This window comes from Syzygium oleosum, unplaced genomic scaffold (assembly GCF_021117445.2).
Source record: "Syzygium oleosum isolate NSW1041296 unplaced genomic scaffold, Sole_v2.1 Sole_v2.12, whole genome shotgun sequence".
In the NCBI taxonomy this organism is placed as follows: Eukaryota; Viridiplantae; Streptophyta; class Magnoliopsida; order Myrtales; family Myrtaceae; genus Syzygium; species Syzygium oleosum.
Window position 1 is genome coordinate 7,806,769 of NW_026607496.1, and position 140,358 is coordinate 7,947,126.

At 39.7% G+C, this 140,358-nt stretch overlaps 13 protein-coding genes across 19 annotated transcripts; 3 read left to right on the plus strand and 10 right to left on the minus strand.

The window, feature by feature from the left end:
* Positions 1–436: 436 nt before the first annotated feature.
* LOC115672195 (protein IQ-DOMAIN 2-like) lies at positions 437–5,707 on the minus strand. Its single transcript, XM_030593973.2, has 6 exons — positions 5,588–5,707; positions 4,801–4,891; positions 4,395–4,697; positions 3,254–3,475; positions 2,186–2,305; positions 437–1,453 (listed from the first exon to the last, which is right to left on the minus strand). The coding sequence occupies exons 2-6, from the start codon at positions 4,870–4,872 to the stop codon at positions 767–769; spliced, it is 1,404 nt and encodes a 467-aa protein (XP_030449833.1). The 5' UTR covers positions 4,873–4,891; positions 5,588–5,707; the 3' UTR covers positions 437–766.
* A 7,722-nt stretch (positions 5,708–13,429) lies between these two features.
* Positions 13,430–18,280, minus strand: LOC115672196 (beta-1,4-xylosyltransferase IRX9-like). Its single transcript, XM_030593977.2, has 3 exons — positions 17,291–18,280; positions 15,971–16,217; positions 13,430–13,736 (listed from the first exon to the last, which is right to left on the minus strand). The coding sequence occupies exons 1-3, from the start codon at positions 18,010–18,012 to the stop codon at positions 13,566–13,568; spliced, it is 1,140 nt and encodes a 379-aa protein (XP_030449837.1). The 5' UTR covers positions 18,013–18,280; the 3' UTR covers positions 13,430–13,565.
* A 5,933-nt stretch (positions 18,281–24,213) lies between these two features.
* Positions 24,214–25,849, plus strand: LOC115672246 (uncharacterized). Its single transcript, XM_030594015.2, has 3 exons — positions 24,214–24,608; positions 24,656–25,422; positions 25,554–25,849. Exons 1-3 carry the CDS (start codon positions 24,214–24,216, stop codon positions 25,847–25,849), a joined length of 1,458 nt encoding a protein of 485 aa, XP_030449875.2.
* A 4,185-nt stretch (positions 25,850–30,034) lies between these two features.
* LOC115672387 (uncharacterized) lies at positions 30,035–31,061 on the minus strand. The gene is made up of 3 exons (XM_030594193.2): positions 30,930–31,061; positions 30,714–30,851; positions 30,035–30,638 (listed from the first exon to the last, which is right to left on the minus strand). Exons 2-3 carry the CDS (start codon positions 30,738–30,740, stop codon positions 30,144–30,146), a joined length of 522 nt encoding a protein of 173 aa, XP_030450053.2. The 5' UTR covers positions 30,741–30,851; positions 30,930–31,061; the 3' UTR covers positions 30,035–30,143.
* Positions 31,062–37,551: 6,490 nt separating this feature from the next.
* LOC115672266 (mitochondrial import inner membrane translocase subunit TIM14-1-like) lies at positions 37,552–39,954 on the plus strand. Its single transcript, XM_030594036.2, has 3 exons — positions 37,552–37,701; positions 38,971–39,152; positions 39,422–39,954. The coding sequence occupies exons 1-3, from the start codon at positions 37,699–37,701 to the stop codon at positions 39,576–39,578; spliced, it is 342 nt and encodes a 113-aa protein (XP_030449896.1). The 5' UTR covers positions 37,552–37,698; the 3' UTR covers positions 39,579–39,954.
* Positions 39,955–40,600: 646 nt separating this feature from the next.
* LOC115672265 (uncharacterized) lies at positions 40,601–46,563 on the minus strand. Its single transcript, XM_030594034.2, has 6 exons — positions 45,784–46,563; positions 44,255–44,446; positions 43,898–44,137; positions 42,722–42,939; positions 41,867–42,121; positions 40,601–41,201 (listed from the first exon to the last, which is right to left on the minus strand). Exons 1-6 carry the CDS (start codon positions 46,214–46,216, stop codon positions 40,965–40,967), a joined length of 1,575 nt encoding a protein of 524 aa, XP_030449894.1. The 5' UTR covers positions 46,217–46,563; the 3' UTR covers positions 40,601–40,964.
* An 8,926-nt stretch (positions 46,564–55,489) lies between these two features.
* LOC115672162 (uncharacterized) lies at positions 55,490–60,988 on the minus strand. The gene is made up of 8 exons (XM_030593929.2): positions 60,709–60,988; positions 59,790–59,996; positions 59,406–59,672; positions 58,049–58,083; positions 57,882–57,968; positions 57,454–57,604; positions 56,714–57,357; positions 55,490–56,619 (listed from the first exon to the last, which is right to left on the minus strand). Exons 1-8 carry the CDS (start codon positions 60,827–60,829, stop codon positions 55,774–55,776), a joined length of 2,358 nt encoding a protein of 785 aa, XP_030449789.1. The 5' UTR covers positions 60,830–60,988; the 3' UTR covers positions 55,490–55,773.
* A 5,352-nt stretch (positions 60,989–66,340) lies between these two features.
* Positions 66,341–76,354, plus strand: LOC115672259 (probable DNA helicase MCM8). Of its 2 annotated transcripts, XM_030594029.2 has the most exons (17): positions 66,341–66,604; positions 67,446–67,592; positions 67,674–67,791; positions 67,898–68,120; positions 68,267–68,430; positions 69,272–69,535; positions 70,471–70,566; positions 70,741–70,893; positions 72,640–72,710; positions 72,790–72,908; positions 73,516–73,645; positions 74,116–74,167; positions 74,283–74,460; positions 74,576–74,750; positions 74,845–75,015; positions 75,118–75,231; positions 75,919–76,354. In XM_030594029.2, exons 1-17 carry the CDS (start codon positions 66,416–66,418, stop codon positions 75,967–75,969), a joined length of 2,415 nt encoding a protein of 804 aa, XP_030449889.1. In that variant the 5' UTR covers positions 66,341–66,415; the 3' UTR covers positions 75,970–76,354. The 2 variants fall into 2 exon arrangements, with proteins under 2 accessions (XP_030449889.1, XP_056172327.1); XM_056316352.1 differs by lacking the exons at positions 67,898–68,120; positions 68,267–68,430.
* Positions 76,355–79,162: 2,808 nt separating this feature from the next.
* LOC115672258 (E3 ubiquitin-protein ligase UPL4) lies at positions 79,163–88,291 on the minus strand. Its single transcript, XM_030594028.2, has 17 exons — positions 88,103–88,291; positions 86,661–87,326; positions 86,426–86,536; positions 86,182–86,298; positions 85,932–86,090; positions 85,687–85,848; positions 84,246–84,398; positions 84,048–84,169; positions 82,648–83,884; positions 81,147–82,373; positions 80,803–81,033; positions 80,611–80,715; positions 79,882–79,962; positions 79,728–79,796; positions 79,522–79,650; positions 79,341–79,424; positions 79,163–79,256 (listed from the first exon to the last, which is right to left on the minus strand). Exons 2-17 carry the CDS (start codon positions 87,291–87,293, stop codon positions 79,191–79,193), a joined length of 4,686 nt encoding a protein of 1,561 aa, XP_030449888.1. The 5' UTR covers positions 87,294–87,326; positions 88,103–88,291; the 3' UTR covers positions 79,163–79,190.
* Positions 88,292–92,897: 4,606 nt separating this feature from the next.
* Positions 92,898–97,353, minus strand: LOC115672334 (nuclear transcription factor Y subunit B-1-like). Of its 3 annotated transcripts, XM_056316581.1 has the most exons (6): positions 97,205–97,353; positions 96,710–96,982; positions 96,417–96,552; positions 95,864–95,947; positions 95,652–95,702; positions 92,898–93,414 (listed from the first exon to the last, which is right to left on the minus strand). In XM_056316581.1, exons 2-6 carry the CDS (start codon positions 96,937–96,939, stop codon positions 93,376–93,378), a joined length of 540 nt encoding a protein of 179 aa, XP_056172556.1. In that variant the 5' UTR covers positions 96,940–96,982; positions 97,205–97,353; the 3' UTR covers positions 92,898–93,375. The 3 variants fall into 3 exon arrangements, with proteins under 3 accessions (XP_056172556.1, XP_056172555.1, XP_056172557.1); XM_056316580.1 differs by lacking the exon at positions 97,205–97,353 and having other exon boundaries at positions 96,710–97,107; XM_056316582.1 differs by lacking the exons at positions 95,652–95,702; positions 97,205–97,353 and having other exon boundaries at positions 96,710–97,111.
* An 8,197-nt stretch (positions 97,354–105,550) lies between these two features.
* LOC115672176 (L-ascorbate peroxidase 2, cytosolic) lies at positions 105,551–109,036 on the minus strand. Its single transcript, XM_030593951.2, is given in 9 exon segments — positions 105,551–105,613; positions 105,729–105,831; positions 105,981–106,060; positions 106,191–106,273; positions 106,361–106,409; positions 107,728–107,780; positions 107,783–107,792; positions 107,904–108,078; positions 108,671–109,036. Coding segments are annotated over 9 exon segments (963 nt in total). The 5' UTR covers positions 109,018–109,036.
* A 4,847-nt stretch (positions 109,037–113,883) lies between these two features.
* LOC115672336 (AP2-like ethylene-responsive transcription factor TOE3) lies at positions 113,884–117,094 on the minus strand. Of its 2 annotated transcripts, XM_030594125.2 has the most exons (10): positions 116,305–117,085; positions 116,079–116,104; positions 115,896–115,926; positions 115,705–115,792; positions 115,495–115,640; positions 115,256–115,300; positions 115,052–115,143; positions 114,813–114,931; positions 114,571–114,687; positions 113,884–114,410 (listed from the first exon to the last, which is right to left on the minus strand). In XM_030594125.2, the coding sequence occupies exons 1-10, from the start codon at positions 116,856–116,858 to the stop codon at positions 114,234–114,236; spliced, it is 1,395 nt and encodes a 464-aa protein (XP_030449985.1). In that variant the 5' UTR covers positions 116,859–117,085; the 3' UTR covers positions 113,884–114,233. The 2 variants fall into 2 exon arrangements, with proteins under 2 accessions (XP_030449985.1, XP_056172569.1); XM_056316594.1 differs by lacking the exon at positions 113,884–114,410 and having other exon boundaries at positions 114,788–114,931; positions 116,305–117,094.
* Positions 117,095–130,802: 13,708 nt separating this feature from the next.
* LOC115672317 (protein REVEILLE 8) lies at positions 130,803–135,696 on the minus strand. Of its 3 annotated transcripts, none has more exons than XM_056316721.1 (9): positions 135,410–135,696; positions 134,890–134,947; positions 134,679–134,802; positions 134,434–134,586; positions 134,194–134,319; positions 133,994–134,103; positions 132,259–132,318; positions 131,345–131,439; positions 130,803–131,212 (listed from the first exon to the last, which is right to left on the minus strand). In XM_056316721.1, exons 1-8 carry the CDS (start codon positions 135,592–135,594, stop codon positions 131,353–131,355), a joined length of 903 nt encoding a protein of 300 aa, XP_056172696.1. In that variant the 5' UTR covers positions 135,595–135,696; the 3' UTR covers positions 130,803–131,212; positions 131,345–131,352. The 3 variants fall into 3 exon arrangements, with proteins under 3 accessions (XP_056172696.1, XP_030449963.1, XP_056172697.1); XM_030594103.2 differs by having other exon boundaries at positions 134,434–134,592; positions 135,410–135,693; XM_056316722.1 differs by lacking the exon at positions 131,345–131,439 and having other exon boundaries at positions 134,434–134,592; positions 135,410–135,695.
* Between the last annotated feature and the right edge of the window lie 4,662 nt (positions 135,697–140,358).

A 140,358-nucleotide genomic window follows, 5' to 3' on the forward strand; every position in this document is an offset into this window, starting at 1 on the left:
CAAATTTACCCCAAACTAATTTTTTAGCCACCAAAAATCCCAAACTGGTACACTTATGACAAATTTACCCTCCATTAAATTGGATTAATACCACAAAAAATCATGAACTGGTAAATATGTGACAAACAGAGGGGTAAAATCCTAAACTGGCATACCCGTCAATTGCCACATGTCATCTAACTTAACAATTTCACGATAAAATTTAACGAAAGTTAAAAGAGAGTAAATTTGTCACAGTTGTACCAATTTGAAATTTTTGGTGATAAAAAAATTAATTTACAATAAATTTATTATAAATGTACCAATTTAAGATTTTTTATGATATTAACTCTTATTTCAATTAATATAAGCAATAATTACCAACGAAGCCTTAGAGTAAGCAACCTCTATCGTGTGAACACATGCGTAAGGGAAAACTGGGCATGATGATAATACCTAGAGAAAACACAGACAAATTATTCGATTGACTGTGAGCACACATCGCTCTATGAGTAAACAGGACATTCGCAATGGCAGTGCGGTTCATTGCACTCATCCAGATGTCAAGAACCGGACCAACAGGAAAGTATGTTAAACTTGAATAAATAAATAACAAATAAGGGATCTCCCACCCACTAACCCAACCCGAGGTACGAAACTTTTCAATCAAACAATGTTCTTCCCACGATCACAACAAAGAAATCAATGTGATGTGATGAGCAGCGACCTTGCATTCCCAAATTTCTTCACGTATCTTTTTTATTTTATTGAAACTCCAACTTATTAGCTAGCTTGCCCCTCCATTGGTCGCGCTATTCTCAGAGACAATGCTGCTGTTGAACTTTGGAGGACCTGAATGCCTCCTCGGCCTGGCCGGCGAAGGCGGGAAAGAGAGCCTTTTCTTTGCAGGTCCCGCGGTTCCTTTATCCGGGGTCGCATTATTCTCTATCCCCAACGGACTCTGCAACCGGGACTTGGCTCTCGCAGACTCGGTGGCTACCATGTAACTAGGAACTGAGGCGGAGCTTCCCAGGCTCTCGTCGTCTCGCACTGACGACCCTCCTATGCTATGCCTTCTATTCATACCAGACTGCATGCTCACCATGCTTTCCGAGTCGTCGTCTGCAACTCGGGCACTGCTCTTTGGAGTAGCTAGCTTCAGTTTGCGAGAGGTTACTGATGAGGCTGGCTTCGGAGTTGAAGGGGACTGGAAGCCGTTTGTCTGGCTAGACTTCTGGCTGGCTGTTGGAGAATGTTTATCCAAATTGAGTTGGTAGCGAGCATAAGATGTGGTAACTTCCCCTCCAGTGATGCTAGCACTTTTCAGGTCATTGCTGGGCTCTTTCTCTGTAGTGCTCCGGCCCTCCCAAGGTCGGGCAGCCATCCAACGTTCCAACCAACTCCAACCCCACGTGGGATTGCTTGGATCCAAGAACATGTGATTTGTCAACTTGGACGGATTCTTCCAGGTTTGCTGTACAGGAGGAAGCCGAGTATGAGATGAAATTTATTTATGTTAGTAGACAGTTTTATTTAAAAAAGGAAAAGAAAAGAAAGCAGAGATTTGCAAATGATATTTTTTTCGACGAAGTAGAAGGCGGCAGTAAGAGTGTGATGGGCAGACCAGATGAGTGTGATAGGCAAATCAGATGAGAGTTTCACCCGGTGTGGTAGAACAATTTATCTTATCAAAGTCAGGCCACTGGTGACAAGACAAGTAGACAGAAATCTAAGGCAGACTAGGATCTAGTATCAGATAATCACTCAAACATCATACTGAAGGTTGTATGAAGCGAACTTCCTATTAGAGCAAAAGAAGCATTAACAGTATACAAATTTAAGCAAATATCCATTCAATTATCTAGGGCTCATTCTACCATCCCATAACAGCATTTGAACACACTTCGTTTTGTACCTAGGTGAACAAAAGGCATTGAAAGAATCAAGACTGTGCAGAAAAGGGTACAAATACTAGTAGGAAGTCTTCTAATTTTGTCAATGCTCTGATATAATCAGATCATAGCAACCAATAACAATAAAAGCACATTAACTTGAGCAAATTGCAATGCAAGACTTGAGAAATGAATAAAGGGCAAAGTAGGACGAGATGTAAGCAGCTGAGAGGTATATCTAGTTGAGCTACAAAACTGGCTTCTATAGGAATACAAGAAAAAATCAATACTCAACAATTAACGTCATAGCCCACCTGATGAGTGAATGAATAAGCGAGGGCTCTTTCTCTTCTCATAGCTGCATCAAATTTCTTCAGAAGCTTTGATTCAATTTGCTCCTTAGATTGCAGACTATCATCCCATTCTTCCCCAAGCTATCAAAAGGGTCATATTCAGTAAAAGCAAGAGGTCTTTGAAAAACCTAAGATTTTATGCCCGGGGATACTTATCAGACGTAATCAACATTGAGCTAATTGGTGTTTAAGAAAGCAAACTGTAAGCTGCATATGACAATGTGCCCTAGTCAAGAATAAAAAAGCCCATCTTCACACAAGAAATATACATGAGACAACGTGCCCTCTAACATGAGGAAGCCATCAAGTCTGAATTCTTGAACTGGCACTGGAGTAGGTTGATGGAAACCTAGATTTCTGGGAAGTGTGAAAAAAATAGGATCCAGCCACTGTATCTGCACCCTGGTACAAAGTAAGTTTATAAAAAGGATCCAGCCATGGTCTGTTCAAGCTGGTTCAAGGCGGGTTTATAGGGTGAATTGCCTTTTGCCTCTTGGATTTTTGGGGTCAATATGCCCCAATGTTTTCAACTGTTGCAATGTCCCTACATTTTGAAATCCTTTATGTGCCTCCGGCATTACTCCAGCCAAAGTCAACCTGATCTCTAGCCACAAGATCCTTGAGTGGCGAAGCCAGAAGATGCCAAAGCTGATGAGAGACATGACTTGATCAATGCATCTATTTAGAGTGATAAGAAACCAGTATTTCCTTGAGAATGACTTTGAAATACCGATAACCTGTCCACGGTGATGAAGGAACACATGGGTCTCATCGATTGTATATATATTATAAGATTTAAGCAGCCTTTGTCTCTTCAGGCAATTCGCTAAGCTTGCTTTGGATTATCTTATCATCAGATTAGCTTCTCCAAGAAACACAATCATAATTTGTAACATAGTATTTGAATCAATTTATTAATATCGAGAAACTTTAATAATGAAATCACACTAATGGCATCAATATTTCAATTGAAAACATGCTCTGCTGCATATAGATTTCAGAGTATCGACAAAGTTCCATAAAAGATACCCTGAGATTCTCCAACTCCTTTGCACGTTTCTGCAGGAGTTGTTTCTGAAGAGTTTGATTCTCCTCTGACATTCTGATCCTCCTAGAATGGATCTGAGACTGTACACGAGCTAGAGTCTGCATACACTTTAGGGTACTCGCAACTTGGCGTTTGACTGTTGGCCCTTCAACCAATGATTTCAACCGGACTAGCCCTCTCAAAGCTCGCATTGCCCTTCTTGCCTTGAAAAAGACATTGCCAATGTCAATGACAAGAAAAGACTCATTCCAAAGCCAGAATCAGAAGTTAACTTGACATCTCCATTAATAAGAAAATTCATGATGGTACTCATCTCAACCGCTTTATTGAATAGTTTCATTCAGTGTTAAATTTTCATATCAAGAACTTCAGCCTCTAGTGTCTGAACCAAGTTAATCCTGTCTGTCTTTGCCTTCATCTGATGCTTTGGGGATATCTGATGATCCAGCTACTGTACTTCATTTGAAACACGTCTTAGAGCTTTAGAAAATAATATAGTATTTAATTTCCCTACAGAAAATTATAGCATATTGGTACCATGCCAATTTCATTGGGCAAGAGTGTTTGTTTGCGTGGCATTGTTCAAAGATTAATCCCACATGTGGGATATGCTACCATATAGGATCCGATAATGCTTCACTTGCGTAGAAATCTACACTTATCAAACATTTGTCCACGACTCTTCTTAGAGAGTACCAAAATAGGGATGTGAATGAATGGTTCTATCAAGTATGGCTTTTGCACAGGTAAAATAGGAAAACATCTGGCACATGAGGCAACTGGCTAATTGAATGTTTGTGATCAGCTGATGCTCGGCACTGCCATTAATGGAATGCGCAGCTATACAGCAAGCATTTCAAAAGAGTTTCGCAGAGAGAAACAACTTTCCTTATTCAAACTTGGAGAAAATTCCGTGCAAGTCAGCAACGACTATATTCATAGATATGTTCCTTAACAATAGAAGAAATGGAAAAGAAGCACCCTTCTTTTTAAAGCAGCCTATAAAAAGGTTTCTTGTTTCTATGGCTTGCAAAATCAGAAGTGAAGCCATTGCAAAGCAGATGGGACTTTGACAGCATCAAAGCGAAATAAAAACAAATCCCACATGACAAAAAGATCTACCTGATATCCTCGGAATGATTTCTGAATCTTAATTGCCGCCGCTTCCTCCCTTGATTTGCCAGCAAGCTGAGCAAAGTAAGTAGATTTAACAGCCTCTGCAGCAGTATTTGAACTGGAATTAGCGACTATCGCGACGGCATCGACATGCCCGCTTTCTTCCTTCGCCCCATCCGTCAAGTTCACTTCTTCAGTCTGAGGAGGAAGCGGCGGAGGTAGCGGCTCCGCCACCGCCGCGGGGGAGTTCAGATCGGATACGAGGTCTTTTTGCTTGCCAAACCATTTCTTCTTTGACTTACTAGATTTCTGAAAAACACACCCCATACATTCGTTAAGAAACAAACGAAGGATCGTCGCAAAAGAAAAAGGAAAAGGAAGCGCGATCGAACATCGGGTTGAGCGTCGGTACCGGTTCTCTCTTCTCCTTCGAGTCGGGGCTGAGAGCTTTCTTCACGGTGGAAAACCAGTTCCCTTTCCCCATCTCCTTATCATCTGCTGATCTGGTGCAAATCCAAATGCATACATTAGTGAGAACCCAAATGAAAAGCAATTCAAAAACCCACTAGACTCAACCAGCATTTTCGCCGAAGTGGCACAAGCAACCAAGCAAATCAGTTTCTGGGCAGATACACAAATCTGGAAATTGCCACCTAGAGAGTTGGTATTACTTTCGAGTGGGACCCGACAAACAGGAGATGCAAGGATCACGACCCAGATTACCATCCCGAATCGAATCCCTCGAGTTTCACGAAGGCAAGGGGAGAGCAAGAGAAAGCGGGACAAGAAACAACGGATCTTATACGGGGGACGAATCGCATCCGCAAGGCTCTGTCCAAGCGCAAACACTACAATTCGGTCGACTAAAGCACGAACTGCACCCAGAGCGAGCGTGCCCACGCTCCCAAACCCCATCAATCGCCGCACAGGTTGTCTCTCGCGAATCCACCAGAAGCGATGGAACCGGACCACCGACACGCAAAGCGCGAGTCAAACATGGGGTCAAACCGTTCTGGAAGCGGAGCGCGCGAGGGGGGCCGACTCAAAAAGCTAATGATGCCAAAGAAGAAGAAGAAGAAGCAAAACGAAGTAGGAGGAGGAGGAGGAGGAGAGACAGTAAAGCTGGAAAAGAGCAGATCTCTTAACGTCAACAGGGGGTCCAGTAGAGAGAGAGAGAGAGAGAGAGAAGGGGAAGCTACCTGGGAACGAAGCGACCGGCGGGAGGAGAAAGGAGGAGGAGGAGGAGGGAAGTGGGGATGCAGATCTCGAGCCGAAGCGAAGCTCTCCCCCTTTTTTTCTTTTTTCCTTCACGAGACGCAACGGTACTATGGCCCCTCTCTCTGTCTCTCTCTCTCTCACTGATTTGTGACTTTGAGAAGAGAGAAAAGTGAGGGGAAGAGGGAGAGAAGAGAAAAAGGCGAGTATCGGAAGAGATGGAGAGAGAGAGAGAGCAATGATTTAGATAGAGAGGAAGAGGGAGAGACCTGCGCTCTTCTCCGGCCCACTCCCAGCTGGTTTTTCGCTGGAGCGTGGACCCCACTTCTCCGCCTCATTTGCTTTCTTTTGTTTTTTATCATAATAGCATGACAATTTCGAGCCGCGATAAATTTGCCTCCAAATAAGTACGCTCGCTCGCGTCAAATTTACCTATCCGTCAATTTTCGTTAAATTTTACTATCGAATTACTAAATTAAATAATACATTATAGTTAATGGGTGTACTAATTTAGAGAAATTGAAGATAATTTTTTTATGAAAGTATCAATTTGAGATTTTTCGTGATATTAATCATTTATTTTAATCGCCTGGTAAGCCCCCCCTCTCGATTAATACGCCACAAAAATTTTAGGTGCATTAGGGTTGGAACATAGCCATAGGGGCACTTCTACATATTATACCAAATATCCGAATATGTATCTTAAAATCTTTTGAAATTGAGGGGTTCTCTGGATCATCGAGAAGTGGTTATAATTGTAGGGGTAGACACAGGGAACCGGTTGATCTTGAGATCGGGAACTGGTCACTTATTTAACATGAAGATGAAATTTTAAAAAAAAAAAAAAGAAAAGGCGAGAGATCTTGGCTTTTCTCCGGCAAAAAGAAAGATGTCCAACCAATCGATCAAACCATGCTTTTCTCCGGCAAATTTCGGCCAGCATGATTGAAGGAATTAATTCCTCCAGACTATGTAAAAAGGGGCAACAATTGTGGTGGTGATCGAAGAGGGAAGCAAAGGAGATTGTCTCCATTTTATTTTGACAACAAATTGGCAAGGGAATCTAGTCGTGAGGGAAAGAGCACACATATAGAGATATTCTCTTTGGAAGATAATGGGAAAGGTCGATGGGGAGGAATAAAAGGAAAATATGAATAAAAAGAAAGAGAGCGAGAGATTTAAGCACTAATGGGAACAAAGCAAATCAATGAGAGTATTCATGTCGCTCTCTTCCCTTAATTTTTTGAAGAAATAAAAAAAATATATATAGTCGATCTGGTCCGATCGATCTGATTCAGTTCGGTTCCCCCTTAGAACTGAGAAACGGACTGCCCGGACACTGGTTCCACTTTTAGAAATCGGGAACCGGATCTGAACTCCCAAGAACTGAACCAAGCCGGCCTATTCGGTCTAATTCGGACCGTTTCCAATTCAGTCAATTCATTTTGCTCACCCCTAAATAGTTGAATCAAATGAGAGTAATCACGTAGGTCAATCAAAAGCTTTCTAAGTTTCTTCTTTTCTCATCAAGACAATTTGTTTCGGGGTTACAACGAAATCTGCGCGTGGTGGGCTTGGATGAAATTAAGTGAAACTACTAGCTACTATATCAAGGGTGGCTTAAGGATTACTCAAGATCACAACTAATCAGACTTGAGCACGTCAAGTCGATCTCAAGCTCAACCACGTCAATATCCCAATTCGACAAGTTCACAAGATATAATCTAGCTTAATCAAACTTCTATTTTTTTTTTAAAGTATTTAGCAATTATAATAATTGACACAAAATTTTTAAAATTACGTGGCCAAAGCTTATTAAAGTCGAGTTCGAACTTGAGCTCGAGTTCATTTACAAGTACATTGGGATCTTAATTTTCAGTTGAGTTGAGCTCCAGTAGGACAGCTAACACTTAATCGAACACAAGTTGAGTTTTGAGCATCGTGGAGGCCAGTCAAATCAACCTTGAGTTTAGCAAGGCATCAACTCCGCCCGACTTGCACACCCTACTGACTGAATTATGACTTCATATCGGTATAGAAGTCTCATGCTTTTGGAGTATTAACACTATGTCATAGTCGGGGTTGATAATTCTCGAGATGATGTATGTATACGATGCATAATTAAGTTTGTCAAATGTAAGTGTGTTCATATTGTAAACGGATCAATCCTTTTATACACGAACAATAAAAATATGTGTGTAGATTAACTATTTTAATCCATTTACATATGCATTCAGCTTAAAATGTTATTGATGCCAACAAGACGCGTTCAGTTATATTGATACATGTTATACACATCTAAATACATTTTTAGACGTGTTAAACATGTCCGTGTCTTGTAACATGTTTAATAGATATGCTTTGGAGGAGTTTCAATATAGTGAAAAAAATCGACCTAAATGCAGACATCATAATTCATAAATGGTTCATGCGATGGTGGTGGAGACTAGGGATGATCGGTTCCCGGTCCGGTCCAATGGAATCCAGTCACTTATTTAACATGAAGATAAAATTAAAAAAGAAAAAGGTCCAGAGATTTCGGCGTTTCTTCGGCAAAATGAAAGAGGTTCAACTAATCAATCAAAGAAATCTTCTATGCTTTTTGGCAAATTTCAGGTAGCATGATAGAAGGAATTAATTCCTCCAGACCATGTAAAAAGGGGCAACAAATGTGGCAGTGATCGAAGAGGGAAGCAAAGGAAATTGTCTCCATTTTATTTTGTCAACAAATTGGCAAGGGAATCTAGTTGCGAGGGAAAGAGCATACAGAGAGGGATATTTCCTTTGGAAGATGATGGGAAGGTCCATCAACAGGTGACGAATAAAAGGAAGATATGAATAAAAAGAAAGAGGGCAAGAGATTCAAGCACTAATGAAAGCAAAAGCAAAACAGTGAGATTATTTACGCCGTTCCCTTCCCTTAAAATTTTAAAGAAAGAAATAAATATACATATATAATTGATCAGGTCCGTTCAATCCGGTTCTCCCTTGGAACCGAGAACCTACCACCTGAACACCGGTTCTACTTTTAGGAATCGAGAATCAGACTGGTACTCCTAGGAACCGGACTAAACCGGCCTATTCGATCCGATCCATGCAGTTCTCAGTCCGGTCGATCCGTCTTGCTCACCCCTAATGGAGACAGAATCGGGAGAGTCCATTCAATCTTTCATCTTTTCTTGCTTTTTCTCTATTTTTTTTTTCCTCTTCATATGGAACTCCCTTTTGAAACATTTCCATAACCTCAAGTTGTATTTTCTCTTCATTCATATCGGCAAAAGTGCACATAAAGTTCTAAACCTTCTATATCAAATGCAATCAAGTTCTAAACATTTCAATTGGTTCATTTAAATTTTAGACCTTCTGCAAAAATTACAATTAAGTTCTTTCAAGGAACAACTCGATGAAGTAATGGGCCACGCGGAAGGGAGAAATCAATGAATAAAAGTCGGGTCGCATTGTCCATTCATCAAATTGGATGGAGCTAACGGAGGAATTTGATTACTTTAATATGATAAGTTTTAATACTCGATTGCCCTTGTTGCAAGCAAGTTTTATAATTCAATTGTACTTTTATGAGTTTCGAGACTTTTTGTGCACTTACTCCTATTTAAATTCTCATCGATCAATGGTATGAGGTAGTATTGTTGCAAAAACAAAGTACAGAACTACATTTGATCACTTCAAGAAGTAAAGGGAGCAAGACTGTAGTTTGTTTTAGTCGCTTGTACGCATCAGCGTCATGTGTCGGTGGTCAATTCTGACTCAGCAATTCCCGACATTTTGTGGACGGAAATTTGACAGAAGGTCTTAAATTGTCGTTGGAGAATGGTACGAGAGCTGAAATCATAACCAACCAAACTATAAGAATCAAAACTGAAATCCCCCAAAGCAATAAAGATTAAAATTGTAACTTAGCTTTTCATTTCTTGTAGTGATTGGTCATGGATGATGGTAAGTATGTCGGTTTCGGATAATGGAATGAGCTTGGGGCGATTGGTCCGTATATGACAAAGCTATTCTTCAACTTGTCGGGTAATTGCTATTAATTTAGTAGACTTGTCAAACGGGTGAGTCAGATCGAAAATGATCAGATCCATATTGACCTGTTTTGACAAATTTTTATACAATATAATCCTAGCAATCCATACCCTACCTGATTCATATTACTAAAGACTTCTATATTATTCCAATTTAGAAAAACCGGTTTCTTATAAATTTTTAAAAATATATATTGCTAAAACACTATTGACAATTTGTCTATTTTTTTTAAATATGATTTTTTGACATTTTTCCTTTTCTTTTCTTTTTTGCCTTCTACCTCCAGCGACCGGCGACAACTGGAAACCGGCAGTGATTAGAGATGGCGACGATCGACAATTGGCAACAGCGGTGACCGGCGATGATCGATGGCCGGCGGTGGCCTACAGCATTTGGTGACTGGCAACGATCGACGATCAACAATTGGCGGTGATCAGTGGCTAATGGTGATTTGAGACAACAACGACCGATGACCGGCGTTAGGCAATCGATGACCGGCGGACGGCAGTGACCGACGGCCGAGTGTTAAATATGGGTTATGTAAACAACCCATCATTACCCATTTTAACAGATTTTTTCATTGACCCGCTCTTTGTTAAATGAGTTATCCATTTTGGTAGGGACCCATTAAATATGAGTTGCAAAATGGTTCTGTGACCCAATTTGCCAGCCCTATATTTTAGCATATGTGGAACCCATCATGTGACAACTTGCACCTCATCGTCCATGCATTACCAATTATGCATTACCAACATGTTTGAATTGAGTACGATAGACCAACTAACCATCACATGTGCATTAGCCAATCACTTTGTTTCTGCTTTTGTTTTGTTGCCTCTTCTTAATTGCCTTCTTTACTTTATGTTTAATTAGCACCCAACGCCCTTGTTTCCTACGTCATCGACTCAATCCTAATCGTGGGGAGAGTTAGCATATGTCGAGCTCGCGTTTCTCAACACAATAAGACAGTATTTGTTTCATGAAAAACTTGAAATTTGAAAAATATTTTTCAAAAAATAATTAGTTATATCGCTTAGAAAAATTAGTCAACGGAAAATATTTTCATTATCGACAACAATTTATGACAAACTATATTTGTGGTTGATGAAAAAACGATTCATTCGATCATTTCTGTAAGCGACACAAGCGGTTATTTTTTAAGAAAAATAGTTTTCAAAATCTTGATTATTCTACGAAACAAGCACTCTAATACGATGGAGACAGTTCTTCTTTCGTTAGACATTTATAAGCCATTATTACGAGGTAGGCCACGATTGAATGTAGCAACAAACTCGCGATAGGGGCGGAGCTCGTGTTCTTCTTGAAAAAACGATGTGTGGCTTGGCCGTATTCAGAAAAATAGGTTAAGCAATAGGTCGATTAAGGGGTCACATCTGCTTTTAACCTTTTTTTCTTTCTTTTTGTGCAATCTACAACTCTCTTAAATCACTTTTATTTAATATAGAGTTAATACCGTCAAAAACTCCAAACTGATACATCAATAACAAATTTATCTCAAATTAATACTTTGACTACCAAAAACTCCAAACTAGCATATTTATGACAAATTTACTTTATGTTGGTTTTCGTTAAATTTTAATGTCAAATTACTGAGTTGGATGACACGTGACTTTTGATAAGTGTATCAATTTGAGGTTTTGTCCTCTATTTATCACGGGTATATCAGTTTGTGATTTTTCGTGATATTAATCCAATTTAACGGAAACTAAAGAAGGATAAATTTGTTTTACCAAAAAAAAAACGAAGGGTAAATTTGTCATAGCTGTACCGGTTTGGGGTCTTTGGTGGTTAAAAAATTGATTTTGGGTAAATTTATCATAAGTATATCAGTTTGGGGTTTTTCATGATATTAACCCTTCAATATATGAAAATCTTCTTTTTTACTATACCAAAATTGACATCTGAAATCACATATATATATATATATATAATTTTTTCTTAATCAAGAAGTGGCATATGAATTTAATTTATGGGGAGGTGGCAAAATTTTCACAATTGCGGAGTAAATATTCTAATTAACCTTCTTTACCAACAGGTTTCTCAAACAAAGCAGATTTATAAATTAGTAAAAGATGCAAAAAAAAAATTCACAAAAATGGAATAGTCAGTTAAAAAAAGAACAATAAAACACATAAAATAAAAGATTGTCCTACCACACCAACCAAAATGTCGTACCTAATTATCAAAAAAATTGTATGAACTCAATCATCTCCCAATTTGCACAGCATCAATTAGTTCATTTCAATTTGACATCTTGCGTTGTGCTTAAATCCACTAGTATATTTGCCCGTGCTTAGCGTAGGTTTTATACATATTTTTTTCTGAAAATTTATGTTTATTCAAAATATTTCTCTACTCCTACACGTTCAACTTACATTAAAAATGTATATACAGAGTTATAACAGTGACAGTAATCATGAAATTATAAAATAAATGGCACTTGAAAATAATATATATCTTGACGGAAAATGAAATATTGTGGGTTCATTTGCCTTACGTGAATTCACTTTACATTTACGAAACATCTCATATGTCGCATTTCACAAAAATTGAATTTTATCACGAACTATTCTTATGAAACTCGACTTGATCATTACTCATTTCTTCTTGAGTAATTATTATCCTTTAAGTTACTTTAACACTAATGTTGTATTTACTACATGTGGTATTGCATAGAATCGAAGTAATTTTACTCTCTATGCTATATTGTATTGCAGTCGTGTAAGTCAATTTTTGTCTCAATATTTTTTATAGATATGTGAGTACATATTTTTAAGTAGATATATCACATCACTTATCATGCATAATAGATTCAAATTTATGTGAAATTTTAGATATAATTACTTTCTCATTCTCGTAGAGTTAATTTTATGATGCATTATCTATCATTATGACTTCACTTTCAAATAAAAGAAAAGGGAAATAATAAATATAATAATAAATAATAATAAATTGTAAAAATTGTTCATGTCAGCGCAGGCCATGACATTGGTGATTTCTAGCCAAAATTGATCGCATGGACTATATTGGCAAATTGTCAAAAATTTTAGGATTTAATTGGCTAAATTGAAATGTTTAAAGCTGAATTGATACAAGTGTAATAGGTTTAGAACTTTTGGAAAATTGGTGTTAAAATCCACACAAAACCTAAGTGAATTGGCTATTAATTGCATTGCAAAAGTAGTTACTACCTAAGAAGCAATCTTAGTTGAAGAGTGTGGTGTGAGTCGACCGTGAAAACATCCAAATGGTACACATATCTAAGGGAAAATTGTCCAAAAACTTCTAAACTTATTGTGTAGCGACCAATTCAGTTTTTATACATTTCAATTGTGCCAATTTAGTCTTCGCTAGTCACTGGGCGAGAGCATTGTGGCCTCGCCTAGGGGCCAGCAAGGGCAACGCGGGCCTCACCCAGATTCATCAAAAGGTTTGGGATTAAATATGTGCAATTGAAATGTTTACGACTACTGATTTGGCTTCCATACAATATGTTTATAATTTTTCAAACAATCATCCCAATACCTAATTGGGAAGAAGGAAGACAACTTTGGTTGATTGCGGTGCGGGTCAATCAAGAACTCACGAAATGCACTATTAACCTCGTACCGAATGGAACAAGCTCGCCGCAATCAGCTTGTACCATTTAAACCCTAGCACTTAGAGAGGAACACAACACTGTCCTTGTTTTGCAACAGTCTTTAAGATTACCGATCGCACCGTGAGGCCTAACTTCAAGGGAGGGTCTTCCCCAACTTTGCAAATGATTCAAAACCGAAACGATTCTATAGCTCTACAATACGCTTCGAGAGTATACAAACCCAAAAGAATAACCCGTTCAACTTCGAGAACACGACAGGAGATAAACATCGTTTTATTTACTTCTCATAGCTTTCCTTCTCATCGTTGAGAATCAGCTTCTGACGGAACTGTCGAGGGATGATGATGACGATGACGAGCGGGCGGATAGCGAAGGTGCCACAGCATGATTTTGGAGCACTTTTCTCCCGGAAGTCCCTTCACTTTGGTCTCGTCTTCGTGAACCACTTCCTTCACGAACTTCATGGAGTCCTGCATCGCCAAAGTGATCGATCCCTCTTGAGTCTTGGCTCGAGATTTACAATCACATTCATATTTTCTTTTAGGGAATTTGAAAACATTCCGACGCATGCAACGATTGAAAGATATCGCTTTTTCCTCCTCGCTAAACAAGTACGTGACAAAATTGAGTTGATTCCAAAGGACACGAGTGAAAGCTAAATTGAGTGAAAGAATAGTAGGGCAACTCTAGAATGTTGATATAGATATTATTGTTTAATTATACATTCACGAGTGTCTAAAGCAAAGAAATTTCTCCTGCAACGGGTGCGTTTGTTTCGCGAAAACTAAGTAATTTGGAAAACATTTTTCGAAAAATAATCGATTAATTATATTGTTTAGAAAAATTAGTCACCGGGAAATAATTTCATCATCGATAATAATTTATGCCTAATTATTTTCATGGGTAATGAAAAAAATTTCCATTTATTTATTTTTCTAAACGATTTAAGCAATCATTTTTTGGAAAATGGTTCCCAAATCACTAATTTTATGCGAAACGTAAGCTTCAAATGGTTTCCTTGTGAATTCATGGGCATCTCTGGTACTTTTCGTATTATCATTGAACGTAGGAATAATCACGGGGTCTCGGACTCATGCAGCCATTACGTGGAGCTTATATATAGCTCATCTTATTTTGTGAATGGAAAGTTCAAATCCCAAAACAACAATGGGTTAATACCACGAAAAATCTCAAATTGGTATACTTGTGACAAATTTACCTCAAACTAATTTTTAGACCACCAAAAACCCAAAACCCAAAACCGGTATACCTGTAACAAATTTACCCTCCGTTGGTTCCCGTTAAATTTTACTATCAAATTATTGAGTTAGATGACATATGGCAGTTGACGGATGTACCAATTTAGGGTTTTACCCCCCGTTTATCACAAGTATACCAGTTGGCGGGTTTCATGGTATTAATCCAATTTAACGGAAACTAACAAGGGATAAATTTGTCACAAATGTACCGGTTTGGGGTTTTTGGTGGTCCAAAACTTAGTTTTTGGTAAATTTATCACAAGTGTACCGATTTAAAATTTTCGATGGTCAAAAAATTAATTTGAAGTTGAATTTATTATATGTGTGCCAATTTCAAATTTTTCGTGGTATTAACCTAAAAACAAATCCACCCCACCTTTAGCGACCACCGATACGTACAAAAATAATTAGACTTGTCCTTGAATCTTTAATTTCCTGTCGGTGCATAGGACTAGGAGTGGCCACCTAGGCATTGTTCTAGGAATTCTACCTATGCAAAAACTCAATGGAACGGAGGCCTAATCCTTAGGGTCTCACGGAAAAGGCCTAATGGGCTTTACTGTGAGCCTCCTCGGTCAGGAAGGTATACCCACCAAGAAGGTCCCTTGTCTTCGTCCGCTGCCTAATAGATATGATAAGTGGTGGGCAGCCAGTCAATTTCCAGTCCTACCTTTTGTTTTCTAGAGTACTAATTTTATTTTCTATGTAAAAAAGATAAAATTAGATCTAGATGGGCCCAAGCTTGCCATTGTGTGCGGGCTCGTCCAAGAAGGAGATTGCTTGTCTAAGTGTACCCTGATCGTGCTTCGGGTTTCTATTGGCTCGCAAGAGTCCGGCGGACTGCCAGACCCCCGATCAGATCCAGTGTTGAATCGTCCAGTCTCAAACGTTTGATGACCTTAAGGCACCGAGCTTCAAATGTGCATTGTGACGAGAGGACTATTTCAAGTTCAAGCTCGACAGGGCGTGTAAACGACCTGAGGGTAGTAGACACCAATAGACAAAGCATGTATAGGTGGGATAGGGATTCTATACTTTACTTGATGCCTCTATTGGTGTCTCAACAAATTTCAATCATCAATGCATCATTATATGTAGGGGTGTCAAAAACCAAACCAAAAACATAACCAAAACCGAAATTCTCAACAAAAACTGAATTCTCTTCTCATCCCTCTCAAAATCGTCATGAAAAACTCTAATATTCAATTTTCTCATCTGAACCGAAAACCCAGGTTCATTTTCAGTTCGGCACGAGGTTCGGTTTGGTTCGGTTCGGATTTTCAAAAAACTCGAACCGAACCGAATCATTGACTCCCATAAATTTATATGAACCAATACATCAGATGGATGGGGTACTAAATTGGAGACATCAAAGGGAGCAGAGAATATCATCATCTTGTATATATCACGATGGTATGATAGTGCTTAGTTGGTAGGAGTGGTACCTGAGAGTTGGGTTGACCGGAAGAAGGGCGACCCCATCGTTCAGGGTCCCAAAGGATGGAGCTGTTGAATGCGAAGCTGGAGATGTGAATGGGAGGCCTCGCGCTCGATTCGCTCGTGGCCGGGGTTTCGTTGCTCATCTTCCTCAGGTGCCATCCCAGCACTTGGGACGAGTCGCACACCGGCCCTTCTATGCTCACCTTCTTCCGGTTCGCTGATAGCACCGCCATCGGCCACGTCCCAAACACCCTGCCGTATCGAATCGGATATTCCCAAAATAAGTTAATAGTAAAACTTTGGCTTCTTTATATGTCACTGGCAAAAGAGTAAACGTGTATGCGGGCGACGATAAGAGCAACCAAAAAAGTTTAAATTCGTGTGGAGAGAGACAACTGTTAGAATGAAAATTAGTTTAGGAAAATGAATTTACATATCATCTGCTATTCGAGTCATTCTCATACTATACTATACTATACTATACTATACTATAGGCTTCTGTCTATCAACCCCTTATTAGTTGAACCCGCTGATCTAATAACTTCATGACCCCGGCCTGATATAATTGAACAATCACCATCAAATGACTATTACTTGCGGATAATTAAGTTGATGTGTCAGGACAAAAGAGCTGTTGCTTTTGTAGTATTGGAATTATTAACACGAAAAAATAGGAGTTTTACAAGATGATTATATGACGTGACATGTATCAGAATCAATCAATTGTTGACATTCATTTGGAGATTATAATGCGGAATTAGCAACTGATAATGATAAAATGTTGCTTAAGAAGAAGTGCACTCGATTTTCTCCTTTGTTATGATCTAAAATCTTATAACATACTTTAAAACTACGGCACCGTTGAAATAGATCTACGACATCATGATGACCGTCGCATGATGGGCAATGTCCACGATAGGATTGACAAATGAGATAAATCTGACGCGATATGAAGGTTGCGGGAAAGTTTCATTATTATGCATGTGGAAACACCCATAAAGCATGGACTAAGTATCCTAAACTATATCAATCGACATATCTTATCCACGTTCGGTGTGAATTATAGTATGACCATATCCCAGCTATTAACGCTGTTGAATCCCAGTACGATATCTCCCTAAAGCCTCACCTAAAACTTTGAAAACTCTCACCATTTCGCACGTCTAGCTCCACACCTTTGACTTGTTTTCCTACTTAACCATATAAAAAAACACATCGTTTGGTAGAACTAACCATAACAGCATCCTAAGCTCATCACATTAAGAAAAAAGATAAATCCTAATGAACAAAGACATAATTAAGAGAACTGAGGCGAGAATTCCTACTCAATCTCTCTGAGCTCCTGGAAGAAGTCCAGATCATAGACGTTCGAGAGCCCGGCGAAGTGAACGATACCGCTGAGCTTGTGGTGTTCGATGTGCCGCAGAGCGACGTTCCGCTGGTGGTCCATCTCTGCATCTGGGTCCGTGAAGTTCTCGCGGAAGACCAAGTGCCGATACATGATTCCCGTCTTCCGCATGATCTCCGACACTTCGTCGGAATCCGACCGCTTTTCGACGATGATCCACAGCAATGGTTGAGGGACCAACTTTATGGTATTCGCCAACCTTCTCAGCAGCACTCCCGTAAATGGATGGTTTCTTGAGCCACTTGTGGTGGGTGTGACAATGATCAGGAGCCTCCTAGGGACAAGCTTGTTGTTTCCCTCCGGAAATTCAGCTTCTTCTAATTGACTACCTTCGTTTTCCAAGAGATCTTCCTCTTCAGGTTCGGCGTGGGTTTTCTCCGAGGCCCGCTCCGTTGCCTCGGAAATCAAGCTTCTATTGGAATTGACATGCGAAGATGTCGTCAGTGTCGGGTCCAATAGTTCCGCAGGTTGCGGAGAGGAGACCACTTTGTTGGACATAAGGGGTCGGCCGGCGAACGTCGTGGCCTTACCCGTGGGAGCGAAGCCGGTGAAGAATCCCATGACGAAGCATAAAGAGAAGTGGACTATGGCTTTCTTCCACAACTGGACCTTCTTCTTTGATCTCTCCGCAGACCCCATCTTGGCAAAATCCACAACGTTGGACTCGATCCGAGTTTTCCAAGCAAAGAAAGAGGGAAAAAAAGGAGAGTATAATTACAGCAGCCGGAGAAATTTGGTGAAGAAATGATGTTGTTGGGACAGGAAACCGAGCAGCCTAGAAGCTTAATTGCGTCGAAGGCGGATTTTATATGAGAACTGCTCAGAAAGTGAGAGAAGGTGATGCTTATTAACAATTCTTCTTTAAAATATTGCAGCAAGAGGTTGGGGCTCAACATGCCAATGATTGGTACAGGCAACCTCAAGGTCTAATCCAGTTGTTTGGGGCGTTTTCATTGGCGGGAGAGGAGAAGAAATTTTCTCTCTTCACTTGAAGTTTTTTCTTTAAGCTAAAGAAACGGGAGAGATAGAGATGGAGAGAGAGCACTTGTGGGTTGCAACTGCATGCACCAAATAGTCGGTGGAACGGAACTTTCAAATGATTTGTATAATTCCAAAAATTACTAAACTCGCGGTTGTTAGGATGATTTTTGTAATTGGAAATTTTGGGATATGACCACCATTGAAAAAAAAAAGATTTATTTGGGGGGGGCCTGAATCTCAAGTTCAGTCAACTGTATTGTTGTGAATGCAGGATCATATGCAGGGAATTATTTTAATGTAAATTCCGCTTGACATTGATGTTTCACGGTTCCTGGGGCCTGTCCATTATACCTAACCAGCTTTTAATAAGTGGATTTATTGCTGCATACATGGCTTAATTGGTTTAAGAAGTTCCGAAGTTTAAGCTTGCTTGGTTGGTCACCGACATTGCCTAAATCATTTATATATCCTGATGAAGCTCGTTGCTTAACTGAAAAATTTTAAGTGTTATAAGACGGAGAAAAAACGGATATATTTTCTCGTCATTGCTTAATTGGTGGGTTACAAATTATAAACACATTTCTCTATTTTCAGTTTGGTGCGCTCGGTTGTGAAACTACATCCTTAGCGCATTTATTGATGTTGTTTCATCAGCTAGATAAATATGAGAAAGGGGAGAGTCGGCAAAAGCAAGAAAAAGAAGAAAGGGAGGAGAAACCATGACGGAGGAAGGAGGGGCCGGTTCATGCAAGCCACAAACATCTCGACGTGCCGAATTATCGTTGTTTCGCAGCGCTCGGTGAGAATTCCAAGCCTTGATTCCTTTAATCGAAGATACTATCTAAGTAAAGCTGTAAATTAGGACTATGTTGAATTCTCGGTTTCTAGGTCGAAATTGGAGGTTTTTTTAGCTATGAAATCACGTTTCAGAGAAACCTTAGGGTGCTGTGAACATGTAGAATTTTAGAAAAGTTGATTTGGGGTTACGATTTGGTTGGGGTGAAATTTTGAAATCCGTTGTGCACCGTTGGAACCAGATTCGAACGACCATGTTTGGCGCTGAGCTTCGCCCTACTCTAGCCATTTGGTCGGAGGTGAGTTTGCCTTTTAGTTATACTGAGTTAGCTTCATAGTGACTTTGGACCCACTTGAAACAGGCGTTCGTAAAGTTAAACAAATCAGTTTTAAGTTCGGCGTCCGAGCTGCCGTACTACACTACTACAATGGATGACGAGAGTGTTCGTTCTCCTTTAAGCGAGGTTTTAGTTGGCACATTGGAGCTTTTTGTTACCATATAAGTTTTGTTTAATCGAGTTTTAATTAAGGGGAAAATTATCCAAAAACTCCTAAATATATTATACGATGACCAATTCAGTCCAAAACCTTTCAATTGTGCTAATTTTTTTTATCGGAAATTGTGCCAATTTAGTCTTGAACACTTTGACCATTTGCTAATTCAGTCATTTTCAGATTCATTTACATTGATATGTCCTTCATACTAAATAATGGACGGGATTAGATATGAAAGTATCCGGCTTTATTAATGCGATTCACCAAACAGTGGATAGGATATAGAAAAATCCATTCAATTCTTATCCTATCCTATCATGTCATATATTGGTTAAAAATCTAGACGATCAAATGCAGCCTATTTATGTAGCTTCACTTGGATGCTTTTTTTCTGAAGTTTTAAGTGAATGAAGATTGAGTGCAAATGGAGAACTGAGGAAGATGAAGACGTGAACCAGAAAAGGTGATACGGTTGTGCATGGGTTTGGTTTTGCTCTCGGATCTCTCTATGCAAATGTCCGATCACAAGGTTACAGAGAACATTTAGGTATTTATGAATAACTCCTATGGTTGCTAATACTCTTCGGCTCTCCCGTTTATGATCTCATTAAATATCTTTATAATCCCTCATGCACCATTTCATCATTCTATTAGTAACTTCTTTTGATTTAGGTATTAACTTTTTCAATCCATATAGAAAAGAATATTTTGGATATATAATGCAAAGAAGAAAACATATATAATGACATTAAAAAAAGTATATATCTAGTGTATCGAGTAACTTATATATTCAAAAACATGTTTATTTATTCAAAATGTCATGAATCGATTTATATTTATATAAGTAAAGCTTTTATACATAAAATTCCAAGTAACATCCCAACTGAACCTTAGATTTAGTAGATTCGAGAATAATCTCTAAAATAAAGCCATGGAAGCCTGCAAATGAAGTAAATAAAGGAGAAAATTGTCCAAAAAATATAAACTTATTGCACTTTTGCCAATTCAGTCCTAAACATTTTAATTGTTCTCTCGCCCGATCCGGCGAGGGTGACCCTCACCTGAGGCCAGTGGTCGTCAGCCATGAACAAGGAACGGTGATGGCCAGCAGAGGGAAAAAGAAAATAGAAAGAGAAGAGACAAATAAAAAACTATAAAAAGTGAAGAAGGAAAAGAGAAGAAAAGAAAAAAATTCAAAAAAAATATTAAAATATTTTATGAAAAATTGTCCACATCAGCGCCAGCCGCACCCTATGAGAAAGAGAAAGAACGAGAGCGCGCGCGCAAGAGAGAGAGAGAGAGAGAGATAAGAAGAGTTTTTATGGAACAGAAATAGTGAAGTAGATTCCAAATCTATTTATCGGCTAAAAATTTGTCCGAACATAGCAAAATGAAATTGCGTAACCAAATAGATTTCTGTTTAAAAACTGTTCGTGGAAACAAAAAAATAAAAAAATAGAGAAACAGAATGGTTATCACGCGTCTTTAGAAAACAAGCAAATCAAATGCCTGCAACAAACAACACTCCACGGTATGCTAATGTTCTTGTGATATTAGAAAGTTCCTCCCTCGTTTTGCAGTTTATAGACCTCCGGTGCCCCGTTTGTCTCATTTACGTACAGATGTAGCATGAGGATTTGTTTAGCAAGTAAGAAGCCCCTTTTACAACAAATCTTCGTCAACTCCATCCAGGATTCCTCACTCCGACTTCCATTTATTTCATGATGTTCCATGTTAATAAATAGGGTTAATACCATGAAAAATTTCAAATTTGTACCTCTAACAAATTTACCTCTAACTAATTTTTTTACTACCAAAAACCTCAAACTGGTAAACCTGTGACAATTTTACCCCAAACTAATTTTTTAACCACCAAAAACCCTAAACTGGTACATTTGTGAGAAATTCACCCTCCGTTAAATTTAATTAATATTACGAAAAATTACAAACTTGTACACTTATGATAAACAGACGGTGAACCCCGAATTGGTACACCTGACAATTACCACGTATCATCAAACTCAAAAAATTTGACAGTGAAATTTAATGGAAACTAACGGAGGGTAAAATTATCACAAGTGTACCAATTTGGAGTTTTTTGTGGTCAAAAAATTAGTTTTGAGTAAATTTGTCACATATATACTAATTTGGGGTTTTCGTGGTATTAACCCTAATAAATATAAGAAATGACGAGTTAAGAAGGGGACAATGGTTATGGACCAAGAAAGGATTTTTTATCTTCGAATTTAAATCGTGTATCTCTGGCACATGTAGTGATTTATAGTTCAATGAATAGACACGTTGCGAGTTCCATACAAATACTTCTCAATACAATTTCTTTCAAATTCATTAAAATTTCATGACCATGAGTTCAAGTTAATGATTGGAAAACTTCTTTTTCTTGATCTTAATTATAGAAATTCAGGAACGATGTGAGTGACGCAATTGCTAAAAGTCTCAGCTCTATGTTACTCATATTGATGCTTTTTCCTAAATTCGAGGGACGAGGAGGCTCACAATTTCCCGGATCTCATCCTGTTTCCCTCAACAGGTTTGATTATATTCTGGAGTGCATGAAATCTTTGGAAAAATCAATTAGGCATGGGAAAGATTTACTATTTGCTCTATTCGTACATGTGCTAATGTAATTACAGTGTTTCTTTTGAACATCAGTCATCAGCAGTTCTTAACTTGAATTCTCACACAAAACCTATCCAAGTTTCATCGGGAGAAGAACAGCAGAAGTGCCAAAACTTGTGTACGGCGCTCACTTTAGTGCCAAAAATTTTCGTCGGCTCACTTAAGTGCCAAATAGGAAGAAAAATGATCACTTAAGTGCCAACGGCGAGATATTCCGGCCAAAATGTATACGTGGCATTTTTAATTAAATCTTGTAAATGACTTGGCAAATTTTTAAAAAAATAAAGTCCACGTGGACTTCAAAAACGACGTCGCATCGCCTACATGGCTTGGGAGAAGAATGCGACGTCGTTTCCCCCTTGATAATTGAACGACATGCACGAAGAAGACCAAATTAGGGCTCGTCTAGTCATCGTTCAGGCAAAGGAAGTTCCCGTCATCGTCGCTGTGCTCCGTCATCGTCGTTGGCTGCCGCTCGCATGTCGTCTCTTACCCTCAGTCATTCAGGTTTGTCATATTCTCTCCATGGCTCCATTGGATGTTAAAATTAGGGCTCCAAGGGGACAATTAGGGCTTCGAGGGCACAATTATGGCTCCGAGAGCAAAACTAAGGCTTGGGGGGAGAGATAAACTAGGCATGACAGTAGTAGAGAAGGAATTGCGAAATAGTGATTGTGAGGACCTCAAGTTCTGATTGTGAAGGCAAAAGTAAGGCTCGGTGCCAGCTGTGTTGCTTCGTTTGTACTAAACGATAGCGACTGAGGTTATTTTATTTCGACAATGGCAATTTGTTTAGTCATTTAGTTGCGGTTGTGGGATCCTCCATGTGAACTTGTTGGCTTTTGTGCGTTGTGGTCCCAAAAGGTAATTATTTTGTTTTCTTTTGGGATCCTCCAGAGTGTAATACACACATTTCTTTCTTGTATTTTACTCACATGAGGCCAAGTAAGCGGCGAATTCCACATGTACATAATCGTCACCCTTGTAGTGTCACAACAAAGAATTAGTCAACAATTCAGGAGGTCTGTAGGCGATGGAAGGATTGAATTCCTTGTGGCTCTCCAGAATGGCTATGCACTCCAGGGATATGTGAAATCTGATTGAACTTCAGAAGAGTGTCAATCTGTCCCTATGAAAATAACAAAAAATCTTGTGAAAAGTTGGCTATGTTTTGAGGGTTTAATTTGAGTAACATCAATGATCAGAGCATACTCAAAAACTGCAAGTCTAAATGTTATTTATCAGGTTCTAGCACAAGCATATGAATTATGAACTCAGATGTACTCCTACATATCTTACGAGATTTGGCAGACCTATAAACATGTTTGATCTGGTACATTGTAACTCTGAGCTATCTGCTTCTTCATTGGGTAAATTTCATTGTGTCACTGTACATTGAAACAGCTTGCAAGGGTCTTGACTCAGTCTAACGAGACAATTAGAGCAACTTGTTGGCTTTTGTGCGTTGTGGTCCCAAAAGCTGATTATTTTGTTTTCTTTCGGTGCAGCATGGGCATAGGGGACAATGTTGTCGCCATCATTGTTTGCTATGGTGGGGAATTTGTCATTGGCACCGAGGAATGGGAATATGCTGGTGGAAATGAAGGTACTATTTTTTTGGATGTAAGGAGGCCATCATATATTGAATTCATGAGGGACATAGTGCATTATTTACGATGCAAAGTAGATAAATTGCATTATTGTGTTCCTGGGAAGGGCTTGAAGGATGGATTGAGATTCTCGAATGATGATAATGGTGTTAAGGACATTATTTACCATTATCTTCATGGCGAGGAAGCTAAAGTCTATGTTGAGTATTACAATGACTGTGAAGATGATGAAGATGATGAAGATGATGAAAGCACTGAAATAGGAGAAGTAGGAGAATGTACTCAAGCTGGGGACGAAAGGCAATAGCTGAGGCCGGAGATGCTGGCAAGTCATATAGAGAGAGTTGAGCAAACGGGAAGATGTCCCCGAGTTTCTAGTGAAGACATACTTGATGAAGAATTGACCGAATTAAATTGGGAATTTGCTCAATCTAGTGAATCGGATGATGAAGTTTTGGGAAATGAAAATTTCCTAAGTGATGACGATGATGATGAAGAACTTGCAGAATCAAGGCAAAAGCAGAGAGACTTTCTGAGAAATAAATTTGCTTCATTGAGAGAATTGCATGAACCACAACCAGTGAATAGCCACCAAGAAGCTCCAGCTGATGGTAATCAGACTGAATATGAACAGAGTGGCGGTGAAGATGAGAGTGCTAGCTCCGAGAACGAGCTTGAAGATGACGAAGTACCTGTCCGTAGAAGGAAAAGTAAGTATCCTTCCTATGATCCGACTGCTGCATGTTCTGTTTTGTCTGTAGGAATGAAATTGACAATGCGAAACTGTTTAAAGAAGCTATTGTCAAGTACTCCATTGCTGAACAAATGAGTGTCGAATTTATTAGAAATACGAAAGAATTTGTGAGAGCTAAGTGTTCACAACCAAATTGTTCATGGAAGATCTATGGTGCACTGAATAGGAAAAGCGGGTCATTCCAGATTAGGTCATTGCAGGAGGAACATACTTGTTCCATTATTTTTGACAATAAAAGGGTAACAAGTGTATGGTTGTCGAAGCACTTCTTCAATACTATCAAAGCGATGCCCGAGATTAAGAGTCCTCAGTTAAAGCAGTTGGTGAAGGAGCAGGTAGGGGTTAATGTATCGAGGAATCAGTGCAAAAGAGCCAAGCAGAAGGTGATGAGTACACTGATGGGTCAGTACAAGGAAGAATATGGCCAGGTTTGGGATTATGCTTGCGAATGTATGCTTCAAAACCCATCCAGTAGAGTATATGTAGAAGTTATTGAGAGGCCATTGCCTGATTGTGGGACTAAGTTCAATAGGTTTTATGTTTGCTTTGATGCATGCAAACGGGGATTTTTGGTTGGTTGTAGAAAAATTGTAGGATTGGATGGATGTTTCTTGAAAGGTTTATGCAAGGGAGAGTTGTTAGCTGTTGTTGGGAGAGATGCCAATAACCAAATGTTTCCAATAGCTTGGGCTATTGTCAAAGTAGAGACCAAGGACACTTGGTCCTGGTTTCTAAAAAATATAATGGCTGACCTTGAGATAACCAATGGGGAAGGTTGGGCATTCATGAGCGACCAACAAAAGGTAATGCCATTTAAAATTGTTGGCTTTTTAATATTAATTGCACATTTTTTCTTACAAGTATTTTTTGGTTTGAATTATTGTATGGACTTGTTCCTGCATTAGCTAAGTTGATGCCATATGCTGAACATAGAATGTGTGCAAGGCACATATATGCAAACTGGGCAAAGAATTATAAAGGGGATAAGCTGCAGAAGCAATTTTGGCATATAGCAAAGAGCACAAACATGGCTGATTTTAGAATAGCCAAGCAGGAGTTGTTTCAGTTGTTAAATGAAGGTTTTGAAGCATTGTTCAAAACGGAACCTAAGCATTGGTGCAGGGCCTTCTTCAGCGAAGAGTTCAAGTGCGATATCATTGACAACAACCTCAGCGAAGCTTTTAATGGTAGAGTACTATAGGCTAGATGCAAACCCATCATTAGCATGCTTGAAGACATACGAGTTATGGTCATGACTCGGCTCCATAGACAAAGAGATGAGGCTACAAAGTGGACTAGACAATGTGGTCCCAAGATTGCAAAGAGATTGGATGAGAACACAGCTGCTAGTAGGTTCTGTCATCCAATTTGGAATGGAGATGATGGATATGAGATCATGAACAATGCTGATAAGTATGTCGTCCATCTAGAGAGGCGAAAGTGTTCATGTCGAGCTTGGCAACGAACTAGAATTCCTTGTGCACATGCCATTTGTGCCATCCAGTTGAAGCAACTAAACCCAGAGGATTACTTAGATGATTGGTACAAGAAAAGCACATATGTTGCTTCGTACCAATTCATGATGCAGCCTATCAGAAGTAGCAAATTCTGGGAGCCAACAAACCATGAAGCACCTAAACCTTTGCCATTAAAGAAGAAAATTGGAAGGCCAAAAAAGAAACGAAGAATGCAGGAGGGAGAGATTTCAACTCAGAGGATGAGCAGGACTGGTGTAAAGATGATGTGCTCCTATTGCCAAAAGGAAGGGCACAATAAAAAGGGTTGTGCATTAAAGAAACAACATCATCAACAACAACAACAACAACCATATGTAAGGGCTGATACAGGGCCAACCCAAGGGCTAATTGAAGGGCCTGCTGTAGAGTCAGGTGTAGGGGCTGATGCAGGGCCAACTGGAGGGCCAGCTGAAGGGGCTAATGCAAGGCCAGCTGGAGGGCCAGCTAAAGGGGCTAATGCAGGGCCAGCTGAAGGGCGAACTGGAGGGCCAGCTCAAGGGCGAACTAAAGGGTCAGCGCAAGCGCCAACTGAAGGGCCAGCCCAAGGGCCAACCACTGAGTCGACTGTTGAACAGACGAGGAGAAAATATCCTGTAAGTTGTACAATTGGTGTTTGTGTTATTTTTTGGGCTGAAGTTTAACATTGATATGTCTTTATTAGGTGAGAAGAAGACCACCTGCAAAAGTTGCTGAGAGTGAGGCGCCACTGCGAACAAGAGGGGCTCTCGGGAAAGGCTAAGACAATATGGTTATGACCTTTTTACAAACGAACGCACCAGAATGACTATTTTGAATGTAAGTTTTATAGGACTCCTGCATTTAATTTATTTATGGTATTTCCTTTTTATTGACAGTATCGTTATGTTGTTGTAACCTGGGAGAAGTTCGAAAGTGCTTATCTCTCAAGATGGCCCAACTCAAGAGTCAACGGCTACACCGAAAAGAGGAACCCTAGTGGCAGGAAGAAAGACAAGGGGGACAGTGCCAAAGACCATTGCCCCAAAAAAGAAGACATCAGGTGTAAATTCAAAACAGCCACCAACAAGGAACCCAACACCAGTTGCATCTCAACCAAGTGATCCTAGCACCAACATTGACCCTACTCAGAGCTCTCATCAAATGACACAACCTATAAAGAAAATGGCAGCTGCTAAGAAGAAGGTACATGGGACAGGAAGGCCAGTTGAAGAATCTGCACAGCTAGTTAGAAAGAGTGCAAGGATCATGAATCAAGTCAAACGTCTATTTACAGGAAAAGGAACCGGGGGGTTGTTCATATTGACTAATGGGAGGGTGCTAAATATGGTAGTTTTTATTTTTTGTTGGGAGGTTGTGCATATTGACTCGTGAAATTGACATTGTACGGCGTTGAGTCAGTTTAATGTTTTTGTTTGGTGGGAAGCCATTCCTTGGATGTGGATGTTGTAGTTGGTTATTCATATTGACCAAATGTAAAAACTAAGTTTAATGTCAATGGACCGATATTTATTTTGTCTATGCTTTTGAAATTTTCATGTTTTGTTATTGGTTGTGCTAGTTGTGCTGCTAGTGTGCTAGTTCTGCTGGATGTTCTAGTTGTGCTAGTTGTTCTTGGCTGGTGTAGTGGTGGTCGTGGTGGTGCAGTGGTGGTGCAGTGGTGGTGCAGTGGTGGTGTTGGTGGTGCAGTGGTGGTGGTGCAGTGATGGTCGTGGTGGTGCAGTAGTGGTGCAGTGGTGGTGTTGGTGGTGCAGTGATGGTCGTGGTGCAGTGGTGGTGGTGGTACAGTGGTGGTGGTAGTGGTGCAGTGGTGGTGGTGCAGTGATGGTCGTGGTGCAGTGGTAGTGGTGGTACAGTGGTGGTGGTGGTAGTGGTGCAGTGGTGGTGTTGGTGGTGCAGTGGTGGTGGTGTTGTTTTCGCAAATTTAGGTAGTGGCGTTGCTGTGGTTGTGGTGGTGCTGCAGTGGTGGTGGTGTTGTTTTGGCAAATTTAGGTGGTGGTGGTGCTGTGGTTGTGGTGGTGCTGCAGTGGTGGTGGTGTTGCTTGGCTCGTATAGGTGGTGGTGGTGCTGTGGTTGTGGTGGTGCAGCGGTGGTGGTGCAGCGGTGGTGGTAGTGGTGGTGCAGTAGTGGTGGTGGTGGTGCTGTGGCTGTGTTGGTGTACTGGTGGTGCTGGTGGTGCACTAGTGATGGTGGTGACGCATTGGTGGTGCAGTGGTGATGGTGGTACTTGGTGGCTGGTGCAGGGCTTGCACCAGTAAGGGGTAAGTACAGTACAAGTGCCATAACTTTTGTACGGAGGACACTTAAGTGCCATAACTTTTTTTTGGCTCACTTGAGTGCCACATTTTCAAAAAAAATGCTCATATAAGTGCCATTGTCACCGGAACGTCCGACGTGGCTTAAAAAAATATTAACTCATCTTACGTGGCTTGCCGGAAAGTTGAAGTCAGCATTTAAAGTTCAAAACAACGTCGTACACCATCACAAATTGAAAAACCCTCGGCTTCTTCAATAAATTGGGGCAAAATGAGCAACTGTCTTCTTCAACCTTAACCATAACCGAATCCCCAATTTTCAATCGTCCAAGTTGAGGCAAATCATCTCATGAAATTCGCAATGGGGAGCAAAAGCAGGAGAAGCGGCTCACGAGTTGATGAACAAAGCGAAGATGAAAGTCGATATTTTTGCTATTGTGGGCTGCGAAGTCCAACAAGAACGGCTTGGACGAGAGAGAATCCGGGGAGAAGGTTCCATGGATGCGCTAAGTATAGAGAAGACTTCAATTGTGGATATTTCAAGTGGGTTGACGCCAAATTTTCGAATCAAGCAATGTCGGTGATCTTGGAACTACTTCAAGGAAGACATGAAGCTCGGCCTGTATTGATGGACGAGTTGGACGATGCTGACTCAATGCAAGCAGAAATCAAGGGTCTGGAATCTTTGGTGAAGCATTTGAAGAAGGAAGTATCAAGGATGAAAATTCAAAGAGATATTTATCGAGTTTTGCTTGTGTTGTTCTTGTCGGGTTTGGTCTGGTTTTTGGTCATATGTAACGTTGGTAATGAGAAGAAGCTTATGAGTCTACCATAGTTGAAGAATTGTATTGTGATAATTGGAGCAATTAATATTAGGCTTTGGAATGTGTTTATGCTTGAATAGTTATGGTAATTTTTGTGTATATGAGTTAATGATCTATTTGTGATTGCTTGACTGGGCTGAATAGCTACGTATGGTTGATTTAGTGGAAATGGTGTTTTATGATGCAATTTGTGCATTATTGTTGATTGCGTCGAATGACAATATTTGGTCGATTTGATAAATGGTGTTTTAGGATGCAATTTGTCCATTATTGTGGGTTTATAAAGAGTAAGATGATTTGGAATTTCTACTGCAGTTTTTGCAGCAAGCTGTAATGAACCTGGATTTTGCGGTTGGTGTTGGCTATCTTGCGTATGGTGTTAAGGACAGTAGAAGTTCCAAATAATTTTACGAATGATCGTTTGAGTGCCACAAATTATTTAAAGTGAACACTTAAGTTCACTAATTTTTAAATAGTTATAACCTAGGTTCCTCAACTTTTTAAAAGTGAGCACTTAGGTTCATAAACAAAAAAATTTGTAAGTTGTTGGTTTCACTTTCTTAAACACATCTTGAGTTAGCTTAAAGCAAAGATTCTTAGACATCGTTATCCTGTAACATGCACTATAAGTAACAAGTTGCCATCAACCTAGCCTGGTTTGACACCAAATGGCAATTTCATTCATCAAACATAATAACATAATCCTTACACCTCAAAATGGTGTTATCTTACGTCAACATCAAAACATAAATCTGAATAACATTGCTGCTAAAATGAAGTTATCACCAGTCAAAATGCAGCAACATAAACACCTTACAACATTGCTACCAAACACATCACTAGCCAAAATACAACAATGGCATCAAACACCTAACAAAATCCCCCTAAACACACATAAATAGACAGCCTTTCCCATCATCCCATTAGTCAATGTTAACAACTTGGTCACTTCCTTTGTTCGACGGACAACTCTTCATATTGTTCATGATCCTCGCACTCTTTCGAACTGGAACTCTAGGCACATCCATCGATCGTGTTTCTTTTTCAACTGGCTTAGCTTTTGGAGGAGACATTCTTTTGCTTGGTCCTTGATGTTTGTTGGTGTTGTCTCCTGCTGAACTTCTTGTGATTGGTGCCACTGTGGTAGCAGGTTGTTCAGACTGATGTGTAGTGACATTTCCAGGATCATTTGATTTGGACGCAAGCGCTGTTGTGGCATTTTTGGGTGCCTGCTTTCGAGCTGGCCTTTGCACCTTCTGATTTGGTAGTGCCATTGGTTGCTTCCTCTTGGATTGTGCTCGAGTTACCATTGATTGGTTTAGCAGTGCTTGCCCTTGACTTCTTGTTGTTCTTGGTGGTGCAGCCGATTCTTGACTTGGTCCTCCTTGAGATATCAGCACCTCTGAAGGTCTCCCAGGCTGCAATCATATAACCATTAGTTACCATGTCAATCATATGACATATGTTAAATGCATAACAACTAAAAAACTTACATTCAAAATGGTCATGCCGGTATTCATGTCTGTAAACAACCCATAGCCATATTCCCTAAGCCTTTTCCCAAGTGCACCACGTGTATGTTGTGGTGCAGAACTGTCAGTGGAAACACCTCCACTTGGTCTTTTTCTAACCTGCAAAATGACATAACAGAATGAGGTTAATTCACAAACAACTACATGCACGTGGAATATCCTTAACAAAGAGCTTACTTGAATTTTGCTCCTCGGTTGTACAATGTTGGACTGAGTTGGCCCATTTGGTTCCCCATCATTACTTTGTGTGGCTCCCTGAGGTACCCCTGTATCATTGGCCTGTGTTGTCTGCTCTTGTCAATGTTGCTGCTTCTTATTTGGACAATCAACCTTATTGTGCCCTTCCCGATGGCAATAAACAATAAACATAGACACAAGAGGACAAGTTGAGCAATCGATTCGGTCCCCACTTTCAACCCAATTTTAAGTAAACAACAGACAGAGACAAGACAAGTTTACGATCGGTCCCCACGTTCAATAAACGATAATTCTAGCCATTGTTCAATGGATACAAGACCACAAAATATAACGACGAACAAAGTAAAGCACCCACCTTTACACTTTCACACCAAACGCTAATCTGGGGCGTCGGTCAATGGCTGTTCAACGTGCTTTTACAATCTGTCAACAACACCAAGGATTCAAAGACGACAAAGGATAAAGCGAAGCTCATTTGGTCGGCCAGTGGACACAAAAAAATCACTCGTTAACCTTTACTCACTGTCGACCAACACTCGGCGTGCGACAGACCCAATTTCCTTCCGAAATTGACAGACGAACAAGATATGAGCGAGGGATAGTTCGATTTGCTCCTTCGTCGAAGTGTTGACGAAGATCGAAGCCCTAATTCGTGACTACATAGGACGATCAATGAGGAACAGAGATTGATCGATTTGAGAGAGAGATAGAGAGATGCCTTAATTTTGCCCTAATCGATCGTTGTATACAAGCAGCTCATGCGTTGGAGAGGAAAGAAACGAAAGAAACGAAGACGTTTCTTTCTTTATAAGAAATGACGACGTTTCTTTCGCTCAAAGAGATCCGACGAACGACGTCATTTCTCTCCACGTGGAATATCCTTTTTCCACGTTGGACGTCCGTTTATTTTTTTAATTTCCACGTATGAAAAAAAATTAAGTCATAAATCCACGTAGCACATTTGGCCAGAAGTGGCACTCAAGTGTTCTATTTCTACTCCGATGTGGCACTTAAGTGAGCCAAAAAAAAGTTATGGCACTTAAATGTCCTCCGTACAAAAGTTATGGCACTTGCAATGTACTTACCCCTACCAGTAGTTATATATGCTGGTGCGAGGTGCAAGTTGCTGGTGCGCTAGTCCACCAGCTATGTGTTGGTGCAGCTCAAAGGCATCTTATGCTTGCACCAGCTATGTATGGGTGCAAGCACAAGATGCACTCTATACCAACACATAGCTAGTGCAAGCAAGCACACCAGCTATGTGATTGTTGCTGGTGCAGTATCAGTGAAACGAACATATCAACAACTAACACTTAAGTGATCACTTTTGAACAATAACTGGCACTTAAGTGATCAGTTTTCACCACCATTGGCACTTAAGTGATCAGTTTCAGAAAAACTTGGCACTTAAACGATCGCTATTTACAACGTATGACACTGAAATAAAGACTTCTGAACTTGGTACCACTCCTTCATTTGACAAGCGTTTGCAGCAACAATTGCAGCAAACCAGCATCCCATTACCAGCAAATACTGCAGCAAACAATTACCAGCAATACCAGCAAACCATTGCAACAATCCAAACATCTCAAGCAAAACTAAGCAAATAAGAATTGAGAATACACAACTAAGCAAGAGAACTTGTCAATGGTCACAATCAATGAATTTCAACCTTCCATTTCCACCATAGATTGCAGTAAACTTTTGTTCCATACAAAAATAGGCTAATACAACTACACTTACAAATTACCCAATACAAGTACATATTCCACTCATCTTCAACTATGGTAGACTGAGAAACTTCTTCTCATCAATCACTTTACATTTGACCATAAAATAGGATACACAACAGAATAACAACACAATCAATGCTCGATAACACTTCCTTTCAATTTTCATTCTTGAAACTTCCTTCTTCAAATGATTGGCTAAAGATGCTAACGCCTTCATTTCAGCTTGCATTGAGTCCACATCCTCCCATTCATCCATTAATGTAGGTGGGCGTTGATGGCGTCCTTCAAGTAGCTCCAAGATCACCTTTGTCGCTCAATCGGAGAATTTCGCATCAACCCATTTGAAATATTTGCACTTCGAGCCTTCTCTATACTTGGCAAAACCATTAAATCTTCTTCCGAGATTCAACCGAGTCCAAGATGTTCTTATTGGACTCGGTAACCCGCAAAAACAATAACATTCGGCCTCTTGTTCGCTTCGTTGAAACGAATTTGAGTCGCTGCCGAAGCTGCTGCTCTCCATTTGCAAGATTGAGCTTGTAACTATGGGGGCGAATCAAAATAGGGTTTCAATTGGGGAGAAGATAGCCGGTTAGGGTTGCAAATTGAGGGATTCTCTCAATTTGGGGATTTAGGGTTCTTATTTGGGCGAAAGAGCACTAAACTGCGTCGTTTTAGGGATGGGATGCTGACTGGACTCTCCGGCGAGCCACGTCGGCTTAAGAAACTAATAAAAAAAGGCCACGTCGGATTTCCGGCCAAACTGATCGAAGTTGGCACTGAAATGAGCGTTTGTCAAAAAATTTGGTACTGAAGTGATCCAAATGAAACTTTTGGCACTAAAGTGAGCGCCATACATAAGTTTTGGCACTTATGCTGTTCTTCTCTCAAGTTTCATCTACTAAGTTGGATTTGTATCTGACCCAAAAAAAAAAAAGTTGGGCTTGTATGGGAAGGTCAATATTTTCGAATTGCTGATTGCAGTGTGATGACATGATTGGAGACCCATCAGATCTGTTCCATCCTAGCACTAGAAAGTTATTAAAGCTTCAAAATCAGTGTTGTTGACACAGACAAAACAATCGTATATATATTCGTGCACTATAATAATGTATTAAGTTTATTTTCTCCATGATGTATAAACAGCTATAACTACATCGATCTATAAGCAAGTGGTCGCAGGTACTTGACCCATGATAACTCACAGAGCACATTTGACACAATTTATGATCCCTTGTGTCCAAATGGCTGCCAATGAGTATAAAGAAGACAAATTTTCGTACTGAAAGTTTTAAGGGTTATTACCACGAAAAACCTCAAATTAATACACATGTGACAAATTTACCCCCAACTAATTTTTTGATCACCAAAAATCCCAAATTGGTACACCTATCACAAAAATACCCTTCGTTAGTCTCCATTAAATTTTACTATCAAATTGCTTAGTTAAATGACGCATGGCAGTTGTACAAGTTTGGGGTTTTACCCTCCGTTTGTCCAAGTGTACTAGTTTGTAATTTTTTTGTATTAATTCAATTTAATAGAGAGTAAATTTGTCACAAATGTATCATTTTGGGTTTTTTGGTGGTCAAAAAATTAGTTTTGAGGTAAATTTGTCACAGGTGTACCAGTTTGGATTTTTGGTGATAAAAAATTAGTTTATGATAAATTTGTCATAGTTATACCAATTTAGGATTTTTCGTAGTATTAACCCGATTTTTAGACAAGCTGTTACCTGTGGGATATCACTGTCCAAGTTGCTATATGATTATTAAGGAAGTACAAAGAAAAAAAGTCAGTATAAAACTCATGCCCCTTCATATGTGCAGAACTTACAACGTGCAGACATAAAATAGATTTCAGAGTGGCCATTTTATCACCTACACACTCTATTCGACTAATGAACGATTGGACAAATATATGAACCCTGTGTCACAAGAAAATATTTCAGTGATATCAAACAACCATGTCGCTGGCTTACGTGGCATGATTGAGCTTGCGTGGCTTCATCTAAAATATGACAAGTGTCATCTGACCTGAAACGAGAAATTAAAATCGAAAGCCTCTTTTCTCTCTCCTCTGGCGCACACACGGAAACTAAGGCACGCAATCTCACGTTTATTGCGATCATTTATTGCCTCTCTCTCTCCTCTTTGTAACAAAATGATGGCTTCCCTTTCACCTTTGGAATCCCTTCTGCAAGAAGAGCTTCCATCCTCCTCCTTCGCATTCCTCCTTGTCGCCGTCATTGCCTTTCCGGCTCCGACTCCAAATGCCGCGTTGCCAATGATTTTGAAGTGGAAGAGGCCAGTGGCGCTGAGTTTTGGAGTTCCTCCGTCAACGCACCTTTTCCTCGATTGACGAGAGAACAATAGAAATCATAACTTTATTCGTCCTTCCTCGGACGCTCCTTCTTCAACTCCAGCTCCTCGCTCGAATGCTAGAACGACAAATCGTTACTTTGTTCCGCCTCGCTCGGACGCTCCTTCCCAACTCTAGCTCCTCGCTCGAACGATCTTCGCTCGACTTACCTTCATCCTCTCGCTCTCGCCTCTTCGTTCCTCTCCTCAACGCCTCGCTCTTGCAAGTCCCGGACCCGACTCGCCCAAGACCCCTGGTCTTTACAGGGTAAGGTAACGGGAGCTTTGGCTATATCACTTCCTAATAGTGGACCTTTTCTATTAACGATAGGAACCTAGGACCCTCCATGTATGAGCTGGTAGTTTCTATAGCATCAATTCTAATTTTGGGGGGCACTCGTGTGCATGCACTATTTATTTATTTATTTATTAGAAACATCATAAATTCTATCTTAGGTCCAAGTTGGTGGTTCCCCAGCATACAGAATAGACAAAAAATTGGGAAAATGTAATTTTGGCCTACGTGTTTCTGCTGGAAGTTCAAATGATATTACTACTAGGCCAGGAGCTATAGAGGTACATACGTTGCTCCAGTTTTGATTGCTATAGTGTGCATATTTTTTTTCTTATGATTTAATTAACATTTTTTTCATGGATGACTTTGAAATTTGAGTATAAAAGCAGCAGATAATACGGTTACTGCCCCCTCGTGAATGGCAAGTCTACAAGTAAGTATTCTTGTCCTATTATATATTACTCCTTTTTGTCACATTCGGTTATATTTTTTACTTTTTTTTCTGGCATATAAACACAGCACTCTTGATGGTAGTCATGGTGTATTAAGAGTACACTACAAATGTCGACAGGGTGATGCTGCAAACCAAAAAGGAAATAACAGCATATCATGACATAGAAATCACCCTGTCGACTCTTGTAGTGTACTCTTAGTACACCATGACTACTAACTAGAGTGCTGTGTATATATGCCAAAAAAAATGTAAAGTTTAATATAACAAAATGTGACGAAAAGGTGTGATAATATAATAGGACAAGAATACTTGTTTGCAGACTTGCCATTCATATGAGGGGTCCGTAGCTGTATTATTTGCTGCTTCTATGCTCAAATTTCAATGCCACCTGTGAAAAGGTGACATACCTTAATTCATGCTTCCTTAAAAATAAGTCGTGATCACGCAATTTTCAATAAGAGCAAGCTATAATTAGGAATAAATTAAACTACATTGTCACATGGTCTCGAGGAAAATGGAGGGAGATTGAGGGGAATCGCATTAATCATAGTGCGAGAAAATACGAAGGCCTACTTAGCACTCGGTTGAACATTTTTGAAACTATAGAGATTTTATTAATCAACCTAAAACATTAAACACTCAACCGACCAACGAAAAGAGGTTATAAGGGTCGATTCTAAACGTCTCTCCCGATGAATACAAGTCCCTCGGGCAAAATATGTGGAGCGTTTGACCACACCAGCCGAGCGGATCGCTTAGGAACTTCATTCGATAATGCTAGAATAATTAAAGAGCATCTTACAAAATTAGTATAGAGAATAATGTGGCATGTTGTAAGTGGGTATTGAAACAAATAGGTCACATTCAACCTCCAATAAATACACACCACATCATTTAACATATCAACTTTGTAAAGCGATCTTAGCGTTTGTTTTTTTTTTTCTATTTTCCGAGTGACCCACTTAGGAGATTTTTTTTTTTTTTTGGTCAAAACCCATGTAGGAGTTTAACAACCGTATAACATGCCCTTGGTACATAAATTGTCAAAGTACGAATAGGCAATCACATAAACAAGTTTGTTTGGAACTCACTTCTTCTTTTTTCGCAATCTTGAATGCGCTTTGACATTGTTTTAAATCTTCAGAACAAGAAGATTCAATGCATATGACCTTTGGTAGTTTTTAATTTGATTAGCAATTTTAGATTTTGACGGGAAAGTGAAAGTTATAACCGGCTTCTGATAAATTTAGACAAATAACTACTTCGAGTTCGATAACTTTTTGTCCCGAATTCGGAGTATTATTTTGAGTTTAAAAAGTCATGAAAATCATATAATCATTAAAAATCAATTTGTGACGGACGCATACTTTTTTTTAAAGAGATAAAAGGTAATTAGAAATATATAACACATGTAAGTGTAAGGAAAAATGACACAAACAGTTCCTGAACTTTGGCTCAATTTGCAATGTAATCTCTGAACTTTTAATCTGTTCAATTTAATCCATGAACTTTTATCCGATATCCAATGTAGTCTCTGAACTTTGAATTTATTCAATATTGTTCCTGAAATTTTGGTACATGTTCAATCCCTAAACCATATGAAAATATTTAACGTGATCCTTTTATTAATTCAAATTTTGAATAATATTAAATATTGAGTTAAAGTTCAGCGGCTACATTGGATAAAATAAAAGTTCGAAGACTACGTTACCAATTGGGCTAAGTATATCAAGCTTATTTGGCACCAAATCGAATCTAATTTACCCCAGCCCTCCGGTCCGTTTCCACTGTAGCAAAACCGGAAGCGAAACCCTACCCTCCTCTCTCTCTCTGCGCTCCGGTCCTCCACAGCAGCGGAGCCGGAAGCGAAACCCTAACCCTCTCTCTCTCTCTCTCGCGCTCTCCAATGGTGAGTATGCGTGACCTGTTCTTTGATCTTCGTCCCTAGATTTGAGCTTGCACGTTCGATCCTGTTCGATCGAAAGGTCTTTCCTTTTCGCGAGCTGGGTGTTGAGTCCTGTTATCTTTGTTTGGTGCTACGCATGTTGTTGAGCTGAGCGCTCCTATGGTTGCTGAGAAAATTTGCGCAGAATGGATGGAAAAATTCCCATTAGCTGAATGCTCGCATGGTTTGCTGAGAAATTTTGCGGAGAGAGAATGGGTTCTTCTCCTTTTTGCAATTCATTGAGTCAAACATGCAGTATTCTCGGACGAAAGTATTCGGTTATTGGGGAGAAATCAATCGACTGTTTACAAAGGGAATATAAAGAGCTGCAGGATCTCGATTTAGGGGTACTTCGCGAATGCTTTCGATTGTCGCGATTGTTCATTTTCAGTCTTATTGTCAAGGAACCTGAATGCTTGTGACAGTTGGTATGAATTGTCGCGGCGTACTTTCCATTAAGTGCATCTGTTGATTTCTTGTTTTGTGTGTGTTGGAGTAATTATTAGTGTCGGAAAAGATTGAGAAGATATAGTTGAAAGAGTTAGAGTCGGGACGAGGTGAAGGAAAAGGGTTTCGATACCTTGAATGCGAACCTAACCTCTGTGGTATTTTTGAATTAGCTTGTTTTGTGTTGCGGACGGAGTCGATAGAGCATTCACTTGATAGTGGTGATCGTAAGATATCAAAGTGATCAGTTTGTGCTTTCGATACACATGAACCTGAATCATGACCTTGTTTCATCACCCTTCTTTTTTTCCGAACTTCTACATGGTCTTATTCTTGATATTCTTTCCATAACACAGAAAATGGAGCCTTCCTTCAAGAGTAGCTTCAACAACCTATACTTATTCCTTTGCTAGTCGACTTGTTCTTGTCCTGTATTAACCAAGTCTAGTCCTGATTGCTCCCCTCTTCGATTTTGCTATCATAGCCTGTTGTTTTCCCTGTCTTTTGTTTTTCTGTTCACTTGAGATGTGATGTCGATAAGATCTATTTAGCTGTCTCTGGTGTAATTGCTATCTCTCAGTGCTAATTTGGAAAATAGGTAGTGAAGTATTGAGAGTGAAAATGATTGTCCAGCCTTTTTTTAGATACTCTGCCTACATTAGTTAGATCACTCTTTCGCTCTTGTATGCGCATGCTTTGCACACAGAAAGCGGCAACTTCTTAATGATTTGAGTTGGCAGCAATAAACTTTAGTATCTCTGAAGCTTATGACAAAATTTGAATCAGGCAACTACTCCACTGATCGCGGGGATTGCAATAGCAGCTGCTGCATATGCGGGTAGATATGGCATCCAGGCATGGCAAGCCTTCAAGACAAGACCACCTACAGCGAGAATGCGCCGATTTTACGATGGCGGCTTCCAACCCACCATGACGAGAAGGGAAGCAGCTCTGATACTCGGTGTCAGGTTAGCCTCATACAAATTAACAGGCTTGTTATAATATATTAATTCGTGGAAATTGCCTAGACCGTGTATATGAATTTGATTTCATTTGCTCGAGCAAGTAGTGTGGAGATTATCATGGTAGACTGTATATTTGCTTTGTATTATCGATGATCTGAAATTGCAGATTTTGACAGGTGAAATCTTTATTTTAATGAGCTATTCCAATCTAATACTCCACATGCCATCGCATCTTCTGTTTATCGGCCTGAGCTTTTGTTTTTCCCCAACAGAGAAAGAACTCCGACAGACAAGGTCAGGGAAGCGCATAGGAGAGTTATGGTTGCGAATCATCCAGACGCTGGCGGTAGCCATTATTTAGCTTCTAAAATCAATGAAGCTAAAGATGTGATGCTTGGAAAAACTAAAAGCGGTGGGTCTGCATTTTGATGACCCTTTTCTGCAAGGCCACATTCTTGGGTTCCCGGTGGCTCAAACCGGTTTATAACTCGATTTGTCGACATTGAGTAAGTGGCTATGGAAAGTCTCTTCTTCTTTTTTCAGTAATTAACCCACAGGAACTGGGTCTTTCTTCTGCGGCATGAAGAAATTAGATTGGTCTATGATTCTTGGAAGAGCCATTTGTTTCTTTTCGGAAATTTGGTAGGTTTACATTGTTCCGAATATAGTTTACAAGTCGCCAGTGTCTACTACATAGATAAAGGTTTTGTATTTTTGGTTTCTTACCTCCCCCTAAGGATTATTACGCATTTTCACATGGTGATGTGAGAAAAATGTGCCAGCTCATACATCTGGGCTTTCTCTACCTTTGTCGGGCTACTTTTGCAATTTAGCAATCTCTCTTTCTTCCATCAAGAAGACGTTCCGTGAAATTAAACCTCGAAAATAATACACTACAAAGTAGGTTAACATAATCTGAACTTATGCAAAGATGATTGTCGTTCGATTGATATTAAAATTGCAGTTTTTATATTTTCTTTTAGCTAAAAGCAGTCGTAAGATGCAGCTCATGTTCTTGAATTGAACGAAATATTTAACTATCCAACAAACGTTGTTGCTTAATGCTGTGAAATGTTTGTTGAGTAACTAAATCGATGTATATTGCATCTTTTAATGCATAACTTTTCTTGTGAAATGTGTAATTCATGATAAACGATTCTTTGTTTATGTCAAACAACATGGGATTTAAATATATTTTCTCGGTTCTATTTTGGAGTCATCAAAATTGTAATATTGATACTTCCTAGTAATATTATTATGCAATTTCTATATGCCAATTCATATATGACCAAGCTTTAATTACTTAAATCTGGAAAGTGCTCAATCATTTTGTAAGAACTTAGAAACTAAATGCTAAAAGAACAAAGAGGAGCCCGTGCATTCCTCGAGCCCCAAAAAATAGTGAATTAGAAAAGTACATTCAAGGTCGAGGTAGAAACAAAGATCGATGAGAGAATGCATTGTATGTCTGGTTATTCCCACATATGGTCTATGTCTCTTGGTACGATGAAGGAACGATACCTCCTAGTGATTTATTTTAAGATCTCTCTGATTTAAATTGATGCAGCATTGTGCATCCCAGGAGATTTGAGATTAGCTATTCTGAGTACAACTCCAAAAGGTATAACAAAAATGCTCGCCGTATTGATTCCTTGTTGTAAAAAGCTCTTCCAAAAAAACACCTGCTTCCCCGAGTAAGAACCGAGATTTCGCAAAGATCCCGCCTTTCCAGCTCCACGAAGAATGGAGCAATCTGTGGTATTTACATGAAAACATTTTAAGTTTAGAAGCGAGGTTGTCGTCGCAAGGTGTGCGTCATTCTAGGGCGGGATTCGCAATCAATGGCTCCTTGATGATAGCCACATCCGCCTTCTTGTCTAGCGGCCCTTGAGGGACTCCAAAAAGAGTCGAAAATACTTGTCGATGGCACTCATCACAGAAAAAGAAAAAGGAGAAATGGCCTTCATCTGGAAGCCTATGGATGGTGGCTTGAGGCACAAGTCGGGAGATGCAATCGGCCATTGGTGGCGGGACCACTTCATCGTCCATTCCCTGCATAGTACCAACATAAATAGAACGTTTCATGCATTAAACATCGGTTATGGTCCATCTGCAAGAACACCCACCAACAGAACCAGAATTCCAAGCTCCAAATCTAGTTTCATTTTCAAAATGCTCCTTATTTCTTGTGAAAGCGTAGTTGGACCAGCACAAGCGACACTCACATAACAACAAATGTGACAAAGGTTAAAAAGAAAAGCTAAATCAACGTTTTCCTGCAACCTACAAGACAGACCTAAAACTTATGCACACTGCAAGTGTAAGAATCTGAAGATGCTCCAGACTTCACAACGCAACTCAATATCTGACTAAATCCAAACATTCTAGTGATTGATTCAAATCCCAAGTCCCAAGGACTCCATGTGAATATTGCAACCAAATACAGCTGAGGATATCTCAGACCTGCTACCCGAAACTCATTTCCAGCGAAGACCTAAATCCCGTAGAGACAGACCACAAGAAGCTACTGAAGAGTGAATAGCAGAGGTCCTGAGTGTGTGTGTGTGTGTTCTTTTGCATTCATTTGTATTGGATTCTCCCGCAAAGGGATCAATTTTGAAAACATAAAACCCACTGATATCATAACGAGGTGGTTTTATTTGCACCAGTACTTCAAAACATCACAAAGTGGTATAAAAGAGAAAAATGGTCCCGACCTGCCATAAGTGTATAGGACCAAGATATCCAGTCAATTCACAATCGGCCTGGCTGTACATAGATTTTAGCCATGGAAGAATGCCTTTATGTTGGCACTTTTTCTGAACCTGAAGATCTGCCAAGCTGAAACTCCACTTTGATACCTGTAACACATATTCCTCTGTGAATGGTGATATATCGCCTTGACGGATTGATTCTTCCACGTTCCTATGCCAAAATTCTTCAAATTGTGGTTGTTGGATCAAAGCTTCATCCTGAAGAAACCAGTTCCAAGAATTACATAGCATTCAAGTGCTTTTACACTATCTACTCCATCCAAGGGAGTAAACGTAATTTTATGCTATTAACAATATATCAGCTTGAGTAGTCCCATGGAGACACTATCAGCCTCTGCCTAATGATGACGTGTTCGGTGCGTATACACTAATAAGGATTCTGAAATTTATTAGGTGGGATCCAGAAGAACACCTTAACCCATTTAGGTAATTCCCATTTTTCCTAGAGATACCGTTATTTACTGAATTACATTAATGCAAGGTTGCTCAACAAATGGCGTAAATTTTCAGCTATCACAAATCCCATGTTCAATAAACAAAACACTTGCATTTCGAGAATGGTATGGCACTGCTAAAGAAATATAAATATGGAAATTAGTTATTCGAAATAAGCAAACAGTTTTGCAGTAACTCATATATTGCACTTCCTAGATTCCTATGTATATTCAGTAACAAAGCATGTAAACCTTGGTCGTTCACATCTCATTTACTAGCGATAACTGCAAGCATTGCTAAGCAGAAACCATTGGTGGAGTTCCATAAATGGTTCCACAATAATATCTTGAGCTTCTATCTCACCTTCTTTGCCATGGATAAGGACAGCCAATCACTAATTGAACCATGAATTCCAGAGAAAAACTTCCGCCGGAACAGAACCGATAGAAGCTTGGGAAACCTCCGAGCAAGACCATAAGTTAGTTTTCTCCTCTGAACCCACTTTGCCCATGTCCGAGAGCTTTCATCCTTTGTCATACGAGGCTCATATGGATTGATCATTGGTGCGACCATAGCTACGCCTGCAGAGTCATCAAAGAAGCATCAAAAAACAATGTTATACTTTCTCAGTTCTTTGATAAACAATGATTTACGTGCATACATGCAAATGCCCATTCGGTGGTGTCATAGGCTGTCCAGTCAATTATTATCTTTTATACTATGCATACACTTCTCTTCTCATTTGGGAATATTTGGCTTTCTGTAATCATCTGATTCTTGTATCCATTTTCTTTATCTTCTCTTTTCATATAGGGGGTGGCTGTGTGTTCAACCTCAAAAGTTACTCATGAAGTAGTTGAATTGCACGTTATCATCCATACTGTTTCGTCAAGCATTTTTAGCTAGTAGGACTGACAGTGATATTCCTGCCCAGCTAGTAGAGACTACCTAGACAGTATAGTATGGTGAAATTGTCCACTCACTGAGTCCCCCAAAAGACAATCCCTCATGTTCCCCTTCCAAACTTCGATGCATTTATTCTGGACTGTCATTTTCATGCCTTGACGTAATCTCTTGCATACATCAGTCACAGAGAATGTATCTTGGTTCATGTCATTAATTACATGGATGACTATGTAAGCTTCACCCAGGAGCTTTCAGGTAATTACTAGCTCATTCAGAGCAAATATGTGAGACACAAAAACAATTCGACAAGGGGTGGTTGGGGAAACAAAATCATAGGGATTACTTCTCTTTTTCTTTTTACAGGGAAGACACAAATTAAATTATTACATCAATTTTGGAGCACTATAATCTGATTCTTTTACCGGAGCAATCAATGTGGACACCAAAGGTGTAATCCATATAATAGAAAGAGGGATTCTGAGATAATTCTGATGTAAAAACAAGAATGACCAATTTCACAACTTTTATGAAGGATGGATGAATTCAGGTCTTGCCATCGTTCAACTAAAGCCAATCATTACATAGGAAGTCGACAAGCAAAATAATATTCAACATTAAAAGTGGTTGACATACCTGCAACCCTGTCAGGGATATACCTGAGTGTTGCCCAAGCATGCATGCATGCGCTAGAGAAGCAAAGCACCCAGAACTTGTCGGTAGCATCAACAGAATTGGCTAGATATGACATGTCCAAGGCTGAGGAGTTCAGGTTTCTCTCTGGATGAGGATCGCTCTCTCCAAAACCAGGAAGATCATAGGTGACCAAACGGACACCAAACTCTTCCAGCAAAGATACCTTTATTCCAGGAATACCTTTCAGAAGAAGTTTTACAAGAAGTATATAAAATGAGCCATTATGCATAAGGACTTTGCGGAAAGCACAAATGAGCAAATGAGATATGATGACAAATAAGCCTGGTTATGTCTTACCTGCCAATCTGGAGAAGAGAAAAGAATGTGGAATGACGATGGTAAATCTAGCTCTATCAGCAGGTACACCTTGTTCACCATATGCAATATGTCTGCCATCTGGGAGTTGCACACGGATAGCACTAGAAGGATGTTTTTGCACTTTCTTCACATGCGGAGCGAAACTATCGTTAGTCATATTGACACTCAGTGCTGCAGAAAACCCACAAAACTGTTATCCAGGAGAACTGCAGGTAATGGAAAATAGCAAAGAAGCAACGCCTAAAAAATCCTTAAGTCCCTTTTCCAAGAGTATCACTTTACCAGAAGTATATCATTTATATCCAGCAAACTTGCTGAGCCTTGAAAATTACAAAAAGAAGATTTCCCGCAGTAACAGGAGGAGGAGGAGATTTGCTTCATCATTTCCAACACATTAGAAAGAAGGGACTCTTATTCAAATCTTTATCCCCTATAAGGTACTTCATTTGACCATTCATGTAATTGCCAAAAGGGTTGTTTAATGTTCCCTCAATCTCAGAAAGTTGTAACCCACCAAAAGTGTGATGATCCAAATTTATGCTCAGACAATATTCATGGCATATATCGCTCCTAGAAAGAAAGCTCCCAAGAGATGTGCAGAATGTTGCATGTGCAAGCTCTCCACAGATCGAATGAGCTTTTTGGGTGGTCTGTCTCTCAAAAAACCTTTTTAACCACTGTAGATGTTATTGAACCAGATTGTCATCTAATGACTACTCAGAAAGGTAGTCATTTAACATTCAGGTATCGCAGACTCTGCATAATCAATCAAAACATGACAGTCGACTTTTGAACGATTTTGAAATCGTTCCAGCTGTGCTCTTGGACAAAAAAAAGAAAGAGTCCCAAAGAAACTTTCTGGCGTATACCCAAGGAATGAGCTTCCTAGGTTAGTGCCTTCGGAAACAAGTTACTTCTGGACATTTTTTTAATGGAATCACACCGATGACCAATGCCCAACCTTATGCTGTACATGACTGCAATGCAAACTCGAATCATGCAATTGACTAGTCTAGAGAGTTATTGGTAAGGTATCCATGGGGTTAGATGATGTTCCTGCGACTAGTAGATCTCCACCTCCAGCTAACCCAAAGATTTGACAGACCAAAACTCTATTTGAATGTTCAAAAGCTTCCTTTGGCCAAAAAAGGAGAAAACAAAATTCAGATGCTTCACGCGCAAAGCCCGTTACATGCCATTTGTAGAGAGTTCTCCATAGCAAGACAAACAATGCACCATAGACAATCTTTTATATTCAGCAGGACAAAATCGATCAACAATTTTCATGTTACCAACTAAGAGTAAAGCCAACAAAAACATAGTTGCAGTAATTGCTACGTGATCTTGCCAGAATAATTGCAATCAAGATGTAATTTACGGAGGAAAAAAGAACCAGCACCCTTATACTCAAAGTCCCTACCGAACAGCAAGAAAGATGACAACTTTTAAATCAATTCAAGAATGCCTCGTGAGAAAGTGATCCAACTCGAAGAACAAACATTGAATACCTGCTAGAGCGAGCATAAAGACGAACAGTATCACCGGCCACGCCAGTGCCGGATCTCTATCCTCCGGCAAGTACTCGTTCAAGAACTTCAATCTACCCGAAACCTCCGCGCACGGCTTCCCGACCTTCCGAACCACGAAGGAGTCCTCGGTGATCAAGCTCTGCCGCACAATGTCCTTGAACCCCTTCCCCAATTCCCACAGCATCTCGCCCCACGCCCTCAGGAACTCCCGCGCCTGGTCCCGGAGGCTCTCCGACCGAGCCGACTCGTCAAACGCCGCCGACTCGAACCCCGCGGCCTTCCTCCGCCGATCGAACGGGTCGCTGCCGTATCGAGCCGCGCCGTCGTCCAGCAGGCTCGCCAGCTCCTCCGGCCAGGAGCGAGCCGAAGATGAGGAGGAGGACGACGACGACGACGAATTCATTTCCGCCATCGCCGAAAACTCAAGCGCGGCTTCCGCTCAGTAACCTATGCATCACGCAAAGCACAATGTGCGAGAGAGAGAGGGAGGCAGGCATGTGTAGCCATCGCTTTTTGCGCGCAGAGAGAGAGAGAGACGTGTTATTATAATGGTTCGGTGACGAGGCAGAGGAGACTTTACAAGGCGTGACATTGAAGCGAAGCGAAGGTCCTGGACTACTTTAACAGTCAAAAAGGCGACACCCTAACCGACCAGACCGCCATTGAAGACGAACTGGAGACCAGGCCATCCAAAAGCGGAAGCGATCCAACAGCGGCCATAGCTCCGAGCTCGAGCTCTATCCTTCGCTTTCTTCCTCGCGCGTTGCCCTCCATTGATGGCGACGCTGAAACCGCTGGTTCGCCATTGGTTCTTGCTTTTTCTCTGTCGCTGGAACTGCCTTTCCTCCGTTGGTGTTCACCCACCTGCGAGCTCTGTTTTTCGTACCTTTCGCTTCACGGAGAAGAGAGAGAGAGAGAGAGGGGGGGGGATGTAGAGGCGGAGGCAAATAGGGACCGTGCGATCACTTCGCCACTAGATGGACGGCGCCGCTGCTTTCCACGTCATCCACTCCTGCGCCGTGCGCCGCTCACCGGCGGGAAACCGGCTAGGGCGGTACGTGTCGGACGGTCCAACGTGAGTGAGTGAGAGTGAAGTGTGAAGCGAAAGCGAAAGAAGGTGTTTCTCGGCTCAATGTAAGGCTGTGAGCATCAAGTGAGTTAGGTTTAATTTAGAAATTTATGATTTTTTTAAATAAAAATTAAATAAATATATTATATATCATATCTATTATTAGGGTTAATACCACGAAAAACCCTAAATTGATACATTTGTGACACATTTACCTCAAATTATTTTTTTGATCATAAAAAACCCCAAACTGGTACACCTGTGACAATTTTACCCGAACATACCACAAAAAACCCCAAACTGGTACACATGTGACAATTTTACCCCAACTAATTTTTAATTTTATTTTTTTATTTTTTTGAATTTTTTTGAATTTTTTCTTTTTTCTTTTCTTTTCTTTTTTTTTCCTTCACTTCAACCTCTGGCCGGTCGCCGGTCCGGCGACCGGCCAGAGGCGGAAGCCGGCGAGGGCCGCCCTCGGCAGCCGCTGCCGCGGGCCGCCCTCGCTCGACTCGGCAAGGGTGACCCTCACCGGATCTAGCGAGGGCCGCCCTCGCCCGACTCAGGCGAGGGCCGTCCTCGCCGCCCAGCGAGGGCCGCCTCGCCGAAGCCGAGGGTCGCCCTTGCACGGGCAAGCGAGGACGACCCTCTCCCGACGCCGGCGAGGGCAACCCTCGCCGGACGCGAGCGAGGTCGCCCTCGCGGATCTCGGCGAGGGCGGCCCTCGCCCGACGCCGGCGAGGCGGCCCTCGCCCAACGCCGGCGAGGGCGGCCCTCACCGGCTTTCGCCTCTAGCCGGTCGCCGGCCCGGCGACCGGCCAGAGGTTGAAGATAAAGAAAAAAAAAATAAAAGGAAAAAAATAAATAAATAAATAAAAATTCGAAAAAAAAATAATATGAAAATTTTAATTCATGGTAAAATTGTCACATATGTACCAGTTTGGGATTTTTGTGGTAAGTTCAGGGTCAAATTGTCACAGATGTACCAGTTTGGGGTTTTTTATGGTCAAAAAAGTAGTTCGGGGTAAAATTGTCACAGGTGTACCAGTTTGGGGTTTTTTATGGTCAAAAAAATAGTTTGGGGTAAATGTGTCACAAGTGTACCAGTTTAGGGTTTTTCATGGTATTAACCCTTATTATTATATTACCGGTCCGGTCTGGGTTGGCGGGTGGGCAGTTCCACACCTGGAACCGAGAACCGGACCGGTTCCCTTAGGAACCATCGATTCCAGTCCAGTTCCGAGCGATCCCGAGCGGTCTGGACAGTTCCCGATTCTTTTGCACACCACTAATTTTGATCATCAAAAACTCAAAATCAGTATACTTGTGACAAATTTTGTTAGTTTTTGTTAAATTGGATTACTACCACGAAAAATTACAAACCGGTACCCATCAACTTTCACGTGTTATCCAATTCAACAATTTGACTGTAAAATTTAACAGAAACTAACGAGAGTAAATTTGTCGTAAGTATACCAGTTTAGTTCGGGATAAATTTGTCATTGATGCACCAGTTTGGGCTTTTTCATGGTAATAACTTATTTTTGGTAAATTGGCATTTTTTTTTGCAATTGAATAGACAGTGAGCTCAAATTTAACTTAATTATGATTAATTGCTTGGTTTGATTCGCCGTGGGTTCAATTTCAAAACGTATTCCACTCAAAAACAATCTTGGACACCACACCCTCTATTAATAATGGAGCCGGGATTTTAAGTGGCGGGCGAATTTTCCATTCTGATGTGTGATTAGTGTTTTTAGTTAATTTTTTGTTATCAACGGATATCTCAAACGACATCAACTCAATAAATCAATAAATTAATATAAAAAAATGATTAATACCACGAAAAGCCCCAAATTGGTATACCAGTGACAGATTTACCCTAAACTAATTTTTTGACCATAAAAAACCCTAAACTAGTATACTTGTGATAAATTTACCCTCCGTTGATTTCCGTTAAATTTTATTATCAAATTACTGAGTTGGATGACACGTATTGACACCTGAAATTAATTAGAGATATCAACGCTTAGGATAGATGAATAAAACGACAAGAGATGACGTCACCTGTACTAAAATGATAGCTGGTTGGTAGGTACGAGCAGTCATAAGCGGGAAATTTGAAATTCAGATGGATTTGGATCAAAAGTGTAAGGACCCGGGGTCTACACTGTGTAATATTGTCCGCTTTGGGCCCACTGACCCTCACGGCTTTAAAACGCGTTACACAGAGTAGAGAATCCAAGCCTTATAAACTAGCCCAGGACTCCCCCCCTAAGCGATGTGGGACAAGAGACATGCCCCCCTTGCCATCCTAGAAGCCTGCTAGGAGCCGCTCCTTGTCTAGGCCCTCTGGCCCCGGCGACCACTCCCCGCCCTCGTCGGACCGGGTCGTTACAAAAAGTGCTTAAGGTATTTTCATCGAAGATGTCGACAAGGAGAAGAACGAATGCCAAGTTAGGAAAAATGCGATGAAGGCCTTTGCTCCAGAAAAGCATGTGTCAAAGTGCCAAAGGTATTTTTCATCAAGGACATCGATGAAAAGGATGATGGGTGTCAAGTCAGAAAAGCTCGATAATGGTTACCATCCTAGAGGACAGGTGTCAAACGAAGAAAAGCTCGATGACGGTTATCGTCCCAAAGGACAGGTGTCAAACAGAGAAAAGTTCGATGACGGTTACTGTCCCGAAGGACAGGTGTCAAATGGAGAAAAGTTCGATGACGGTTACCGTCCCGAAGGACGGGTGTCAAACGGAGAAAAGCTCGATAACAGTTACCATCTCAAAGGACGTATGACAAATAAAGAAAAGTTCAATGACGATTGTCGCCTTAAAGAACAAATGGGCTCGATGACGGTTGTTGTTCCAGAGAACAAATAGGCTCGATAATGGTTATCATTTCAAAAGATAAACAGTTATCATACTAAGGACAGATGTCAACACAAAGAAAGCTCAAGAGCGGTTATTACTTCGTACAAAAGATAAGATCGATAACAGTTGATAAACAGGTGGCATCAGGTGAGCGGTGAAGATGAAATCAACGATGGATATCGGATACAACATCAAGAATAGTTACCAAGTCTGGGTTATAAATATCGTCTAATTATCAACAGAAAACCCCCCGCACACGTGAACAAAACAAATGTTGTCTTTTATCCTTACTTTCCAGTTTCACGCTTTCAGTTTTCATAGTTGTAGTCCTTACTTTCCAGTTTCGCACTTTCAGTTTCCCTAGCTGTAGTTGTTTAGGTCCTTATGAACTTTGGATGCCGCCGGTAATTGGATGGTTTCGTCTGAATATTCTGTAAAAATCAAGTTCTTTATTCACGCCTGGATTACTCCTGTTCGGAATTGGATCTAGAACTCAGTCTCCTTTCATTAAGAGCCGAAGAACGACCTTCGGTGAATTATATTTCGTCGCGAGACTATTTTCGACGAAACAACACGTTACAGTTGACAGATGTACCGATTTTGGGTTTTATCCTCCGTTTATCACAGGTGTACCAGTTTGTAGTTTTTCGTGGTATTAATCCAATTTAATATAAACTAACGGAAGATAAATTTATCATAGATGTATCAATTTGAGGTTTTTCATATAAAAAAAATCATAATTCACCGACGATAAGATGTTTAATCAAAACAATATACAATACACCACATAATATCTTACACCTGACATACGAGATAAAATAATTTACCTTACTTGCAAAAAGAATATGAAAGTATCAAAAAAAAAATGTCATCTTGGCAATGAGTGGAAGAAGCCTTTTGCCGGCTCTTCACATGCCAACTGCCAACGGCATTGTCCTTGAGAAGATATATGAACTCATGAATTGGCTATTCTGTTATACTAGCTCTGTTGGGTTGTTTGTGATTTAGGCACATTTGGTTTTAAACTGTACAAATGACTCTTGAAAGAGCGCCCAGAGTTCAGCTGATTAAGAGTAGAAGAAGATTGCCGCGTTTGTTCCTGATGATGGTCGTCTGAACTTCATTGAAGAGAATGTGAAGTTCTTTTCATCCATGCTTTATACTCGAATTTCCTTTCATTGCTGTTATGTCTGATCGTTCGGCTCGAATTCTCCATCCCAGTATGGGACCAAGTGCGTATTGCTGGATATGGCCGTAAGGGTCCCGACGGTCGGAGATATTCCTGGGGTCTTAACTTTTGCAAAGAGATTGTCTTCTAATGTCGACTTGATAGGTCTAGGATGCTGTTTCTGGTCAATGTCGACATCTTCTTCTCTTTCCCTTCTCTCTGTGGTCCAGTTCTTTGCGGAGACTAGCTTTTGTGAATTAATCCACCCTGAATGAAGTACAAAATTATCAACGTACCGTTCAACTTGGAACCGGACGGAGTAGACCTAATGATTCAAAAGATACAGATGATGAATAGAAAGAGCTTCAGCAGAAGTAAGACATATTCAACGGGGAAAAGGGACCCCCAGATAGAGTAAAAAAGGAGAATGCTTTTTGTACTCAGAAGGTTGTTCGATGATTTGGTAAAGAGGGTGGGTGGGATCGCAATCCACTAAAAGGGAAGTCCCCTTGCAGGGGAGATATTGGTGCAAATCCAATATTGAATCACCATCCAAGCTTGTGGAATCAACTTCTGTCATCTTTTACTTCGATAGTATATGGTACTTAATGCCAGATTGATGGTAGATAAATTTCCATGAGGAATCGTGGATCTATCTATTGGTGATGCATCCTATTGTTCTATTTTAGGCTGAACACCTCAAGGGGTGCTGCTCTGTTTGATCGAAGATAATTGACAGTAGTCCTCCGTAGCATTTGAGTTTGCCTGTTTATATTAAGATGTGGTAATGTTGAAAGGGGAGCGACTGAATGGATCTGACCATCTATTGGGGTGCCGTTTTCTGGATGCTTAAAGCTTGGTTAGGTTCTAGTCCAACAATTCATGCTGTGTCGCATTTGTATCGAATTAGTGCTGGTGTTCAAATACCAGTTGAATTGAACTTAGTTCATCGGAGCAGTCAATAAGGTACAGTTCTGCTATATCATGAAGACTCCCTTTTGGGCGAATTTGGCTCGTGTCTGAGGAAGATGTATGTCCGGCCAAAAACCTCAGACCACGCTCTTACCTAAGGCAAACTTAAAGCTGAACCTCGTTTCTTTATACCACTAGCCCTTGATGGAAGATTGACCCTCAAATTGAACCACAAGCATTGCATTTAGGACATATTAACTTACAGTTTAGGGACGGTCCAATGGTTGCGCCATTGGCATAGGTTGTTGGTAATACGGTAAACCGTCCATGGGGACAACTTCGACGATTAGACCCTCAATAGCTATGACTTTTTTTTGTCTATGGACCTGAGCAAAGAGTTTCTCCGAATGGAATTCTCCTGACTATGAGAGCAATTAGATAGCTTAGAACTGCTTGTCACTGCAAAGAGAATGACTCAAACGGTCGGTCCATCATTCATTCATTCTCTGTGACCTGGGGGAGGTGGTCGAGGGGTCTTATGCATTCATGTCATCTATGTCATCTATTCTCGTAGCATATTTCTCATTCGACAAGTCTGCTTAATTGGTTTGGAATTCGCAAATTCACATCGCTTCTGTTGTCTGACGACTCTTGTAGAAGTAAGATCTACCTAAAGAACCAGATTGATAGAGATGGGAAACTAAAGAGATTTGCGTGGTGAAGAACAGGCTCCGTTCGTTTGGCGGAAAATATTCTCCTTTTGAAAAATATTTTCCCGGAAGTCATTTTCCTGGAAAATGTTTTCCCGGAATATAATTTTCCGGTGTTCGGCGACCAATATGAAAAAGTTTCGGAAAATATTTTTCGCCGGCAACCGGCGACCGGCGGCCGGCGACCAACGGCGGTGACCGGCGATCAACTTCCTCTCCCACGAAAAATATTTTCCCTCCCATGGGCAATTTTACCTTCACTTTGAGGGAAAATGATTTCCTTTTTGTGAAAAGAGGAAATCATTTTCCTCAAAACAATGAAGGATTTGGGGGTAGGAAAGGAAAATATTTTTTCACGGAAAACATTTTCCGCCCCCGAACACCGAAAAACTCGAAAAATATTTTCCGGAAAAATATTTTTCCGCAAACGAACACAGCCTAAAAGTCACTAGATTGAACGTGTTCGTGAGTTAATCCAGCATCCTATTCCAAGAATAGGGACTTAGATTATCATTGCACCTACCTGCCTAGCCATTTTCCATCGGATATTCAAAAAGACGACATCGCACACACTGGAAAATATTTTGTGCGTCAGGCACACAACTAACCCATGATACAATTAAACAATCACTTTTGTTTGATATGCTTACCATCCTATACGGCGGCCCAATTCCAAAAAAAACCCTCAACTTTATACTTTATCCCAAATATATCCTGAACTATTTTTTATCTCAAGAAAAATCACAAACTTTTATCTAAGTCCCAAATCTGTCCTCCCATTATAAATCCGTCCAATTAACGTCACAGAAAAAAAAAAAATAGAGAACCGGCAGCTGCGGCGGTAGCTAAGCCTTCGTCGGTGGCCGCCGCCATAGCCGTCGGGAAGGAGCGGCGGCCCTCGCCTGGGCCTTCCCGAAGGCCGGCGACCCTCACCGGCCCCGGGCGAGTCGCCGGCCCTCGCTTGGGCCTTCTCGAAGGCCGACGACCCTCGCCGGCCCCGAGCGAGTCGCCGGCGTGGGCGTGCAGCCCCCGATATGGGGGAGGGCGCAACCCTCACCCCAGATCGGGGGCTACACGCCCTCGCCGGCGACTCGCCCAGGGCCGGCGAGGGTCGCCAGCCTTCGGGAAGGCCCAGGCGAGGGCCGCCGCTCCTTCCCGGCGGCCACCGGCGAAGGCTTGGCCACCACCGCAGCTGCCCGTTCTCTGTTTTTTTTTTTTTTTCTGACGTTAATTGGACGGATTTATAACGGGAGGGCAGATTTGGGATTTAGATAAAAGTTTGTGATTTTTCTTGAGACAAAAAAAATTTCAGGATATACTTAGGACAAAGTGTAAAGTTGAGGGTTTTTTTTGGAATTGGGCCTCTATACGGCACTAAAACTTTGGATTACCCATCTTTCTTTGGCTTGGTATACCATGTGTCACTGTCACGTGATGCGATTGACACGATATAACCATCACATATAATATATCTCTATTCACGTAAAAGTTGATTGACTTTGAAAAAACTCTTAAGTTTTTATTTTGGATTAATATCATGAAAAACCCTAAATTTGTATACCTGTGACAAATTTACTCCAAACTAAATTTTTTACCACAAAAAATCCCAAACCGATACACTTGTGGCAAATTTACTCTCCGTTAACTTGGATTAATACCACAAAAAACTATAAATTGATAAATCTGTGATAAACATATGGGTAAAACCTTAAACTGAAACACCCGTCAACTATCACGTGTCATCCAACTCAGCAATTTGACTGTAAAATTTAACCGAAACTAATGAAGGGTAAATTTATCACATGTACCAGTTTGGGGTTTTTGTTGTTCAAAAAATTAATTTTGAGTGAATTTGTCACATATATATTAGTTTAGGGTTTTTCATGATATTAACCCTTTTTTATTTTCAAGGGGAAATGGTAACGTGTTTGGTAAATGAAAATGAAGTTCTCTCTAAGTTTAATGTAAAAAATATAAATGCAATAAAAACTATTAAAGGATTTTTTTTTTCTTTTATGATCTCATCGTTTTCATTTAGAATGGAAATAATAATCGCAAAGAATTTCGGTTATAACATGTATTTTGGAAATAGTTCCCTTGTTTTCATTTGAAGATTGTTTTTACTGTGGCACCCGGTTTATATTTGGACTGCTATCATTCTCAAACGATAAATGAGAAAAAACAAAAAATCTAGGAACGCGAATGATAACCATTCTCTTTCAGAAATCAATTTCTAGCCAAAAATAAATTTTTCTATTTCTATTCCTTGGAAGAGTTTTTGAGCCAAAATAAACGTTTGATAACAATAAAAAATTTCTATTTCCAAAATAGAAATTCGTTTGATAATAACACAAAATTTCTCCCTCCCGAGCGATCGGTGTCAGACGGCGGAGGACAATAGGTGGCGGCAGGAGGCCATCGACAGCCGGCGTCAAGCAGTGGCGAAGGATAGCAAACGATGACCGGCAGCAGGAGGCGACGACCGGCAAGAGGCGAGCGGCAGCGGACGACAGGAGGCAAGCGACACTATCCGCCAAGAGGTGAGCAGAGACAAACAGCGGCGAGAGGCGACAGATGACAGAAGACGACAACAGGAGGCGACCAGTGGCCAACGACAGGAGGCAACCAGTGATGGGCAACAGTAGAGGACAGCAAACGCCGATCGATGGCGGACAGCAGCGGGAGACGGCCGACTAGTAGAGAGGACAAATGATGAAAAGAGTTTTTATTTCTCATTTCAATTCCAAACCTATTTCTGGAATCAAAATTTGTTCTAAAAATAGAAATATGAAATTGCGTAATAAAACGGATTTTTGTTTTAAACTTGTTCCTAAAAATAGAAAAATAAAGAAATAGAATGATTATCATGCGTACAAACTGCTCTCAGAAACCAAACAGATCATAGCTATTTCTTCTCAGTCATTGTCATTTTTATGCATTATACCCATAGCAACTAGCAGACAACATCCATCCGTTACCTATAGTATTGATATTGGTCGGTGAATGTATCAAGAAGCCCGAAAGAAACTATAGGAAAGAGCCGTACATATTTGATCCCATATCAGGAAGCCATAGACAATCGATGCCATTACAATCAAATACAAATTCAAAGACTCTCAAATCACTGTAGCTACACTCTCCAAGCTTTGCAGAGCACGGAAGAACTCATCAGCATCAGCAGGTATAGAGAAAGAACCGCATATAAGTGCCACCAGAAAACCTTCACATCCGTTTGACAACTCAACTGTTCTCACTCGTAATATCACCAGGCGAAGGCAGGGTGGCCCTCTTTTCGACTTCCACAATTCGCAGTCCGGCCGAGACATCATTGGAACCGTCCCTGTTATATAAAGAATCTACCACAGAGAACGGTATCCTCGTGCTGGCCATGACGTCGGTTGTGCTCGAGTTAGATGGAAAAAGGTCTGAATTGAGAACATCAACTTGGCCGCTGACGGAATGCGGGTTCTCAGAAACACGGTCAGAAAGCGAACGAGAAAAAATCTCCACTGCCAACTCCTTCACTTGTCCGAACTGATCAGCTTGATCTTCAGAATATGCTTTGCTTCCTATGTTGGTCAAGGCTTCACCTAAAAAAAATTTCGGTCCTCCACCAGTAGAAGGGGTTTTCGAAGTCTCCCCATTGGCAACAGACTTGATTTCTTGACTTCCATTGGCATTTTGCTCCATTATACCGGAATCCGTATGCTGTACAGATGCATCACATTCTTTAGCTCCGTCGTCTGCCTTCACCAGACTTTTCTCCCCACATTTAGGAGAAATCATGCTCTGAACTTTTGGAGATAGGCCAGGAGAATGTTTGAGGTTCCTGGAAACCCTACGGACCCCCATTGCAGAAATAGGAGATTCTTTATGCAATTTAGGTGTCACATCAGGGGCAAATTCCTTAACATCAGCTTTTGTCCTCCTGATTGGCATTGTAGTTGTCTCAGATTGGACCTTTCCAAGCATTCCCCTCTTCAGCGCCCCACTCAAGTTAGCACTATCCACTGCAGTTTTTTTGAGAACGCCAGAACCAACAGGATGAGACTGCTTATTTCCAGTAGGGGTACGGCCTGATTTCATCTGCATAATAAAGACATTGCAGAACAATCAGACTCAGCACTGATTCAACTTACTTTAAAAACGTACAATTTATGAAGGGAAAGACTACACATACCCCATCAAAGTAGCCAATTTTGGGGGATGGCATTCGGAGGCCAGAGGGTTTCATGGAGCTTGGTAAAAGGGCTCCTCCAGCTGAAGAATTCTTTCGATCAGGGACCATAGAACCTTGAGTTTCATGTCTACGAAAGTGCTTGTCATGTGAACTATTCTGAAGATCAAAAACTTCAGGTGCATCTCCATCGGCAGTGCCCAACCTACGTGAGCTGGGGTCAAAGCTAGTGCTAGAGCTGTTTGACCTTTGATTGACTGTTGAAGTGGAAGAAGAGGATTCCACTGACCATTCACTGATGGAACTGGCAGGTGACAAGCTAGAGGAAAGCTTCGATGCAGACATCACATAAGCTGAGAGATGAGATACTCCAGAGTTGGGGCCTTTTGACGGTGTTTTCTTATTTGAACCAGTGGAAGGTAGATTACCGGTTCGAGCCTCAATATTTTTCTTATTAGACTTCACCGCTGATTTTCCTATCTTGTTGCGTGAGAAACTGCCTGAACTATCCATCGACGAACTAGAAGACTCTGGCTCCGTCTTAGTGGTCGTTGAACCTAAAGAAGATCTAGAAGAGGATGAAAGCCTAGGTATAATATGCCGAGGACCACTCGTGGCACGTAATCTAGATGCTGGGGGCCCTCTACCTGAAAAATAATAGAATGAACTCAAATATACAGAAAAGGAGTAAAAGCAATGTTCTGTAAAACTAGTATTAAACAAACAGGAGTCAATCCGCTTACCAGTATGTTCTGCCATACTCTTTTCCGCTCTCATACATTTAGCACCCACCGAATCCCTCTTTGTGGATGTTGATAACGAGTTAACAGTACCCAGTCTAAGTGGCTTGGAAGGAAATGAAGCTGAACCTCCAATTACAGCAGAATGTTTCCCCTAAAAATAACCAGTCATATAACTACCAAGACAAATTTGAGTGCTTTCACTAGTATGTACGTACACATATTGTGCCCCGTGCATTTGATAAGATGAAAAGATAAAAAAAAAAAACAGGCTTGACTGCTAAACATATATATTCCTGGAAATAAACAAGATAATTCTTGTAATGACTCTACCCCAAATTACTCAATAAGTGGAGCTGGAAATTTTTCAATCAGCACATTTCAATGTCAAAATGCAGACAGAACGTGATTTTTAATTTGTAGGAACAAACCTGTGAGACCTGTGGACGAACAGGAAGCTGCTTTGCTGTGTTCCCCGAGGCTAAGCTTGGTTTCTTTGGAGCAGGCTTGGGTCTCAACTGCAACACAACACAGACATATGAGAATTAATGAAATAGAAGTCCACAATTCAATACAAGAAGCATTCTCCACACATTACCTGACTATTAGAACCAACGTCTGCCTTCTTCAAAGCTGGAACCACAACAAAAATCATAGTAATGTGAGCAACTACATCAAAAAGAGTTTGTTCACCTTACAACAAAATAGCTCCTCCAGCTAACTACAACTGATTAACAAGCAGAGGCTTGGTATGAGAAAATTCTAGAGGAAAAAGATTTTACCTCAATATAGAGAAATTAATTTGGAAATGCATAAATGCATGAAAGACCAACATACCAGTCCTCTTCCTGACACACCATGTAATGCTAGAAATGATTCCAATACAGTCATCCATGAACAAAAGTCAAAAACCAATCCATCATTTTCAAAACTAGACTTGATCACCAAATGATTCATTTACATGGCAAATCGATACCAAAAACTTAATTTCCACATAATGCATATAAAAACTCCAAGACCTCTCTATAATATTAGATATAGAGGTGATGCAGATTTGCTTGTTCAAAGTTGCTTGGACAAAAAGCATATAAGGGGCAGATTTGAGCAAATTAGGTATTGGAGCATAAATTGAACTACGCTGAAGGATTGCGATGTTCTACGATTTAGCATGTGAAGAGATCTTGTCCAATGATGCTAAATGCGATGCAAACAATGTGCCATGGAAGCAAAAGAATAGACCGACATCCAAGTGCCATGTCGCGGCGCCTTTTTTGAAAACCTTTTGTTGAGGAAGCAACAGACTGAGTGCAGAAGCAACGGGATTGAGCACTTCTCCTATTGGAAAATCTTCATCACCAATTGAATCCTTTCGCACTTAGGACAATTAGAGGTAGTAAGGATATTCTATTTCTTCTATGGGGAGTCAAGGAAGGCAGCCGCTCCAGCAGTTACAGAATTCAGGGAAGTCAACCAAGGCAGATATCAACAAAGTTTTCTCTTTCTTCAGTGGCCTGACTTACGCTAGGTTGATCAAGGCTGTGAAAGTAGTTCTCAACTGGTGACTGTTTAGAGATGGGTCCATTACTTATAGAATAAAATCACAAGTCCTCTCCTGTCTGATGTGGGACTCAAGGTGTTACACTCGAATTCCATAAAATATATAATCGTAAGGAGTCAAGGAGGTGTCAATACTTAACTAATTAGGCCATTCCAGCTGGTGAGCTAAAATGAACAGATAACACAGCTCCACACACGAAAATACAACCAATTACCTTAAACATGAATAGACTTTACTTTTGGTGCATGATGTGGGGACAAGAAAGGATGATAAAACATGAACTAAGGTCTAATGTTAAGGAGAGACTAGAGCGCTACTCGTCTAATTGTGTTTAGCCCTTGGTCTCTAAAGCATAAATATTTGCTTGTTTCAAAGGGTAGTGCAGCAAAAGACTTACACTGAAGAGTCGTTTTATCAGACAGCAGTGCTCCTGCTTTGCTAACTGAACTTTCCTTATCAGATACTTTGCTCGATTTCTGTATTGAAGCTCTTATGTCTTCAAATAAATCAGCCTCGAGACTTGCTAATGACAAACAATCACCTTCTAAGGTGGACATTGAATCTGATGATCTGTGTGTCTCCTCTTCAATACAGGGTAGCACATGCTTTCCTTTCTTCTCCCCTCCTTCTATCAAGCTAGTTAACTCTTCAGGTTCTAAAACTCCTAGAATTTACAGAAAGGAAGAACATTAGACTTGAGATTCAAAAGGTACATGATGAAGTTATGTCCTTAATTTGGAATGGAAAACAGTTCCTTTCCTTTTCTATGCCAAAAGGTTACCTGCATTGGTGAAAAAAGCACTGTCCCAGGCCAAACTTTTGCGCAGGTTATACTTGCCATTTTTCCCAATTCCTCCCGGTTCGCATGATTCAACCAGTGGAGGGACTGCTGATCGGTCCACAGCTGCAAAGGACTCTAGAATGTTATCGACTCCCTTGAAAGTCACATCCTCCCCAAGCTCCAAGCTTTGATGAACCACCTGATTTCCTGAGCTCACATGCACCAAATTCAGCTAAGTTTGTACAAAAGATATCAGCATTTTGCAATGCTAAACATAAAGAACAATCAAGTTCAACGCAATCGAAGTACGAGAAGGGAATAAACATTTGTATCCCTGCATCTTTGCCCAGTAATACATCTAATGCCCGGTATCAAAGCTAGGAACTTTTGCCAGATGATCCTGGCAAGGGCGATAAACCCCAGTCACAGGAGTGTTACTTACGGCTGGTTATCCAGCCACCTACATCGTGATTTGCCCGAAACAACTTCACCCCGGATGAACTATTAACTGGCTCGATTCACTGAAGGAATCAGGAACGACAAGAACCCAAGATACCCTTTGTCTAATTTTTTTTCAGATCGGAATGAAGACGGCTTTTAAGTGTTCCTGCATAAGGATAAGTAGTTACCAGAGCAAAACTATACGTCCTTCTCTATGCCATTAGAAAGGAAATGACAAGAATCTCTCTTTTTTTTTTTTCTTTCCCAGCCAGAAGCCAGTATCCATAGGATCCTCTCGGCTCTCACACCAAGTTAGCGACCTGGTCAAGACACAATACGACGCACGATCCCCGTAAACCCCCCAACATCGCGCGCAAACTATACTTCACGTAACTCAAGCGCATCAAGAACAAACCCTCTATCCTCGGAAAAAGAGCGCGCAATCTCGAACGCGAGAGCCAAATCGAGAGGGGAAAACCTGAAGGTCGGGGGGGATCGCGAGAGGAGGAATCGAGGAGGCAGTCGTCCTCGAAGGAGACGTCGATGAGGCTGAGCCGCCGCTTGTCCTGGAGGAGGAGGACGTCGGAGGAGTCGGCCATCCGGCAGATCCAGGAGGAGGAGGAGCAGCAGATCCGAGAGGGATCACCGACGGCGCCGCTTCGATCGATGGAAGAAGGTGGATTGGAATCGGAGGCGATCGAGGAACAGTAACGGTCGGTCGCGAGTCCCCCGCTCGGCGCTGCTGGTTCTTCTGTGGTTGCCTTTTGGCTCGAGAGGGAATTTTTTGAACTCTAGGGAAGCGGCGGTTTTCTTCAAAATTTAATAATATGAAAAAAAAAAAAAAAAGAAGCGGAAAATTTAATTCGCGGAGCGCCTTTCGCTTTTTCAATTACTCGTTAGTTCGCTCGGTCGGTCGTGTGAATTGACTATAGCAATGAAAATCCCTGAATTTTAATTTAATATTCAATGTGATCGCTGAATTTTTAATTTATTCAATGTAATTTCTGAATTTTAGCTTGATATTCATTGTGATCCATAAACTTTTAATTTGTTCAATGTAGTCTATGAACTGAACTATATGATGTACAATGTAGTCCCTGAACTAGAATTAATGGAAGGATTATATTGAATATTTTCATGTAATTTAATGACTAAATTGAAAATGTAACAAAAGTTTAAGGATAACATTGAACAAAATTAAAGTTCGAAAATCACATTGCGCATTGGGTTAAGGTTTAGGGACTACACATTGAACAAGTTAAAAGTTCAGAGACCACATTACACATTGAGCTTAAGTTCGGGGACTGTTTGTGAATAAGGTGAAAATATAAAATAATCGAACCCTCCATTTATTTCTCGAAAAATAAATGGCTGAAAAAGATTATCCTAAAAATAATCGTTTATATCGTTTGAATTAACTAGTTTATGAATTTCTTTTCATTATCGACAATAAATTTATATTTAGACATGCAATAGCATTGGCTTAAAAAAAATGCTATTGCATGTTTGGTTCGAATGAATGAGCTTTCCGTTCCTACTTTCCTGTGCTCGGCCCGAATAAAGGAGGTGGAACGGGCATGCCACCAACTGTAATTGGAATAATGGTCCCTCCACCTCATTTATCAAACAAATTATATTGTTAAATATTTAATTAGTATAGATCTAATTGAATAAGAAATATCGATTCATTACACTATTGGACTAAAATTTTAAAATAATTTCAAATTATAGTTAATAAATTATAATTAACGAAAATATCGTTAATAGTAACAAAATAATTATTTTTGTTATATTTAACATTAATCAATTATCATGCTTGCTAGGAATATTTAAATGTTAAATCGCACATTCATCTAACTATTTAAGCTTTTATAATAGGTAGTAATAATCTCACAAAATCTCACACGGTATTAGAGCAGCAGGTCCTAAGTTCAAATCCTTCCATATCCCTATTTGGCTATTCATTAATCTTAGGCCAAAGTCCAACATACGTGTGTGATGGGGGTATTTGAGTATTTCCTAAATCTATCAGCTTTGGACCTCTAAAGCCCATTCGGAAAAACATAGGGTATCAATCGCACTAAGGCCAGCCATTCGGGGCATGAACCTTGGGCATCTAGTTAGCCGAAACCCCACTTCAGCATTTTTTAAAGGGCAAGTCCGAGTCGTAACATGCAAAAACTTAAAGCTGCGTTTGGTTGTCCAGATTTCTAAACAGCATTTATTTCCTATCCACTGTTTGGTGGACTACGGATTTAAAGTCGGATAGGATAATTTTTTTTCTTTTTTGCTATTCACGGGTCCGGAGGAGTCGGTGAAGGAAAAAAAGCCGAGAAATTTTTTTGGTGAAAGCGCACAAGGTGTGGGGATGAAGATGACGGCGAGTGGAGCGTAGGGTTTCTGGAAAAATAGGTATTAGAAATCCTATCCAGGTCTATCCCACCCCCCTCATATCCCACCCCCTCTCAGATTTTTTTATCTGGTCTATATCCGACCTTGTCCTATCCTGGACCACCACCAAACACAGGATATGATAAAACATATCCTATCCTGGCTTTTATCCGGTCGACCAAATGCAGCCTAAAAGTAAATGAGATTTACGTTTTCTTAGATCTGACGGTCACGTGAGATCAGTTTAACTTCCCCTGTGAAGCACTAATGTCAGTCTCTTCCTCTCCCACTCTCTTGCCCTAATTCCACGATCTTGCGACCACCCACCACGGGGTTGCCATCGGCCCTAGATGCCATCCATTGGTATTTGGCATTGCTTGCGCGCGCCGCCGACTCTCCCTTGCAATAGGATGACAAATAACTCGTTGAATAATTTTGCACATTGATGGTAAAAGTATCAATATACATGAATAAACACTTAAAATTGCACACTGTCATTAGGGGTGTCAATGGGTCGGGTCGGATCGGGTTTTCATGATACCTGACCCGACCCAAATATTGGACATATGTGTTCGACAAGACCCGAACAAGATAAAGCTACACGATCGGGCCGGATCATGTCGGGTCGGGTCGGGTCGAGGCGAGTTTTGCGTTTCAAACAATGAATTCAAAGATAGAGATAGAGAGAGAGACGCCATTGTTGCGGATCCCAAATTCATCATCTTCCCAGCAGCACCACGTGCATCACCGCCCCGGCCTCAACGATTCAACCGCCGTCGCGGCATCGCCGCCTTTTATGCCCATCGTCCCGGCATCGTTGCTGTCGCAGCAGGAGGACTCCGCGTCGTCGATGAGCCCGAGATCTGGTTGGACGGCGTGGTCTCCGGTAGAAGGATGAAATCCTCCACCGCCTGGCTAGGGTAGAAACAGGTCGTCTCGTTGGTGAGCTTGAGGACGCCGCGGCCGTCGATCTCGGTGACGCCGTTGAGGGTGATGTTGCCGGCGACGGCGGCGCGGCGGAACCCGGGGAAGAAGAAGTCGGCGGCAGGGTCTTGGGAGGAGGAGGGATCTTAAGAGTTTTGGTTATTGTTTGGGTTGGCTTATTGTTTGGGTTGGGCTTGGGACCCAAGCCCAATAGATCCAAACAATACCCAATTCTTTTTATTATTACTCAAACAAGTTGAGATCCAACCCGATCCAATAAGAAAATTTCGTGTTCGGGTCGAGTCGATTCGTGTTTCGGCTCGGGTATTGTGTTTGGTTTTGATACCCCTAACTGTCATGATTCATGAAGGCATAAACTGCTTTGAAATTGCATGTTGACTTCGCGTTACTTGCGGCAGTGATAGAATTTGCATGGAATCAAATGCGGACTAAAACTGCATGGCCGATATTTTGTAAATACGTAATTATCATAAATATATTAATTATTTCTTTATTTTCCAATCGCAACATCTTTAAGTCAATAGTAGGATGCATGCTAACGTGACAAAATCCAAACACGGTTATTAATTACATGTCCATGCGAAATATACACTGATTTTGAAATCAAATGTTGTTTTGATGGGATTAGATTTGTCCTTATTATTTATCAGTACACGTGGTTTATAGATTTAGCATTGGATTCATCCGTTTGATTTATGTGCTACTTTGATGGATCGAATTCGTTCCCAAGGTTTTGATTTGGGAAAATGGAACAAATGATCCATAAACTTTGACTCAGCGTGCAATGCGGTTCCTGAACTGTTAATTTGTTCACTATGATCCTTTTATATTTAACTAAATGTGCAATATGATCCTATTATTTTCAATTTGTTTAATGTAGTCCCTAAACTTTTGGTACTTGTTTAATTTAATTTGTAGACCATATGAAAATGTCCAATGTTGTCCATGACTTTGAATTAATTGAATAACAACATTGAATATTTTCATAAATGTCAAGGATTACATTGAACATGTACCAAAGTCTAGGGATCGCATTTAATATTATGTTAAAGTTTAGGGATCACGTTAAACAAATTAAAAGTTTGGGGATTACATTGGACAAGAGTTCAAAGACCATTTGTGTCATTGTCCCTTTTGATTTTGAATTTAATTCACTTGCAAAGGAGATGAATGATCCAATTACATTTAGACTCGATGCATCCCCCGCCCTTGGTTCATTTAAATTCGTCTGTTTTGCATGTTGGACTCAGTTGGTCCCGGCGGTGTCGACTTGGAATTTAGAATATACGCGAGGTGTGTATAGGTTGTGCATATTGTTTAGATTGGATCGTCCTGCTTTTGTTTTAAATGTCCCTTGAATGTCTTCCTGATACAGACCGAATTTGTTCGTTGTTCGTTTGAATTTGACTACATGCATGTATCGGGTACTTTTGAAATGACATCAATCGCACGCAGCACGCACAGTCAAGTCATCGTCCACCTCATGACGCGGCGATTTCACTTGCCGATTCGCCGTGAAGTTTTTAGTTTACCATGATTGACCACATCAATGATTTTCGGTTAATTCGGTCGGATGGACTATATTGACAAGTCGTCAAAAGGTTTATGGCTCAATTGATCAAATTGAAACATGTATAATTGAATTTGCACAAATACAGTAAATTTAGGAAAAAATTCCAAAATGGCTCGAAGTGGATCTTGTTTCAAATAAGGACTTGAAGTGCCATCGTTTTCTCAAATAAGGACCTGAAGTGGACCTTATTTCAAATAAAGGCTTGAAGTGCCATCGTTTTCTCAAATAAGGGCTCAAAGTGGACATTGTTTTGAATAAGGGCCTAAAGTGGCTATATTTATCTCAAAGAAGAACCTGAACTATCTGGCCGAATGGCATTTCCGTTATTTACTTTGCTTTTGAATTTTTTTCTTTTTTTCTGTTTTTTTTTCTTTTTCCCTTCGCCGGCCATCACCAAATCGCCAGCGGAGGTTGCTGCCCTCGCCCTTTCAGCCTAGGCGAGGAGACCCTCGCTCGATGCCAACAAGGAACGCCCTTGCCAGATCTGGTGTAAGCAAGGGTTGCCCTTACCAACCCAGGCGAGGGTGGCTCTTGCTCGTGCCCAAGCAAGGGCGGCCCTCGCGTGAGGCTGGCCGGCGACCTCCGCCCGCCATCGTTGACCGGGAGAGGGAAGAGGGAAAAAGGAAAAAGAAAAAAGAATAGAAAAAGAAAACGAAAATAAAAGAAAAGGAGAGTAAAAAAGATTGATTTTTTCGACCAAACTACCCCCGCCGGAATAGTCACTTGTTGCCTCGCCAACCAAATGTCCTTATTTGAGACTATTTAGTCACTTCATATCCTTATTTGAGACGATTTTGTCACTCAAAATCCTTATTTGAGAAAATGATGGCACTTCGGGCCTCTTACAAATTTGTCAATAAATTTAAGACTTTTCTGATAATTTTCTCGGTATTTCCACTTAATTTCTGGCGTTGAAGTGAGTCACGAGTGCATTCCCTCCACGTGGTCGTGGGTTCCTCAACTGGGATCCCAAGGGAAATGGACACGGCCTAAACCCTTCGACCCCACTTTCCGCCCGCGACATCTGTCTTGAGTTGTTGTTATTCCGACAATTTACGGGAAGAAAATGGAGAGTGCTACAGTGATTAGAGAACTTCTTGCACGGCAATAGGGATCGAATTGCAAACATTAGATCATCTTGGGTTCTCTTTCGCAAATACTTCAAAGTCGAATGTCATATGGACTACTAGATTGGCCCATATTAGATCAGCTTCGTTTTGCTTCGAGACATAGAGCTCCCGCCAAAATCCCCCCCCTTCGCCGCCGGCTTTCACCGATGTACGGAGCCACCACCGAGAGCCGGAGCGCGGCCAGCGGCTCCTCCGTCGACGCTGGCGACGTCGGGACGATACTCGCCGTCTACTTCCCCGAGGCGGAGGTGTCGGCCGAGGACGACAATTTCAGGCTGACGAGCCAGCTCATCCGGTTTCTCTCGACTCCTCCCGGCCGAGACCTCGCTTCTCAGGTCCCTCTCTTGTCCTGCTCCTCGATTCGTCGTTCGTCGCTCGATTCTAGCGGCCTCTGATGGGCGAACGAGCGTCCTTTCATCTCTTTCGGCGAGCTAGGTAATGGTCGACTGGGTGTTAGGATCCGCGAACTTCTCTTTTGCTCGGTTTGGCAGTTTTGGCATGGATCGACTTGTTATCATAGGCCGCCTTTCGATAAAACCACACGAATCTGGTGTTCTTTCAGTTCAGGCTCGCGGAATTTTTTTTTCCCTTTTGGTCACACTTGTGGATCTGAATTGGCATTTGCATGTTTTTGCTGGATTCTGATGGCATAAGTTAGTGGTATGCTGGACAGGGAATTATCGGATGTTAATTCGGAACTAGCGGTTTTAGACTAAAATTACTGTGGACTTACTCATATCATGTAATTGGTAGAGAAGGAGTAAAGTAATTGGGAGTAGGAGGAGGAGAAAAAGTAGTTCTTACTTTCTTTTTATGTCTATGCTCTGCTCTCGGTAAGTCATTTAATACGTTTTGGCGACACGTATGCTATTCTCAATTGGTACATAAGCCTCGTGTTCGGCTCTAGAAATGGGTCCCCCCCCCATTGGTCGCGTGAAGGCTGAGTTTCCAGAGAAAGAGTTTTGAGAAGTATATGACTGATATACATTCTTAGTTTGCTTTCCAGAAGCGGGTTACTCCCCATAAACTATTCTACCAAATAATGTTATCTTGGGATCCTTCCGTTTTTTCTTTAATGATATGAAGTCCACTTTAGCCCCATTCAACTAGTCTAGTCCTTAGCCTTGAATTTGAGTATCCTAAAGTGTGACACTAGCATTCAAATCCATCCAACAGGTGAGGGATGATAATGGCTTGTCCATCTTGCCACTTGATTTTCAACAGTTTCGGAAACTATGTGACGTTGAGCTGTTTTACGAGCTACTCGAGCAAAAGAAGAAACCTAAAGAAGCTCTATTATGCATGAGTGCTGCAGTGCACAAGGTACAGAGTGAAGTGGTCAATCATTCCCTTACATTGTAAATTTCATGTCCATGTGATCTTCATAATGTGCAATGCAAGCAGGTTCTCATGGCCATAGAAGATAATGACAGATCAGAGGTTGACAGGAAAATTAATATACGTTTATACAACTATCCTGAATCTATGATCGCTCTAAAAAATCTCAAAGCGGCTTACATTGGTAATGTCCCTTACCGATCCTCTTGTTGTGTACTTTCAATACAACCAGGTCAACATAGTTTACTTGATCAGAACGGTGAAACTGATTGTCTCTCGTATCATGGTAGACAAGCTTGTGTCTTTGCGGGGTACCGTAGTTAAAGTTAGCACTGTGAAGCCTTTAGTGGTGGAGATGAGTTTTGATTGTGCAAAGTGCAAATCCTCCATTAAGCGTAGTTTCCCGGATGGAAAATTTTCACCACCAGCAATATGCACTTTGCATGGATGCAAGAGCAGAACTTTTGTTCCAATTCGATCTACTGCCCGTGCAATAGATTTTCAAAAGATAAGGTATGCGGGGAGAAAGTATGCCTGTGCTCACTACTTTCTCTTCCTTTACTGCAGTATTATCAACTACATCCTCGTTGAGCAAAAAACATCAAATTTCTTTACCAAAAGTCTTTTTTCTCTGCTTCCTTTTTCCCATCAATGTTTAGGCTGCAAGAACTTTTGAAGTCTGAAAGTCATGAGGAAGGTCGGGTCCCTCGCACTGTTGAATGTGAACTGACTGAAGATCTCGTTGACGCGTGCATCCCTGGAGATGTGGTGACTGTAACTGGATATGTGAAAGTAATAAACAATTATATGGACATTGGGGGAGGTACTATTTAAAACACAAACAAGTCTTCTGCATTTATATTATGCACCCAAGATTGCTAATTTCTGTGAACCTTTACATGACTAAGATATCTACATTCGTTATCCCTGCTGCCAGAAGTCTCTGCGCATCTTTTGTAAACTGCACCCCTGAACTTTATTTCGCCAAAATATAGATGGAAATGTCAGTCCTAAGGTATTTCTCAGTTATCTCTGGGATTGCTAAACTCCTCACCTTTTGTCACATGGATGTACCTATTTATCTATCAAAAAATAAAAACCCTTGCTGCTATAAATATCTGATCATCTCTGTGCAAACTGCACCCCTGAACTTCATTTTGTCAAGATATAGTTCGACATGTGTCAGTCCTAAGGTTTTTGATTAGTTGTCTCTAGGATTGCTAAACTCCTAAGCTTTTGTTTATTTGATCGGATCCATTGAATTTTACTCGACACAGCTAGTATGATCAATTCACTATAACTTTGCTTCTCTTATCCTCATTCTTCTGCAGAAAACCCTTTAAAATGATTGTACACCTTCCAAATTTGTCTTCCAGAACCAGTCTTGTTAGAGAGCTTGAATAGAAGCACCTACCACTGTTGCTTTTACCTCGTTTGCTAGCATCTTTGTCATCCTTTTCGACACAATTGATTTAGTTTGAGGCTCATAGCAAACTGATAACATGGTATGGGCCGATACATGTCCTCTCCTCTGTCTTGGTAGCTTGTTAAACCATACACATCTTCTTCCTTTTATTCTCCTAGTTTTTTGCAGCATAGTGTATTTGATGATAGTTTTACGTAAAACATGTTTTATGTCTCTAAATTGCACTTTTTGTCATCAGGGAAATCAAAAAGCAAAAATCAAGGATTCTACTACCTATACTTAGAAGCAGTTTCAGTAAGAAATTCCAAGTCACAATCTACAACTGAGGACTCGCGAGATACTATTTCTGATGGTAGAGCCACAGAGCTGTTTGACTCGTTCTCATTTACTTCGCGGGATTTAGAATTTATTGTCAAGTTCCATGAGGAGTACTCGTCTGATATCTTCCGCCAAATACTACAGTCCATTTGTCCATCCATCTATGGACATGAGCTTGTTAAAGGTAACTCAATGTTCTATCTCTTAATTGTGGAACTTCAACACTTCGTTGAAGTACTCTCGTTGAGAACTTTTTTTGTAACATCACTTGTTGGCTGCTTAAACAACTTCATGAAGCAGCTAGGGTGCATGTAAAGGCCCTTACAGAATTGACTTACCCAGGCGACGGCTGCTTCTTTTCTTTTCAATTAGTTATTTTAGCATAATTGAAAAATATTTGCTCGAGATTGTATAATCAACTGCAGTATTACATGGGTTCTCTAAGTCATTGTCACTGTCTTAGTAACATCCCATCGCTTGATATTGGCACATGGCAGTAGACTCCTTTTGCTGCCTTTAATTGCTTTGCTCTTTCAAGTACATACGTGTGTCTTCTACGATCTCTCTCTCTCTCTCTCAATTTCAAGCTGATTAATTACATGCAGAGTGGAGGAACACTTCTGTTCTGACTCTCGACTAGGACAAACTTAAAGTGGTTTTCAAGTTGTTAGGTCATCCTGAATGGATGCAGGCCATCATTCAAATTACCATTTGTTTGGTTCGGATTCAGAAACATGCATGTTACCCTTAAAAAGATGGAGATTATTTCAGCCCTGCATTGGTGGTCCAATCTTGGTAGTATGCCACATATGTTACCCTTAAAAAGATCAAGATTATTTCAGCCCTGCATTGGTGGTCCCAATCTTGGTAGTATGCCACATATGGCACCAGGAATGTGATTGACTTTTTGCTAGACTTTCCAATGCTGGGTCGGAAGCTCCATCATGCGTAGAAGATTTCCCATATAATACACTTTTGCAAATGTTGTACTTCTGAAGTGTTTGATTTCTTTTCTATGATTCATACTATAAATTACTTCATTCAAGGTTACTATGTTTCTCCTGGGAGTTGCATTTAAATAAGACAGCAGAAAGGTGCATAATCTTGTGCTTCTTTCAGCGGGAATAACACTAGCACTATTTGGAGGTGTGCAGAAGCATTCAATGGATCAGAACAAGGTCCCTGTAAGAGGAGATATTCATGTCATTATAGTCGGTATGCTTAAATCCTTTTTCTAGTGATGAGAATGCAAAGGAGTTAATTGGCTATTTTACATCTGTCGAAGTCAGGCTTGAATTCGTGTATTGTCTGATGATAAATGTATGGTCAGTCATTTTGGCGGCTATCAGACAATACTTCCTACTTAATGGAGGCTGATTATTTTGTCAGGTGATCCTGGTCTAGGTAAGAGCCAACTCCTGCAAGCAGCAGCAGCTGTTTCTCCAAGAGGGATATATGTGTGTGGTAATGCCACAACTAACGCTGGCCTCACTGTTGCTGTTGTAAAGGACGCCATGACGAGTGACTACGCCTTCGAGGCCGGTATTTGCTGTTGCTTCCAAATTGTCATTCTCAAACTTTCAAATCAAATTCCATTATTATTCCCATATGATTCGTAAATGCAAAACATGACAAGATAAGTTTAGCTAGTACATAAACCTAAAGAAGTTACCTTTAATACTTAAGAGCAATGAAGCTTTGAGGGATAACATCAACTGTTGGTACTGCACTCTTGCTCGAAATTAAAATCATCCTTGTACTTCTTTTTTAGTTAAAAATGATTCATCTGCCTTTTAGAAGTGCCCAGCATTAGTCCTTAGACCATTCCAATGATGGATTTTGCCGATGTGAACTTAACGTTGTTTGTCATTAAATGGGGTTCAAAATAGTGTTTCTACTTTTTATTTGCTTTGGAATAAGTCCTAAGGCCTTGCTGCTGCCCTTGACGTGCCCATGAAGCCATGACAGAAGTGTTGCCTTGTCACCACCTCTCTTCAGCTCCTCTCTCATGTCGGCAGCCGGAGAGGGCAATGCTACCAATTGCAACCATCAGCGAGAGTGCATTGTCCACTGTTGGGGCTAAGATTTGGGTTTCGGAACCGTGACTAGGGTTTTCACATCCTAATTTCAATGGAGAGTAGGATATGCAAACCCTAATTGTGGAAATTAGGGTTTTTAACTCTGATCTCTCGTGGAGATAGGCTTTCGAAACCCGGCATTGGTGTTTTTGAGCCCTCATCCGTGTCGGATGAGGGTTGGCGACAATAAATAGTGGCTGGGTGGTGGCAGCTCCGCTGCGTGGCCTTTGTGTGTGTGTGTGTGTGTGTGCGCGCGCGCGCGCGGGCGTGCGCATGGCTAGCCACATAAGTGTCACATGTTAAAATTTGGGGAATCAGAACGATACACATGTATTGAGCTTTTCCAAATCCAAATAAGCATTCTGGGGGAGCGATTTGATAGAAGGACCAATGGTAAAAACTTTCAAAAAGTACAAGAACAGTTTTGGAAAAAAAATTACTGGGACAATTTTGAATTGCAGGCAAGAGTATCAGGACCACATCATCACAATCTTTTATCCTGATAAGATGATGGATCGATTGACATGTCAGTGTGATTGGCCATTTCAAAGTGGTGTGAAATGATTATAATGGTGTCTCTCCTCCCAAGCTATGCATTCATAAATCTGTAGATAAGTTCCAAAGATATACGAGTAAGATCATGAGAAATCAGTGTAAGATTCACAACCCTGGTGGTTTGGGACATGTCTTTGTACAGTCTGTATGTCTGCGGTTTGACAAGAAGTGCTGATAATTTGGTAAGATTATGTCACTGAATTCAAAAGGGAAGAAGAGCTGATCATGCTTCCTGCTGGAATGGCTGCAAAGAGGTCATGGGACCGTACTGTATATTAATAGTATAGTAGTTAGAGCAGTAAACTTTGTCTCTGGTCATGACAAAGGTTCCTCAAGCTGGTATTGGAGTATGGACCTCTGGTTAGTATTGGCTATTTGCAGCAATGAGAGTTTGGAACCATCGAACTTAGGGTGCTTGATTAATGCACCATTGCAAAAATGTTCCTCGTTTTCCTTCCTTTTGCCTCATTTTGCTCAAAAGGTTAAAGGGAGATAATGCATTTTATGTCTCTTTTGTTTGCTTGATCTCAACTAGCCTTTATGTTATTTTATTAATCTATCTTTTTGTCATTTAAAATTCAGTTGCATTATTTTCCTTAGTCGTGAACAATTGGAAAATCACCTCTTGTCATTGACGCTTGATCATTTCCAATAGGTGCAATGGTGCTTGCAGACCGTGGCTTATGTTGCATTGATGAATTTGATAAGATGTCTGCAGAGCACCAGGTCCATGCCAATGGCGTACCATCCTATCATTTACCCCTTAAAAGATGATGTTAAATATTGCTAATGTTGGGTATTTCAGGCCTTACTAGAAGCCATGGAACAACAATGTGTTTCCATCGCGAAAGCTGGACTAGTTGCAAGTTTATCTGCACGCACTTCAATCTTGGCAGCAGCAAATCCAGTTGGAGGACATTATAAGTATATCTCTCCAACATCATAGCTGTATTAATTCTTTGTTATAATATATATATATATATATATATATATATATATATATATAATTGCTATAATGTAATGACCTGTGAAATTTTTGTTTACCCCTGATGAAAATATATCCACAATATCAGTGTTACTTTCTTTTTATCTAGTTTTTTTTTTGGTCGAATCTTTTTATATAGTTAACTATGTAACTTATTACTTGATTCACACTTTCAAGCATCCTGGCTGTTATTTCTTCATTTTATTTCGATACGACAATGACCAGTGCAGTTTTCTTATACAGTCAATAAAAATATCTCCACAAAAGCGGTGTTTCTTTCTTTTAATTTGGTCAACTATGTAACTTTTACCTTGATTCACACTTTCAAGCATCCTGGTCTTTATTTCTCTTCATTTTACTTCGTTACGAAATTTTCTAACTGCACTATCATCTTTCCAAGTGAATCAAAAAGGAATATTTCTGTCTTTGAATTCCTTCTTCTTGTGTTAGTTATGGTCAGGACATGGGTGCATAGTGAATCAATAGAATTTTAGTTTGAGAATTTAGTTTAAAGGAGGTCACTGATATCTAATATTTCAACTGCAGCCGTGCGAAGACAGTAAATGAAAACTTGAAAATGAGTGCTGCTCTCCTTTCAAGATTTGATCTTGTTTTCATATTACTTGACAAACCTGATGAGTTATTGGATAAACAAGTATCAGAGCACATCATGTCGGTAAGTTCTTGTCGGCCTGTCCATTCTTGAACAGTAATGACGATGTCATAAATTTTGCTGGGCCATACATGTAGAACATGTACTATTTGAAAGTTCTCTATCACTTAGATATGAACTCAGCGTTGCTTCTCTATTCGATATTTTGTTGGAGCATTTAATAGGGAAATCGCTATAGCTTTGAAGCATTGCTTAGAGGTGAAAAAATTTATTTGCAGTTGCAATTTCTAGATGCATGTATCTGCCATGGTAGAGATTGTCTTGACAGAAGTGGTGAATAAATGACACTGATGCTTTTTGATCTATAGTATTCCAGTATGGTTGGTAGATGGGTTCACCAATATATCTTTGAGGAAAACCTTTCGCTATTTGTCGAAATATTTAGGTCATGTGCTTAAGGCTAGTGCAAATCTCAAATGATATTTTTCTTCTAACAAGAATTGCAATGGTTAAATTTAACCATAATTTTGCAGCTGCATGCTGGTTATGGAGAACATTTACCAGTGACTAAAAAGCCTATCAAAGGTGAGCCACCTCTCTCTTCTCTCTTCTCTCTTCTCCTATCCATGTCGGCCTAGACCTGCAACTACCTTGCTTCTTGCTCAATCCTGTATCGCTGACCAAAATCTCTGGTGTGCAGATTTCTCTGCTTCATCAATCAAAGCATTGCAGAATGGTGGGGCAGTGGATCTAGGCGTAAAAGGCTCTTTAGTTTCAAGATTAAGACTTGACCCAAGAGAGAGCAGTGAGTTTGTTCCATTGCCTGCTCCACTTATTCGCAAATATATTGCTTATGCAAGATCTTATGTCTTCCCAAGGTGTGTTCCCTATTTGTTCTTTTTGCATAAGCCTTAACAATTGGATGCTATATCTCTTTCCATATCCAATTTATACAGTTTTTCATGCAAAATACATTGTCCTTCCTTTTATAAGGATGTCAAAACCAGCAGCAGAAATTCTGCAAAAGTTCTATCTGCGATTAAGAGATCACAGTACTTCAGCTGATAGCACACCAATAACAGCCAGGCAACTTGAAAGTCTGGTGAGATTGGCAGAAGCTCGTGCTCGGGTAGATTTAAGAGAAGAAATAACTGTTCAGGATGCTTTGGTGAGTATGCATAGAAGATTTGAGATTTGACGACCACTTTTGTATTGTCTACATTTATTCCTCTCAAGTCATGTGTGCGTTGCCTGCATTTCAGGATGTCGTCGAAATCATGAAAGAATCCCTGTTTGATAAGTACATGGATGAACATGGTTTTGTGGATTTTGGTCGTAGTAGTGGGATGAGTCAACAGAAAGAGGCAAAACGTTTTTTGAGTGCCCTCAATAAGCAGTCGGAGTTGCAGCAGAAAGATTGCTTCTCAATATCTGTATGCTGCCTTTTTTCTCTGCAATGATAAACTTAGTTCTTGTTTAATTATCTTCTTTAACTTCTAATACATATTTAATGGGTTTATGAAATCATGCCACAGGAGATTTACAGTCTAGCCGATAGAATTAGCCTTAGAGTTCCGGATATTGACACCTTTGTAGACAACCTAAATAGTGTTGGTTATCTACTCAAGAAAGGTCCAAGAACCTATCAGGTACCATACTTTTCTCCATTCTGAATTCAACTTCCTTAATGTTAAGTGTAGGATCTACAGAATTTTCTTAGTTAGCGTAAGTAAAAATACTTTTGCCGGAAAGCATTGCATCCAAATGCTAACATCGTCTGCCATTAGATTATTTGCTCTTCCTTTGACTCTTATGCATGAATGAACATTCTTTAGAGAAGTATAACCAACTTCACTATGAATTTGCCATGCACTAACAAGACCTTGGTCCAGTGCTTTAACACCGCTATTCAAGTTTTTCCCCCACTTCAAGGTTGATTGTATGGACCCGCAATGGTCAAGCTCAAGCAAGAATAATGACGTTTATCCCCACCAAATGGGGTTGGCTATGTGAACTCTATTTTGTATTAAACCCAATCAGATCTGAGCATTCTAGATCCACTATATTGAACATAGAAAAAAGGCACCTTTGCCAACTAGGCTACATTGCCAAGGCAAAACCTTCATGTCTGATGCTGATAAATCCATGGGATACGTACTCTCGTGATAATCGAAAGAAACTTCCTTGTTATGAACACATGTTGGGTTAAGTTCCTCCAGTAACAACCAAAGTTCATGCTACTGAAAATCACTTCAAGAAAAGAGATAAACGGCAATCACTATACTGCATGATTGTTGTTGTGTGCTGTTTCTGCTCAAGTTGGGCCCTTGATGTAGGTGCTGTCCTCATCTTACTCCAAGAGCCAATCATCCAGGGCGAGGGGCTAACTCGCACGCTTTTGAGCAGGTGAAAAGTCTGTTCCATGTGTTGCCTCGCTTTTGAAAGAGCTACTTTAGTGCATGTGAACCTATTTTTGTTCAAGCTTGTGGGCTATCTGGGGAATTTCATTTGTACACATTTTGTTAAGTTGTGATTATACAAATACGGGGCATCTAAGCATAGCAAAGGTGATATTACTATTAGATAGAGTTTCTAGGATGGCTGCTTCAGCAGCCAAAAGTCGAAATTGACTTTTCCATGGCACCTGAAGGGGGTAAAAAATAGGATATTAGAAGAGACCATTTTGATCAGGCAAGTCCTCACTTAAACTACATTGCGAGCCTCGTTGGCCGGATAAACAATTTGCGGTATTGGGAAGAAAGGATGATAGAATATTCTCCCGGGCTTACTCAATCATGTTTGTGATTGCAATAATTTCCATTTCGCATGCAAAAAGAGATATGATGGAACGATAATTGTTCAAAATTATCCATGGGCTTCCAAGGAATACTCAACCATTGAATGAAATCCATTCGTTAACTGAGAAATTGGTAAAATTAGGGATAAAATGGGGATAGTTATAAGAAAAAGTCATAAATTTATTGTACGAATGCCAATTTAGTCATAAACTTTTCAATTTGGTTAATTTAGTCTTAAAACTTTTGACAATTTGCCAATATAGTCATTTCGGTCAATTTTGATCGGAAATCGCTGACATTGACGCTGATCGTTCTACGTGGCACGGCGTAGGACGATCGGTACCGACACGAATAATTTTTGTAAATTTTTATAGAATTTTCTGAATTTTTTATTTTATAATCTCTTTGCATCCTCATTGGCGAGGGCCACAACCCTCGTCGGCCATAATGAAAAAAAAAAAAGCAAATAAAAAAAACAAAAATGATACAAATTCAATTTTTTAAAAAAAAATTATAAAAATTGTCCACGTTAATGTTACGTTAGGCGGTTGGCATCCACGTCAGCGATTTTTAATCAAAATTAACTGGAAGGATTATATTGGCAAATGGTCAAAAAGTTTAGGACTAAATTAGTCAAATTGAAGATTTAAGATTGAATTGACATCCGCATAATAAATTTAGAACTTTTTAAAGTAAATTTCCTGGATAAAATGCACCATGTGCCTCCGAATTGCTGTAAAATTTTCAATTAGGTTTCTCAACCTTTTTCTACGCAATATGCCTTTTTGTTCAATTTCGTCCTTTCATCAAACTGATCACTTATAGATAGAAATGTTGACAAGACTGAATACACTCCAAAAAAACAAAAACAAATAACTTAGAGATCCAACAATATACGTTTATTGTTAAAGATTTCAGGAATTTTGCTATCATATAAAGTGGAAATTTTGGGGGTTTTTGGTAGTTCGGATGTAGGGGAAATTACCAAAATAATTCTAAATTTATTGTATCTATGTCAATTCAGTTCTAAACTTTTTAATTTGACCAGTGTAGTTCTAAACCTTTTGATAATTTGCCAATTTAATAATAAACCTTTCAATTATGCCAATTTAGTTCTAAACTTTTTGACGATTTGCTAATTCAGTCCTATCGGCCAATTTTGATCGCAATATCGCTGACGTGGTGATCTAGTCAATATCAATTGTCCTACGTGGTACAACTAGTACTGATGTTAACAAAATCTTTAATTTTTAAAATCTTTTTATTTTTTGAATTATTATTATTTTTTCTTTTTTATTATTTTCTTCTTCTTTTCTTTTCTTTTTTTTTTTTCAATGGCGAGGTCGCTAGCAAGGGCGTTACGACCCAAAAAGAAAAGAACAAAAAAAATTCGGAAAAATTTTAAAAAAATTAAAAAATTATAGAAATTGTCCACGTCAACGGCATTCTCTAGATCAACACGTCAGCTATTTGCGATAAAAAAAAAAACACTAGATTGCCATGTCAGCGATTCACGTTAGCTAGGTCGTTAGGAATGACTAATTTGACAAATAGTCAAAAAGTTTAAGACTAAATTGGCACAATTGAAACGTTAAAAGACTTAGCATCGAATTGAGACAAAGTGCAATAGCTTTAAGAGTTTTTTTTTTGGTAATTTTCCCTTTGGATGAAACTTGCCAACCGTCCATATTTCCTGCCACAAGATCGTGACTCAAGGGGCATCCCGAAATGAATAATCTCGTCTACCAACCATTTTGACGGCAACTATGGTTCAAGTCCACACGCGAATCATGTTCTCTGCGTCGTGTACTGAATGAAACTGACATCCATGCTGTGTCTAAATGACGGATCAGCAGCTACACCGGTATGTGTTTCTGATTGCCAATTAATGCCGCCAAATGAGGACGTGTCGGCTTACCAAAATCCTTCCGAACTCGCGGACTTATAGGAAGCGAATCCGTCCTCAGGCCTACCATACAAATAATGAATAGGCAAAACCATCGACGGTGGCCATAAGGGTGTCCACGGTTTGGTTTGATTTTCGATTTCCCTTTTTAGTGTCATTAAGAAAAGGTTCAGTTAAAAAGGAGAAAGATTGTGTAAGCTGTAATATTAATAAAATAGATGATTTTTATTATCCAAACCGTAGCGAACCGAACCGATTATACATGAAATTTCGATTAGGTTCGGTTCGATTTTCTGGTTCGGTTTTGACACCACCAGTGGCCAGCGTGCCAGTATAGACTCTACTTGCGATCAAATACCTTCCTTTACAAGCTAGACCATTTGTGCCAGTGTAAACCCTACGAATTGCTCTATCGTGCTGTATTCGTTTTTTAACATCACTAGATCAGATTTACAGTCGGCAACATCACCACATTCTAATGATACTCCACCCCTAAAATGAAAAGTAAAATCCAACACTCAAGCACAGCAATTCAATCCAATGAACTTGCTGTCTTCCCAAATTTTCTTGGGCCCTTTCATATTACTAGCAAGAAATGGCACTATCTCGTGAAATCAGTTTTCTGTACAATAAAATATGTACAAATGTACTAAAAACTAAAAAGAACCACCATTTTCAGTACAGCTCCATCACTTGAGCAAAACCACTTCCCTCTAATTTACCAGTCAGTAAGGTGGCTCGGTGACGCAAGGGGGTTCTGTTTGTTGAAGACCGATCGCTTGACATTTGAGGTAAGTGCGCGCTTCTTTGCCGCCACCATTTCTTTATCTACAGCACGTCAGCCATAACCTAAATAATTACAAATTTACACATTCCTTCGTACTCGTCTCGTGTGCTGTGCGGACTATGAAAGATGGAATGACCCCTGGCCTTCTCTTATGGCGTATAAGATCTTCTCCTTCATCATCTCCTGCAAAATATTGATGTAACCGAACTTTAGTGACGTTCAAACTATTACAAAGAACCGGAAATAAAAAATTAGAAAGAATGTCACTTTAGAAGAGTAAGGCGGGAGCTTCAAATAGTTGGCGCAAGTCATCACACTGGGTAGCTCGGCATCTGCAGATTTGCTACAATGCTACAAAGGGCAACACAAACAAAAGAAACAATAAAATTGGGAGACTAATAGAAAGAAAATGAGGAGTCAAGGAAGTATGCGATGCTTTCTCCCAGACCTTCCGAACGATTGTCAGTTTCGGGTTGAGTGATGCTAAACCCCCTGAAGGAAGACGAGGTGCTCCCGTCACAAATTGCAGAAATGACCGCTGCTGCTCCCGGTCAAATTCTTGAATGGTTTCCAAAAGCTGAAAATCACACAATTAATTTACTTCCTTACAATTTATATAAACGTGTATTAGCAAGTGAAGGATCGACCACTTACATAGATGACAGGAGTACTGCTTGCAGTGTAACCATGATCAAACTTGATGTGCTCCAAGAGCTCACTGAACTGTTAATAAGGGAAAATGATGCGCCTTCAGTAAGCAAAAACCCTACCCCGTGAAGAAACAATCGTCTAAAGGTGAGACACATACCTCCCAAGAATTATTTTCTCCACATAATAAGTGCTCTAGTTCGTCCTCACTTAAAATCTGAAGATTCTTAATGGGGAAAACCTGAAAAGGAACAGACTAATACTTTTTACCCGGTAAGAAAGGCAAAATTGATGATGTTTAAAACCAGTTTACAGCATAAAAGGTACCCAGCGAATACATTTGAAAGATAACAGGAGCACATGAAAAGGCCACAACAAACTACACTATTAATATCCAAAGAAAAAAACATCACAGTAAGGCACACATACTGTATGCTCTACAATCTGGAAGCCTTGGAAATTGTAAGCTGCAGCCTATCCTAAATTACGTTGCTTCAAGGAGCATGTAAAGCAATTAAGTTTGCTCCATGACACTTGTATGACTGTAACATCACAGGCGTGCCAAAGACACCGTGAGGTACAAGGCAGCAGAAAAATTCTCCAACGTCAGCATAATAGCACCAGCTAATTCAATGAAAACTTCTTAACTCATAATATTGCATACTAAGACAACACATTCGATGTCGAATCATGGTTTAACCAGGAGAAGAGAGAAGGTTGAATAAAGAAAGAACAGCATCTATAACAACTTTAACACAATAATCGTCTTTCAGTAAATCCTCTCCAAAAATTCAAGTGCAATTCTCTCCAAAATTTTTCCTAATGTCGCTATCACTATCAACTAAATCCACTTTAGTCTTTTCACCATAGGCACACAATTTTCGACTACCTGATTAAATCCAGATTTGAAGGCCTCTACTTGTCTTGAAATTCCAGAATTTGTGGTAGCATCCACAACGAATGAGATGAAATCCTCTAGATTGGTCATATTTACCTGGAATAACATGAAGAGCGGCTCAAGTTTGTTACATTCAATGGAGAAAACAAAGGAAAAAGCATATGCTCATAGCAAGAGCTGTACCATCTCATGGTCAGGTCCAGATGAAAGAACATAATTCGGATAACCAGGAACAGTGAAATCCAGACAAAGATCCTCCATAGCGATATTCCTAAAGCACAAGTCATTTTTGAGGGTTGAGCCTTCTCCATGAACAGATTCCAGAAACTTCTTCCTGTCAACTAGAGCCTGGAACTCTAGCAGAGTCCTACCAAGCTCAGGATCAAATGAGGGGATATCATACAATGTAAGGTCCTTCAAGAAAAAAAAGCACAACACAACATAGTGTCAACAGATAATTGCCAGGAGATAATCATCAGATGAGAGAATCAACGGTAAGTCACCATGTAAATCTAGCTGTGTCCTACCTGTCCAATAATTAGTTTATAAAACGCTTTAGACAAATGCAGATCCAAGACCCTCCCATCTTGAAGAGCTTTTGCCACCAGCTTCCCGAGCAGAATGAACCTGTTAATAACTTCCGCAAACTCTACATTTTCAGACGCACATAAAGCAGGAGCCCAGGGGCGGGGAAAAAGTCCGAAAGGAGAGAGAATCATTTCTGAACCATGCGTTTCCATGACCTTGCTGGATGAAAACGAACCATGATCCTCTCTCCACATACCAAGGCCGGGCTTCTGAAACTCATGACTGATTAAGGTGTAAAACTCCAATGTGGGACCAAGACCAGTACCAACTTCATCATCAAATTCAACTTCAAGGGCTACTCTCTGACGGGCATACAAATCCATCATCTGGACAGCAGAGTCCATAATACGATCTCTATGTACTAAAAACTTCTTTCGCACCAAGCCACTCGCACTTCGCCTTCTATCAGTCAAAGCGCCCGCACTACCATGAGATGGGGGATCAGGTTGAATCTGGAGCTGACCAAAAGCAGATAAGTGAAAGTACTTCCGTCGTGCCTCAAAACTGAATAAAAAGGGGCATGACTCCATTAGTTGGTTACACCATGAAGGCATACCACCAGTCGAAACAGCTAAGGAATCCCGCATTTGTTGTTCTATTTTCTCCGTCAACTTGCTGCTCACAAACTCATTCTGTGGGACCAAGGGAGCCATTACCTTGAGATCATCTAAGTCGTCCATTCTTCCTTCTGCAAAAGCAGCCATTCTTTCAAAAGACATCAGTTGAAATGCTCGTCTGTTCATTGCTTCCATACTTTTTAACAAGACTAAGATGTCGTACACAGGACTGGGCTTCTCCAAGTCTGAAACAAGTTTACCAGCAAATAAGTAAGAGAAACACGGTATGCCTTGCATGTACACCCCTGTTTTATCCAATAGAGGCAAGTTTCTAGCTGAGAATGGGCATTCTTGAGAATATTCTGGTCTAAATTCAGTAGCCCTTCTATATTTTAGTGTATAGACCTGACTCCACAACTTTGCACTGGCAATCATCTCATTTCCCACTTTTATTTGTTGTTGAAGAACAGCTTGATAGAGGGAAAGCGTTCTATCGATCTGTTGCCCATCCAAGTAAAACAACAATTTTGGCAAAGGAATGTCATCTTCAAAGGATGTACTTTGAGATGACCCATTGATATCTGGCTCTGGAGTCTTGGATTGTGAGACCTAAGATACAAACAGAGCCATGTCATTGTAAATTAGACATGCCATGCAGCAGACGAAAGGATCTAAACCATCAAACTATGACAATCTGGACCTATGGGCAGCTTAGAATATCCCGAATGCAGCAGTAGTTCGTTTAAAAGACTGCAGCCAAACTAGATATAATATTAACAACAGGACACATTCACAATCTTCCCAAGTCAAAATAAACGATACTTCAGCATTGTTACATAACAAGACTATAATAACTGGAAATGAAAAACAAAAAAAAATTTACCGCACAATCCTGTTCATCAGAAGTTCCACCAGGATTTGACTGTTGTCCTACATCTGGTTGATCAGGTATAGACTTTGATAAGTTGGCTTCACCTTGTTGAAGGTCTTGTAAAGCAGTGGACATACCATGAAATTCCATATGCTCAGAACTTTCGCCACAAGTAAGATTTGCATTTATTGGCAACTTCATAGGTAAGTTTTCGTCTTCAACAAGTGCATTTTTCTCCACACTCTCACTTTTCTTGACCTTGGGATATAAAAACCCTTCAATGGCATTCAAAGGGGTGAAAGGATCAACTGTTAGAACATCCTGAGAATAATCACATAGGCACTCCTCCCCTTCTCCCCTCACAAAGTGAACTCTTAGACACGGATGCGATACGCAACGTCCATTGGGGACCAGAGCAAAAGAGTTTCTTTGCTTGGTTGAGTTGTTTATAATGACGGGAAAGTTTTCCAGTGAGGACAGTGCACTTTGCAGTTTCCGTAGCAAAACCACCATGGGCAAATCCCCATGAAGAGAATCCAAGGGAGTAAATACCAACCTTCCAAAAACTCTAAGTCGTTTCTCAATGACAAGCAAACGACCAACTTTGCCATCCAGTTCAACCTTATCACTTGTTGACAAGCCATTGGATAGGTAATTCACTAAAGATTTAACAACACCACTCTCAATAAATTCAAAAGTGGAAATGGGTTCACTACCGTTGAGCTTCACTGCTATTTGATGCAAAACAGAATGAAACTTCTCCTCGTGCTGTAAAGATGATTCATCAACGGTCTCATTCATCAGACCGTTTATTGAAGTAGCAAACGTTTTAAGCATTTGAAGGATATCAGTCAGAGCTTCCTCAGAATCACAAAGCTCTGGAGAGAAAAAGCTAGTTTTTATGTCCTTTGCCCTTTGATGAACGGTATCCTGAGCAAGCTTGCAAGTTCTTGTTTCCGAAGCTGAAGGAGAATGATCATTTTCAAAGGCGTAACATAAGCATCTCAGCACATCCTTGTTAGCTGGCTTTTGACTGGAATCAACTGACAGCTGATTGCCACCAAAGACTGGAAACAATCTATGCGAGCATTTTTCTGGTGTAATTAGCGCATCAATAGCGAAAAAGACACCTTCCTTGATGAAAGACTTCAAACACACATCACCAAGCTTTTGCAAGCTTGACTCGGCAATTTGAAGGGCTATATCTAACACGTGGTAATCCTTGCGTGTAAACACTCCCGCCAAAAAGCTGAATTACCATGACAATAATAAGCATTAACAAAAGAGGCACATTTTGTGTTTAAGTGAACTTGTTATGTTGATGGCATCATAAACAAGAGATCGGTTACCTGACTCTTCACTGTGCTTGTGCTTTGTACACATGTCAATTAGTGAGAAAAAAGCTAGCTTACCTTGAAAAATTGGAGTTTGTAAGCACTTCAGCAAGAATATCAGATGTGCTCAGAGATAACAAGTTGTTGATGATTATTAAGCAACCATAGCAAACGTGTATGTTTGCACCAGAATTAACCACCTGCAAGAAGAGTGAACATCGTCAAAGCACTAATAAAAGGAGTAGCAGTACCATTCTATTGATACAGATGACCAACCTGAATCAGCAATGGAAGTACGTCCATTCCAAACATCCGCAGAAACCCAGGGTTACTGCGTAAAAAAGCTACCTTTTCAGATACTTGCTGAATATCCTCGTTATTGGCCAGTGCAGGGAGGAGCTTATATAGCAACTTCAGAACTTCTTGTACCTGCAGGACAAAAAGAGCAGGCCCGGTCAGCAACTCTATAACTATATCTCTCTGAAAACCTCATGAAGAGCAGGGACAGTCAGCTACTCTCCATCAATAAATCACTCCCATGAGGAAGCGTTGATGGACATAACAGGTGATACCAGTCCACCAATAGTACCATCTTTATCCTACTTAAAAGTACAAAAACCCAATGTTCAAATGACCATCACCGTGGATCATTGGAACTGAAGCAATATCAGGAAAATACAATCAGCGGATGTGTAAAACTTTATATACTTAATGTAGGCACCTTTTAACCTTTAAGGAGAACCCTAAATAAACTACTTGAATATCAGCAATTAAATGCAGGTTATTTCAAGCCTTTTGAATATTTTTATAGTAACAATTCATTTATCAGGTAAAATTAGATCATTTTTATAGTAACAATTCATTTATCAGGTAAAATTAGATCATTTTTTATCAAACAATCCATTTAATTAACAGCAAATTCAACATAAGGTCAAAAACTGGTATACAAATGACGATTAGTCAAATTATTTCCATCAAAATTTTCAGCAAGTGAAAATAGAGATAAGACAGGCATGCTCAGAATATCCATAAAATGTAGGTTGTCTTTTGCAAATTAAAAAATGATTCTTCTATCCAGCATAGTGTTAAGAGCTACTCGTCGGACCCAAATTTCCCCTCTAAGTGACCCAGAGTAACTTGACCCATATTAGCCTTCTAAGTGACCAAGGGTGAAACACTTGGTGCAATCAGAAATTTGAATCTAAAGATTTCCTACATGATGCATAGCTTAGTTAAGAGAAGGCTTCTAGATGTGCTAACCAAAAGCAACCACAAATTGTTATGCATTCTGTAATACACCCCATCATGTAAAGTTGTCGAGTGTCACAATTGAAGTATGTTAAATGCGTAGATGTAGTGCAAGTCAGGCTCACAGCAAACTTTTCTCACAGAGAAATGTCACTAGCTTCACTCAAAGCCTTCAGGCACAATTCCCTTCATTTTATCTTTGCTAATACATCCACAGGACCACTGGAACACTAACATTAAGGTTCCAAATTTCACCCAGAAGTGGAGTCAAATAAATTCTATGCACATTTCTGCGCTCAGCTTGTGACTTAAACCGGGTTAAATCAGAAAGAGGCTGGTCAGATCAGCGCATATTATAACACAACCCCTGTAAATTCTATCAATCTCATCAGACAATTCACCAAGATGGGGTCATTTGAGTATCAATCTGGTAATTATAACAAAGGAACTGAATACAGTGTCAGACAACCTGAATACAGTGTCCATCAGCCAGACGAGGAGATGACACTCCATGGGGAACATCGTAAGTAGCCAATATATCCTTCAGAATGATGCATATTTTAAGCTCATACAGAGTTTTGAAACCAAGATACGAACCGGAAGAAAGTTTCACAAGCATCCCAATCATTCCCTGCAAAACAAATTGGAAATAAAAACCAGTGCAATATGCTGTTTAGAAATGTGAGATTATAAATATATAATATAACTACATACATTATAAACTGGGAGGGATAAAGTGGTTCCGCTATTTAAGTTGATAAGACGTAGGGTTTGGTTGATCAACCCATGCTTGCACAATTCATCCAACTTCTCCGGGTTCTGACTAACTCTCTCTGTTATTTTAGTTAAGCAGAATGCCACGCTTTCAACAAGCTGCATCATGATTTCATAACAAAGAAAGTGATTAAAATTTGAAAAGCCGACAATTGAATTGTGACTCAAGTATATAAAACCTGTCACAAACCTGTTGATCATCGTATTGAAGAAGGTTGCAGAGAATAGGAACAGCATCCATGAAAAGTGAAGGGCAATCAGACGGAAGTTTCCTACAGATATTCGCGACAATAGAGAGAGCAACTCGCTGGAAGGGACAAAACAACAAATGCCATTATATGTGCAAAGACTAAGGTATCGACAACAGAACCGATGCAGGTTATAAAAACAATATGAGAATCAACTTGCAGTAATAAGCACAGAAATAATAGTACCTGCACACTTGTTGAAAAGAAATCAATAAAATTAAGCACAGCCACAATAGCACCAGCCTCTAAACAGGCAAGTGGTTGGTCTCGAGATATTTTCTCCAAGGCTTGCAAACACTGTATCAAAAATTACACTGATCAAATTTCATCCCATAAGATCCCCTGGATCACAAACTAATAAAATGGAGCACTAAGAAATAATTTTTCACACGGAGAATTATAAAGTACTTAGGCAATTTACCTGTTCAGCAACATCCAAGTACTCAATTGCCATCAATCGCTGGCAAATAGCAGGAACTGCATCATGCCTAACTAGGAATGCCGATGATCGAGGAAATACATCGCAAAGATAAGTTATAGCCCTTGCAGCCAATAGCATTATGTCTGGATTGCTATCATGCCTTGCAAGCTTTACAAGAATTGGAGAGAATGCATCAGCCAGCATGCTGGAAAGTGAATCCTCTGTACAGAATGACAGAACTTCACATAGCTCTGTAAGCACAGCAAATTGCCCCGAAGGTCCAGTTTCTTCAGTCAAGCTAGATAAAATCTTCTTGAACTTGGAATGGTCACCGTATGACCGACTCCTATGGTATTCACGGAGACCCTCATACCGGGGGTCTACATCATCGGAATCACAAGACCCACATGTTGAATCTTTTTCTGGTTCGCCCTCGGATCGACTGGATGCTGAAGCAGTTGAGGCAGTATCCATGTCCGTTTCGTGGGATTCCAATCTTGAGCTAGTAGACTCTATTTGGTTCTCCATCGGTGAGCTTGAAGAACTCGGTCTAAAATCCAATGAACTGCACGCGCGCTTATCAGCAGGAAAATCCTCAACTACTTCAGTTCGCTTTTGGCCACGGTTCCCCATTAATGAATCCAGTATCCAGAGACAGCAGAGCTCCTGCTTCGTTAAAACTTACAATGAGATCAATGTAAACCATCCCCACAAAAAGAAACAAAAGTAGTAATCAAATCAATGCCCACTAAAACGGATATCTTGTTAAACAAATTCGTTATATTTTTACAAGAGTATGCAAAATTTGCCGCTCCTGTGAATCTTATAGACCAGACAGGCAGTGTTGAAACGCTCATCAAAATTAGAATTCTAACAAGTTAGAACCTCACAAAAAAAAATCACCCTTTGGAAACAATGCGAGGGGCGGATGAACTACTAGTGCCGAATCTCAAAGTGAGTGAAACAGAGCACGATTCCTCCTGTTCCAAGTTAACAGCACTACTGATGACAAGCCCTAGATATCCCATCAACGCGTGCCCATACTACCCTCTCTCGCACCACGAAGGCGAATCGTCATCTTATACAAGAGCTGTAATTTGCACCACACACCAACCCGAAATAGACAAGTAACCAAAAAGGGCGCAGAGAAGCAGAGGCTGTGGAAAACAACAATCAAACGCAGCCCCGTTCCCGACACCGCCGAGATTCATCAATACCTCTCAGGACCATCGACAGAGCAATCACCATCACCATCACCATCACCATCACCATCATCACCACCATCATCATCATCACCACTCAGGACATTCACGGGCAGATTCTACTTCACACATCCATCCCCAACACCAAAATCGGAAAAAAAAAAAAAAAAAAGGAAGGATCGAATTCCAGAGAGAACAAAGGGACGAGGGAAATCACAGCGATCTTTCGAGCGTTGTTACCTAAAATAGCCGATCGATCACCCCCGGTCTCTCCGACCAGAGAGAGATTATCGAAGGCCTCGATTTACGCGGACGAAAGAGGAAACGAAATCTGTCGGCGCTCGCGTTTCCGCGGTTGATCCTCCTCCGCCGTCGCCCGCCGCCGTCCTCCGCCGTCGTCTCCTCCCCCGACTTGGCTTCGGTCTGCTGATATCGTCGCGTGTCGTATTTGTAAGCAAGGACACTGTTTGTTTGGGAAGTTTTCAAAGGAGATGATATATACGGAGAGAGAGAGAGAGAGAGAGAGAGAGAGAGAGAGAGAGCGAGATCCCATGGTAATCTGCTTTGGCGAGAAAGTATTGTGTCCATCCGCGCCTACCGTAAAACCCATCTTTCAAGCCGTCAGATGTGATGACGCCGTGGGACCCCACGTGATAAGGGGGTGTTTTCTTAACCCAAGGGCCGCCGAGTGAGCTGATGAGATCCACCGACGCGGCCCGCCACGGGGGGGGCGATCGGTCGGGCATCTCGTCTTCCGCCGACGTCCGATCTGAACATTTTCGCGGGATGTTTGCGTTACTCGCCGGATCGAACGGCTTTATGATGAGGTGCATGTTGATCCCCGGTGCGCCGGATGGCGTGTGATGATTATCCACGGTTTGGATTTATATTTAGAATGTGTAAAGACATTTTAGGGGATGCTACTACGTTTGTTAACCCCTTTTTTTTATAAATTATAATTTTTTTTTCGATTACGTGGAGTATACTATCCTCATCCACATTTAATAATAGAACTGAGATTTCGTGAAATTAATTTTGTAAAAGTAAGGTTGAAATCCTTTTTGGTTATATCTTAGATGCGGTGGAGATGATAATTGGCAAAAGCTTTAACAAACCGAAGATACGACGGTAGAAGCTGTCGTAGCGAATTTATCGTTCATTACTAAAACTATGGATAAAATCATGATTCGAAGCAGGTGAGATACACCACTCAAATTTTTCCACCGTTTCCAAAAAATTAAAAACTTTAATTCCAGGTTAGATAAAATCTTTAAACATCAATTTTTTTAAAAAGAACCGTTTATTTACATGCTTACAGGGTGGGGACGCTGGTAACACAGGTGCAGGATTCGACTCCTTTGCAAGAGGCAGAGTTAAAGTCAGAGAAAAAGGAGAGTTAGAGATATGACAAACAAAAAAAGAAGAAGATATCTTCGAGAAAAAATTGGTTATTTTAGGAAATAAAACCGACACAATCGATTTTTCCATGACCTTCTTTACGCGTTCCTAGTAAATAATAAAGAGAATATCTATTAGGTGCACAGCTTTGTGAGTTTGGGTCAGGGTTCGACATTTGAGATTTTGTTTAGATTGCATTATACAAGCTTAATATGGATTTATATTATTGCATTCTTTAAATTTTCATAGTCTATCTATATGTATCTATAATATATATGTTAAATAGATAGAATCTTACCAAGATATATATATAGAGAGAGAGAGAGAGAGAGAGAGAGAGAGAGAGAGAGAGAGAGAGAGAGAGATCTGTCATGGATATGTATAGTATATATAAATCTTATCAAGTTGTAGTCTACCCATATATTTTATACAATATCCTTTTAGGATATTTTTTTTATATCACCGACAGATTTGTTTAGATATATTAAATTTCTGTTGGTGAACATTTGTTGCATGCCAACGAAAATGAAATTGAAATTAAAAAAAAAGGTCCTATGTATATCATGGGAGTGTGGGGAGGAAATGTGAAGATGAGAAAATATCAAGTACCGAAAATTCTGTTGACTTTCTTTTATATTTCTTTTTACATGTTTTCCTCTTGAATATTATAACTTTTAGAGTGCATGATAGATATGATTTGGGATATTGGATGCTAGTGTCAGAATAAGAGCACATGTCTTCCGTGGGAAGAGAAATAGTTGAAATAATTGAACTAATGAAGAATAAAGTAGTATGTAAAGATTTTCATCCATTTTTTTAAAAATATAATCTTAATTTTTCGCGTAATCAGAAAAGATGAAAGATTTAGGGAATACTTGACAATTGTTTTGAATTCAAATTGGGAAGGTAGGAGATCCATGACTATATCAATAAACATCTTAATCATAGTTGAGTCATGACTATGAAGATAATTTCACCTAAAATAATAGTAATAAGAATGAAAAATAAATATTGATATTTATCATTGTGTGCATATGTTATGTTGGTGCATATAAGTTACTTGAAAACAAATCGACACTTTTATTATTTTATCTGAGGTTATTCTTGAGATTTTTTTTATTTATTTATCAAAATTAGAACTGAAGACGCCAACATGCTTTTGATTACTAAATTAAAACGAATGTGGCAAAAAATGTTGATAGTGTTAGGCCCCGGAAAGCATATGCCACAATGGCCAGCTTACTTGTACTTACCACTAAAAGAGCGTGCACTCGCGCACACGCATGTGCCAAAAAGCGAAAATTTTCTTCATATCTTCTTATATGATAAGAAAATCTACATAAGGATTTCAACCTCAGACCTTTGTTTGAAAATTGACCAAATAGCAAAAGAAAAATCCTCACAATTGTCTTGTTATTACCTGTTTTCCCACTTTAGCCTTAAATATTTGTAAAATTCAACCATATGCGTTTGTTTCATGGAAAATGAATGATTTTGAAAATATATTCCTTAAAAATGATTGCTCGTATTGCTTACAAAAATGAACGAGCAAAAAAAAATTCATCATCTATGAAAATATTTTAGATATAAATTGTTATCGATAATGAAATATTTTTCATTGATTGATTATTTCAAGCGATACAAGTGATCATTTTTAGGAAAATATTTTCTAAATTATTTATTTTTTGTGAAACAAATGGAGTTATATTAAAAAAGAATCTAATTGTTCGCGAACTTTAAACATTTATAGTTCCAAACCCCCAACCGCAGCCAGTGCACAACCTTGGTCCGCTCATGCTAGAGCATCTCCTTGATAGCATGTTGCTTTTGTTAGGAAGAAAAACAGGGGTTTGGGACCAACCACATGGAAAGGCTTAAGATTTTTGAATGTAAGGCCAAACTTAAAAGGACCACAAGAGACCGTATACTTGGATTGATGTGCTTTCTACATTTGTGTGCCGGAGAATTGGTAATTGAAGGCCACAATAGAAAGTTAGCCTTGAGTCGACTTCATTAGGAGTTATGCCACTTGATTCAGATGTTGGCGGCCTCATTCTTTTGGTTGCCATTCTTATGTTTGGCAATTTATGGATGCTTAGGCAAAATTTCGAATTCCAACGATCTGCAACGACTTTTTGGAGTTGCAATAACCCCGATTGTTCCCTCGATTTCAATGAGGCTAGGGCTCGAACGAATAAGACCAATTTACGACGCCATTTTGAAGGGCTAAAGGTGAAGAGTACGTCCTTGTTTTGATCCATTGTGGACTATTCAATTAAGCAAATGGCCACGTTGGAGAAGGAAAATGAAAAATAAAGTCATCATTTTTCGCCATTTCAATCTGGATGGAATTAATAGAAAAGCTTGATTGCACGATAAGTTTTAGCATTTTATTGTACTTTTTAAAATTGTTAGCATTCAATTGCAGTTTTTTAATAAATTTTAGGATTTATGATGCACTTATCTCAAATGTGTTTTATTAGGACAAAAACACCATACAAAAACCCTACCTTTTCTCTTGTCCCCAAATACGTTTCTAATTGTCTCCTTACTTCTTTTTTTCAACGCCCCAAAAAACTTCTCCATCGCCACCTCCAATCTTTTTCGTTCCAATTTTTTAACCAAAATTCTTCTCCATCAAACAACCAAATGACTCATCGACATCGTCACTTCCATGTTCCGTCCTCCCTATCGTTATTATTTTTTCCTGAAAGGAGAGTTATAGCAACTTTTCTAGAACTTTCAAATAGTAACTAATAACAGTATGATGTTCATTTTATAATAGCAATAAAATAAAAACAAACATATAACATCAACATAATAATAATAATATGCTTGAAAACCAGAACCGAACCGAACCGAACCATTAAGGTCTACGCTTGAACTGAATCTAGCCTTGACCCGAGCCGATACTTACATAAAACACCACTTGTGCATACCCAAGCCATATGAGGCCAAAGCACCCTTTCTTTTTCTCGTGTTTTTTGAACGACCATGAAGGGAACTCGCGTTGCCCCGACTTGTTCCGATGGTCTCGCGGGATGCCAGGAGGGCCTCACACCTACCTTTTTACAAGTAAAGCTTTCTAGATGAAGTTGGTCAAAAGTTTTCTTTTTCGTTTTCGTGTCCTTTTTCGAATGAGCGCAATCAATACAAGTTGGCTCTACAGACTCTCATCAGAGATGACAACCTTTGCCACGTCCGAAAAGAAGAATGCATGTTCACTCTTTCGAGAATCATAGACAGGGCACGCATTTTGGACACGACCGTATACAAGACGGTGAACACGTTTGCATCACCATACCGTACACAGCATATGGTTTGGCTTGTTTACGATTTAAATGAGTGAACTTGTACACAAACGATACTTTCGGTACGTGGAGATTGATTTCTTCGCCTCAATCACAGCATACTTTTATGCAAACCATAAGTACATTTGCTAAACTTGTTGAAGCGGTTCAATAAATATTTCATGTTTAGCTTTTAGAGTTGTTAATTTGACGTGACACAATTACGACATGAAGTCATAGATTAGTACGAAATCAAAACTCAAATCATCGTGTCTCTTAACGACAACACTAATTTACTTGCCAGAGGAAGGCTTCTCTAACATGTTCAAACTGACGACTCAATCACATACAAAAATAATGCAATTGCACCATACGATCTGAATTGGATTATGGATTATACACTCAGACCTGAACATTGTCACGTAAACGTGAACCGTGTGCATACCAATTGGTCACAAGTTTCAACTCAGGAATACTAATACACAAGACGACTCCAACAAAACACGGAGAACTACCAAAGAAACTTCATTCTTGTCCTCATCGGGTGCCCACTCTAAATGACAATAAGATAAATACTTGCAGGGCTTACCTTTCTACATTATCAAGTGAATCTAAACCAGACATATATAAGGCCGAAAGCAAATATGATGCAGATGCTAAAATATACAGCCCAATGGAAAACGACTCCAAATGAACACGATTGACAGAGACCAGCCTAAAACGTCAGCAGCACATCTCATAAATATCTTGATGCCGAGATGAGTTGAACGCTAGGAACGAGAGCAATGATTTCTTCATCTCATGCAATGGGTTTGCAACAAGTGATTATTCTGCGCCATGCATCGGAAGCGCACTATGGTGAACCTGCAGAAAACACCCAAGGAACAAAATAGATCACAATGAGGAAGTGGAAAATACTCTTCGACGTACGAATAGTTTCTAAATTAATCACCAGTTATCTATCAAGAGCTACGAATAGAAGAGGCGGTAACAACAGCCAATATCACGATGGATTTTCATATAAAAAGGAAGTGGTTAGAAGCATGTGTCAAGAAAATTCACAGCTGGATAAGATTCCAGATGCCTTTCAGCTTGTGGACGTCAATTATGCAAATTAGTATTATATTTTCAAACACCAACATATCAAGTTGCAAATTTCAAATCTACCAAACATCATTTATAGAGTCAAAAAAATAGCAAAATAGTTTAGATAATAAAATTAGTACTTTAAAAATTGATGTTCTCTACTCACGAACGAGATCTAAGAATAGGGTCAGTCGATTGACCAACAGGAGGAAGGATCCATTTCTCCTCGAAACCATCTTTTAAAAATATATATATCTATCTGATTAATTATTCAAAAAGTAGATTCAAGGTTTATGGGCTACTTAAGAATAGAAAGGAATAAAAGCGTGAAGTTTCCTTATAGAGTATGAGTAATTTATATCAAAATGGACTGGTCGTATTTCCTTGTTCTATGGATATAAATTATCATAATACGCAATAATAATTGATTTTATTGTATCTTATGTTTGGGTGGTCTTTGTTCATCTAATTTGCCTACGAAGTTCCATTTTATGAAAACCTCTATTCTAACCTAATTGAAGACTACTATGATAATTAGCTATTCCACTCTAGCCTCCATTATACAACTACCCTAACATAGATCATACTCTTACAAGTCTTTCAAATTCTCTCTGTACTATGCCATGCCAATGCCATATCTTTCTGTGTACCACTTTGGCTCCTTAATCAGCAATAACAACTAGCAAGTATGTCCAACAACTCAAAGTATACCCATGTGGTGAGCACGCTGAAGAGTCTGATGAAGTTATATGTGGTATGTGGTGACGTGGAGAGGCAAGAATAGTATGTATATAGTAGATTCTAGTCCAATGATTACACTGACAAAATAGGATGACATGTTCTACCTACAGGCCCATGGTAGAACTCAAGCTCCAACAAACTTCCATCAGAGAAAGATCAGTTTGGATTATGTGCTTGATGTTCTTTTGTAATAGATACAACCTAGAATAGTCGCTAAGCAATTCAGTTTCTCCTCGACAAATACTGATTGAAGGACCAGAGATGGCCCTATGTAATCATGCTTTTAAGTGGCAAAGCAAACATACAAACAGAACATTATCCATGACGGACCAAGTACAACTATTCGGGATTGTCAATGTCCTTTTACAAAAATAAAGTCCATTAGCAACTTTAACAAGCACAAAACCATTATGCCCCTCATAAAGCTGATGTGACCTGGAGGAATTAAGCATGTATTAAGGAACTAAGATTAACAAGGTTATGCAAAACAGTAAAGTGATTGAAACTGAATGTAAAATGATCTATTCCATAACTTTCCCTCAGTTGATTTAGCTTTTTCTTCACAAGTGATCTACAGCAACACAAAACTTGAAAGGTTTTGACGAAGATTTTTAAGGCCCTACTCAGAGTGAAACAAGGCCCAATGCCTAGGTAGAAAGAAAAAGGGAAAAAAGGGCAACAGACAATAGATTTCTCAAAAGGGCTTCTAGGAACTATCAGATCATAGGGAGTGATAAGGAACCGGTTAATTAGGACCTAATAAGTCATGTTGATTATCGAAAAGCTTCAGCAGATTATTCGTTCATATTCGTTTCGATGCTTCTTTAATGAGACCCTTTCATTTTGTGAATCCATGTATGCTTGAAATTCAAAACATCGCCACCCAGTAAGTATATGCTGCTAAGTATGGCAAAGGAGGGGCAAAATCTGATTGAGTTAGGGAGACACAAACCACATATAATCAGCGTATCATGCGGAAAATTGGCCAGCACTTGCAACAAGCTTGCCTAACCCAGAGCAAAGCACCACATATTGATCATTGGAGCTCTGATGACTAAATTACTCCCTATTCCTAGGAAACCAAATTCTATTCAATAAAAAGAGGTCCTACCAAACAAGCGTCGGCTCAATTATTTGCTTCAAGGTGTGGCGTCTCAACACATGATAATTAATGTATATGAAGGACCAAAGATAATACAATATAACATCTTCTGAGAAAAAGTGTGGCAAAATATAACATTTGAGAGAGCCAGGAGGAATGAGATTAGAGTTACTTGAGAATGGGAATAGTTGGTGCCGTGAGAGAAAGAACCTTGGTGAGCAATCTTCCAAATTCATCAATGCAAATAAGAAACAAGATGACTTAATTAAAATCACAAATCACAAAGCAACCACAGATCCAAGAAAAATTGAGTTATGAAAACATTCATCACATGACAATAAACGAGACACCATACGCAGATTGACAAGACGCGCAAAAATTCACCTGGGCATTAGGAGCTGACTGAACTGCGGCGCCATCTCTTTTAGCAGATGTTTCCCCACCTCTAGCTGGCCCCTTGGTATCCCCCTACCCAAAACCAATAATTCACCAGCTCAAGCATTAGAAACGTGCTACAGTAGCCACACCAAAGGACTGGGGACAGCATGCCAGGTCATATCGAGAATAATGCAAGTTCTAGAAGAAGGCAAACGAAGAGTCGGGAATAGCCTGACATTTACCTCCATCTGCAAATAGAGCAGAATCCCATCCAGTGACAAGGGGCAAAAACAAGAGAGAGAGAGAGAGAGAGAGAGAGAAAAGAGAGAGAGAGTCAGTCATTGAGAAGTCAAAGCACTCATGTATCAGCATAATAATTTATAACCACTGGATGAAAAGAAGGCAATTATCAACAAATGAATTACAAGATCCATAATCATCCTGTCATCATGATTACTCCACTAACCTAAATCTCCTTCTTCCCTCAGTAAAGGCACTTCTTTTTTTTTTTTTCACAGCGAGAGAAAATCAATCATAGACATCGAGACAGGAACGAAACACCAACCTCCCTGTATCTGGCCAGGTAAATCTTAAGCGGATCGAGGTAATCCTCAAACCCTAAGGTCGCCATGGCCCAGAGCAAGTCGTCGCCGTTAATCGTCTTCCTCTTCTCTCTCTGGCACTTGTCGCTCGCCCTGCCCATCCAATAACGGAAAATCACACGCGCGCACGCACACGCAGAGATGGAGAAAATCACCGAAATCGGAAATCGCATTTCCGCCGGGGAAAAAACAGGAGTTTCCCTTCCCCCCCCCCCCCCCCCACACACACACACACACAAAAGCAACTGACTCGCTGGTGACGAAGCTGATGAACTCGGAGACGCACTCCTGCACGGTCTCCTTGGCGTCCTTGGCGATCTTGCCGTTGGCGGGGAGGGCCTTCTTCATGATGCGGCTGATGTTGGCGATGGGGAGGTACCTGTCCTGCTCGCGGACGCCGAAGCCGCCGCCGCCGCGGGGGCTGTGGTCGCCGCTCTCGTGGCTGCCGCCGCCGCCGGGACTCGCCGGAGCCTCCGCCATAATCGCGCCGCCCGGGACGATCGAGGGGCAGGACGCGAGCGAGCTGAAAAGGAAACGGCGAGCGCCGTGAGAAGGGGCTCCATCGCCGCCGTCGCCGCCGTCGCCGCCGCCGCCGCCGCCGGGGGGATCGGAAACCCTAGCTCGTCGGGAGCGATCGCGACAGCCCGAGGGGGATACGGGGAAGAGGAGCGACGGCGACGGCGACGGCGGCGATTGGAAATTGAGGGAAGTGATGGCGGGGGTGGGGAAAGGAGCGGAGAAATACCTGTGGGGAAGTTGTAATTGGCGCGCGCGATGGGGGAGGGGGGAGAGATCGGATGGTGCAGGGAGGATCGGACGCTGGATAGGAGAGGAGGGAGGAGGACGATGGAGATGAGACTGCGGGTTCGTCCAGCACCGTTGATTCGTTTTTGAGCTCCTGTTATTTCTTATCCCCCCCCCCCTCCCTGTTTTTTATTTGACCACCTCGTCCCGGTGGATGCACACCGAATTTCCCAATGTGCCCTCCCCCCCGGGGCCATGACCCGGTTTGATCGAGTTTAGAGATAATGACACAAATTGTCCATGATTTTTTGCCCGATATATAATGCGGTCCCTGAACTTTAGCTCAATATACAATATGGTTCCTAAATTTTTGATACATGTTCAACTTAGTCCCCGAACTATATGAAAATGTTCAATATTGTCCTTCCATCAATTCAAGTTTAGGGCATTTTCATATAGTTTGGAGACTAAGTTGAACATGTACCAAAAGTCTATTGACCAGATTGAAGAAATTAAAAGTTCAGGGACCACATTACACATTAAGCTCAAGTTCATGGACCAAATTGAGCAAATTGAAAATTCATGGACCACTTGTATATTTAGCCGATGATCATGGATCATTTGTGTCATTATCCCTTAGGTTTACTATCGGTTCAAGAAAGTAATTAACACGCTCGTAAGTGAATATCGACATACGAAAGGATTCGATCACATCATTAAGTTCAAACACACATATCGCTCATCCGGTGGGGAATGTGTAAATTTTTTATTACATTTGGCGGCGGACCTAATGATAATCTCTGAGATAAATGAGCACTAAATTGATTTCAACAGGAGGGTCGGGAGCCTCTAAAGTTAGAAGGTTAGTAAGTATATAATTTATCCCCTCTTAATATTAGAGGGCACGTCATGAAGTAAGAAGAAAAGGGTCCATATTAAACCACATTAATATCCAGCCAAACTTCACTGAAAATGCCCACATATACCGAAATGTGGGTCTACAAGGAGGTTGGATGAACATAAGGAGCCCAAATACGCATCTGTTCGTACATGAGACAGCATTGCGGGCTGAAGTTACACCTGGCTGCAAGGGAGCTGCAACATATTGAATACGTGTGCCCCGTTGTCGGAGCGAACCGGGGGCCTGCCTTGGATCCCAAAGCAAGGGAAACCGAAATCTTCGACTAGGGCCGCCCTACCTTTCCTCGTGTTTACACCTGAACGGCTAACATAACTGCATTTCTTATTTTTTCTTTCTTCACCCCAAGAAATACCCCCGAATTTTACATTCCGGGCGACGTAGTTCTAGGGGTCCATCTGTTAGGGAGCTGTAACATATCGTCAAAGCGAACTGGGAGGATGCAATCCATATTTTCTGGGCAGTGTCTTGCTGCAACAGAGTTCTGGAGTTCCATAGTCTGTCCCACCAGAGCTTGAGAGCCGTCTTTCACAGCGGACCGCAGAAACTGGATCGAAGCGAACGCCGCCGGTTAGAGTTGGCATCCAAGACAGGAATCCGGCCGGCGGATCGTCTTCCCGGCGGGCGTTTGGACCCTCTGGCCGAATCGAAGTAAGCACGTTTTATGGCTGGTTTGAGAAAAGAGGGAAACTACAAGAGCTGCAATTAGAAGAAATCACGTGTGGAAACCACCAAGAGAAGGATGTAGTGCCATTGACCCACAAACTGGAGGATGATTGCGGGAAACTTCTAGGAGCATTCGAGGTGGTGAAGATGGAGCATATATTTGGAGAAGCGTATGGATGCGCGGACTACCTTCCCATATTGGGCAATATACTATTTCAAATTCAATGCATCTATATCTCCTCCTCACAAGTGGACAACTTTAAGGGCAAAAGCCACAAAAAAATCCTAAACTATGCATACCGTAACACATTTATCCTGAACTTTATTTTATGATGCCAAAAGTTTCAAATTTGTACTTATGTGATCCATTTACTCTCTGTCAAAGTTTTGTCAATGAAAATCGTTAAAAATCTACCTACATAGATGCTGAAAAGCAAACGGTGTTGACATAGTGCCCACTTGGCTTAAATGAAATAAAAACGATGTTGTTTTGGTTGAAAAATCATTTAATGAAATCTTGACAAAAGGTAAATATGGTACATAGGTACACGTTTTGAGTTTTTTAGGTCACAAGAAAAAATTTAGAACCACCCGCCTGGGTGGCGCTGCTGGAGCGCGCACTCTTCCTCTCGCAAAAGGTTGAGTGTTTGAATCCCGGGCGCCGCAGGGTGACTTAACCGGTGGCACGTGTGTGGTGGCTAGCACGTGTCGCCCCCAGGGTTTACTCCCCGGCTGTCGGCCGTGCGGGGGTTCCCTGGGTTATCAAAAAAAAAAATTTAGAATAAATATGTCACAATAGATATAGTTTGAGATTTTTTATGGTTTTTTCCCTAACTTCAAAATGAAACTAAACAACTTAATTTAAAGAATTTCAATTCAAAGCTGAAAATTCACATACGAATATCATAAGTTTCTTATCAAATGTACAATTATTGATAGTATTTGCAATGGAAAAATTTGAGCAATACAATTGACAATATCCATGTTTCATTGCATAGACCTCTCTGTCGAATGAATTAAGGAACTTTTCTCTTCTTAATCTAGTTGGTCAGCATTACCAAACAAGGTTAATTTTAATTTAGGACTTAGTGCGTTTTTTCCATTTTTGGCTAATCACAAGGGACTAAAACAATCAGTCAACTAATTTCTATTTCTTACCGTGTCACCAAAACGCATAAAACAAAGATCTTGCAATAGCGTATTCATAAAACCAAAGTTCGAGTTAGGGGTGTGCAACAAGAATCACCCGAACCTGGAATTGCCTAGACCGGCCAGTTCTGGGCTGCTCCCAGGGGCCGGACTAGCCGGTTTTGAGTGGTTTCCAGGAGTGCTAGTCCGGTTTCCGATTCCATAAAATTGGAACCAATGACGGGCGGTCTAGTTTCTGGTTCCAGGGTGAGAACTTGATCGCTCGAACCGGACCGATTTCCATCTTCGTGACATGAATGCGCTTTGGCTTCCTATATAAGAAGGCTAGGCAATTCCCATCCAAGAAAGAAAGGTTGTCTCTGTCCTCTCTCTCTCCCTCTCGCTTTCTGTGTGTCACAACTCGCAAAGACTTTTGATCATTGATTCAGTTCTTCTCAATCATGGATCTTCTTACTTCAATTCGAGGGCGATCATCACTTCATTTCCTCAGGTTTGCTTGCTTCTTCTCTTAATGACCCTCTCTCTGTGCGGTTTCTAGCGAAGTAGTGGGGAAGTTTCTGTTAGGGTTTTATCTTCTTCCGACGATGACTATCTCCTGCCATTGGAGGGTTTTCTAGAAGGTGGGTGTCCGCCAGTGACTACGATGGCTGTGGGGCCGGCGTTTGGTAGTTGTTTGTTGGGATTGTTAGGTTTCTTGATAATGAAGAAATCGGATTTTTTCTGCCCGAAAGGATTGGGGATTTGTTACCTTGATTTGAGTGGCTATTATTGGGATGGCGAGTTTGGCGAGTTTGCAAACAACCTTGCATGACCTCGACATATACAGGTTATGCATGGTTAAAAGAGTTAATAGGCGAAGATGCTAATCCCATAAGGTGCTATAATATGTTTAGAATGTATAAGGTTGTATTTAATAATTTAACGCATGACTTAGTTACACGATATGGTCTTCAAGGATCTTGGAATACTGATGTTGCAGAAATGGTTGATATGTTTCTTCATATTTTGGGACATGGTATAGGTAATAGGTTAGCACAAAAGCGCTTTCAGCGCTCTAGGGAAACCATAAGTAGGCACTTTAGCTTAGTTTTAGATAAAGTATGTGATATGGGAAAAGATTTGATCCAACCAACGGATCGACAATATAGGGAAGTTCCAGAGAAGATCAAGAAAGACCGATAATTTTATCCATATTTTAAGGATTGCATTGGAGCTATGGATGATACACATATCCTAGCAGTGGTACCTACGTACGATCAAATTCGATTTATTGGTCAAAAAGGAACGACGACTCAAAATGTGTTAGCCATATGTAATTTTAATATGGAATTTGTCTATGTTTGGGCTGGTTGGGAGGGACAAGCTCATGACACCCGTATCTTTTATGAAGCCGTTGGAAGACGTGATGCACATTTTCCCCGTCCTCCTCGAGGTTCGTTATTTAATGGTTCTGTAAATACATGTATCTATGTGGCATATATTGATGGAATTTATAATATATTTGTGTAGGTAAATATTACTTAGTAGATGTCGGATATCCAAATTCCATGGGTTATTTAGGGCCATATAAAGAAGTCAGATATCATTTGCCAGAGTTTCGAGATGGTCCTTCACCAACGGGATATCGAGAAGTGTTTAATCGCGCCCATTCATCGCTACGCTCAGCAATTGAGCGAGCTTTTGGCGTATTAAAACAAAAGTGGGGGATTCTAAGTCATATGCCAAGTTATCTGTACAAAAAGCAAGTGCAAATTGTCGTAGCGACAATGGCTTTGCACAATTATATACGAAGAAATTTCGTGATTGATACGGATTTTGAACAAGCAGAATTGGATCCCGATTATGGATATTCAGTTGACCATGATGATGCGAATGAGGGGGTGAGTGCTTCAAATAATAATGCATCTCCTGACATGGCACGTTTGCGTGATAGGATAGCCATGAGTTTACAAAGTTGTTAAGGAGGTTTGTAATATTAAGCGGACTGAAAACTACTAGAGAGTTCAACATGTTCAGCTTCGGGGTTGTGTATTTTGTAATACGGAATACATGTTTATTATGTATTCCAGTGGTTAGTCTTGTAATGAAATGACTCTCTTCTAGTCAAATTCCCCCAGCAGTAAAAGATTTTTGCAGGGGTTTTCGTGTAAGATAGCCACGGTATTGTTTGTAGGGGTTTTCGTGTAAGAATAAAGAAAATGACTCCCTGGTTTTGTTTGCAGATGAATTTTACCTTCCTGAATGAATCAAATTACACGGCCACAACCCAATCGTCCCAAAAAAATCCACACTTGGTGGTTAAATAGTGATAGAGCAACGTACAATAATGTCTTGCAACGTTGTAGGATGTGATTTTTTTTTCTATAAATGTCAATATGTATGTTTTACATTGCTCTCAACGTGAAAATATAAAAGTTACTATCATTATTTCTTTTTTTCAATTTTTAAAATTTAAAAATTAAAAAACTTAATTTGGTTACACCAAAGAGCTTTGCAAATATATGTTTACCAAATAGTCTAGCATTTCCCCAAAGCCATTTTCAGTTATAGTTTACCAAACAGTCTAGCATATTCCCAAAGTCTTTTAGGCTAAAGATCTTTGCATTTGACCAAAGGCTTTTTCGAAATGCTGAACCAAACGGGGCCTCAGTGACTGGAATTTTTCGTGAAGGACTCGGACAATGCGACATTGTACGAATTAAGTCATTCGTTTAGTATCTAGTTCGTGTTCTAGGTTTTCACTTATCCTGCTTTTGGGTGAATTTGATTTGGTCGGAAGTGTAAGAGATGTGAATCATGGGTGAGGGCTTTGATCTCAATTATGCATTCTCTGGATTAGCTTTGATCTTTGCCCTCCGGCTGCCCTTCGTCCGGTGGTTTGCCTCCTACCCCAACCCTCCCGTGGCCATCCTCTTCGACTTCTTCCTTGGCTGGAGCCTCGACTTAGCTGACAAGCTCAGCGTCCACCGGTTCTAGGATCAGGTGATCCGGTTTCCTGTTCCAAGGTCAAGTGGTCCGGTTTTCAGTTCTAGAAATTGGACAAGTCCTCCGGGTCCGGTTCCCGTTTTCTAGAACCGGATCGGGAATCGATCAGCCCTAGTTCGACTAGAATTGGATTCCATAGTTGCTGAGCTAATCCACCGGCTGATTGCCTTCTCTAAGGACATGCTGAATTATGCAATTCTTCTTAGTGTATATCATGGTCCAGTGTCTCCTTGAGTAAATTCCAACGAAGTCTATGGAGACTGAGTGCTCTAATTTCAGTACTTAATGAACTAATCAAGGCTAGTGTACCAATCTTGTAGGCTAGCTTAGTACACCTACTTTTAAAGTAATTTTTGCTAACATGTCTAGTAGTCGAATTAATTTTACTTTTAGTTTATTTCGAGCACTTCAAATCTATAAAATCATATAAATGTGGACACTTGAAGTCAAATAAAAGTAAAGATTTTTCATGATTTTTCAAATTAAAGATAATAGTTGATCTCGGGACTGCTTAAAATTTGACTTTTTGCGCCATTATACTCATGGAAAATTCAACGGTGCTAGTTTCATCGCGCTGAAGGATGTTAAAATGGATGATCTAACTCAATTTAATTGTACTGCAGCATTAATTTTTTGGGCAGGGGACGGTCTGGTCCACTCTCTATAGAAGAACATAAAGATTCTTATCAGCATGGATGTAACCACATCTCGCACATGAAATTATAAGAAAGTGATTTTAGTTGGCAATAATTCTCTTATTATAAATATATAAAAAAAGAAGAGAAAGAAGTGTTCTAGGTAGTTCTATGTTATCAATGAAGGAATTTGCGGCCAAAGTCAAAAAGTGTAATTGCTTAGAATGTGCATGAAAGGGGGTCCGCTGCTGTGCTGGTGTTCTGCGGATATGGTATAATATTGGGATAGTTCTATTGGATTAGATTTTAAGTGGAGACATTGTCCAATCAATTCTAAACTTATTGTTCGAATATCAATTCGGTCTTAATTTTGTTAATTTAATTCTAAATATTTGATCGAAATTTCAATACAGTTCTTTCAGTCAATTTTTGCTGGAAATCGCTGAAGTGGTGCCCTACGTGGACACTGCCACATCAGCAATTTTCGGCGAAAATTGACGAAAAGGATTTCATTGAAATTTCGCGCAATGCTTTAGGACAAAATTGAAAATTTTTAGATTGAATTGGCAAATGTAAAATAAGTTTATGACTGATTGGATAATTTTCCCGATTTTAAGTATGTCTTGGAATTTATTGATGGAAAGTTTTGGGTTAAAAACAAGGGTTAATACCACAAAAAACCCCAAAATGGTACACCTGTGATAAATTTACCACAAACTAATTTTTTGACTACGAAAAATCCCAAACTGGTACGCCTGCGACAAATTTACCTTTCGTTAGTTTCCATTAAATTTTACTATCAAGTTTTGTTAAACGACACGCGATAGCTGATGAATATACCAGTTTTGGGTTTTACCCTTTGTTTGTCATAGGCGTACTGGTTTGTGATTTTTTGTGATATTAATCCAATTTAACGGAAATTAACGGAGAGTAAATTTGTCACAAATGTATTAGTTTGGTGTTTTTGATGGTCAAAAAATTAGTTTGGGGTAAATTTGTTACAGGTGTACCAGTTTGGGAATTTTTATGGTAAAAAAATTAGTTTTTGGTAAATTTGACACAGGTGTACCAGTTTGAAGATTTTTGTGGTAAAAAAATTAGTCTGGGGTAAATTTATCACAGATTTACTAGTTTGAGATTTTTAGTGGTATTAACTCTAAAAACATTGTATAAGCTTGGGAATGCCAATTGCTTTCCCACCGTTGAGCGCCCGAGTCTCTAGCCTTTTTCCATGGTTAGCTACGATTTAAGCTCCGTTTGTTTCGAAAAAAATAAATAAATTAGAAAATATTTTCCCAAAAATGATTATTTATATCATTCGAAATAACCAGCCGATAAAAAATATTTTCATTACCGACAACAATTTAAGTTTAAATATTTTCGTAAATATTAAAAATATTTTTCATTTATTCATTTTTGTTAATGATATAAGTGATCTTTTTACAAATCATTCATTTTTAGCGAATTTTGATGCTTGGATTGGAGGAAGGTTCTTCAAATTCACCAGTCACACAATCACAAACCCTACTGTAAATGCTTCTCTATGAATGCTCACTTTTCATACAGGAGGAAGGTTCTCTAGATACAGATGGTATAGGCTAGAAATGGAGAAGCAAATTACTACAACAAACCATCAAATTTGTGGTGAACCTTATTTTGCAGAAAGAAGACCAAACCACATAGCTACACATGAACAAAGCACACCAGACTCATGTCACAGACATATGTTGAAGATCAAGAAAGATGCACATGAAGTTCCGAAACAGCCTCTACGATGACAGACGCCGCCCCCTCTCGCCTCCTTGCTAAGCATCCGCAAATCTAGTTCAAGTAGTGGGAAAGGGTGGGAAAGGGTTAGTTCCATCTCCATGAGCCAAGACTGATATATGGAGGAAGCGAAGGTAGACCAGTAGTGAACAGATAGTGAATAGAAGATGAGGAAGTCAAAGGAATATTGCAGTGGAATTGTATTGAACAGAATGTGGTCTCTGACTCACCCTAGCTCCGACAGCTTCAGGTGAGCTTCTTCATAATCCAAGAAGAATGCATCCTCGTCCTGAAACATCCGAAGCAGCCTCCCGATTAGATGATTGCAAAAAAAGATGTTTTCACCGTTGATGGCCCCACAAAATTCTCCGGAATGACGATAGAACATCAAGTTGCAAACATACCGCAGCGTGCTTCTCAACGAGAGGACGAAAGACTGGATCTTCAATAAGGGCCGTGTCGGATGGTAGCTTGATCAGACCTTCCTTGTCTCCACTAAGGAGTTCCCTGTTTCATTGCAACATCCACAGATATCAAAATTGTCAGCATTAGAGACCCAACAGCATGAGCAAGTCAAAAAACTAATTACAGAGGTTAAGCAGGTGATATATAGCTGCAGAGTTGACTATAGAAGAATAGAGCAGGATAATGCTTACTTAAAGTAGGAGTTGTCAAAAATGAGAGGGTTGGCAGTCCAGGGTCCTTCAAATCCAGAGCGTTCCTTGTGGCATCTACCCTGTTGAAATGGGCGTATAGGACCATCAATAAATAGAATTATTCATGAGATCATCAAAACTGCAAAACATTGACTTACTTCTTAGAAAATGTGTAATTCTGAGTGAAACCTGTGCAACTAATCGACTTACCAAAGTGTGCCCACCAGATAGGGCAACGATATCTTTGTCGCTAAGACCCATATGGCCAAAGACTTGTCTTAGATGGTCGGAACCTGAAGTAAGTGGCTTAACGATTAACTCATCGAGGCATAGGAACCAGTAATAATCTTGTCGCACTTTACTGCAAGCAAACTACTAACCTTTTGTAGCTTCTGGCAACCGGCCTTCAGGGGGAGGTTCATTTTTGTCCTGAGCAAAATGTAATTTATTAGAACTTTATTGATACCTTCATATCTAAGTCTCATTAGAGAACTTTTGCTTTTATCTGAACTGCAGGGATACGCAATTCAAGTTTCCACGGCTTATGGTGCCAAGCATTATATAGTCCACTAACTAATACACCAAGAAAGGACAAGAATGCAGTATCTTATCTAAACAAACAATATTTCAATCAGGATTGACCATTGTGTTGTAAGAAAGGATGAAGAGAAGGCGGATATTAAGCTAAAGGATATGAAATTTCAAAATAACACACTAGCATAACCTGCATCACTGAAGTCGGGTTGTTGGACAAACTAAGTACAGTTGCCAGAGTTTCGATGAGAGAAATCATTTCTTATTTTCTTTGTGCATAGCAGCCGAGAAACCTCGAAACCCATTTTACATCGAGAAGATAGAACAAAGTGAGCATACCAGAAGGAAATCCATAGGCTGAACAAGAGGCCCGATACACATCAATCATCATCAATTCTGAGAATGAAACCGCACATATCAGAACAATTTTATCCAATGATTAGCAAATCCCAGCACAAATTTCATTTTAACATCAGCAGCTTTAATAACTATGGAGGAGTTCAATATTCAGTGTAAGTATTAATTCAATAGACAAGAAGACCGGGACATCATAAGAAATGATTATCAAATTGATATTCACTGAGTTTCATATTATAAGTTTGGTCATTGCCAGGGGAAATATTGCATTTTTCCTGAGACTTTTCGTTGCTGCATCAGCAGCAACGTTAGCTCGCTCATAAACATGTCACAATAATTGGTTTCACAGGATGATTACCATTCACAAGTTATCGGACTTCGGACACTTCAAGGTTTTTTACTTGTATTTGTTTGCTTCCAGAGGTTCTATCAGCTCTATTACGTACCTATGTGAATCTTCCTTCTATGTTTGTCAATGAAGTCCTTAGTGTCCTCTTTTCCTGCTATTTAGATTCACATAAAATCCTACCAACAATGGCTGCTAGTCTCTCAAAGATTACAAGTCTGTACTGGAGGAGCTAGAATAGTTTATTCAGGCTGAACAGGACCAGAATCCCAGCAGGCACATCTTTCTTAATTCTAATTTGAGAAAAGAACAACAGCTTGGTCATGCACGTAAACTCCTCATCAAGCCACTTAAGAAAGCTCCTAAATTTAGTAGAACTATGAAGATCAGCCATGCAAGAGAAGGAGAGGGCACAACCTTCCTCTTCTGCCCATATATGAAAATAAGTTGAGCATGAACAAGTAGCTCATCTTTACACAAGTTTTGGAAGAAAGGTAAATATTAACTTACGGGTCTCCCAGGGTGGAAAGGAATCTCAGGCCCTCCAGTTATCTCAGCAGCAAAACCCCAGCCAACTTCCATTGCAACATTAAAAAATTTCAGTGTCGTGCCCAAATGAAGCACATATGATTTGTAGTCTGATAACTTGAATTCAATTGTGGTGTAACTGCATTTGACAGTCATACCTGGTAGAAGTCCGCATAAGACAGGATCGGAAACTGTTCCTTGATTGGCTCCAGAAGCCTGATGGCGATATCCAATCCATTGTTCGCTTCATGAGCAAGCTCCGCAGGGTGCCTGATTGTCCCGAAGGGACCTCCCGTTTTCGTCTTCACATCGAAGGTGCCGGCGGAGTGCCATCTGCGACGCAAATGAGCACCGAACCAGAAATTAACAATCATTACGAAATCTATAATCGTGCTACATCCATAATAATGAAAACAAAGACTCTATCCACAAGCGATGCTTATACTGGACCAGTGCACATAGTTCGATCATTAAATGTCGAAAACAGTCCTCCATCCACAAGTTTAAGCATCGAGATGAATATCCCGTCGCTCCAAATGGTGTCCGAGCGAGATCGAGATCTTTGTCCCGCATTTGTCTCTTCCCTCACTAATCAAGAGGCTTTGATTAAAACTACAGTTGTGCATGTTCTTCATCTATGGACTCAAACTTTTAGAATAAGTAATGTAACTTCAGACAGATTTTGTTTTAGCTATTTTGCATTTTACTTACTTTTATTTTTTTGGTCAGAACATTTTACTTAAATGCAGCCATTTCCTATACATCGACCTGATTTAAGATACTACCGGAGTGAAACAAGGGATCTAAAGAAAGAAGAGCGGAGGCTAAACTATATTAGTAACAAGTAAATCCTCTGTATTTATATTCATCGGTACTGGTTATTAAACGGAGGCGGAACTAGGCGGGTGTCGCGAGACACACTTACGCCAGCTGAAGGATGATCGGAGCACAGTGCTTCTCGGCGATGAGCCCCCGGAGCTTCCTCTTGCATTTCGCGACGGCTTTCTGGTACTCCTCGCCCACGGTCGGGTAGCACTTGGCCATGTGGCCTTCCCTAGCACACAGCTTCGCGCTGCGACTCAGATCTTCCGACCGCACCAATCGAAAGAAGAGAAAGAGAGAGAGAGAGAGGGTGTGCGATACAGACCTCAGAAACTGAAGAAGTACCTGGTAATGGTGGCGCGGAGGAGACGAGACTGTTATATGAATATAGATAGGATCACCATCAGACGGGAAGGTTCTAGCTCGAGCTCGAGCTTTTCCTGGGGCCATCAATGGCGACTCCTGGAGCATGATGGACGGCTCCTGATCGCGCTCGGCGGGTTGAAACGGATGACCGGGTGGCGGGAAAAGTCGCGACGCGCCGGCCAATCGCGCGGCGCCACGTGCCGGGGGAGCGCGGCCTCTCCTTCATCTCCTGGTGTTTTTTGTTTGTTCATTTTTAATTCTTTGTGCGATTTGGTTCTCTTTGGGGGTGACAGTGGCAAGCCCGAGCGACTCCTAGAAATGAGATGCGATGATGATTGTGATTGTGATTGTAATTTACACAATTAACTGTTGTCATGAGAAAATTGCTGTGTACGAGTGACAAATCAGTTTTGAAGACTTCTCGTATTTGATGAACCGTCTATAACTATAGAATTCTTCTAAATGAATTTTGTCCCGATGGAATTCAAACCTTACTGGTAAAGGGCGATCGAATTCACGTCATGACCGGAGCGTAATCTTTGAAGTGGGCGTGTACGGAGTGATCATTTCGGTTTCTCCTCGAATCCGGTACAAGTAATTTGGTCATACACGAAGGATTTGTGAATAACTCGACATTAAGTGGATCACACGGCGGCAATCGGTAGGCGGCTGGCGGGGGGTGGCGGCAATCGGCAGGGGGTGGCAGCGAGAGGGGGGAGGTGAGGGCGAGCGATGAAAAGAGTTTTTATTTCTTTTTTTGTTTCAGAAATAAAAAAGTAAGAAATTTTCACTTCTCATTTATATTCCAGACCTATTTCTAGACTCAAAATTTGTTCCAGAAATAGAAAAATGAAATTGAGTTACTCAACGAATTTTTGTTCCAAATCTGTTCTCGGGAATAGAAAAATAGAGAAATATAATGATTAATCATGTGCACCCTTAATGATCAATATTAATTTTCCCCCTTTTTTTTACAGAAATGAAAATGCAAAAGTAGACCATTAAAAAATAGGTTAGCCATAATATAAAGACATAAACATGCGTACGAACTTGTGAAATTTAATGTCTAAAGATGGATGCCATATTGCTATCTAAGGTTCAAGAGTCTCACTTCATGTGTCACGTGAGTCATGACCTCCCGTAAAATGAACGGAGCCGAGTTGGCGTAACACCACCTTCGGTTTGTAGAAAGCTTCGTCCTTTTCTTTCCCTATCTATCCTTGACTTCCTTGATGCAACCCGAACTTTCATGTTGCAGGAATATATGCAAGAGGTGTAGTGTTAAAGCTAGAGGTGATCGGTTTCCGGTCCGATCCAATTTCAAGGTGGAATCGGGAACCGGACCGGTTGATCCTAGGGTCGGGATTTTACCAATTTTTATCAATAAAGTTCATTTAGGATTTAGTTCACATTTTATTATTTTTTTTTTTGAAGAAATAAAACAATAAAAAAAAGTATATGCAGTCGGTCCGGTTTTAAACCAGCCGAAAACTGGACCAAACCAGCCGGAATGGACGGTTCCCAGATTGGGCGGCCCGTTTTGCACACTCCTAATTAAAAGCGATACCAACATGAGCAACAATCATAACGTGCACAATTGATACTTCACAAACACAATCAACCCTCCAAACACCACCTCATTGGATTCTCTCAAATCCAGCCCACGTCGCAACTTGGAATTTCATGATATATATCTTTCCAAGAGTCACCCCTGACCTATTCTAAGGTTGATTAGACCTATTAAGCGTCTCGAAACTGGACCTAAAAAACACTAGTCTGTGTTTAACTAGAAATTCTAAGCTTAGCTTAGTAACACTAGACCGCCCTGACGACGGATTGTCAAAGTATGGCCGCAACGTAGCGAGTGGCGGTGTCGGGGTCGAAGCTTGGGGAACCTGGGCAAGGACAATGTTACGTAGCCAAGCTAAGTGATGCTAAGATTGTTATCGCTGACCCGCAATGTAGAAATCAATGTTTAGGGCGAAAAAGAATGCATGATGTAGAAAATCATTTTGGTTCGAAATTCGAGCCGGATCACATGTCAAGCAAGTTCACAAAAACTCATCATCTTGTCTAAACCAATGTTCAGAGGTGGGAATGTTGCTCTCTTAGACAAATGTAAATAATTTCAAAATGCGGGAGAATGCAATAGGAAAAAAAGAAGAAAAAATAGGTACATTGTAAGTCCCAAAACTTGTCACGAAAATGCAATCGAATCTTAAAACTTTCAAAAAGTGCAATCAAGTCCCAAAACTTGTCATGAAAGTGCAATTGAGTCCTAAAACTTTCAAAAAGTGCAATCGAGTCCTAAAACTCGTTAAATTGATCCAATGAAGTCCTTCCGTTGATTGCACTTTTGAAAGTTTTAGGACTTAGTTGTACTTTCGTAATAAGTTTTAGGACTTAATTGCATTTTTTGAAAGTTTTAAGACTCGATTGCGCTTTCGTGACAAGTTTTTGGACTTAATTACATTTTTCAAAAAGTTTTCGGACTCAATTGCACTTTCGTGACAAGTTTTAGGACCGTATTACTTTCTTGACAAGTTTTAAGACTCGATTGAACTTTCTTGATAAGTTTTAAGACTTGATTGTACTTTTTGAAAGTTTTAGAACTTAATTACACTTTCGTGATAAGTTTTAGGACTTTCGATGCACTTATGCGAAAGTATGTAATGCCAGTGTTCTACTTGAGGGCCAAATTTTAACAATATCAATGTACTCGATCCCTATCTAAATGTGATTTATGGCATGAAAATTTTAGGTGTCGAATGGTTTGATTGAGAGAACTAAAGTAGCATCTCGGAGGCATTTTGTTAACTGCGTGATAGGGAATAGGGGACCCTCCCTTGGGCCTGGAATAATAAAACGTCTCTTTCTATAGGATCCATATTTTTTTCATTTCTAGCGGTACAACGGAGGACTCCAAGTTTTTCTCGTGATTTGATTGGTCCCTTTTTTATTTTATTTTATTTGGAGTAATACCACTTAAAATTCTAAACCGATATATTCATGCCATCTTTACTCCAAATTCATTTTTGCATCACTAAAACCCCCCAAACCGGTACATCAATGTCACATTTACCCTAAACTAATTTTTTTGTCATAAAAATTCCTTGACTAATAACATCCTTGCTACATGTACTCAAAACTAATACACCCATGTTACATTTAACTCAAAAAAAAAAAATCAAATGTAGCACATATATACTGAATTGGGAGTTTTTATTATACAAGAATTAGTTTGAGAGTAGAAGTTGTACCGATATATTAATTCGGGATTTTTGTGGTATTGATCATTCTTTTATTATATTAAATTTTTAAAATTTTAAATTTTTTGGTTAATACCACGAAAAACCCTAAACTGGTACACCTATGATAATTTTACCCCGAACTATTTTTTTTACCACAAAAAACTCCAAACTGGTACACTTGTGACAATTTTACCCCGAACCAATTTTTTTACCATAAAAAATCTCAAACTGGTACATCTATGACAATTTTATCCCGAACTAATTTTTTGACCACCAAAATCTCCAAACTGGTACACCTGTGACAATTTTACCCAAAACTAATTTTTTGACCTCTAAAAACCCAAAACTAGTATATTTGTGACAAATTTACCCTTCCTTAATATCCGTTAAATTGGATTAATATCACGAAAAATCACAAATTGATGAATTTGTGACAAATAAAGGGGTAAAACCCAAAACCAATACACGTGTCAATTACCACGTGTTATTAAACTTAGCAATTTGACAGTAAAATTTAACGGAAACTAACGGAGAGTAAATTTATTACAGATGTACGTTTTTTGTGATCAAAAAATTAGTTCGGAGATAAAGTTGTCACATGTGTACGAGTATAGGGTTTTTGGTGATTAAAAAAATAGTTTGAGGTAAAATTATCACAGGCGTATCAGTTTAAAATTTTTTGTGATAAAAAAAAATAATTTGAGATGAATTTATCATAATTATATCAATTTAGAGTTTTTTTACGATGTTAACGCTTATTTTTTCCTTCCCGGAGGAGGTGCCGTACCAGACTATGTAGGAAAAGCCGAGGAATGCGGAATTTCCTTACCGAGGATGATGATGGCAGGATCACGAGAGTTCGACACGTGGCATGCTGTGACAAGTGAAAGCACGATGACAGTGTCATTCAACCCACACTACTCCCACTCTACTACTGTCGTACTCTCATATATACTATATAGCTTGAACTCCCTCCCAAAAACATGCCGATGCTTCCTTTTCTCCGGCAGTGAATGAATTTTCATTTTCATTTCGACAAAACGGTATCAAAATTTTTTGTTTGGTTGAAAGATGATACAAAATTCTCTCGAAATTTGAAGATAGCAGTATATATTTGAGCTTGAACTTTTGACAGTTTTATAATATCTCTTTGGACTTTGATTGTGCTACGGTTGTTACTCCGTTGTTATATTTGTTGTTAGCATATGCAATGCACGCGATTTTTAAATGATAAAAGTATAATTTCATCTCTTTTTTTTTTATAAATATAATCTCTCTTTTACCCTTCATTTATATTAAGAAAATAAAAGAAAACAAAGAAAAATTAATTAACTAAAATATTGATTTCCGCAAAATAAATTTCGATACTATTGTTAAAAAAAAAGGTGATATTTTGATGAATATATCAATTAAAATAAGAAGATAATTTAAGGGAAAGAAACGCAATTAAGTAAAGTGATAAAATGCCTTAAAAAAAGGTTAATTTAAAAAAATTACATACTCATTATGCATTTTTAAATGATTCATTAATGCAAAAATAATTCACCGAATTAAAAATACCAATCAATTCCTTTTTCTTTCTTGTCTAGAAGCTGAAGAGTAGGCTCTTTACTGATATCTATACAAGAATCGGATGGCAATGGAAAGAGAGCACAGGACTGCAGCTAGATTATCTATACTTGAAGGGAAACCACTCGAGTATAGAGATTGCGACCATCCAAGAAAAAAAGATGTAGCTGGAGCCAAGTGCCTGAACAAGCGAGAGTTTGTGAACTAGATTCACATATGAAAGGAGGCAAAGGAAAAAGGGAAATCCAAACTCATTACTTTCCGCTACCGAGATGAGATCGTGCGATTCGCTTTACTAGAAGAATCGTATTTGTCACAAAACATTGGTATTTCAGCTTGAGAACTTTCGGCACTGGACTGCTGGTCCTGCGTGGAAGATCGATATTCCTCTCGCGGTATGAAAGAGAACTTCGGAGTCGTGCCTGAATAATCAGTGAAACGCTTGTCGTGGAGTGGTAATTGGTGAAGCAAAACTATCGACTAAAGGTATTGGTGATATGCAGCAGCTGATGGCGTAGCAGCGACTGAAGAAGAGAATCCTGATGATGCTGCGGTAGAGAAGAACGGCGCTGGAGTTGTTCCACCATAAGGGCCTCCAAACTGAGATGCCCAGTTTGACAAGGGATCAACTTCCGCTCGCTTCGCTATTGCTGTTCCCTGCAAAATCAGTGAATGATAGATAATGGCTAGGAAATGCGTGTGATTTGCAAGTACTACAAACTGTCAGAAATCTGCACTTGACACGAACAAAATTGGAAGGCGAAAGCTATTTCAAACCAGGAAATGTATAAACAACCATGCTACAGCCAATTATTACCTTGTGCGAGGGAAAGAAAATCGAATTTTGACCACTTAAGCAGGAGAGATGCTCAGATACAACAGGTGGGTGGTGGAGCTCTTGAGCCCCCGGTACGGCTGAAGAAGAGTTCTCAATCTGTTCTCGCATGAATATGAATAACCGTATATTAGCAGCAAATACATTTCTATATCTATTGAAGTCCAAATTGCACATTTAAGCTAAGTCAAAGATGAACCTCAATAGCAGGATATGAGAATTACCCTAGGTATTGGGTAACAATGCATTCCGTTCGATTGAAGTGGAAAAGGAGGACCACCAGTACCATCAAGTTTATCAGGAGGGGCAATCCCCAAGTTCAAATCGAGGCTATGGTTCCCATCTGCATCGAGAAGGTCCATTATAAGCACATGCTGGAATGTTTTTTCCCCAACCAAAAAGCACATGCAGGTACTAAAAGTTAGCATTTCAGCATAGTTTCTAGCCCATTTCCCAGCCTCACCCATTTCTTCTTCTTCTTCTTCATATTTGCCTGGCTCAAAGTTGGTGACGGCTTCCCTTCCACTGCATTTTATTGCGGCCTTATCATACGCCCTGATTTTTGGAGAAGAATAACACATTATTCTTTAATGGTCCCTTTTGAAGCCTTGGGGACCAATAATTCAACAAGACTTAAAGAAGATAAAAAGTCAATGAGCAGCGAGACCTTGCAGCTTCTATCTCGCTATCAAATAGCCCAAGATATATACACCTGTAGAGGAATGTTTGCTTTGCAGTGAAAACCAAGTCTACAATTGCTTACATTCAGTTTGCTCTCAAAATTCTGTATTGACATTGCATGCAGCCAGTGAACATAGAGATGCTATGACCTTAAAGATGCGCAATAAAAGGAAATAAACAGGTAAAGCCAAAAGTGAAATCAACATCGATGAAAGAACTCATTACTTCTTGCCGAGGAACTGCCCCATTCGAGCTTCCCACCGTCCACATTTGTGCAGTGTAACACCTCTGTACTTGGAGCTCCCTCTAGTGAATCCTGTGCTTTGCCGCCGAAGAATATGCACAAATTCTTCCTTCGTGAAGTTACTCATCTGCAGAACAATAAACACAGAATAACAATACAAACCCGCAGTGAAATTTGAGGATCAAACCAACCTGCTTAATGTCTTCCTCATAGTCGCTGATATTAAAGTTGATATCCGCATCTAGTCCACGAAACTTGATGGCAGCTCGATCATAAGCTCTAGTTGCAGAAAACCATTAACGATACTTTTTTAGCTGATTCCCAACAAAGCCAGAAATTGCAAGAATCAACATTGACACATTCACTGAGTGGAAGTATTCACCTAGCAGCGGTGTGAGCAGTATCAAATCCCCCTAATCAAACCAGGAACAGAGGGGACAAAAAAAGAGTGAAACACAATTAACGCTAGGCCTTCTGTGACCAGTAATGCTGAACCAAGAAAGCGGACGCAGCGCATAAACCAGTACATAAGTAGAAACAAGCAAGAAAATATCATGTCGCTCACCCAAGTACACTTGTTTCCCAGAATCCCTGCATAAAGACAAGCAACTTGCTCAAGATAAAAGCATCACGACAAGACATGTGCAGTCAAATCAGAATCAGAATAGCATTATCGTGCGTCAAGAAGAAGGATTCCATCCCACCGAGAAAGCTCAAGCCATCCGAAGCATGTTTCATCCTCCTGTTTAATCTAAATAAGGAGACGCTTAAACAGTACCATCAGCACTAACCAAATATGCGACTCCCACCGACTGGTCCGCCGGTAAAACGTCACGCCGCGATACTGCGAGCTCCGAGACCGCGGCCCGCGCCTACTCCTCTTCACCGATGGCCTCTGTTGCTGCGACGGCTGAGGCTCCTCCTTCGAGCGCGCGCCCTCCAGGCACATGAGGTCCAACCGCTGACGCCGCGACTGAGAGCCGGAAAAGCCTCCGGCGCCGCCGAAACCGCCGCCGCCGCCGCCATTAACCGCCGCCGCCGGGAACAGCTGAATCGTCCGGTCGCCGTCACCTTCTCCGCTATCGAAAACCTCCACGGGCCTGCCGTCGCCGGCGCAGCGGGAGCCAATGCCGGCGACCAAGCCGAAGTCGTAAGCGAAGACGACGCCGCCGCCGCGAGAGCAGGTGTCGTCGGCGACCTCGGCGCTCAGAATCGAGGAGGCGAAGCTCCCGGGGCTCTCGACCGGACGATCCGCGGACGCTTCCGGGAGCAGCTTCCCGCTCGCCATCCCGATCGAATCGGAGGCGGGATCGCCGGGAGCGACGCCGAGGTTGAGATCGAGCATTCCGTCGCCGGCGAAGGAGCAGGAGGTCGGAGCAGCAGCCGCCGTCGCCCCGCGCTACTTCTCAAGAGCTCGGCGAGGCCTGGAGGCGATCGTCGGGAGGGAGCGGGACCATGGCCGGCCGGCGCCGGAGGTTCTTCTCCGGTCTCTGCGACGAGGTTAGAGAGAGAGAGAAGGGGACGGGGTTGTTACAGAGGAGAGAGGAAGTGAGTGAATGAGTGAGCGAGTTCGGAGCTTGGAGATGGAGCAAAGGAACGGCGAGAGCGAGGTAGAGAGAGAGAGAGAGAGAGAGAGAGAGAGATGGGACGTGTGAGTGACGAAGCAAAAGGTAGTTTTTTCGCCTGAAGGGGGGGAATGGAGGATCATGAAGCGCACGCCCTACTCCCTTTTGGCGCGTGATGTAACAGTTCGCGAAAAATAAATAATTTAAAAAATATTTAGGTGAATAACTTAATATCACGAAAAATTTTGAACTGGTATATTTATGACGATTTTACTCCGAACTAATTTTTTGATCACCAAAAACCCCGAACTGATATACACGTGACAAATTTATCCGAACTATTTTTTTTTTACCATAAAAAACCTCACACTAGTACACTTGTGACAATTTTACCCCAAACTAATTTTTTGATCGTTAAAAATCTCAAACTAGTACACCTGTGACAATTTTACCCGAATTTAATTTTTTTTGCCACTAAAAACCTCAAATTGGTACATTTGTGATAAATTTACCCTCCGTTAGTATTCGTTAAAATCACGACAAACCACAAATTGATAAACTTGTGACAAACAGAAGGGTAAAACCCCAAGCTGGTACACACCGTCAACTACCACGTGTTATCAAACTTAGAAATTTGATAGTAAAATTTAATGAAAATTAACGGAGGGTAAATTTGCCACAGGTATATCAGCTTGGGGTTTTTGGTGGTAAAAAAATTAGTTCGGGGTAAAATTGTCACTGGTGTACCAGTGTGGGGTTTTTGGTGGTTAAAAAAATAGTTCGGGGTAAAATTGTCACAGGTGTACAAGTTTGGGGTTTTTTGTGATAAAAAAAGTAGTTTTGGGTAAATTTATCACAGATGTACTAGTTTGAGGTTTTTTTTTTGTATTAACCCAAAATATTTCTCTAAAAAACGATCGCTTATATTAATTATATTAATTTAAATAATTAATTAATAAAAAATATCTTTTTATTATCGATAGCAATTTATGTCTTTATGTTTTCGTGGACGATGAAAACATTTTTTCGAGTGTAGAAAATATCGACTAATAGGATTTGTAAATTGACACATAAAATGCGGTTTGAAGGTTTAAATTCAAAATTTCGCTAAATAGATACATGGTAAGAAAATTGGAAAGGAACAGTTTGAATATTATTATCTTCTTTAAAAAAATCCGTTTTATTTTTATTTCAAAGTATGTCGATTTCCTTATTTAGGCTCCTTTCATTTTACGAAGAACAACTTCCAACATTTTCCGGTGTCTCGATTCATGGAAAATAAACCAGTCGAGGAAAACATTTTCTGCCAATGAAAAAAATACCTTAATGTTTTTCGCTTTTCAAAAAAGCAGAAACGCATTTTCCATTATCTTTCTTGCACCAAACACATTTTCCTTTTATTTTTTTATTATTTTTTTCTTTCTTCCCTTTTTTATATTTTACTTTTAAAAAATTGAGTTTTTAATTATTTTTTAAATTTCAAAATTTTTCTATTTCTTTCTTTCTTTCCTTTTCCTTTTGCTTCTTCCTCAGCAAGTTGCCGGCCAAGTCGGTGGTTGGTGACCAGCCACAGGCCCACAGGTGAGGCTCGAGCTCTCTTGTTGCCGGTCCTTGGTCGTCACCGTGGCCGGCGATTGGCCAAGCAAGAAGCAAAAAGAAAAGGGAAGAAAATAATAATAATAATTATTATTCGAATTTTTTTGGTAATTTTCTCTAGAAAATCAAATCAGATACCAAATGACAGAAAATATTTTCTAGTTCATTTTCAGGTTTCAGTTGAATATTGGAAAATATTGTCATTTTCTTGAAAAACATTTTGCAAAAACGTCATATTTTCCGCGAAACGAACGGAACCTTAGTGTTATATCCTTCAAGTATCATTTTCATCATTGTTTGAATGGAGAAAATAATACTCAAGATCATCTCCCTTTGTCCATTACTTAAATTTTTTTTTTGTAATATTGAAAAAGAATCCTTCGAATAATAAACTAATACATTAGAGCTTACGAAGTTCAAATTTTCCTTTTTTTAATCAATTAAAATTATTATAATCTGATGCGAAATTAAATAGGTACCGTACTTAATTTCATGTGGAAATAAGTTATACTTCAAAACATGGATATTATTCATCTAATATATCTTTGAGGATGGATAAATACATAAGCATTTTTTAGTTTAATCATTTGTCAAATGCAGCCACATGGCAGAACTATACCATATATTTTGTCATATGCAATCACAGAGGCAAAATAAGTGCCGTGTGATAAGCACAAGAGCGAACATTCTCTCAATTCTAAATTAAACTATATGTCATCGACTAAATAGAATGAATCAGACAAAAACCGAATACATGTGGTATGTTAAAGAATGATAAATGTAAAACTGGGTGTGAAAAGCTTTGCAAATATTTTCTAAATATCTCCGGCGGGTTAAAAATTGAATACAAATTGAATAAGCAAAATGCAACTAAAAGCGGCAAAATGGGTCATGGACCCATAGCATAACTCATAGTCAAAGGCATGGGTCATATATGGATTGCCTATGGTATGGAATGTAGGTAAGAGTGGGTCTAATAAACAAAAGACCAATTGATGTTGGGTTCTAATGGGTTTGAAAAAAAAAAACTCACTTTTTAACTCATTTAATCAAGGAGTAATGCTAAGGCTTCAAACCAAAGTAAGCAACTTGTAGATCTCAGAATTTCACATCTGCAAATGTTGCTCTTGTTATATTGTTTGTTTGATTTTAGCGTTTTTCTATTTGGTAAGCTTTTGAGAAATTTTTAGGCCAAAAAAATACCTTTAGAAGTTTTCTTAATTTTATATTTGATATTTATTTTTTTGAATGTATTGAGCTGTCACCGAGGCGGCGACAAGGCGGTGCGATGATGACATTTACAGTGAGCGCCAAGTCCAGTACAACTTGTGAACTAGAGCGAACTGGCCCGTCGCCGCCGAGGTGGAAGCAAACCGGTTCACAAGAGTGAGGGGATTTCTCATCACCCGAGCAAGATCTACCACCTTGTTTCACTGCCACCTTCTTCATGCCCCATTCCATAACTTGACCTTCGGACCCATACACGTAGGCATTCTTGTGTATCAGCGCGATGCCCGCCCACGTTACTAATGTGCCACGTGAAGTCCTAGCGCACGACCCGACCCGAACACCCGAGCTCCTTCACCGACTCAGCAAGCTGGTCCATAGAGTCGCCCATTCTTCATAAGCAATAATTTAAGGAGAAAATTTTACAAGAATTGGAGTCGGATCCGGTCTGGTCTGATCCAGGTCTAACATGAGTTGCTAAAATTATATCATGTAAAAATTAGTCAATTTGAGTTGGTCTATTTTTATCCCGACTCGCCATCAAATTGTTCAATGAAAATTATAAGTTAAATTGAGAAAGCACCCGAATCAACTGGATCATCAACTTGCGAGCATTAATTAGTTTAAACTCAACCAATCATACTTGGCAGCATGGTCGTAGAGCATTAGTTTGTATTACCAGTCAATGGTGAAGAGAATGTGGCATGGATCTCATGCAATGCGTCGCCTGTGATCTCCCCAGACCACATATGTTTAAGAGGCTCGGGATACACGTTTGATGTCGACATTGTTCACTAACCCATCGATATATTACTAGGACGAGATTAATGATGAGCATTTCAGACTGATTCCACTTTTGTTTCGCAACCTTAAAATCTCAGTTTATTTTGCTGAAAATGTGACATTTTTAAAAATATACATTTCGGAAAGTTATTTTTTAGGATAACGATAATATTTTTTGGTATATGGTAGAAACCCGAAGATTGAAAAATATTTTCTGCCGTTTGGTCTGATTTGATTTTTCTAAATAGACATACATCATTCGGGCGTTGGTAACTTGTACGTGGGTAGTCAGGAAACCGAGTACGGGTACTAGAATCCCAGGTCCGGCCTCGATGGATTCGACCAGGGCGCTGAGGATTGGGGCACAAACACTGGGGTCACGGGCCCAGTCTCGATGGACTAGGGCCTAGGTGTTGGGGACCCGGAAACCAGTGTTGAGGTTTGCCCATCCAAGCATAGAGTTCCAAGTCGAGCACAACATTTAGTCATTTTTAAAAAAAATGATTTTTGATTTTTTTAAAGAGGAAATCGTTTTTCATAATTTAATTGTAGATTTTCCGTTGACTCATTTTGTTAAACGAAATAAATGCCGGAAAATATTTTTCGTAAAACAAACCAAGCCTTAATAAACCTTTTTTTTTCACTGAATTTCAAAACAGGATGGGTAAAAAAAATCAAAGGCTGTAAAGTTTAAACGTGAATTAGCATGATTATTTTCTTCTTTTTTCTTTTATTTTTGGCGGGATAGCACGACTTCCCAGTTGAAAAATTGTTGGGAAGAAGTAGTGACGAGACGAGGTTGACCAAACTTGGTACTTTTTGACCAAAAACAACCTTAGTACTTAAATTTTTACATTATTTCTTCTTCTTTTTTTGTCTGAAACATTTTACATAATTTCAAGCGTCCCCTCCTCCCGCGTAATTAAGGGAATTTTTATGGTCATAAACAGATTCTCAAATTGTAACGAATTGTAACTCTTTACCAATTTTCCAAACTCCTATACAAAATAGCAACAAAGAAAGTTAGAGACTCTACAATAATCGGATAAGATTTACTCTTTTCTTTATCCCAGTCATTAAGAATGCAAGGATCGAAACACACCTTAGGTGCTCTCTCTGACACTCACACTTGTAAAATTTTAGGATGATTACATAAATAATTCTTAAACTTTAATTCAATATGCAATATTATTTTTAAAATTTTAATTTATTCAATGTGGTCCTTGAATTTTAGCTCAACGTACAATATTATTCATAGATTTTTACTTTGTTCAATATGGTCCTTAATGTTTTGGTAAATATTCAATCTTGTCTCTAAATTACATGAAATTTTCCAATGTTATCCGTCAATTAATTAAAGGTCAAGGATAACATTGAATATGTACCAAAAGTTCAAAGATAACATTACACTTTTGGTTAAAATTCATTGACCACATTGAACAAATTAAAAGTTCAAAGACGATATCGTACGTTGAGCCAAAATTCTATGACAATTTGTATCAAAATCCCTAAAATTTTCTCATGGCTCCACATTCCTCTTGTTTTGTGTACCTTGCCCACTATTTTTCATTCTTATATCTTTCTATCTTCCCCTCTTATTTCTCTTTTTCTCGTGCCATATAAATAATATTTTACACAAATTTTAATGCACACTTCTGGTTGAAAAAATATATATTAATTTTATAAAAAAGTAACGGGCTTGAATCGTCGGGCCAGCAAAGGAAATTAAGAACTTTCTCCCAAACCCGCTCATTTGCATTTTAGGCTCGACGAGCCATAAATAGACTACACAAGCCGCTAGGTTAAGATAGAGTCTAATCCGTGCATATACGTAAATACATTTAAACCATAATCCATACCATCTTTCATACATCAAATGAGGTTCTAGAAATGTTGTAAAATTCATTTATCAAATGACGTGTTAGACTGTTATTAATTTTTTGATGCAACCACTTGTTAGGGCAACTCATGCTCCGACACATTACTTAGAAACGAATTTTGTAAATCGGTCTAGATAAGTCTAGTGTTTAGTGATAGAGTTAAGATATAGGTTGAGGAGGACGAAAGCATTTACGAAAGCAAAGTCGATATTTTTTAACACATTGATGTTGTAAAAAAGCTAGCGCATGGTAAAATGTATATTGGTCTTTAATTTAATGAGTTTAAGAAAATACGAAGTTCAATTTCAGTTTTCCTCAATTTTCTGTAAGAACCTATAAATAAGTATTTGGACGAGAGAAGAAATATTTTTCTTGAAGATCATTGTTCATTTATATGTAAGATTTTAAACTTTATTTTTAAACAAGAAATTTTCCTTTGAAATATTCAATCAATGTTTCCTTCATCCATATTTACATAATAATTTTATTAATATTGGAAAAATTATCTATGTAATATGAATTGCCATGCATCCGATTGCCCGTTGTACATTATCGATAAGGATCACAATTTCTCACAAGAAAAACAAAAGAAGAAAAGTAACAGAGTAGAGTTACCACCATATATAAGATAAGATGCAAAGACTAATATCAAAGTATTACTTTACTAAGAAATGAACAAAATTTTATACATTGAAGAATAAAATTAAGGATTAATACCACAAAAAACTCCAAACTGGTATACCTGTAATTTACTCTCCGTTAGTTTCCGTTAAATTTTACTGTCAAATTGCTAAGTTGGATGATACGTGGCAGTTGACACTGTACCAGTTTGGGGTTTTACCATCATTTTGTCATAAATGTACTGATTTATTATTTTTCGAGGTATTGATCCAATTTAACGAAAATTAACGGAAGATAAATTTGTCACAAGTGTACCGGTTTAGAGTTTTTAGTGATCAAAAAATTAGTTTGGGGTAAATTTATCACAGGTGTATCAGTTTGGAGTTTTTGATGGTCAAAAAATTAATTTGGGTAGATTTATTACGGGTGTACCAATTTGGGGTTTCTTGTGGTATTAACCCTAAAATCAAATAATCTCACCTTACATTTTATGGAAGAGAGCATCCCTTATTAGATTTATGAGATTTCATTCATGACTTATTCATTCGTGTTTTCTTGATAGAGTACAACAAATAATTGCAATTCATCTCAACTGAATTGACATAAATTTACGTAAAATTGACTAAATAACTAGCTTAAAACTAAGGCTCCATTCATTTCACGGAAAATGTAACGTTTCTGGAAAAGTCATTTTCCTTCCGGTGTTCGGCTGAGGTCTGAAAATAATCTGGAAAATATTTTCCGCCACGGGGATTAGGTTGCAAATTTAGTTTGAATTGTGTGCATGGGGGCCAAACTTTCATAGTAGAAACATTGATCTGCTCAAAATGAGGACAGGAGGAATGATATTGACAAGAGAGAAAAACAAATATGCAATTAATTAATTAATCAATTAACGAAAGGAAGGATTGTGTATTTTCGAGGACGAGAATGTTACAATAATGCGATTTGTTTTTTTATTCTGGGGTTACCGAAAAGCACGTGCTCCAAGTGCTTTGAGAATCGCGTTCTTTTGCTGTTTTAAGGTCAGTCGCGCGCAGTTTCCGACGCTATCCTCGGTTTCCATTTCTGTCAATCTCGACTGACCGCTCTTTCTAGTATATATGTTCCCCAGGATCAAGAAGCACGAACGTTGGACCGACCAACCAACCAGCCGTGTCGACATAATGCGAGACACCAAAGAATTTCTTCTCCTTCTTCCTTTTTTTTATTTATTATTATATGTTTTTCTTTATAATATTCTCTTTAGAAATCTATTGATCATTCCTATTGCAAAAAAATTAAAAATAAAAAAACATATTGAAATATTATCTAAAATTGTTCACGTTAGCGCCGGCAGTGCCACGTAGGCCTCTCGGCGTCCACGTTAGCAATGTGAGGCCAAAATTAGCCGGAATGACTAAATTGACATTAGGGCAAAACTTTTAGGAGTAGATTGACATGATTTAAAGGTTTATGATTAAATTAGCACAAATGCAATAGGTTTAAGACTTTTATGATACTTTTCCCCGAGACAAATAGTTCACCGAAATGACTAAATTAGCATTTCGCGCGTAAATTTAAATTGGTAAAATTAGGAAGTTTAGGACTGAATTGGCATCTCAGCAATAAGTTTAGAATTGATTGGGTAATTTTCTCCTCCAAATGGTAATAGTGTATTGGCGAGTGTCTCTCAAAACCCCCCCTCATGTTTCCTCGGGCCAATCCTCCGTAGCTCATGGAGCATTTCCGCATCAATGCTGCGCAAATCTCGCTCGGGTCACATGGTTTCCCTTAAATCTTATTGGGTCGACATTAATCAATCGATAGAGGACTGATGATCCCAATAGTCGTATGAGAATTTTCCACAAACCATGGTGGGACTGGGACCAAAAAGGCTGCTCAAATTGGCCTCGACCGGCACAAAGATGGGAGGTTCTTGTACAACCCATGGGAAGCAGCACTTCTCTCGTTCGCGTAAATTTCCCAAAATTAGAGCCAGCCCGCTCATCAAAAACGGAATGGGAAATGGATGGATCGAGGGATAAGTGCGGAACCGTCTTTAACATGTTGGCCATAGGTTGATTGAGTTCTTAATGTTTCAATTAGGTTGATCAAGTCTTTAGCATTCTGCCTGTTGGTCGATTAGTTCTTAAATTTTCAATTGGGTCAATTGAGTTTTTAGTGTTTGGAAAAATGCAATCAGATCCTATAAATGCCATCGGTGGCTTTTCGACGCTCAAGGCCGTTCTGCCACTGTGTGTGTACATGGCAAATGGCACAACTATCTTAGCCTGAAAACGACCGCACTCGAGATTTTCCCTCCAAAATCCCCAATTAAGCAAACCCTAAGTTGCAATCAGCAACAACAAAATCCCTAAATCTCAATCCTTGAAGAAACTATGGCTCTTTGTTGAGAAAGTGAGCCATTGTTGCATGATGTCAAGGGTAATGGAGGGAGACTAAGGGAATTCACATTCATCATAGTTCGAGAAAAGAGAGGCGCTTACATAGAATCTAAGAACTTAATCAAATTGTAACGGTAAGGACTCGATGACCAGCGACTACGACACTAACGGCTTTACCTAAATTGAATTATGGGGATTCAATTAACAATTGGCGAAAATGTTAAAATTTGGTTTGGCACTTATCTCAGTTGATATATATATTATCTGTTACGTAATAATCTACACATATATCGTTGGCCAGCTTATTGATAGCTTAAACTTTTGGAAGAATTGACTTCTATAACATAAAAAAATAGCACAGATCAAGCGTTCGGGTCATAATACTGCCTCCCAATTTTAACTCACATGTTGTTGCTGTTATTTTGCATGTTTTCTAGCTTCTTCGGTTGTCTCGTGTAAGTATGGCCATATCTTGCCTTGCTCTTTTAGAGGACTAACTTATCTCTCGAAGGAGAGTAGCAAGTAATGGAATAACTTTTGAAAAGAAGGAATTGTCTGACCATGTTGCTAGTTTAAGTTGATTATATGATTATGGGCCACCTCGAAGGAAGAAGTGTCGCCTTGTGCTTTACCATCGCCATAGAGTAGATAGATGGCTTTCAGATGTGTAAAGGAAAGGTGTGAGGCCTTTTGATACTAAAGCGGCATCATCATATGAGGTCGAATCCTTAGTCACGAAAAGACAGACACATCATCTATAAATAACCACGGAAAGGATATAACTTTTGTGGTCTAATACCTAAAAAAATAGGTCTAGTCTCAATTCTATTATAATCTTTTTTGTCCCATAAAAAATCCCCAACTTGAGATCCAGTCCTAATATTACCCTAAATTTTTTTTTTGTTCCATGAAAAATTTCTAACTTTAGGTTGTGTTCCAATTCTACTGTCCAGTCCTAATTTTACACTAAAATTTTTCTAGTCTCATAAAATACCATCAACTTTTACTTGAATCACAAATCTATCCCGATTAACCATACGTCCAATATTTCTCGTTGACAATCAAGAGATGGAAAACTCTCAAGCACAAGCTGTCTGAGCGTCCCGAGTTGAGTGTCTTGAGGGCAAACTCTCTGCTCGCGAGAGATGGAAAACTCCCGAGCACGAGAGATTGAAAGTTTTTGACTGAATTGACAAAAATGCATTTAAGTTTAGGACTTCTTGGACAATTTTCCCCAGCTTCTTTGTGTATGAGTACATACCTAATGGGAGTGTTTCCACTCACTTGTATGGTATTGCTCTTTCCAATAACATAAACTACTACGATGGCACATGTAATTGATGAAGAGGAGATTTATCACTTCTACAATGTTCTTCCTAGCGAGTCTTGACTTGCCTGAGTTTCGTCTCATCTTCTAATGCTGGCTTTGTGTACTTTATCTCTCATGTCCCGGGAGTTAAGAAATTTAAAGGTCTTTGACCTTGTTGTAATGTCAAGGTTTTTCTATACAAAAGTTCTTGTCCAGGACATGAGCTTCTGGAGCTGAACTTCTGTAAGTTGGGGGAGCCTTTATATTTCAATTGCAAACTAATCTCCATATAATTTCACGGGTTCCGATGACTGATTTTGTGGTCAAACGCTTAGTTTGGATGTGCAAAAGAAACCTTACAAGAGAGTAACTAATGTGCTGAAGGCCTTAAAGAAAACATGATGCCTCTTGCTTACTCATAACTAGTGAGCAAATGACTTAAGAGAGAAAATGTCAAGAAGCAGAATACCATAGTCGAGATTGATTGGGCAAACACTTAATATGAATGTTATAGATACCGTGCTCAACTTGCTACATCTATTTCTAAAGAAATTAGTAGCGCTGATGTATATGATTTTTGCAATATGTTCTATTTTTTTGAATTTTTTCTTTATTTCTATTTTCTTTTTTTCTTGATTTTTGCAGTTTTTTTTATATTTTTTACTTTATATACTAACAATTTTTTTATATTGCTAATTTACTTTTTTTATTTGATATGAAAAATCCAAGTAGTATATGCACATGAAGAGCTTAAAGTGAGTTAAATGGGTGGGTACGGGGTTTTTATAAGTTGGATTGGATATGGATGTATTTTAGTTATTTAGGTTGAGTGTGGGTCAGGTCAAGTACGGGTCACAAGATTTATATTGTGGATAAATGGATCAAAACGGGTTAAATTGATCAATTTGGGTTGGACCATTTTTAACCTGACCCAAACCCGACTCAACCCACCCATTTGACGGCCCTAAGGGTTGCTAAGCATGAGCCTGTGAAGATACACATTTCCTCCTAGCCCCACAAAGAAAAATGAAAGGAAAATTTTCCAAAAAGTACTAAACCTAGTGTATGCCGGCCAATTCATTCCTAAATTTTTCAATTTTGCCAATTTATTTATAAATCTTATGACGATTTTCCAGTATAGTCTCTTCAGTCAATTTTGGACGGAAATCGCCAACGTAGACACCGACTATCCTACATGGCATGACCTGTGCTAATGTGGACGAGTTTTGTAATTTTATTAAATTTTTTGAATTTTTATCTTTTTTTCCTCTTTAATTTCTTTTTTCTTTTTTCTCTATCTCCCTTTGTTGGTCGCATGAGCTTTGATGATGGTCGACAGAGGTCACCGACCACAGGTGAGGGCCACGACGCCCTCGCCGACAATTGCCAAGACCTCGGTGACCAATGGAGAGAAATACGAAAAAAAAAAGCAAAAAGAAAAAGGAAGAAAAAAAAAGAAAAATTCAGAAAATTTTTAAAAAAATCTTGTAAAAATTGTCCATTTTAACACTGATTGTGCCACGTAAGATAATTAGCCCTCATGTAAGCGATTTCCGTCAAAATCGGCCCAAAAAAATTATATTGGCAAATTGTCAAAAGATTTAAGACTAAATTGGTCAAATTGAAAAGTTCATGATAGAATTGGCCGTTGCGCAATAAATTTATGACTTTTTAGACAATTATCCCACAAAATAAAAGCTATTCAATATGTAATCTTATGTGCTATAAAATATCGAGTGGTTGCATTTAACTTTGTTGATGCGGTGATCACATCGAAAATACTGTTTGATCAATATCGAGAAACGATCATTTTCTGCAGCTCATTCATAAGCAGTTAAATCCCCTTTATGAAAAAACGACAACCTTTCGGATTTTACACATGTCCAGGGCTCAACACCGCAACATGATATCAAGTGTGCACTCGGACCACAAAAGCCCATGTAAGCCTTTTTGTCTTGTCCATTGTCCACTTTTGGATCTTGCTGCGGAAGTGCTGTTGCGAGCGCGACAACATTGCTCGGACAAAAGAATCGGGAGCGATGAGAGATGACGTTTTCTAATGGAAGAAGATTGGAATTTGTTCGCCCGCGGGCATCCACTCGCTCGCACAAGAAACAATCTATGGCAAGCAATCCGGAAAGTAAGTTCAAATGTCAAAATTTGAGGTGTTAAAGACTGGTCTAAGCAACCGTTTGCTTTGAAGACATTGATGTGCCTTCCACCATGGAAAATTGTTACCAAACATTTTGTGACACATGAGATTCGATTATTTCATCGCTAATGAGCCGCCACACGACACCCATCGGCATGTTGCGCCGCGGCTAATTTAAGCTTTCTCCACTGCACATGTTAGCACGGGTTGCCTTCAGAACAAATGAAATCTTCAATCATCCCATTCTCCCTCTTTCAGCTCCAACCACAACAGTTGTCCCATTCTCGGCAATCTCTTCGTCCTGCTAAGTCTCGCCCTTCTATTTGTTTGTGAGAACCAATAAGGTTTACCAAGACTGATCTACAGCATTAATTTACGAAATAATGCGATGTGGAAGATGGTCATTTAGTGTTCAAAATGACTAATTTGTTCAAATGCCCATTTACAATCTTCTACAGGCTCAGTAAATTAATTTTATAAATCAATTTTAGTACATTAAGACTACATTTAGTCGTCTGGATTTCTAGACAAGATTGGACTGAATAGATTAGGATATGAAATCTAGGGATTTTACTATCTCTTATCAACTGTTTGGTGAATCGCAGTATTGTTTGGAATAAATGGCATATAGTCTAAATGAACCTAAAAATTGCACAAACAGAGTTGGTAAAAATCTTTCACAACATTCTTGCCTACTTCATTTTTATTTGCTTATTTTATTTTATTTTATTATTTTTCCCTCTTTTTTATTTCCTTTCTGTTTATTTCTTATTTCGCCTTCCATCATTCTCCGATAAAACTTTATTAAATAGTAAACTATACTAACTTACCTAAAATACCTAAATATGTATAAATATAAATACTATAAATACTAGATATATATTTATATATAATGAATTTCTATTATAAGATAGAAAAAAAATTGAATATATAAATAAACATATGAATAAATAAATAAAAAATTATTGTTATTTTTTCGTTATTTTGAATTTTTTAAATTAAAATTAAAATAATATTTTAATTTTATTAATTTACTAATTTTGTTATTCGAGAAAAATAACTTTTATATTATGGATATTATAAATTCTATCAACCTTTATCCCACTTGACCCATGGAACAATTTTATCCGGACTATGTTCTTTTTATATCCGACTTTATCCGGTCCTAAGTAGGAAGCAAACACATATAAGATCCTGAATTTCATATTAACTACCAAACACAACCATGGTATTTCTCTTCTTCTAAAGTATTCGTGTTAGAGAAATAATAAGTACAACGAAGTGTGGCTTAGGGCCAAATTATCACAAGTCACGTTCTCCACAAGCTGGCTTGAATTTTTGTGTCCAACTGTTTGTGTTGCCAACCCCAAGAACCAAAATAGATCGTAATTTTTTCTTGCTTTATGAAATTGTTCGCCAACACGAAGAGAATACTGCTCCTCCTTATATTGGGGTAGGCATTTTAATCTAAATCGACCAGCCTTGGGCTTGTTTGCTTACCTGAATTGCCGGCTCGTTGAAGGATGCTGCATTTTTCATCCCTTGCTACATCAGACGCCCATCACTTGATTGATGCTCTAGTCAAAGACTCGTGCCGGGAAGTGTTCAGCCTGCCTAATTATGTGTTCGGATTACAATTTGCTTATGAACTTTGCAATGAATCCTATCATCTTCCAGTTTGCATAATCCAATCTGCCATTAGCTGATCTAGATGGAAATTATACAACCTGAGCACAGAAGTACTCGATAATCTTATCTACGATAAAAGATACACAGCAACTCAAATTCCTCCGATTATTAGTGAGACAGTACAAGGGTAAGTTAGTGTACAAGTCCCAAAAGAACAAACAAACTTACTTCAACCTCCACATTTTCTGTATAGATACAGGCAGGGTGAAGCATGGAGTTTTATTGAAGACAGACAATCTATGTTGCATGTTAAGAGTAACATTGGACATTTCTAAGTAGATATAGAACTGCTACCAAAAAAGTAGAGTAATTCTTGCTACATATACACACTTCCCGGATCACATGTTATATAGAAGCATGCAGCATATAATATCCATTTGCACCTGAATAGCCACTGGCAGTCTGTCAACCCCCAGCAGCTCCAGGTTGATGCTGCAATTATGCAGGAGGGGCCTTGACATAAAAGGGTGCTGCTTCAGAACCAATGGGCCTATAAAGAGTAAATAAAGGTAGTCAAATTTCACTAGAGCGAAAATGGAGTAAAGGAACAAAGAGTATGAAACAGGAAATTAATCAAATGGGGAACAAGCATGCAAATGGCATAAGACCAAGTTGAACTTACCAAGCTATTCAACATGTCAGATCGCTCTCCACTACACTCCCTAATGGAACACCTACAGTTTTAGCATTCACATCATAGGATGACAGCACCTTCCTCTGACACAATCAATAAGAGCAATTAGTCAATTTCCTCAGACATAATTTAACAACTTGTGGGGTCAGAATTCTGCACATATTAATGAGAATGGGAAAGCAAATCACAATTCCAACACATGGAGATACAAAACACGAGGGGAATGCTATGAGTTATCGTTTCCAACAAATTGTCAAGTGGATGGCACAAGCAGCACTTACATAATTTGATTGATGTAAACAAATTGGATCATCTAGAGCTTACAGATGACTTGATATAGAAGTGACTGCAATAGTATAAAAGGATTCATATAGTCCACAAAGTGCAATAAGGCTTTAGTCTATGGTGGTGGTGGTGGTGGTGGGTGCAGATTTATGAATAGAAGATGTTGTACCAGTATCTACAGGTCCTAAAGAAATTGAATAAGTAAACAAAATGGAATTGGATTTGGTCTTGAACCTATTTGGTCCAGATCCAAAAATGAAATGACCCTCCTTTTAATTGAGTCACTTTGTCCCTTTACTTCGGCCCATTTTGTGTAGTACTCGTTGGCTGTGAGGATGAGTGCCGGTCTAAATCGAAAGTTTTAAATAGAAGCAGCAGACTGTAGATCACCAGTTTATTTGGATCTTATTTAAGAACATCCAGCACATAAATATGATTGCACTTGCTGACTTCATGATTAAACAGACTATCAATGACCTGCATCTACTGACAAGCTACAGCTATGTTACTACGCAAAAAAATGCGATTCTTACATTTTTCGTTTTGTTACTGCGCAGGTTTAAAATTTCAATGTATCTCATAGTTATTATAATAAATACAAGGAGTTTAGTACTCACGACTGGTACGAAATCTGGGCTTGACAAATTAAAGGTGAGGTTCCTCATCAGCAATAAAACCTGCAAAACAACCCAATATGTTAATAGGAAACAGTGGACCTCCCAGATATTAAGATGATGGTCAAAATCAACTGAATGCCCAATCCAGAGTCATGAATACACATACATATTAGAGTTTCCGTTCGTACCATAATAATCTCTTGAACAAGCAAACATCATAAATATAGATGCTGCTAATGCAAACATCATAAATACACATGCTGCTAAGTCATTAGCTATGCAGACCAATCTACATTAGCAGCATTTATGTTGAACTGAAGTCCCCCACAATTGAGCAATTCTCAACAAACTTAACATGATGAGGTTATAATTACAAATGTAAGATGATAGACGTTGGACTGCTCCAAGAGAGGAAATGGTAGAAGTTGGCCAGAAATTGAGCTATCAAACATTTAATGCAATAACCAAGGAAGCCCCATAAATCATCTGCAGGGGGAGATTCACTTCTCCCTATGAAGCTCATTCTGTCTCACTGTGCCCCCTGTCCTCTCTAAATGTAATCAGTTTGTACCAAGTTCCTACCACAGGAGAATTCTTATTGAGACTATAACTCCAAAATTGAGTCACCCTGGTTACATGCTCATGGATATAATTACTAGTAATTGCCATTAAACCTTGAAGCTTCAGCTAAGAGTCATTGTTTTGCAATCACAATTGCAGAAATTCACAGTTTAATGGCAAAATTCGCACCAAACAACCTCTTTAGACAATTCATTTCCACATTTACATCATTGCGTGCTTCAAGCATGACTAAGTTCTGGTTAAAAATGCACCGATAACAAGGACTTGGAGAAAATACATATATATTGTGTAAGTATAGGGAGAAGAAAGACAAAATGAACTTCCAGAGATAACATTATACAGAAGGAAAAATTCGTGGGGGCAAGGTTTACTTTTCCCTTATCTCAAGGCTAATTTATCAATCACACAGTCATGGAATTCCATGTTGTGGTAGGTATTTCATCAACTTCACAAAAACTTTGGAAAGTAGAGAAGTTTCAAGAGCATATAAGATCACCAGGTGGATCGTGATACTTAAATGATATCTAAGCTTAAACAAGGCAAGAGGTAGCTAGATAGCTACTACCAACTAGCCATATGTTAGCTGTTAGGACAGGTGGTGATTTTTCGCAAGCAACACTGTATATAACCCAGGTCATCACCAAGTCATCCTTCTTTACAGTCATAGGTAACTAACCACTCCATTACCTATCCAAAAGGAAGAAAGGCATTTACTTCTGATCAAGAAGCAAGATGACTCTAGACCATGAGATCATACCATCCACGGCAAATCCATATCCGCAAAGTTAAACATCAGCAGTCTTCATCACCATCCACATAAGACAAACCAAAAGATGTAGACCAAGTATCGATATCCCTCACATAAAATTCAATAAAACCATACATCCAAACTCGAGCAACAATGCACAAGCACACCCCTGGACGTGTCCCAGCGTGCCCCAAATGCACAACGTTTGAATCTTACAAAAAATAAGTAAGCAACAGAGGCCAGATTTTCCTTTAAGAAATGTTAGTATCTGAATGCCTCCAAGAAAAGTCATATTCTTCCAGTTACTGTACGACCTCCTCTAGGTTGTCTATAAAATGTGCATGTTCTTTAAGTGATGTAATTCAGTGAAGAGTAATTAACTAAGATAAAATACAACTGACTTACAGTTTCAAAATTGATAGGGTCCATTTCCTTTAGCTTTTGCACATGGCCTTTGGCATTTGGATCAAAGACACTCCCGATGAAGCCGTATACTTCAGAAAAATCAGGTATCCCTATAAAATGTGGAAAATAGAAGAGATATGACATGTGCATAGTCTAGGAATACCGACTAAAGTACATATGACAGTGGTTAGAAGGGTTACCATGCAGCACCGGTGTTTGTCTCTTTTGTTTAGGTATCTCCGAGCTAGGTAGCGTTCTACTTGAGCTTCGGACATCACAGGCAGAGCTGCAACTAACCCTTGACGCGCCCTTTGATCCAATATCAGCTGAATCAGTAATGTTTTATGCTATAATAAGTTCTGGAAAGATCCATTCGACAAGGCTAGTATATAAATGGGATTTGAAAGAAATACTCAAAAAGTGTGGTGTGCCTCCAGCACCTTGGTAATTGCTAAACTCATCCTGGCTTAGTATATTATTGCTGGATGCATTGGTTATGTGCACAGACGCGTCATCCCATGAAACATTTCCTGGTGTAAGTGTAAATGCAGGATTTGTTGAAGAAGGCTGGGCCATGCATGCTTGCAGCGGCACTAAAACTAAAATAGCAGAGCGTATCATGTCAAAAGGCAGACACATGGTGAAGTATTTTGGATAATTTACAAGTTACTCATGAGAAACACACCGTTTTTCGATGCCTTTTGAGGGTAAGGATGAGCAGCCTTGCGCTTAGGACGAGGAGGGGGAACATGTGCCACTGCCCCATTCTTTTGGACTTTCAAGAAGTATTTCTGGGCATGACTTCGGATCTATAAGACGAATCACTTATCAGCTGGCAACTAGAAAACGACTTGCAAGGATATACCAGAAATGAAGCATGATTCATGTCTTCAGACCTGAATGACAGTCTTCGAGCCCACAAAATCCTCAATTTTCTTCCAATCGCGGTCAAATCTGGACAACCAAATAGACATAAAACGACTTAGCCTGGGAACCCGAATCGCGTTCGACACAATTTGAAGAAGAGAAAGAAAAATGAAGAAAAAGACCACCATTAACTCCAATCGAAACCTATGCGAAACAAATTTCCAGTCGTCGTGCAAAATTTACAGATACGATCGCGTCCATGATTGGTGGAATCGAATACGCAAAACCAACCGATCTCTAATTCAACAATCTCTACTCCAACGATGATCGAACCACACCGAATCTCTCTCAAACACTTAGAGCAAGTACAAGATCAAAACAACTACTAAACACGCTAGGAACTACGCGCACGCTCGAAACCAACCGACGAAACAGTATAATCAAACACCGGAAAGAGTCGAGGTGAATACTACTAATCTACGGTACTCCAGCTCCGTCGAGGACAGTTAACTAGTCAAAGCGAGGCGAGAGAGAGAAAGAGGGACGTACAGCTGGAGAGCCTCGAGGAACTTGTCGTGCTCCTCCTCGGTCCAGCTCTCCCTGGACTTGGTGATGGTGTAGGGCTTCCTCACCTTCTTGCCGGATGCGTCGCCGGCCGCCGCCGCCGCGGGCGTCGCCGCCGACGTCGTGGACGTGGCCATCGACTGGGGGTTCGACGAAGGGCTCGAGTTCATCGCAATCCGCAGAGCATCCGCTTTCCACTCCGCACTCGCAATCGCACCGAACACCAACACAGAGAGACACAGAGAGACACAGAGAGAGAGAGAGAGAGAGAGAGAGAGAGAGAGAGAGCGCGGTGGCGGAGGTGGTGGTTGTGGTGGTGGTGGACCGGTGGTGGTGGTGAGAGCTGAGGAGAAGGAAATGAGAATGGGAGGTTCGGAGGGGAGAACAATGGCGACCTAGCGATGAAGGAGAGGTGGGGCCCGGGGGGCGAGGTCGCTGTGGGTGATCCCAGGCCATTCGTTCCCTTCGTCCCGTCCCGCCCCACTTGACAGTTTCGCCAACACCGATTTTTGTTTTGGTTTTCCCACCGTCAAACGATACAAATGGTCTTCGAACTTTGATCCGATTTTTAACGCGGTCCCTAAATTTTTAATTTATTTAATATGATTTATAAACTTTATCTTAATATGAAATATCCTTCATGAAATTTTAAATTGTTCAATATTATCCTTAAAATTTTGATACATGTGTTAATGTATTCTCCGAACTTGAATTAATGTTCGGGACTATAGTTCAGGACCTAAAGTTCAGGGATTACATTGAAAATTTAAAAATTTAAATCGGTTTGCAATTGACCATAGCGAACTTCTCTAGGAGGTATTCAGTTTATTTAATGTGGTCTGTGAACTTTATCTTAAAGTGCAATATCCTCCCTGAAATTTTAAATTGTTCAATGTTATCCTTAAAATTTTAATACATGTACTAATATAATTTCTGAACTTGAATTAATGGAAGGACTATAGTTTAGGATCAAAAGTTCAGGAATTACATTGAATAATTTAAAATTTTAAAAATTATATTACATATTAAAATAAAATTTAAAAATCACGTTGAACAAATTAAAAATTAAACACGTAATTATTTTCGTCATTATTCCTTTTTTCGGTATGTGGTTAGAGAGGGGAGGGGAGCCATGGCGTTTCGCGCCACAAGAAGCGCACTACCGCGAGGCCGGTTCGCGTGCGAATCGGGTCCACGCCAGTTCCTGCGCCTGCAACGAAGCGTGCCGTTGTCTCGTTTGACTCTCGGATTCGACGGAGGGACACCGTCTGATTGACTTTGACTGGGGTAGGAGCTGTGGACGGTGCGGAGTGACCCCCCGCGCGCCCGTGCGCTCCGCGTTTCTAGACTCTAGTCAATTAACACGACGACCACTTCATGAAAAAAAAACACAAAAGAAGAAGAAAAAAAGAAATTGACATGATGACATTTTTTGTTTTCTTCTTCTATTTTTCTTTCTCATAATTTGTGGTCACTTTTAATTTTTAATTCTTTTTTGTCATTTTCGAATTTTGCGTGCACTTTGAATTAGTTTAATGAGAGTTTTCTCAAAATCCGTTTGAATAGACTTAAAGTGATATGTAGATTCTCTTTTTGATCTTGACATAATTTTTTTAATCTGAATAATAGTTTGAATGTTATTGGGACTTTGGCTAATCTAAAAAGCCTAAACAAACAAATCGATTGTGAAAATTGATGGACATATGGAGACCCACTCGGACAATTCGAAAAATATTAGGTAATATGATGGTCAAGGATCTGGTCAATCAGACCCATTTGGATCCGACAAAAAAAAAAGGACCCATTTGGAAAAGTAAATAATTAATTTTTCTTTTTACTTGTGTCGCAATTGGAATTATAAAAATTACCTAATTATCCGACTTTGACTCAATTTGACCCGATATTACCCCTTCATAAGTGAATCATCGCTTTTTGCTTGTATTTCCATTGAAAAAAAATCACAAAAAATCTTTAAGCCTTGTCGGCCAACATATGAGTTAACATTTCAACAGGAGTAGCTTATATAATGTCTTATTTTAAAATTAAAAACTTAATGTAACAATGCAATTAGCAAACAGGAGAAAAGACGCAAAGTGTATCTTAAACGAACAAAAGAAAAAAAGAAGAAGTTAGGTGCACTAACTTGACAAGTTTTGGAATTTATCCTGTAATTATCCTAATTTCGATAGAAGAAAATTTTAAAATTTTACGCATTAATTCATCATTAATATCTTATAAAAAATAATGGAAAAAGTTTCAATAAATCTAATAATGAGGTAAAAATATAGGTGGTCATTCACTTTTTTTTTTTGCTTATGATTTTATCGAATTCACGGAGGTAACATTTTCTTTTTTCCTTTGGAGACAAAAGTTGGATTAATGTGTTATAATATAATTAATATTTCTCAATCATTTGGTGATGATGTTCTTCTTTTTCAATGAAAAAACATAATAGTCACGGTACAGCATTTAATTTTGAATATAGCATTTAAGTTTTAACAAGATAAAGAAACTAATTTAAACTTTGTCTTCGAATTATAGCAATCCAAATTTTCTACTGAGTGGTTTGGTGAAAAATATTTATTGCTAAAAAATCTTCACATACCCAAAGCAAGAGCTATTTATTGAGATAACGCGAGTTCTTCGTTTGAATACGGTTGATCAAGCCTATGCCCCTTTTCAATTTATGACTCTGGCCCATATTTGACATAAGACCTAAATTCAAAGCCCAACTCAACCCACGTATTGCCGGGTCTAATAAACATGACGTCTTTTTTATTGTCCTCACTTTAGGAAGAGGTTGAAGAATTATCAACTCCCATAATTTCACTAATTATATAATATCATGTTTTCGTCTTCTTTTTAGTGCAATTTTATTTATTCAAGCTGTTTCTTCTTTAAAAAACCTAATATAAATGCTTATGTGGTCGCTAACTGCCACGTCTTTCGTAGCTATTAAAAAAATTATTATAAAAGTATATGTTATACAAAAAAAGAAAATTACACTAAAACAAAATATAAGTTCATTACACTCGAGCTCACAGGTGAAAAAAATGCATTGTCAAAATTTTTAGGGAAAATTTCAATTTGGTACCCAAAGTGGGGTCACTTTCTAAAAAATGGGTCCAAAGTGGACAAAGTGTTAAATAAGGACCTGAAGTGCTCAATCAATCTCAAATAAGGGTCTGAAGTGCCTAACTAGTCTCAAGTAAGGGCCTGGGTTCGCCGGCCGGTCAAATGCTCACCGGCCGGCGAGTACGTCACTGTTCCGACAACCAAAACATGGACAATTTCGCTTTTTACTTTTTTTTTTTTTCTCTTTTCCTTTTCTTCTTCTTCTTCTTCTTCTTTTTTTTTCTCTTTTCCCTTCACCGGCCATAGCCGGGGCCGGCGGAGGTGGCCGGCCTCAGGCGGAGGCCGCCCTCGCCTGGGCTGGGCGGGCGAGGGTCGACCCTTGCCAGATTCGGCGAGGGCAACCCTCACCCTCGCCAGATCTGGCGAGGGTCGACCCTCGCCTGCGTCGGGTGGCCCTTGCCCGCCCAGCCCAGGCGAGGGCGGCCTCCGCCTGAGGCCGGCCACCTCCGGCGGCCCTGGCTATGGCCAGCGGAGGGAAAAGAGAAAAAAAAAAGAAGAAGAAGAAAAGGAAAAGGAAAAGAGAAAAAAAATAAAAATAAATAAGAGACGAAATTGCCCCTGTTTCGGTCGCCGGAACAATGACGTGCTCGCCGGCCGATGAGCATTTGACCGGCCGGCGAACCCAGGCCCTTACTTGAGACTAATTGGGAACTTTGGGCCCCTGTTTGAGACTGATTAGGCACTTCAGGCTCTTATTTGACACTTTGTCCACTTTGAACCCCTTTTTGAAAAAATGACCTCACTTTGGGTACCAAATTGAAATTTTCCTAAATTTCTATGACTTATGTCATAGTGGTCATCATGCATGTGCTACACGGGCGCCCTTTTCATGTTTCGTTTCTTTTTTTGTATAAGAGTGCCTTTTTATGAGAAGAATATATTATGTTTACTTAAAAATACAAAAAGAAAAATACACACAACATCAACCGTAATCAAACAAATAGAAAGGAATCATTATGTGGACCTACCAACTAAGATGTCCAGCGTGAAAGGATAATCGAATAAGATTGATTATGGCACATTATTCTTTAACAAAGAACTTTGTAAAAGGAAATTACTTAGACATGGCAGATAGAAATGGGAGGAACAAATACAATCTCATCAAATGATTCCGAGTCTTTCTTGAGTTATTGGATTCAATAATTCGGAGCGTTTCTCAATCAAGATAATTATAATTGATTTTTTAATGTCTTAATGCTTTTGAATTTAAAGCCTACAAAAGTTTAATTTTATTTTATAAAGTGGGTCAAATTTTTAATGGCTAATTCCCTAAAAACCCAAAACTTTAAATCCAATCCCAATTTTGCTTCAAAATTTTTTTTGTATAAAAAAAAGTCCTCAACTTGCACTCTAGTTTGAAATTTGTTCACGCATCTAAAAATCGCCACTAGTTTTCAAAGTTATCAACGTTAGGGCCAGTCAGAGGTATATTACTCTCGTCTTCATCAACACCTCCAGTTTAGTATAAAACAACAACAATATCAGGATATCGATAATTTTAAAGAAATCAGTGGCGATTTTTGGATGTGTGGGCAGATTTGAGACTAAAATAAAAGTTGAGAAATTTCTTTAGACAAAAAAAATTTGAGGTAGAATTGGGATCGAACTTAAAAGTGTGGTTTTTTATTTGGGAAGTAGCCAAATTTTCCATCATCATAAACTTTTTTTTAAACATATTTAGCATTCTCTTTTTTTTTATTTCATGTTAGTCAAAGGAGAGCCATTCAACTTGCCACGTGTCGCTTTGGTGACGTGGAAGATTTGGGCACTTGCCGCCTCTCGATCTCCTTCCACTTCCA

Excerpts from the sequence above, each read along its gene's own strand:
- LOC115672259 (XM_030594029.2), top strand. The coding sequence starts at position 66,416 with ATGTACGGAGCCACCACCGAGAGCCGGAGCGCGGCCAGCGGCTCCTCC. Across the intron at positions 68,121-68,266 it reads ATAGATTTTCAAAAGATAAG|GCTGCAAGAACTTTTGAAGT; the intron begins GTATGCGGGGAG and ends ATCAATGTTTAG. Across the intron at positions 70,894-72,639 it reads TGACTACGCCTTCGAGGCCG|GTGCAATGGTGCTTGCAGAC; the intron begins GTATTTGCTGTT and ends CATTTCCAATAG.
- LOC115672317 (XM_030594103.2), bottom strand. The coding sequence starts at position 135,594 with ATGAACTCGAGCCCTTCGTCGAACCCCCAGTCGATGGCCACGTCCACG. Across the intron at positions 134,948-135,409 it reads TTCCTCGAGGCTCTCCAGCT|ATTTGACCGCGATTGGAAGA; the intron begins GTACGTCCCTCT and ends TTGGTTGTCCAG. Across the intron at positions 132,319-133,993 it reads ACCCTATCAATTTTGAAACT|GTTTTATTGCTGATGAGGAA; the intron begins GTAAGTCAGTTG and ends GTTGTTTTGCAG.
- LOC115672266 (XM_030594036.2), top strand. Across the intron at positions 39,153-39,421 it reads GCTCTGATACTCGGTGTCAG|AGAAAGAACTCCGACAGACA; the intron begins GTTAGCCTCATA and ends TTTCCCCAACAG.
- LOC115672265 (XM_030594034.2), bottom strand. The coding sequence starts at position 46,216 with ATGGCGGAAATGAATTCGTCGTCGTCGTCGTCCTCCTCCTCATCTTCG. Across the intron at positions 42,940-43,897 it reads TATCCCTGACAGGGTTGCAG|GCGTAGCTATGGTCGCACCA; the intron begins GTATGTCAACCA and ends ATGACTCTGCAG. Across the intron at positions 42,122-42,721 it reads CCTTATCCATGGCAAAGAAG|GATGAAGCTTTGATCCAACA; the intron begins GTGAGATAGAAG and ends TGGTTTCTTCAG.
- LOC115672195 (XM_030593973.2), bottom strand. The coding sequence starts at position 4,872 with ATGGGGAAAGGGAACTGGTTTTCCACCGTGAAGAAAGCTCTCAGCCCC. Across the intron at positions 2,306-3,253 it reads AGGAGTTGGAGAATCTCAGG|CTTGGGGAAGAATGGGATGA; the intron begins GTATCTTTTATG and ends CCCTTTTGATAG. Across the intron at positions 1,454-2,185 it reads CTTATTCATTCACTCATCAG|CAAACCTGGAAGAATCCGTC; the intron begins GTGGGCTATGAC and ends CCTCCTGTACAG.
- LOC115672387 (XM_030594193.2), bottom strand. The coding sequence starts at position 30,740 with ATGAATACCGGCATGACCATTTTGAAT. Across the intron at positions 30,639-30,713 it reads CCGGCATGACCATTTTGAAT|CCTGGGAGACCTTCAGAGGT; the intron begins GTAAGTTTTTTA and ends ATATGATTGCAG.
- LOC115672246 (XM_030594015.2), top strand. The coding sequence starts at position 24,214 with ATGCTGGCAAGTCATATAGAGAGAGTTGAGCAAACGGGAAGATGTCCC. Across the intron at positions 24,609-24,655 it reads GTCCGTAGAAGGAAAAGTAA|GAATGAAATTGACAATGCGA; the intron begins GTATCCTTCCTA and ends TTTTGTCTGTAG. Across the intron at positions 25,423-25,553 it reads TGAGATAACCAATGGGGAAG|CTAAGTTGATGCCATATGCT; the intron begins GTTGGGCATTCA and ends TTCCTGCATTAG.
- LOC115672196 (XM_030593977.2), bottom strand. The coding sequence starts at position 18,012 with ATGGGGTCTGCGGAGAGATCAAAGAAGAAGGTCCAGTTGTGGAAGAAA. Across the intron at positions 16,218-17,290 it reads CAGGAGCTCAGAGAGATTGA|GGTGTTTGGGACGTGGCCGA; the intron begins GTAGGAATTCTC and ends TCGATACGGCAG. Across the intron at positions 13,737-15,970 it reads CCGGTCAACCCAACTCTCAG|GACTCCATGAAGTTCGTGAA; the intron begins GTACCACTCCTA and ends TTGGCGATGCAG.
- LOC115672258 (XM_030594028.2), bottom strand. The coding sequence starts at position 87,293 with ATGGGGAACCGTGGCCAAAAGCGAACTGAAGTAGTTGAGGATTTTCCT. Across the intron at positions 79,963-80,610 it reads TCAAATCTGGATTTAATCAG|GTTTTCCCCATTAAGAATCT; the intron begins GTAGTCGAAAAT and ends GTTCCTTTTCAG. Across the intron at positions 79,651-79,727 it reads GCAGTACTCCTGTCATCTAT|CTTTTGGAAACCATTCAAGA; the intron begins GTAAGTGGTCGA and ends TGTGATTTTCAG.
- LOC115672336 (XM_030594125.2), bottom strand. The coding sequence starts at position 116,858 with ATGCTCGATCTCAACCTCGGCGTCGCTCCCGGCGATCCCGCCTCCGAT. Across the intron at positions 115,144-115,255 it reads AGCGAGATAGAAGCTGCAAG|GGCGTATGATAAGGCCGCAA; the intron begins GTCTCGCTGCTC and ends TCCAAAAATCAG. Across the intron at positions 114,688-114,812 it reads ATTGTTACCCAATACCTAGG|ATTGAGAACTCTTCTTCAGC; the intron begins GTAATTCTCATA and ends ATGCGAGAACAG.
- LOC115672162 (XM_030593929.2), bottom strand. The coding sequence starts at position 60,829 with ATGGCCGACTCCTCCGACGTCCTCCTCCTCCAGGACAAGCGGCGGCTC. Across the intron at positions 59,673-59,789 it reads TGCTTTTTTCACCAATGCAG|GAGTTTTAGAACCTGAAGAG; the intron begins GTAACCTTTTGG and ends TGTAAATTCTAG. Across the intron at positions 58,084-59,405 it reads TGATAAAACGACTCTTCAGT|CTTTGAAGAAGGCAGACGTT; the intron begins GTAAGTCTTTTG and ends TTGTGGTTCCAG.
- LOC115672334 (XM_056316581.1), bottom strand. The coding sequence starts at position 96,939 with ATGGCGGAGGCTCCGGCGAGTCCCGGCGGCGGCGGCAGCCACGAGAGC. Across the intron at positions 95,703-95,863 it reads AGTCAGCTCCTAATGCCCAG|ATTGCTCACCAAGGTTCTTT; the intron begins GTGAATTTTTGC and ends TGAATTTGGAAG. Across the intron at positions 93,415-95,651 it reads CCAACTATTCCCATTCTCAA|GTTCACCATAGTGCGCTTCC; the intron begins GTAACTCTAATC and ends TGTTTTCTGCAG.